Genomic DNA, 144,179 nt, shown 5'->3' with positions numbered 1-144,179 from the left:
GTCTATGTAGTTTAGCTTCCTGGGGCACAGAACAAAATGGAGAATTGAGTGGATGTGTCAGTCTGCCACAGACGCTTCTAACGCCATTGGGTTTGCTAGGTCATGAGGCCAACCTGTAGAACTTCCTCTTGCTGCAGGGCCTACTCAAATCTTGCAACTTTAAGGTTACCCACTAAATACATGAGAATAGCATGCCCAAATGTGTCATCTTTCCTCCAGAATCCAAAAATGCTCACCAACTATTGTATTCCTTTCATTGTGGATGGCAGTGCAACAAAACAACTCCATTTAAAGAGGATCTCTTGACATGACCCAGACCACTGGACTCCTGGCAACTTCACTAAAAGTGACAGGCTCCTGCATTTTCATGGGATCTATCTCCAACTCTTTGGCGTACATGTTTCTTAGATTTAAGGTGCCTTCTTCTTCTGACTTAACAAGTCCCATGATCATGTCATTCTGTGAAATATCAAGGCAAAGTTCTCTCTAGACTATCTTATGACAGAGAGAAGAATTGACATAGGTTAGGCCAAGAGAATAAAGGCATATTGATATCCCTGCCATGTGAAGGAAACTGCTTCTGTTTATCTTTACTAATAGAGGGAAGGGGAAAGTGTATTTTTTAAGTCACAGGTGGCAGGGGCCCGACTGATTTCCTCCAGTGAATATACTACATTGGAAATGTCAGATGTGATTGGGATCAGGACTTGATTAAGCTTTTGATAATATATCTTCATTCTCAAAAACCCATCTGACTTTTGTATAGGCCACCAAGCAAGTGAGTAAATTGGGGATATGGTAGGATTCACCATCTCTGTAACTGTTCAAGTATTTGGGGTGACATATTCTCTGGGGATGAGGTATTGCTTTGATTTATTATCATGGCAAAGGAGGACAGTTCCAGGGGCTTCCACTTGGCCCTTATTCTGCAATAGGACTCAGTCCATATCAAGGGATTCTCTCTTACAGTTTCCTCTTAAAAGTTTTCCTATTCTTATTGTATATTCTTGGCCTACAGGAAAAATTGGATCTGAAGTCTCTCTGGACACCTTCTGAAATGGACATGTGCTAAGACTCCATATCAGATCTTCATAAGTCCCAACTCTGACCAGTGGACCTCACTGGCATTTCAGGTCTCCAGGTCTCCAGGCATTAGCATCATATAAGAGGTAGTATCTAATGACTCCATAAATTCCATCTGCTTTCCTTGTCTGGTGTAGTGATTCTCAAGGTGTGGTCCCTAAACCAGCAGCATCACCATGACCTGAGAACTTGTTAGAAATATAAATTCTGGTGTCTCCACTCCAAACTTACTTAATCAATAGGACCCAGATATCTATGTTTTAAAAGTCTTCTAGGTAATTTTGAGGCATAATGAACTTTAAGAACCACTGCTCCAGTACACAATCATTGTTAAATAACTGCAGGTACCTCTGAGGCAGGCACGGAGGAAGAGTCATGTGACCTTACAGCCAGTTCATTCCCATAGGGCCTGGCTTCCTACTCAAATAAAGTCTCTAGTTCTGTAAAGTGGCTTAAGAGTGGGCACAAGGTAAGAAGAAGTAAATCTCCACTATTGTAACTCAAGTTAATTTTATGCCCACCAGGCCTAGGATTTTTCTCCCTATATATGCCAAGATGCTCCTTAGTTGGCTGCCCTTTTATTTTGTTTCCAAGGACTCCATGATCAATTAGCAGCTGCCAAAGATCCCTAAAGGTCAAAAAATTCTGATTATTACTCCATCTCTCTGGCTTATTATGGAAATTGTGTCCACTTGGTCTATAATGAATAAGTTCCCCTACACTGCCCTGTCTGGTATTCTATTATTCCCACTGTCATCAAGGAATGCAATTCCATTGTTCCACGCCCTACCATCACCTCTGGTATACAGAGAACAGCCACCATAGAGCATTACTTCACTTTTCAAGGATACTGGCACCCATCCTTACCAATGGATTCCTTAAAGTCTTGGTTAAGGGTATGTTCTCAGGGCCCTCTTGGGTAATATAAATATAGAGTGGCTGATCAGGTTACGCATAAGCCCATTCCAGTATTACCATCTTCCTGAGACTTGATTACTTCCCCTTATTGTGCCAGAGAAGTTATATTATTCAATCTCATGGAATATGGGCCACAATTGATTGAGTCCAGGCTTCAAATAGCCATCCTAATAGATTATTAATACCACTCCTAAGTGCTCAAGGAAATACATTAAACCCTAAATCCTGAGTGAATAAACCCTTGTCAACCTAATCCAGCCTTATATTTTTTCATCCTTGGTCTAACACACATATGATTCACTCCCATATATGCTCTCCAGACTCCTGCCAATAGAAATTAATGAGATTCTACAAGTCTTTCATTGTTAAAATATTTCTTCCCCCCAGATCCCATCTTGTACTTGTCCCTCTAGCAATGTAGAGTGTAATGCTCAATATCAGACTGGAGGTAATTAGGGGTAGTAGAAGCTGCCAGAGACTTGATTTTTCTATGCATGACCTCAGCTGGATATTCAATTTCTCCTTTTCCATTTGTATACTCTCTAGGGCCATCAAAAGAAGCCAGTTGATGCCCCCATCTTTATCATTACCATTGCTGCCATAGTGATAAGTGCTGCAGTCACTTGATTGGACAGCACCAGTGGTAATTTAAGTAATCATAACACCACTGCATGCCATGGATTATCTAGGCCCCATTTCCTCCACCCCAGCAAGAGAGTTATCAATGTGTTCCTCAAATATGTAAAAGACAATTCCAGAATCCAATTTGAGAGTCAGTTCCCTCAGCCACCTTCAGTAACAATTACTATATTATTCTTAATAGGCCATAGGGAGGAAGCTAAGGGAATACTGTATTATTTTCTGTCCCAGCAGGAAACAGATGGTATATTAAAATTAGGATAATCAGGAGAGGATTTAATAAACGGGCTTTCACAAAGGTATGAACAGGGTGTGGGGAAACCATGAGAGATAATGCAATGTCTAATAAGTAACAGCAGGGGGTCTGTTACCACCCCGTAGGTATGAAAGAGTAAGCAGAGGGGTGTATACTGGAAGCAGGAGAGAGAAAGCTGGGTAGACAGGGCCACTTGCCAAGAGCTATGACATTTAACTGAGGGAGTCAGAAAGCCCATTATAATACCTTAGAGAGAGAGCCAGAGTAATAAATACCTCAACTTCCCCCTCCTGCCTCTCCACTGCAGAGGTTTCCCATTGGCAGAAACTAATCGGAAGCCAGAGAATCCATTAGATGGAGGAGAACTGGAGAAGAAATAGAAGCTATCCAGCAGAATATTAATAACTGCCAACTCCAATCTCCAGCCCTAATCTCTCTGATAAGGGTCAGACTGTTATACCCAACTCCCTGCTCAACATATCTCCTTGGATATTTATGGAACATCTTAAATTAACATATTCAAAATGGAAGTCATGGTCTTGTCCTCCTACTCTCACCTATACCTCTCCTTCTTCTGTCTTCTCCATCTTAATAAATGTCACAGTTTCCCCAATTACTCAGTTCAAAGATCTAGGAATCTAGGAATTGCATTCTTGATTTCTTTCTTTTCCTCACATCCAATCCATCATCAAATCTTGTCACTTTTGAGTGTAAAATATATCCTAAATCAGACAACATTCTATTACTGCAACCACTACCACCCTATTCCAAGTAATCACTATCATTCACCTAGACTATTAATCTTAGTTCTTGCTCTCCTACACTCTATTGTCCATGTAGGAACCAGAATTATCTTTTTCTCTTTTTTTGGTGAAGAAGATTGGCCCTGAACTAACATCTGTTCCCAATCTTCCCCTTTTTGCTTGAGGAAGATTGTCCCTGAGCTAACATCTGTGCCCATCCTACTCCGTTCTGCACATAGGATGCCACCGCAGCATGGCTTGATCAGAAGTGTGCAGGTCCATGCCTGGGATCTGAACCCACGAATCCTGGGCGTCAAAGTGGAATGCGCAAACCAAACCACTATGACAGTGGACTGGCCCCCAGAGTAATCCTTTAAAAATGTAGTTCAGATCATTATTAATATCCTGCTCAAGAGCATCACATTAAATTTAAGAGTAAAATCCAAACTCATCATGGCCTACAATGCTCTATATCATCTGGCCCCTGTGCACGTCTCTAGACATTTTCTAACACTGGCCTTCTTACTATTCTTAGAAAATACTCTAACCTATTACCATATTAGGGTCTTTGTATTTCCTGTTCCTGCTCCTTAGAATGCTTATCTCCCAGATCTTCAACTGATTCTCTTCTATCATTCAATTTTATCATGTTATGTCATATATCATGTCGTCATATCATATCACATCATATCATATCCACATCATACCCAGAGAAGGTCTTCTTTGACCACCAAACCTTAAGTAGCACACACCCCACCCTTCCCTATCCACTTACCTTGCTTTATTTTTTTTTTATTGTCTGAGATTATATTCCTTATTGTTTTGTTTATTCTCTATTTCCTCCACTAGAATAGTAAGTCCTGTAAGTATAAGGAATGTGTCTGTCTTGTTCATTTCTCTATTCTCAGTGCCTAGAACAGTGTCCAGTACCTAACAGATGCTCAGTAAATACAGTCAAACACATCATAACACTATAAATGATGTACAAAACAGTCCAACCTCATAAAATGAGCATTTACTGCAAGGTTAAGGAAATGACCAAGATAAGCCTGGGTAGCTCGGTGGTAAAGAGTCAGGGTCTAGGTCCTAGTAGTCAATTGCATTATATCTGATTTCATTTTATTGTGAAATATATTATTGGTTTTTACTGTGGTATTCTGAATACATGAATAAACAAATACATGCATAATATCAGTTTAGCGCTTTCACATAGCTATTCTAAAACACTGGTACTCAATGTACTACATATAAATTCATCATTCCCCTTCCATCCAAAAGCATGCCACTTCTCCTCTATGTATTTCTTATCTTGTAATAGTACAACAATCACTCAGTCATCAAGGTTAGAAATCATGTAAACCTTTAAGTTCCACCCAGTGAAATAAATTCAATGTCAATAACATAGGTCAAACCTGTTTCTTCCTTTTCATTTTCTGTAATACTTCCCTGGCTCAGGACCTCTTGCATGGTTTATTAATATTTCTTAATCTTACCTGTTGATTGTCTAACTCATCTTACAAGGTGTTGCAGTATCTTCCTAAAGCCTGGGTCAGTCAACCATGTCTGAAATCTTAATTGTCCAGATCTTTACTACTTGCATCCTCATATCTCAAACTCACTATGCACATTCTTATCTCCTTGTTGCTTATACTTCCTCCATCTTGGAATTCTCTGCTCTCCTTCTTCCCAATTTAACTTTTTCATTCATCCTTCAAACATAAACTTCAGTAGTATTTTCTTTATAAAATATTCCTTAATTGCACTAGTCAGATTTAATTGCTCTTCCTCTTCGACTTCAATACACATTGACTATGACTCTATCCTCTCTTGAATTATAGTTATCAATATGCTTGCCTTTGTTACTATCTTGAAATATCTTAGAAGTGAGGACTATGTCTTTTTCACCCCTTGATTTCCCCAGATTATTAGCATAACACTAAGCAATATATATAACAGGTGTCCAGTATACATTTGTTTAAATGAAATTACAAATAAATATTGGCAATTTTGCTCTCTGCTATTAAGGATGATTTCTACTGACAAGTTCAGAGTACTTCTGCAACTTTTCCAGTGACCTCCCAAAGAAGAAACAACGACCTCAAACCTCCAAAGTAGCTTCTTACCTTTTAAAATACTTTCAAAACTACTCATTGAACTCAACTGTGTTGCCATTGATCTCAACTTTTCATATAATGTTACTAGATTTTTTTTCTAGCCTTATTGAGATATAATTGATGTACAACATTGTGTAAGTTTAAGGTGTATGTGTTGATTTGATACACTTACATGTTGTGAAATGATTACCATAGTAGGGTTAGTTAACACCTCCATCACTTGACATAATTACCATTTCTTTTTTTTTGGTGAGAATGTTTCCCATTTTAAAGTGAATTCAATGCTTGTGAGTAGATATTGAGCAGAGAGAACTAAAATTTGCACTGATATTGTCGATATTCTTGCAAAGGTTATGCTTTTCAGCATAATTTTGGTTAGGTCAGCGAAACTATTCTGATGCAAGTTATAGGTGTGAAACACCTTAGAAAAGAATTCTAAAACAAAAAAAATAAATAAAACAGAGAGTTATTAAGAGTTCAAGAGTCCACATACAGGTGAAATAGGTGAGGAGGTAAAGAGGTAAAGAAGAGGAAAAGAGAAGACAGAAATAACACAGACGGAGAGAGATGAAACTTTGCAGGAATATGTTGAGTGATAGCTGCTGGTAATCTGAAAAATATTAACAAAACAGACAGGCACCATGAAAAGGAAAAAAACTGCTCAAAGCAGATAAATTGCAAAAGATTTGGAATATTAGAACAGCATGTCAGCTCTAGCATTGCCAGGAAGGAGCTGGAAAGGCAAGTCTAACAACTTCTGGAATGCCAGGAATTGAAAAGAACAGAGAGTAAAAGGACAAAATTTATTATCAGTTTTCTGAGAAGAGTGAAGACAGGGTTAATACAGAGGTTTTCTTTTTCCAGGTAAGGGGCACCAGGCTAGTAACCCTGATTTTACTACCAAATAGATCTAGCGTAGGAGTGATAGAACAGGTTCAACCCTGGAGACCTACTCTAGAAGTGGCATGATAGCTCTTTAGAGGTAAGGGAATAGTTGATGGGATGCAAATTATGGTAGCTTTTTTGTGTAATATAAAAACTATACTGGGACCACCAAATGGGATTTAAATTGAGCCAGTAATGCTTAGAGTTGTTATTTTAACTTTTTTTAAAAAAAGATGTGAGGTTTAAGTTAGAAAGGTTCCCTTTGACATACGAGAAAAAACATACAAAAACATGTAACATAATGAAAATGTTAAAAATACATAAGAAATATATAGGATCTTCTAGCCTCTATGTTATATTTACAAAATCGCTCTTAACCATTAAAGAGCTGTGGCCAAGTCTTCTAAAATAGGTCTTTTTTTTTTTCCCATTCAGGAATTTAATTTTACTAATTGGGCCTATTCAGGTACTCTGAATTTGGCTCTTGCAACTTTTTTCTCATATTAACAAATGCATTTCATTGTGGCTGCTTTTATTCCTTTCTAAATATAATGTTTGTTTACATTAACACTGACTAAATTACAGCTTTCTTTCTTTTGCTCAGGTCTGTCACCATACAATGATAAGAGGCTTGCCAATTCCAATGATGTGTAAAGCATTGTCTTATTATTTTATATCTCTGCAAAGAATTCTAGGATTTGAGTGGAAGCAATAGTAACAAAAAATGATAGTAAGAACTGAGAGAGAGAGGATTTTACATAACAAATAGCCTTTTAAAAACTCATGATAGGAAATTTAAGTTGATAATACTTCGCAGAAAGGAACACAAGAACAATGATAATCATTTTCACTTGTATTTTTGAGAAAACATGAAGCCATTTAATATCTTATATTCTTAGGTATCGAATGATTACTCTTTAAAGCTCATTTAAGAAGACAGCCTGAATGAAAACCATGCTCTAATTTTGTTTCTATTGTACCCAAAAGAGCTCCTTTCTATAGACTAAAAGTATTTGTGTAAGATTAGTGTACTAGCGGTTGGAGAGCAAAATGAGCATTTGGCTAATGGCTATTCCCTAAATTTGTAACTGAAACCATAAAGTCGTTTTGACACTGGCTAGTCAATGAGAAGTGCATTCACAGCATAATTCACAATGAAACAGTTACTGGGGGATTATTAATGACCTGCAATATAACTTTGTTTATGCTCTTCCATAGCACCATGAACAGTCACTGAGTAAACGATTTTTCGATGAAAATGATCAGGTGCCTGATTGCCTTTTTGCTTATTTCTTATATGACAAAATGGGTCTCTGCATTAGATGTTTCTTTTCCTAGGAACATATATCCCCAGGCATTTATATGGCTGACTCCTTTGCATCATTTGGGTTTCAGCTTAAAAGTTGCTCTCTTTGACCACCAATCTAAGTAGTCTTCCAGTTACTGTTCTATTTTCATTTTAGCAACTGTATTCATTTCCTCAGGCTGCCATAACAAAATACAACAGACTGGGGGGCTTAAGCAACAGAAATTTATTTTCCCACAGTTTTGGAGGCTGGAAGTTCAAACTTAAGGCGCCAGCATGGTTGGTTTCCTTTAAGGGCTCTCTCCTTAGCTTGCAAATGGTCACCCTCTTGCTGCCTCTTCACATATTCATCCCTCTGTGTACCTATGTGATGTCTCTCTGTGTGTCCTAATCGCCTCTTCTTATAAGGACACTAGTCAGATTGGGTTAGGTTCTTTTTATCCTACCTATTTGAGATAATGGGTGCTAACTAAACTTACTGTGATAATCATTTCACAATATATATTAATCAAACCATTGTGCTATACTCCTGAGACTTATACAGTGATGTATGTCAAGTATATCTCAATAAAACTGGAAGAAACTTTTTTTAAAAAAGATTGAATTAGGGTCCACCTTAAGGGCCTCATTTGAGCTTAATCACCTCTTTAAAGGCCCTGTCTCCAAATACCATCCCATTCTGAGGTACTGGCGTTAGGGCTTCAACCTTCTGAAATTGAGGGGGACACAATTCAGCCCCTAACAGCACTTAAAAATATATGAAATGATAATGTTTATATATATTTATTTGTTTATTGTCTTTCTTCTCTCATTAGAATGTAAGCTCCACGACATCCCTCAACTGTATTGTTCTTTTCTGTGTCCTCAGCACTTGTATTAGAACCTGGCACACGGTAGCCACTCAGTGTATATTTGTAGAATGAAAAAACAGGTAGATTAATGTTAAAAGCATTTAATTATCAAAACTTTCACATCTACACTATTACTACAATTTCAATCATTTGACCTTCAAGAGTCATGAAAAGAAAGCATTTAGTTTTTTTAATCTTAAGGATGCTAAGTTGATGTTATTTTCCAAACATATCTAAGACTCATCATGTATAATAAAAAGATATCTGTGTTTACTGATTATGTCTCGGATTCAGAAAGCAGTGAGAATCTATGCCCTACCTTCAAGAAAGATGCTGTCGCAAAGATTCCAACCTGCTCAGAAGGAATAGGTATCTTTGGGGAGGTTGAGGCAGAAAAAATACGATATTCTTTTTCTCTACTAATAGGGATTACCACCTCTGTGAGCTAAGAAAGCTAATTCATGACTGTGACAGAGACTACTAGTTGCTTCCTAATATCTACTCTCCCATCCCTCTTTATTAACAGAATCCTGTGTTTTAGGTGAGAACATTGGTGAGCCATCTAAATGACTAGATTTCTCAGCCTCATTTGTCACTTAATTTATGGCCATTTGATTTAGTTCTGGCCAGTGAGATAGAAAGGAAAGTGTTCAATGATACATCAGGAGAGTCTCCTTAAAAACAAAAGAAGATTGAGCCTTTTCCCCTTCCTTCTTTCATCCTCTTGCCTGGAAGATGGATGTGAAAGCTACATTCTATACCTGGGACCATGAGAATGAGGACCACATTCTAGGGGTGGTGAAGAGCTGTGCCAGAAGGAAGGATCCTGCATCCTTTATGACTTCATGGAACTGCTATAGCACACTGGACTCCTTTAATCTTGAATTAATGAACACAGAGAGAGAAATAAAACATTTTAAACTATTACTATTTAGGGATTTTCTGTTATTTTAACTAATATAATGATCAGTATCTCTTTCTATAATATTCATTAAAATCTGCAACTGGGTAGAGTCTATGATCCTTGCAAATTCTTGCCTTGATCAACGGTTTTTTCTTAAAGCCATTCCTTTAATGACTGTAACACTAGAGCATAGACTTTCCTAGAATTTCTAGATATACCACACTGTAGAAAACTGCTTAAGTTTAGTTGAGAGTTTAATTTTGTTTTTGGTCCTTGACGGCACTCTTATGCACTCCCACAGCATCATGAATTAACCCTTAAGGTAGTACTTATGACAGTGTCTTATAACTGGCAGTTTATTTTTCCATCTGCCCTACCACACTATCTACCCCTTGAGGACAGGAGTCTTGTTTACTGTTGTATCCTCAGCACTTTGTGCAGATCCTGGCCAAGTATTAAATGCTCATTTAATGACTAAATAGGCTTGCTAATATTTTATCTATCTATTCATCTATTTTCCTCATATATCTACTCTAGGAGTGGTGGATTAAAGGCAGGTTTTATTACAATTTCAATAGACTGAGTTGGACCTTGTTCATTTAAATTAAATTAGATAGCATCCCGGTGCTATTTAAATTTTACAGAATTTGTGGTGCATTAGCAGTGGTTCTCAAAGAGTGTTCCTGTACCAACATGAGCAGCATTATAGCTCTAATGGGGCTGCTTAAGAAGCTAGATAGAATGATGATGATAAAAATGTTACACAGTCATGGAGAGGCAGTATGGCATGGTTTTTAAGAAGACAAACTTTGAAATGAGAAGGGCTAAGATCAAAATTCCAGTTTTACCACTTACTATCTAGGTGAACTAATAACTCCATTTTATAGAGATTTATCAGGATTAAATGATTTAATAATTAAATCAGAAGTGGATGCATTATATTTTAAAAGTGGCAAGTTGTAAAATGGTGTATGGCACATAGAAAACGCTCAATAATTCTTAGCCGTATTGGGAATAGTTCACTATTAGGAGTTGGACATAGAACTCAGCGTCACATTTATTTCATCTTCCTGTCTAGTACAGGCTGCTGTCTTTCTTGATTTGTTATCTTATCAATTCTTTATCAACAGTGCATTCTATGATGTCGTGGTTTAAGTGGTAAAATTTGACAACGGCCTAGACTTCCAATTTATTGATGAAAATCAATGACCCACTGTAGGGTTTCCTTGTAAAATAGATCTGAATTCACTTTTGAAAGTAGTATGTTTGTTTTTATGCCTAACTTCTGTTGCAAAATACAGTATTACAGAAAAACTTTATATTTCAGATCTTAAATTTTGAATACATACATATTAACTGTGAATTTTATATTTTTTCTAAAAATATCTTTTTCTGGAAACTAGGCATTCATTTTCACTATGAAAATAAAAATTATTCTTAATACATTCTACAAAACAGTCTTCACTTTTTATTCCTCAAAGACTAAACCAAAGAGCTCTTAGCAAAGTGGCATGTTAAAGCTCATCCCACACATTGTACTGAGTGAGTATCAGTCATTTAGTACTTAAATCTGTTTAATACTACTCTCTCAGGGAGACCAAAAATGGGGAACTAGAAGAAAACTTCTAAATTTAGCATGACGGGAATAAATATCTTGGATCTAATTTGTAATTGCTTTTGTTCATTCATTGTATCCTTCAATGACACTATAATCTTATATTTTGGGAATCCAATCATTATGATGAAACCTCCAAAATTCACTTGCACAACTTTTCACTAAAATTAGTAAATAAATATGAAGCAGAATAACATTTTTTTTTCAAATTGCCATCATAATTACATAGGAATTAAATTTATCAAAAAAATGTAGATGGAACTATGTTCTAATTGGTTTACATTTAAAGATTCTTTGATCTGCAATAACAGTAATATATATTAACATGTTGCATTTTAAAGTGACACTGCCTTTCATTAATCAAGTGTCTGTATGGTTGATTAATTTGTACACGGTTTAAATTGCTATGAAAATTTATCATTCATAGCCATGATCTCCATTTACATATATGTTAATTATGGTAAATGTAATCTTTTTCTGAATCCTCTGGGCTGCATACTAAGAAGATAGAAGCGATCAGAATGACTACTTTTTCTATCACAAAGTGAACTCTTACTGTTACTCAGCACAGTCTGTTGTAGTGTCAAAGTTAGGCTAAAAACACTATAATATTTCAGTTGAAGGCAAGCCCGAATTTCAAAGATGGTATTTCCTTCTCAAGTGATTTCTTTATTCAGCAGCTATAGCATTTACAAAATCACTACCTTTACTTACCATAGTATTTAGTACCATCTCCACATGCTGCTAGATTTTTCTTCTACTTCGAAGCATTCTCTTGTACTAATTCTATTAATAAGCACAAATAAGTTTTTAATATATCTGTAAAGCAGAATGACTTGAAGTTAGTTTGAAAAGTCTTTGTAATACAATTAAAATTAATTAATTGTTATAAATAGAAACCTTTGAGGTTATAGCATTTTAAGACTACTTGGAAAGATTCTGTACAAAAAAGGCAATATATGAAAATCACTGTAAAGCTGTCTAAGAGAAGATTAGATTGAACTTTTGTTTTTGCAGGAAAATACTCGGTACTTGGGAGAACTGAGGAGTTGTTAGTTTTTATCATTTTCTAGCTAAGCATCTAAATAGCAAGATAACGCAAATGTTACTAGCTATGACACGAAATTCCTACTGCACATTTTTTTCTATGGGGTTGATCCCAGAGTATTGTATGAAGCTAGAAACCTAGTTAGGAAGCATGGGTATGGTCTTACACAGCCCCACTGTAGGTCTTTTTCTTAGGAATGGTTTCTATAGGTTTTTCCAAATCCAGAGCATGCTAACCAAGAATAATTTTGTTATTATTTTTTAAGAAGTGTTTTCCATTTGTTCTCCAATAGGAACCTTCTCTCAACAATTATTGATCTGGAGAAAATTCTAATTCATTATAAGTGAAAATGATTTGGTGACTCACTTTTTATAGTGAATGTGATAGACCTTGCTAGGCAAATGTTGGAAAATTTAATTATTCCTATTAAATGTCTTTAATTTTATGCTTAAATTGTTAGTATTTACATAATATATTCACTTCAAGAGAAGCCTCATTTCTTAGTCATAACTTAATAGAATTAAAATATCCGTCTTAGAAACCTTTGCAAGCGTAGCACCTCTGACTACCTGACGAGGCTATTTTTAAAGACCCTTGTTTGGCAATTCTCTTATAGTTAGCCTAATCAAGGGAGAAACAAACTAATATGGCACCTGTTCTGATAGATGGATGTCGTACCTTTCATCCCCTGATCTCAGACCTTGCAAGACATTTTTCAAAGAAGCATCACTTCCCTCACCACAGAAATGCATCCACCTCTAAGCTGGAAATAGCGAAAGCATAGGGCAGAAGATGAGGAATATATTATCCAACTAAAATTACAGAGAAATTTTAAGTAGGCAGAATATAATTGCCCAATTTGGAAATTAGCCAGGACACAGGGTTTAACATCATCTTTACTCTTTTGAAAAGTGCCATGGGATTTTTAATAACTGCTGGTGGTCAAGACCTTGGTTTTACCCTCATCCATTAGACGACACCTCCAGCAGTGCAGTGCCCCCTCATACCATGCTGGGGCATTGGTTCAGTACTGACTCAGTGAAAATTGTGCCACCTACTGAATCATCCACAGCTCATCTTAGAGTGCCCTGGCTTTTAGATTTTCTCTAGAGAGCTGTTATGAAAGATGGGTCCAGGCTCAATGATACTTAATTTATGAGATTTCAAGGTTTTAAATGGTTAAGATCTCAGACCTGAGTTTTAGTTTCAATTTTAACCAACCGATTTTTCAGGATTTTCCCATACTTGTGATCTATAATAATGATCTTGATGATTAAACTCTACATTATATACCTCTCTCCTTGGAAATGAGGGAATAAAGAAAATAACACACACGCCTACACAAATAGGCAGTTATATACATTGATACATTCAATGAAAAGCAGATCCCCAACCATATTTGATTCTTTTAAAATGGAAAAAGTACCACTCTTTCACTCAAAAAGAATTCATGTAAACTATATTCCACAAGGAGTTTATTTTTCTTTCTAGATTTTTAAGAACCCAGGAACAAATACTTTAAAAAGTAAATGCAAACTTTGGAAGGAGTGGACTTCACTGGCCAAATAGAGTGCATTTTGGTAAAAGAAAACCTTTATCTTAGCTTTCCAAATAAAACCTTGCCATCTACAAAAGAATTCCAATACAGCTTGACTGTTCCAAAAATAACTGAAATAAAATCAAGATTTTTAGACAAAATTCAGGAGTGTTCAAAGATAAATGATAAAACACTGATGCTTTCTGGCCTCTATATTTCATTCTACTAATTTTCTTCATCCACGTTAATGTGTGTATACCGTACACCTTTTTTTGTGTGTGAAAAAGAGCTCTTGCTATTTTCAGAAACCTTGGTCTTTGAAACAATTTTCAGAAATTCTTTTCTGGCTGCTAAAAGTATCAGTATCCTGGAATTGAGAAACTGTTTCTGAAAGTGTTTCTTGAGGTGTTACTTCTGGAAATGACATTGAGTAAATCCTGTTGCTGGTGTGTGAGAAAAAGAGATAGTTGGAAATGGTTATAAAGAATAGGTCGAGACAATACAGCTGAAGCTGCAAAACAGATTCCAACATATCCCTGTGTTTTCACTCACTCTTGCTGGTGCCAAGGATTCTCAAGTTGACACACACACTAAACACACACACATACATACACACTCACATAAGTGGTCTTATATTTTCCTTTTCTGACCTCATCAGTTTCCAACTTTGTCTATCACCTATTTTTCCTTTTGGGAATAATCTATAATGGGCAATCCATGTTAAATAGAAATCTGTCTCAATGCAAACGATCTGTTTCCCAGAACTTGCCTACATTGTTCTGCTGTGACTTGATCAATCTTTGCTGGTAAATTAATAATTCAAATATTGGAGGGTTGGCGATCAGGGAAAGAGAAACCATTGTAGTCAAATCAAGTCTGATTTGGTGAATTGCAACTGTTGTGATATGCTTAATAGCCTCCCTAAGTGCCTGGTTTGCTACCAGATGGAAAAATCAATCGTTTTCCTTTTTCATTACCAACATGAATATCATGGCTGATATTCTTCCATTGTTAAAAACGAAAATCTGAGACACAAAAGCTCTCTGGCTAGATCCAATAACTCCTAGCTAATCCACGGAAAGGTTTGTGGAAGCTGTGAACTGTCACAGCTTTGACAAATTGTTGAATGTTGCGATGACCATAACTTCCTACAGAGTTGAATTAGAAAGAGAAATGGTCTTTTAATTTCCAATGAAATAAAACAATGCATTAGACTGTGATTTTTTTCCATTTAAGTACTGGTTTTTTTCAGTATTTTTACACATTTTTTCATATACAATATTGCTATTTTGAATTCCATTACATTTTTGTTTTCAATCTTATTTTCCTTTCTAAAAATATGATTCTCTAAACCTCTATTTCCTTCCCTACCGTTCTTCTCCTCACTCTTATTCCCAACTTCCAAGTATACTTCATAAAGAAGATAATTTTGCCTAAATGTAATCCAAAAAAAAAAAAAAAAGAAAGAAAGAAAGAAAGACTAAAGAAAAGAGAAAATGTAATCATTCTTGGAAACCACCAGCTCAGTTATAATCTGGCAATATTTTAGCTAACGAACACTAGGGTCAATTTCTATTAATGATTCTTATATATGTGTACAATAAAGAATGCATTTGTCTTTCTAATCTTTTGTAAGTAAGGCTACCTCCTAAGTATAAGGAATAAAAAAATACATAAAAGACCATCCTGAATGCACAATTTGCTACATTTCTCCAATTACTGTTAACTGAAATTTGCATGTTTCTCTAACACATTTTTCTCCTATTAACACATTAATTCCTTGTAATGTGCTTCAAACAAATGATTGCAGCATACGGTTGATTTTGATATTCATTACCTCAGCCTCTTCCTCTTAGATTATGAAAATGAGCCTATGTTTCAGAGAAAAGGACAAAGGACATATAATTTCCTATACTGAATGTGAACCAAATATTTTCCTCAGTAAAATTCTTATAGTCCTAGAATCAGGTCATCAAAATTTTACACAAATTCCTGATCATAAGATCTGACAGATTAAATATAGTTTTTAAGTTAAGTGGTGAATACATACATTAGTCATTCAAGCTGTATTAAAAGCATCATGAACGTTTTATTTTTGAAGTGAAAACATATGAAAAATATGAAATATCAAATTAATAAATTCCTATGTATAGTGAATGGTGATCCCCCAAACGATATATCTAAATCAAATTCCTAGAAACTATAAATGTTACCTTAGTTGGAAAAAGGGACTTTACAAATTTGGTTTAATGAAGGCTCCTGCGATGAGGAGATCATCCTGGACTACCTAGGTGGGCCCTAAATCCAATGATAAGTGTCCTAAAAAGAGACACACAGAGGAGAGACACAAGACAGAAGAGGAAAACACAAAAGACAGAGGCAGAGATTAGAGTGGTGTGGCTATAAGCCAAGGACTACAGGCAGCCACAAAAAGTTAGGTGGGAAGTATGGAATGGATTCTCTCCCAGAGCCCCTGGAGGAGCACAGCTGACACCTCAGTTTCAGAGTTCTAGCCTCCAGAACTGTGATGGACTACATTTCTGTTGTGTTAACCCACCCAATTTGTGGTAATTTGTCAGGGCACCCTCAAGAAATGAAGACACTATATAATTTGTATTGAGATACACAATTATTGTGGTAATGGTGATAGTAGCATGGAAAAAAATCCCACCCAAAATCAACTAATAAAACTATCAAACAGATAAGTGACAGTATGAAGAGTTCATTTCATGCATTTAATACATCAGCAGCATCCAGTAGATTAAGTGATCTAAATCTCCCACAAGAGCTAATATCCAACCTTAAAAGCTAATAATTTACCTCTACTTTCCTCAAAATAAGTACAGGGGTGAATCAGATAATAAAATCTTATAAACCTGGACCACAATCATCCCAAAAGCCCTGAGGTGAAAAGAGATGACACGTTCCAACAAGTGAAAGCAAATAACAAAACCCCAAAAACTCACGTGTTCAGAATGTGGTTTGAGGGAAATGGAATGTCTAGAAAAGAGGCCTAAGAAACGAGCAAGAACCAAACCATGCAGGTCTGAGTTCCCGAAGAGACGGCAGGGGCCCATACGAAGCTAGTGAAGTAGTAAGCTACTGCGGGACACGGTCCCGATTTTGTTGATTTTTACATCCTCAAATCCTAACGATGTTCTGGGACATAGTTGATAATGCTATATAGTCTGAATGGGCAAATTAATTTTACAAATAAGATTTCAGAGTGTTCACTTGAGGGAGCGCCCCATGGCCGAGTGGTTAAGTTTGTGCCCTCTGCTTCGGTGGCCCAGGGTTTCGCTGGTTTGGATGCTGGGTATGGACCTAGCACCGCTCATCAAGCCATGCTAAGGGGGCATCCCACATAGCACAACTAGAAGGTCCTACAACTAGAATATATACAACTATGTACTGGGGGACTTTGGGGAGAAGAAGAAAAAAAAAACCCAACTTTATTTCAGAGTATTTACTTGACAATCATCTGTTTTTGAGCATTCTCAAAAACTTTCTGGGTGCTGGTTCTTTCCACTACATGGTAAGTTGCTTAAGATCCTTTTACTATTATATCCTGGCGAGTGGTAGTAAATGCTCAAGAAATAATGTTGAATGAACAAATGAAACACCCAATTATTTTTCAGTGGAATATTGGATGCTTTTTTGGTAATAGGTAGATGGGGATCGGGGACCAGGTGAGGGTCTGAACTAACTTGGGTTACATCATATGTGAGTGACACAGTACTGGCCTTGGTGACATGGCCTGCCATGGCATGCCAACTGTCTTGTTCTTTATAGTGTCTTTTGGCTGTAAGGATAGATTTTCCTTGTCCTGCTCTTCTTACTAGGCCCCGAGTCCATACCCAGCGTAGAATATCTGCTGCCCCTATTCCTAGCTATGACGCTAAAATTTCTTATAATTGACAAACTAATTATAATTTCAAATACTCTCTCAAGGTACTATACTAGGCAATATTTTGTTAGTCTAATTCTAGCAACCGTATGCACATCATGAAATAAACTTACATTTTAATATAATATTTTATTTACACATTTCACTAATTAAAACTCTTTCAATTTGTTAAATTGAATGTTTTATAATAATGCTCTTATATCGAGAAGACCAGAATTTCTAGAGCATGACCAGAATTTCTCCATTTCTCAGCAAAAGGAAATCAGTTCCTTATAATTACAAGAGTTATAGAATTCACAGAAAGAAGTTATATTTGAAATTCAGTAGCATTTAGATGATAAAATAATTTTTCATATTTGTATAAGTTGTTGAGGCTTATTTCAGTTGCAAACTGATTCAGGCTTTCATATTATAGCCTCAGTGTAAAAATTAAAAAAATAAAAGGTATGTATACAATAAAAAGAGATATATCAATGTGTATGCATAGACAAATGTACGCTTAAAGAAATACTTAAAATACTACACAGAACTTCAGTTTCTTAACATTATGAAACAATTTTTTCCCAACTCCCAGAAAATCCTATTCTTTTGGAGAGAAAATATTTATTAGAACCAAAAATGTTCATACAAGAGTAGCAGGTATTTATTTCTGTATATCGTGAGAGTTATATTCAAGCTTATGCTCAAGCTTTAAGATAACAAAAGTGTAAGCTCTAGGGTGGAACAAAAGAAGGGAAAAAAATCCCAGAAGTTCCCAGAGGTAGTTAGGAATAAAAGAAAGATAGGAGAAATGAGGGAATCAAAGAAAAAGGAATGAAGATTCAAGGATGGGTAAATCTCCTCTTTACTTAGCTTTTCAAAAGGTTTGTGATAACCAGCTTTTGTGTAAATGGATTTGATGGCTCTGGGCTGAAGGTGACTGACAGCTGAATCTAGCCCCCCTCGGGAGTGTCACCCTGGGGATTGCCATTGTTGCAGGCTGTTTCTTCAGACTGACCCAGAAGAATCATTATCTCAAGAGGACTCTAACAACAGCCACCCCCGAGCAGCCTAGGAGCTAGAAGTAAGCAACTTCGTCTCTCCCTTGAGCAATAATTACAATGGGGAGGCGAACAAGGGGTGTTACTGAATTGAGCTTAAGTCTTTCTGCAATCCCCAATTAAAAAAAAAAAAAAATTAAAGTATTCAAGCATCCAGAGATTTTTCCCAAGCAAAAATGTCTGAGAATCCCCCTCATCTTGTGTTCATTGGAAAAATAAACAGACCTCTGGGTCCTCCTCAGGTAGGTAAATGCTTTAGTCTTTCTTTTTTAAGTAAAGCTAATGTGCTTACTTTGGGACTACTTCCGCTAAATCGTTTGTAGTCAGCTAAAATCTGGGGCATTGCCTTAATATCATATGAAACCAATCCCATCCCCACCAGACTGTCACAATGGCGAGTTCACGGAGGTATTTCACCCATCTAGTTACTATGGGGTTCTGCCCCCAAATTCTCTGCTGCCACTCTCTAGGAGCCAGCTCCACGGGGCTTCCCATGCCCTACAGTGGGGGGCCTGGAGAGCAGGCAGTCATTTCTCTTCCTCTAAACCTGTAAAAAGGCTCCACAGGTGCCCTCAGGGTAGTAAAGTAGTTATCATAATCAGACTAGTTATTTGAAAGAAAAAAAAACTAATAAACTATCAAAAGGTTATAATCACAATCAAGCCACTTTCAATTGCTCTACCTCACCAGTCCCGGTCTCCATCTGAGTTCGGCCTCCATCTTTTCTGGTAGAGGACGAGACTTCCTGTCTGAAGAGGAACCAATTAGAGAACTCAGTAGAAACTCTGGGACCTCTTCTAAGGGAATGGGCGCTGTTTCTGTTCGGCTGAATGATTTCCTAAGTTAAAGAGACAGATAAAACAATCACTTCTGAAAATAAATCTTATTTTGCCATAATGAAATTCAGCAAGTTTTCAGTTGTCCATGATTTAAAATTATTTGGAGAATAATCGGAAAACAACATGAGGGAGCTGTTCTGGCCTCACTCTCTTGCTTCTCCTTTCCTACTTTGCCTGCATGTGTTGGTATTTAACTTTTCCTTACTCATTTCTCTCTCCTGCTTCTATATCCTTATTTCTATATCAAAATACTGTAGAAAGTAAGCCTCATGAGGCCAGGGACTTAGCATAATGTCTAACATAGGAAGAGATCAATCTATGTTTGCTGTATTTTGATCCCTGCTTTGAAATGAATTGTTCTTAATTTCTTTTCATTTTTTTGTAGTAACTTATTATTTTTTAGTATTGTTTTCTTTTTTTCTTTCTCTTTTTTTTTTTTTTAAAGATTTTATTTTTCTTTTTTCTCCCCAAAGCCCCCTGGTACATAGTCGTGTATTTTTAGTTGTGGGTTCTTCTAGTTGTGGCATGTGGGATGCTGCCTCAGCATGGCTTGATGAGTGGTGCCATGTCCACACCCAAGACTGGAACTGGGGAAACCCTGGACCACCAAAGCAGAGCGTGTGAGCCCAACCACTCTGCCACAGGGTCAGCCCTTATTTTTTTTCTTTTTAAAATTGGTTAGATTGTTGTGGGATGTATTAGCCTTTGTGAAGAAAGATTCTTGAACTTGGGGCTTGAATCTTGATTCCATTATGTCCAAGTCCAGCAAATTACTTAACATCTCTGAACTTCTGTGGGCTCACCTAGAATCATTTTTTAACAGGATGGTTTATGAGGATTCAATGAGATAACTGTGTAAAAGTCCCTGCGTCATAGTAGATATTCAGTAAACAATGCCTTGGGCAAGAGAAAACATTTCTGATAGTAAAATAGTTTCAAGGTAACAAAGAAGCTTAAGAATCTAACTGGAAAGCGAAAATTCTCTTGTCCCATTTCAGCAGTGCCACTGACTGGGATATGATTCCACGAACATTTCTTTACTATGTCTGTTATCATCATTTGTAAAATGGGATAATGAATTTGCCCCGTGTACTATTAAAAACAAGATGACAGGCCCCAAATGAAGTTGCTTATGGTAAGCCTTACACCTCCAAGCCGAGAGTTAATTACAGTTCTGGCTGTCCCAGGAAGGGAATCCTAAACCAGTCAGTCAGGAATTGCCTGATGACACTAGTTAGGATTCTGCCTGATAGACCCCTGCCATCCCCTAAAGGAAAATGATCTTGGAATAAGCAACCTAGTTTTTTGCCTAGTATCACTTCCCTGTTCCAGCTCCCGTCTGCCTGTGTCTTTCATTTTGCACAGCTCCTCAGAGCTCCTTTCCATCTCTCAGATTAGATGCTGCCTGATTTGAATTGATGTTTGCTCAAATAAACTCTTAAAATTTTTAATATGCCTCAGTTTGTCTTTTAACAGCACACTTGATAAATAACGTAAAACACCATGGTGATAAAAAATATTGTATGTCAACTTTTATTATTCTATTTTGTATGATAAAATGCTGTTTTAGACCAGAGAATGAGTTAGCATGCAAAACTTTATTGTGTTAATTAAACATAGGATTGTGTTCAATCATTAGGTTAATTTTCCCTGAACATTCTGTAGTCTTTATATGAGAGTTACTATTAACTAACACAGCTTGACAAATGCTTCTATTACTCGATTTGTGCGTGGTGCTATTTTCGGTGAAGAGAAATTATTAGAAATAACACTGGTTAATAGGAATGGTATTCAGGAGCTTTTAATGTAGCTTTAGATAGATCAGACCTGCTTGTGAATGTTTCTCTGAAGTCTGAAAATAATGACCACGTTCAGTTCTTGGTCTCGCAAAAAATAACTGGGCCAGGCAACCCCAAGAAGGTTGCAGATTCCAGCTCAGTAGGAGACTGACCTATTCCTCAGAAAGATAACGCTGCTGTCGAAGGCCTGTTCCTCCACCACACACAAAATTGAGCTGCACAGAAAAGTGGAGGTATCAGTGTTGCAGGTTGAGGAAGGAAGGAGAATATATGGAAAAGGAAAAGATGGTCTCATAACAACGACCTGATGAGGAACAAATAGGATAGAGATTAAATCAATGTGCTATAGATTCGGCTTGTAAACTGTTAACACTGTTTAGCTATTTTCTTGCCTTTGTGACCCTGGAAAGCTATTCACTCTGTTATGTTTATTTACTTACCTGAAATAAGGGTGCAGTAGGCTTACTCTTCACTTAAAGTAAATTATTTTAAAGACCTCAGGTAATAATTCCTGTGTGAATAATACATGAAGAATTTAAATTCTTGACACTTGTGTCTTTCAACTTACAGTATGACCACTAAAGGAATGGTAGACTGGGTTGGGCAAAAAAGAAGAGGAGAATTTAGACAGAAATCACTGTCGCCTCAGTACATACATTTCCTGAATGATTACTCCCCTCTTAGTCTCCCTCTCACATTTATTTGCTTGTTTTCTTGCTTTTTTCTATTTGGGGGGCAATGTTAACAGAAAACTCACTAGTGAATCTTACCTTCACTGAGGTGCCTCCCAAGGTAAGATTTTAGAGGAGAATTCTTGAGGAAAACTCAGAATGAGTAAAGAGAGCTAACTAGATAATACCCATAACAATCAAGGCTTAAGCTGGGCCAGCCCAGTGGTGGTGGCGTGGCGGTGAAGTTCATGCGCTCCACTTCAGCAGCCTCAGGGTTTGCAGGTTCAGATCCCAGGCACAAACTTAGCACCATTAGTCAAACCACGCTATGGCAGCAACCCACATAAGATAGAGGAACATTAGCACAGATGTTAGCTCAGGGCTGATCTTCCACACACACACACACACACACACACAACCTTAATTTCATAAGCAGTTTAAAATGCCAAATAGAACCAGAATGGTATCAAGATGAGGCCTCTAGACATGGACTCTGAATATGTTAGTGTCAGACTTGAGTGCATCACTTACTAGTGTGTGACTTTGGACAAGTCGTTTCCCATCTCCAAATACAATTGTATGTGTAGAAGAACACACACAAAATATATATGGAAATTCCAACATCGTGTTTTCATAATGTCTCAAAACAAGTGCAGGATGCTCTGGAAGCCTCTCTCGAGCCAGCTCATAGGCAAATCTGTGCTTCCCCCTCCCCAGGACAGCAGCTCCACATTTATCTATTTTACATGCTGTTGACAGCTGCAATTTTATTTCATTGATTTTAAAGGTTCTGCTGCTACGGACAGAATTTGAAACATACCTACAACTGGTATGTACACTCTTTAATCAAGATAATATCAACTGCAATATGTTTAACACTATGTAAAAAACGCTGAGAAAACATCAAAGGCAGGGGCAAGGATGTTACTGTGAGGTGGGCCAGATGACCATATTTTAATACCTTTCGAACTTTTTGGTCTCAAGACTAGTTTATACTCTTAAAAATTGTTGGCTACCCCAAAGAGTTTACCTAGATAATACCCCCAGACACAAGAATACACAAACACAAATTCCATCAGCCACCAGGGTGATGATGTCATCACATGTAATGTAGCCTCTGGACAGTCCGCTGGACACTCACGAGACAATGAAAGTGAAAAACAACAACTTCTTGGTTTTGTTATGAAAATAGGTCTGACTTCATGAGGGCCCGAGAGAGGAGTCCCCAAAGGAACTGAGACCACAGTATGAGAACCACTGACTTATTATTTTGAAGGAAAAACTAAGGTACTGAATTATATATTAAGTTGGGTGTGTATTTTTCCATCTCTGCTTCAGGCTCAAAGGAAATTGGAATGATGAATGAGATCTACTTTGAGGAGATTTCATAGAATGCTTTCAGCAATATCTTCACTCCTTAAACCTATGTTTTAAGATCTTTAAAAAAGTTACATGGGCTTCTTTCCTTGAAGCATAGCAGCCATTCTTCTCTCCCATGAAGCAAAAATCAACCACTCATTTCTTGGGGCTGTCCCCCTGGCCGAGTGGTTAAGTTCACGCGCTCCACTGCAGGCGGCCCAGTGTTTCATTGGTTTGAATCCCGGGCACAGACATGGCACTGCTCATCAAACCACGCTGAGGCACATCCCACATGCCACAACTAGAAGGACCCACAACGAAGAACATACAACTATGTACTGGGGGGCTTTGGGGAGAAAAAGGAAAAAGAAAAAATCAACCACCCATTTTGGTTAAAATGGAATTTGGACCTCTCGTTTAGTCATTGACAAAATGTTTTGATTTCATTACTTTTTTTCGGGTCTGTATATGCTGAAAAATGAGTCCCTGTCAGTCAATAAGGAGACATTTCAGAAAGTTAGAGGGATGGGCATTATCACACGGATGTGCACGCTTTCCTTTAACAGAGTGGCTCCATTTTACGTTATCCTGTAGTGCTCGGTTTCTTTAAACAACTCGTTATAGTGCTTACTTAACATTTCAATAAGACATTTTAATTAGGCACAATTGGCTCCTTTTGTCTTTAAAACATTTTTTTAAGTTATCTGCCCATTTTTAAGCAAAGACAAAAGCTTGTCAGTTCCCAAATGTACTTTCTCTGCTTCACTTTGAGGACATCTGTAGCCTGAATAGTTTTTAGTCCCTCCCAACAGGTCTCCTCTCAGCTGCTCTGTGTTTTTACATCTCTCAAGAGGGGTTAATTCTTTACAGCTGTATCCTGCCTTCCAAGAATCTCACATGTGCAAATTATTAATCTTTTTCTATTGCTACAGTAACTCCCCAGGCCATAAACACCCCCTACCTAAAACTGGCCCTTTTCCAAGAAAAACTTTGGTATTCTCTCCCTGAAAAGATAATTTGGTCTCCCGCGGCTTATATTGTTATTTAGCACAATTGTTAAGGTACAGAGTCTTACTTCCAAACAATTATTTAGAAATAGAAATGTAATCTTCAAGTTTAAACCTGTATTCACTGTTGTATAACTTGTCTGAATTTTAGATTCCATTTGTTAAAAAAATAAGACTGCTTATAGTTTTTACAAGTATATTTTTCAATATTTTTTAATTTCAGCATTATGCTAATTATATCAAATAGGATTTTTTTTTTTTTTGGTGAGGAAGATTCACCCTGAGCTAACATCTGTTGCCAATATTCCTCTTTTGTTGCTTGAAGAAGATTGTCTCTGAGCTAACACCTGTACTAATGTCCCTTTATTTTTTTGTATGTGAGATGCTTCCAGAGCATGGCTGACAAGCGGAGCAAGTCTGTGCCCAGGATCTGAACCCACAAACCCTGGTCGCTGAAGCAGAGTGTGCAGAACCTTAACCACTCGGCCACGGGGCCAGCCCCTCAAATAGGATTTTTTTAATAGAAAAAAATACTGTTAAGCCTTTCCTTCAGTGTAAGTAAATTACATTTTTTCAAATGTGACTTGTATGCATTTATACTTGTAATATATACCATGTATACTTTGGTGTAAAAATATACTGATGTTCATTTGTAAGGAAGAAAAACAGAACATTACGGTAAGACAATTTATATTATTATACAAATAAGTTTGGTCAATCATAGCCAAGCTTCTCAATTTTAATATAAAATATACTTTATTCTAGATTTTTATATCCTTCAAGACTCATTGCCACTGCTTGACCATTTCTCTCTGCCTCCATGATCCATGTTTCGATTTCTTCTCCATTCCTTAGCTATTGGTTGAATACTCTTATGACACCTCCAGCCTGCAAAGTAAATCATTTATTTTAAAAGTTAGATATGTCATAATAAAGCATTAGGAAATTCCAGGAATTGCATTTCTCAGTGATTACACGCCTCTAGTGGTGTTCTGAGGCACAAGGCAGAGGGGCCGGTGATTTTTACCACCTGACAAGTGCAATAATCCCCCAGAACTGCAGGGCCTGAAGCATCTTACTGCTGTTATGAAACAGAATTTATAAATAAAAATAAGGAAAACAGCCGGAGCCATGCACTTCCTAGGCTTCACTGACATTGATTTGACAGCCAATCAGAAATTTCCATTTATGCCAAGATTGCCAAACCAATAATTTTAGCAATAAAGCCTACTCTAAGAAGTATTAAAATGGTTTGCTTCCAATATGTACTTAAACACAAAGGAAGTTTAAAGGTAGGTTCGTTATAATTCAGACATACAATCATTTTAATATATACAGAAAACCTCCCTGTAGACCAATTAAAAGGAGCTTCCAAACAATACTGACTCTTAATTCGCATAATACTATAACTCAAGCAAGTTAAATTTCAACATTTTTAGATAACCTGTATAAGAGTAGAAAAAAAGGGATTAGGACAATAGTGAGATTTGAATTGCATTTTGTATTATTTCAACTGCATTTTAACGGGCTTTATGACTGAAAGAGGGAATAAGAATGCAGAAGGGACAAACTTGTGTAGATTATTTTTTCATTACATGCATTATTCCAGTTTAAAAATGTCAGTCGCCTGTCATGTTAACTAAGAATGCATTCACTATTGTACATATCTAAAGCTGGAGTTAAACTGAGAATTTTGCAAAGGACAGATACAAAGAAGTGATTTTTCCTTCTCTCTGTATATAAAAATAGAACTTTCAGAAATGTCATGGCTGACACATTTAGCTGCTGGACATTGAAAATCCTCTTTCTGACTCACAACCTGTGACTGGAACTCTGTCAGAGTAATCAAGAGATGTTACACTATAGAGCACAAACAGGAGGGGAGATTTGGCTATTTGGCCTTGTTTTTAAAGCAAAAGAGATTTAAATTTGAATCATAACGTAAATAAATGTTTCTTATACTCATTTTTAAAATACAGAAAAAGAATTAACTGTTAAGATGTTTGTGCAGCTGATAATCTAATTTAACCAGTATTTTATGGGTATGTGGACTACTGAAACAGTATAACATGGTGAGAGAGAAACACAACTGAATAAATACCTCCTGTTTGCTGGATTATTTTTCTGAGGTTGTACTGCAATTAGTGATGACCGTAAAGGAATACGATGAACCTTCAAAAAACACAACCACCCTTCAGAAATGGAAAGGCAATTCTTGGATAATATTCGTCTCTTTTTGATCATGTATGTAATTAGGGTCCCTCTTTGCAAGAGAAAGCATAGGACTTGAGGCACACATTATATGTTTCCCCAGTACTCCATAAAAATTCAGAAATGCTGTATATTCAGGTTTCTGTTATGTTTATGAGTGTTTCCACCAGTGCATACTTTAGGAAAGATTGTGTCGTAATTGTCAGTTAAAAACAGAATATGACTGAATGGACATTAATATGAGCATTCATGCAGTGGATGAAATCAGACTAGATAAGTTCTTAAGAAGTATTCACAAAATTGTTCTTGGCATTTTAAAATTACCATAAGGTGTGTCTTTTTGACTTTCCCTCACTTTTAGAAAGAGCAACATCTATACTTTTCAAGGTGAATGAATGACCTTAAGCTATTTAGGTCTGCTAATGTAGTTAATTACAATACTATAATTTAGGGGAAGATAGTCCAATTTTCAATTGGTAATTGATTTAGGCTCCAACTTTTATATATTTATACTTGTTGGAAAGGGCATCTTTAATGAAACTGCAGAACCTAGTCATATTTGTGTAAATGAAACAAGGTAGCTTCATTCTCCCCCATGTCCATATCTTTCAAGTCTGGTTGACCATAGGCGAAGCTAGGAAGTAAATGTTTGTCTGGTGACGTGGTGGAAAGAACTGTGGCTTTAGAGTTAAATTCAAATTCTGCCTCTGACAGTTACTGGCTGTGTGACCTTGGACAAGTTACTTAACCTTTATGAACCTAAATTTTCTCATCCTTATAACAGGGAAGATACCCAGCAGCTCATAGGCTGTGAAGTTTAACAAATCAGGTAATAACATGAGGCTAGCACAGTGTCTGGCCTCAAAAAGATGCTTGATAAAACAAACTACTCTTTCTTTCCTTGATGCCATTTCAAAATTCATGTTTTGCCCCTTCTTGGCCAAATTGTAAGTGCCTTAATTTTCCTATGTCCACATTTCCCGGGAACATTTCCCCCCTAAAAAAACACTTTTGACCTATTAGTCCAAGTTCATCCAAATGAGCAATACCTCATTCTCTAATTTTCCTTGAATGTATCTGTCCACTAGAGCATAACTATTCTAGTACCCATTCTCTCTGGTTTGAATCTTTTTAGTAGAATCTTACCATTCTAGTAACTAACAGATTAATATATTCTTATTAACTTAAAGAATCACAGAATTTTAGGACTTGAAGGGACCTGCTAAATTGGAGATTGCAAAATTCAGTGCCTGCAGGGCTGGGCAGATACAGTGAATGGGTGAGATGGGCTGGGTGAGCGTGCGTATGCATGTTTTACACTGAAAAGTAGAACTGAAACCAACTAGAGGACTTGCCTCGGTAGAGGGCAGTCACTACCCAGCCTGAGCTGAGTATGGCTGCGTGGAAATTTGGGCAGTGCGTTGGGCTGGAGTTTTTAGTTTTTCAAGAAAAAAAATGAAATCCAGATTTTCAAAAAAAATTTTTTTTGAGCTCATAACAGTTTATATCATTGTGAAATTTCACTTGTACATTATTTCTTGTCTGCGACCACGTAGGTGCTCCCCTTCACCTGCTGTGTCTCCCCTCTACCCCCCGTCCCCTGGTTACCACCGAACTGTTTCCTTTGTCCGTGTGTTTGTTTATATTCCACGTGAGTGAAATCATCTGGTGTTTGTCTTTCTCTGTCTGGCTTATTTCGCTACACATCATTCCCTCCAGGTCTTTCCATGTTGTTGCAAATGGGATGGCTTGTCTGTTTTTCTGACTGAGTAGTATTCCATTGTATATATATACCACATCTTCTTTATCCAATCATCAGTTGATGGGCACTTGGATAGTTTCCATGTCTTGGCTATTGTGAATAGTGCTGCAGTGAACATAGGGGCACATATGTTACTTTGGATTGTTGATGATTTTCAGTTGTTTGGGTAGATACCCAGTAGTAGGACAGCTGGGTCATAAGGTAGTTCTATTTTTAGTTTCTTGAGGAATCTCCATGCTGTTTTCCATAGTGGCTGCACCAGTTTGCATTCCCACCAGTGGTGTATGAGGGTTCCCTTCTCTCCACACCCTCTCCAACATTTGTTACTTTTAGTCTTAGTGATTATGATGATTTTAACAGGCGTAAGGTGGTATCTTAGTGTAGTTTTGATTTTCATTTCCCTGATGATTAGTGATGCTGAACATTTTTTCATGTGTTTATTGCCCATCTGTAAATCTACTTTGGAGAAATGTCTGTACATATCCTCTGCCCATTTTTTGATTGGGCTGTTTGTTTTTTTGTTGTCCAGTTGTGTAAATTCCTTATATATTATGGAGATTAACCCCTAATGGGATATATGATTTGCAAAAATTTTCTCCCAATTGATGGATTGTCTTTTGGTTTTGATCCTAGTTTCTTTTGCCTTGCAGAAGCTCTTTAGTCTGATGAAGTCCCACTTGTTTATTTTTTCTTTTGTTTCCCTTGTCTGAGAAGACATGGCATTCTAAATGATCCTTTTAATTTCAATGACAAAGAGTGTACTACCTATATCTGGTATTTAGGTATATTTTTTATATATATATATATATATGGTATTAGGAAGGTATTATCTTCCAGGAGTTTTATGGTTTCAAGACTTATCTTGAAGTCTGATCCATTTTGAGTTTATTTTTGTGTATGGTGTAAGATAATGGTCTACTTTCATTCTTTTGCATGTGGCTGTCCAGTTTTCCCAGCGCCATTTGTTGAAGAGACTGTCTTTTCTCCATTGTATGTTCTTGGCTCCTTTGCCAAAGATTAACTGTTCATATATGTGCGGTTTTATTTCTGGGCTTTCAGTTCTGTTCCATTGATCTGTGTGCCTCTTTTTGTACCAGTACCATGCCATTTTGATCACTATGGCTTTGTAGTACATTTTGAAGTCAGGGATTGTGATGCCTCCAGCTCTTTTTTCTCAGGGTTACTTTAGCTATTTGGGGTCTTTGGTTGCCCCATAGGAATTTTAGGATTCTTTGCTTTATTTCCATGAAGAATGTCATTGGGATTCTGATTGGGATTGCATTGAATATGTAGATTGCTTTGAGTAGTATGGACATTTTAACTATGTTTGTTCTTTCAGTCCATGTGCATGGAATCTCTTTCCATCTCTCTATATCATTATCTATTTCTTTCAGTAATGTCTTATAGTTTTCATTTTATAATTCCTTCGCCTCCTTAGTTAAATTTATTCTTCGGTGCTTTATTCTTTTTTTAACGATTGTAAATGGAATTGTATTCTTGGATTCTCTTTCTGTAAGTTTGTTATTAGTGTACAGAAATGCAACTGATTTTTGTAAGTTGATTTTGTACCCCGCAACTTTACCATAGCTGTTAATTATTTCTAATAGTTTTCCAATGGATTCTTTAGGGTTTTCTATATAGAAGATAATGTTGTCTGCAAACAGTGAGAGTTTCCCTTCTTTACTCCCCATTTGGATTCCTTTTATTCCTTTCTCTTGCCTAATTGCTCTGGCCAAAACCTCCAGTACTATCTTGAATATGAGTGGTGATAGTGGACACCCTTGTCTTGTTCCTGTTCTCAGAGGGATGGTATTCAGTTTTTCCCCATTGAGTATGATGTTGGCTGTGGGTTTGTCATATATGGCCTTTATTATGTTGAGGTAATTTCCTTCTATCCCCATTTTGTTAAGAGTTTTTATCGTAAATGGCTGTTGAATGTTGTCAAATGCTTTCTCTGCAGCTGTTGAGATGATCATGTGGTTTTAATTCCTCACTTTGTTAATGTGGTGTATCACATTGATTGATTTGCGGATGTTGAACCATTCCTGTGCTTCTAGAAAAAATCCCATTTGATGACGATGTATGATCTTTTTGATGTATTGCTCTATTCGGGTTCCCAATATTTTGTTGAGGATTTTTGCATCTATGTTTATCAATGATATTGGCCTGTAGTTTTCCTTTTTTGTGTTGTCCTTGTCAGGCTTTGGTATCAGAGTGATGTTGGCCTCGTAGAATGTGTTAGGAAGTGTTCCATCTTCCCTAATTTTTTGGAATAGCTTGAGAAGGATAGGTATTAAATCCTCTCTGAAAGTTTGGTAGAATTCCCCAGGGAAGCCGTCTGGTCCTGGGTTTTTATTCTTTGGGTGCTTTTGATTATTGTTTCAATCTCTTTACCTATGATTGGTCCATTCAGATTCTCTATTTCTTCTTGATTCAGCTTTGGGACGTTGTAAGAATCTAAGAATTTATCCATTTCCTCTAGAATATCCATTTTGTTGGCATATAGTTTTTCGTAGTATTCTCGTATAATCCATTGTATTTCTATGGAGTCCGTTGTTATTTCTCCTTTTTTATTTCTAATTTCATTTATCTGAGCTTTCTCTCTTTTTTTCTTTGTAAGTCTGGCTAGGAGTTTGTTAGTTTTGTTTATCTTCACAAAGAACTGGCTCTTTGTTTCATTGATACTTTCTACTGCTTTTGTTGTTGTTGTTGTTTCAATAGCATTTATTTCTGCTCTGATTTTTATTATTTCTTTCCTTCTGCTGACTTTGGGCTTTGTTTATTCTTCTTTTTCTAATTCAATTAGGTGTAGTTTGAGATTGCTTATTTGGGTTTTTTCTTAATGGTTAAGGGGAGGCTGTATTGCGATGAATTTCCCTCTTAATACGGCTTTTGCTGGATCCCATATGAGTCGGTATGGCATGTTTTCATTTTCATTTGTCTCCAGATAGTATTTAATTTCTCCTTCAATTTCTTCGATGATCCATTGGTTGTTCAACAACATGTTGTTTAGTTTCCACATCTTTGTCCTTTTCTCAGTTTTATTCTTGTGATTAATTTCCAGCTTTATAACATTGCGATCGAAAAAGATGCTTGTTATTATTTCAATCTCCTTAAATTTATTGAGGCTTGCCTTGTTTCCCAACATATGGTCTATGCTTGAGAATGTTCCATGTGTACTTCAGAAGAATGTGTATTCTGCTGTTTTTGGATAGAGTCTTCTATATATGTCTATTAAGTCAGCTGGTCTAGCTTTTCATTTAATTCTACTGTTTCCTTGTTGATTTTCTGTCTGTATGATCTGTCCATTGATGTGAGTGGAGTGTTGAGGTCCCCTACTATTATTGTGTTATTATTAATGTCTTCTTTTAGGTTTGTTAATAGTAGCTTTATGTACTTTAGTGCTCCTGTGTTGGGTGCATAGATATTTGTAAGTGTTATTTCTTCTTGATGGAATTTCCCTTTGATCATTATATACTGCCCCTGTATATCTCTCTTTACCTGTCTTATCTTGAAGTCTACTTGTCTGATGTAAGTATTGCAACACCTGCTTTCTTCTGTTTGCCATTAGCTTGGTGTATTGTCTTCCATCCCTTCACTCTGAGCCTGTATTTGTCATTGGAGCTGAGATGTGTATCTTGGAGGCAGCATATTGTTGGGTCTTGTTGTTTAAGCCATCTCACCACTCTGTGTCTTTTTATTGGAGAATTCAATCCATTTACTTTTAGGGTGATTATCGATATATGAGAGCTTGATGTTGCCATTTTATCACTTGTTTTCCTGTTCTCCTGTATTTCCTTTGTTTCTCAGCCTGTGTATTTTGGTCTACCAGTTGACCTATGTAGTTTTTTTATGTTGTGTTTATTTGTTTTCTCCTTATTTATTATTTGTGTCCCTGTTCGGCTTTTTTGTTTAGTGGTTACCCTGAGGTTTTTATTCAAGATCTTGTGGATAAGATAGTCCCTTTTCTGATGGCCTCTAATTTCCTTAGACTAAACTGATTCAGTCCCTTTCCAATTCCCCTCCTAAGTTGTTTTTCTTACATTTTATTCCATCTTGTGTTATGAATTTGTGGTTAAAATGACAAGATTATCTTTGTTTTTGGTGTTTTCCTTCCCTTTGTCTTTAATGCTATACTTGAGTATTTGCTATCCTGCTCTGATTCTGTCTACCTATTTAATTCCTTACTGTGTGCTTTGTAACCCCTTTCTCTTTTTTTTTAGGTATGAGGGCCTTGTTGAGGATTTCTTGTGTGTGGGGGGGGGCGGGTCTCATGGCTACGAACTCACTTAGCTTATGTTTGCCTGGGAAGTTTTTATTTCTCCATCATATCTGAAGGATATTTTTTCTGGATAGAGTATTCTTGGCTGAAAGTTGTTGTCCTTCAATGATTTGAATATGTCATTCCAGTCTCTCCTAGCCTGAAAGGTTTTTGCAGAGAAATCCGCTGAAAGCCTGATGTAGGTTCCTTTGTAGGTTATTTTCTTCTCCCTTGCTGCCCTTAGTTTTCTTTCTTTGTCATTCACTTTTGCCAGTTTCACTGCTATATGCCTTGCAGTTGGTCTTTTTCCATTGACATATTTAAGAGATCTGGCAGCCTCTTCTACATGGATTTCCTTCCCTAGGTGTAGGAAATTCTCTGCTATTATTTCTTTGAACAAGCTTGCTACTCTATTCTCCTCTTCTCCTTCTTGAATACCTATAATTCTTATGTTGCATTTCCTAATTGAGCCAGATATTTCTTGGAGACTTTCTTCATTTCTTTTTAGTCTTATTTCTCTCTCCTCCTCTCTCTGGATCATTTCAACATGTCTATCTTTGATTATGCTGTTACTCTTCTCATGGTGTCCACTTGAGCATTCAGGGAATCTATATTTTGTTTTATTTCTTCCATTGTGTCTTTCATCTCTAATATTTCTGATTGATTTTTCTTTACAGTTTCAATTTCTTTTGTGAAGTAGCTCCTGAACTTGTTGAATTGTTTCTCTACATTCTCTTTTACTTCATTTACTTTTTTGATGATAGCTGTTTTGAATTCTTTGTCACTTAGATTACATATGTCTGTGTCCTCAGGACTGATTTCTGGGTATTTGTCATTTTCTCTCTGGTCTGGAGATCTAATATAGAGGGAGTTGCTCTGTTCTTTCACATCCTGGCATTATTTGGTCGCAGTTACTGCCTATTGCCACTGCGTGGGGGACAAGAGTCACGTATTATGAGCCCTTTGCTTTCAGCTGAAATCCCAGGGGCTGGAGCTGTGCTGAACGAGTTGAGGGAGGGGCACTCTCTCCAGCATGCTCTCGGGGTTTTCTCCCTCTGCTCTCCTGAGGTGTTGGCTTGATAAGGCCACCTCTCCTGATAGCTTTTGCCCTGATAGAAGGCTTCCCTCTAGGCTGCAAGTGCCCTTGGGAGTCCTTGATGTTCCCACAAACAAGCATTCCCTCACCCATTCCTTCCCTCTTGGATGCCTCCTGCAGTCCTGGATCACAGTCTTTAAGGGGAGGGAGAGAAGATTTCTCTTACCCTGTTCCACCTCCTCTGAGGGGGGCTCCAATCTCTCTGCTCTCCATCATATGGCTGTGTGGGTCTCTCCAATGTTTTTCGTGTCATGTTTGGATATCCTCTCTTGGATTATGGAATTTTTTTTCTTGTATATTGGAGGGGAAAGATTTCTGAGAGACCTCACTCTGCCATGATGCTGACATCACTCCGAAATCCAGAGTTTTATGTGAACTCTTCTAATTAAAAATTTTGTTGTTTTGTTAAAACACTAGTCTAAACCAACCATCTATTAGCCAGATCTGGACGACAGGTTGCCATTTTAGAACCTCTGTTAAATCATCTAATATTAATAAACTCATGTTCCGATGAAGACATTGAAACCCAGGGAGTCAAGTTACTTTCCCAAGGTCAGTTAGTGTCAACCAAACAATGAGTGTGACCCAGGTCTCCAGATCCATGGTTTGAGACTGCCACCTTTTTCGCTTTCTTTCTCCATTCCTCTCAACATACATATGATATTTTGGAATTATATTTTTTCCTTCAGGTCACAGGAGTGGTATGTAATGATCTTCTTTCCTTACACTAAAGAATCATCTAGTTCTCTAAGTTTCTAAATCTCCCAAGTGAAGTGCATGTATAGAGGATTTGATCAAGAAACTATTATTTAACATTCAAAAACCGTTTGTGTAGCTTCTTCAAATATATGCATTTACCTTCCCACCAACTTTTACCACACTGTAGAGTTATTTATACTTTGGAATTATTTGCTTTGAGTTCATTATTTTGTTTCTAATAACATTTTAATATTTTAGGACAGTTTAATATTTCACAGTACTCAAAAACATAATTTAACTCTTTAGGATTAACTTCAAATGCTCCAGATTAGCTTATGTATATGTAAAATTCACTCAGTGAAGTTTAAACTTTTTTCTGAGGAAGATTGGCCCTGGACTAACATCTGTTGCCAATCTTCCTCTTTTTGCTTGAGAAGATTGTTGCTGAGCTAAGAGCTGTGCCAGTCTTCCTCTATTTTGTATGTGGGACACTGCCACAGCATGGCTTGACAAGCTGTGTGTAGGTCCATGCCCAGGATCCAAACCTGCAAACTCTGGGCTGCCAAAGCAGAGCGTGCGAACTTAACCACTACGCCACCGGGCCAGCCCCAGCATGTCATTTTTGTGTTGTAAAAATGAAAAAAACACTCCTTTGTTGATTTGTGTTTGGAAGTTTCTATATTCAGGGAATCTCTAGCCGCTAAAGTCTAAAAGCTGACTAACAGTTTGTGAACAAAGTTGAGGTAATATTGGCATTTTTTACCTTAGAGTAAATCATATCTCAAATTTAAAATTCTAGTGGGCAAACTTCTTATATCATTATACATAACTTGATACCAGTCATTAAAACTGAATCCTCTTGAGGCTTCTTGTTTGAATATTTGAATTTTAATGTGGCACACCTATACTTTCAATACTAAATTCAAACCCACCCTGGCCACATACTAATTGAAGAGAACTGTCCATTCTAATTGTGGGCAATAGGGATTCGAGTGCTTACAAATACAATTCATTGATTAGGTCACACGGTATCATTTCAGGGCTGTGAAAAATTCCTGCCTCTGGTTTTGCCCTTCCCTTGGGGTGCCCAGTCTTCTCTGTGACCCCAACTTGCTTCAAGATTTTAAAATTTGCTGCTAACTAAGGTGGATGCATTTCCTGACCTTGCTGGTGGGAATAGAACAGAAGTCTCTCAAGTGCTGCAGGAACTAATTAATATGCATATTATTCCAGGAAAGAATCATTATTTCATGGATATCTTTGTGAGAGAGTATGGCTGCCATGATGGTTAATTACTAAGGCCACATCTATTGCTAATATAGAAAGAGGTTCTTTATTTAGACATGGTATTTTAGTTTTACAACATAAAGTACTTTACATAAATTTGTGAATGTGTGTGATTATATAAAGTTTTTATACCATTCTTTAATTGCCTTTCTCTGATTAATAAGTGGTATATCAAAAATAGGCTCAGAAATTACAAAACTTCTTTAAGATTTTTGGGAATTTAAAAGTATCCATTGGGTTAAGGTGATAACTAAGGGAAACAATTGTAGTCACTTTACTTAATTTAATGCCACACACACTTGTCGGGTGATTATGAAGAGCTGAAACAGGCATAAGAAATACCGTGATGAGTGAAGCATAGTTTCTCTCTGAAACTTCTTCCTTCTATTGACCTTACTGGGCTCTCCTGGCTTGGGAGCTTAGTTGCTGATGGCACAGGCCAAACCAGGAACTGATAGGCATAAGGGAGAGAATCCACTATCAGAAGAGTTTACTGATAGCTTGTATGTGGTTATCCAGGCAAAGCAGCCGGTGTGAGGGTGCAGCTGGGGATGAATACAAGGTTAGATCTTCAGTTCAAGAACAGTACAAGCCCTTAGACATTAATATGTAGCAGGTTTTTGAAGCAGGGAAACTGGAATAGAGCAATAAGAAAAAGACTGAGTTACTAAACTTGGGATATAAAGTTGAAATCTGAACCAGAGATAAGTCAAGCACCCAGTTTCTTAACTTGAAAACTGCCTCAACCGATCCCCAGTGCACACACAGTGTAGAAGCCTTATTGACTCAAGTTGTTTGAACACCTCTGTCTAATCATTGAATGACTACTAAACTATGCAGACACACATGGGAGTGACCCATTGGGCACCAGGCTAAAAGTTAAAATCCAAATAAAAAAGTACTAAATAGAGACATCCACACTCTATGGGGGGAACAGATTCCACAGCTTTATTCCAGACAAGATACTGAAATAAATGAATAAACTAACAAACAAAAATCAAAAATAAAAGAAAAACGGAGCCAGCCCTGTGGCTGAGTGGTTAAAGTTCTGCACAATCTGCTTTGGAAGTCCAGGGTTCATGGGTTCAGATCCCAGGTGCAGACCTACTCCACCCATCAGACATGCTGTGGAGGCACCCCAAGTAAAAAGTAGGGGAATATTGACAGAGATATTAGCTCAGGGCTAATCTTCCTCAAGGAAAAAAAAAAAAGGAGGATTGTCACAGATATTAGATGAGGGCACATCTTCCACACACGCACACACAAATAATAATAATAAAAAAAAGAAAAGCATCCTGAACAACAGTCTTTAGGATAACAAAATCATAATCCAGAGTTATTACAATATATAATCTAAAATAACTACTTTTTAACAGATAAATAAATAAAGAACCATGCAGAGAAATAAGAAAGTATGACTCACACTCTGGGGAAAAACAAACCCAAAACAACAAAAAATAGTCAATAGATTCTGTCTCTGAGGGGACTTAGATCTTTAATTTATCAGACAAAGATTTCAAAGCAGCTATTGTAAATATTTCAGATCGTTAAAGAAAACCATATGTAAAGAATTGAAGGACAGTATGGTGATAATAACTCATTACATAGATAATCTTAATAAAGAATAGAAACTATTAAATAGAAACAAATGGAATTTCCAGGGCTGAAAAGTATAGTAACAGAAGGGAAAAATCCACTAGATGAAATCTATACCAGATACAAGATAAGCAGATACAAGATGGTAGAAGAAAGAATCAGTGAACTTGAAGATAGATCAATAGAAGATAGATGGATCAATAGAAATAATCCAATGAAGAAAAGACAGAAAAATGATTGATGAAAAATGAATAACATCTCAGAGACCTGTGGGACAATATCAAGTGTGCCAATGGATGTATAATGAGAGTCCTGGGAAGAGAGGAAAGAGAGAAAGGGTTAGGAGACATATCTGAAGAATACGACCAAAATCCTTCTCAAATTTGATGTTAAATGATGTATGGATCCAAGAATCTCAGTGTATTCCAATCAGGATAAAGACAAAGAGATTCATGCACAGACTCATCACTGTCAAATATTGAAACTCAATGCCAAAGAGAAAGTCTAGAAAGCATGTAAGGGAATGACAACAAGATTAATGGCTTATTTCTCCTCAGAAAAACTAGAGACAAAAAGGTAGCATAGAGACATATTCAAAAGATTGAAAGCAAAAAAAGAGAGAGAGAATTTGTTGCCAGTAGACCTATTTTAGAAGAAATACTAAAGGAAACTCTTCATGCAAAAGGAAACTGTACCAGACAGTAACTTGAATCCATAGAAAGGAATAAAGAGTGCTAGAAAACATGTGGGTAAATATAAAAAACTGTATAAATATATTTTTTGTCTCTTCCTGTTTTAATTTTTCTAAAAGATATGATTAAATAAAGCAGTAGTTATATAACACTCTATTGTTGGGTTTGTAACGCATCTAGGTGTAATACATATGACGATGATAGCACAAAAGAGGTGGGAGGAAATGGAGCTATGCTAAAAGAAGTTGCTCTATTTTACTGGAATTAAGCCAGTGTTAAAATAGATTCTGATAAATTAAGATGTATGTTGCAATCCCTAGAGTAGCCACCAAGAAAATATCTCTAAAACAGATTAAAATATCAACAGAGGAAGTACAATCATAATGCTAAAATACATTTAACACAATAAGCAGCAGAAAAGCAGGAAGAGAAGAATAAAAAGACAAGACATTAATAAAAAACAAATAGGAAAGTGACGAGTATAAATCCAATTATATCAGTAATTAGATTAAACAAGAATAGATTAAACATTCCAAAGTAAGAGATTGTCACACTGAATAATGCAAGAATCAACAACATGCTCTTTATAAGAGACTCACTTTGGCTACAAAGACATAAAAATGTTGAAAGTAAAAGAATGGAAAAAGATATACCATGCAAACAATAATCATATCAGAGATGGAGTAGCTATGTTAATATCGGACAAAATAGAATTTAAGGAAAGAAATATTATGAGAAACAAAGAAGGGCATTTCATAATTACAAAAGGGTCAATATCAGGAATATATAACAATTATAAGAGTAAACTCATCTAATAACAGAAATCCAAAATACATCAAGCAGAATCTGATAGAATTGAAGGAGAAATAAGATAATCTAAAAATTGTGGTTGGAGGGGCCTGCATCATGGCTAAGTGGTTAAGTTTGCGTGCTCTGCTTTGGCGGCCTGGGGTTCTCCAGTTTGGATCCAGGTGCGGACCTACCCACTGCTCATTAAGCCATGCTGTGGTGGCATCCCATATAGAAGAGCTAGACTGACTCGCAACTAAGATATCCAACTATGTGCTGGGGCTTTGGGGAGAAGGAAAAAAAAGGAAGATTGGCAACAGATGTTAGCTTAGGGCCAATCTTCCTACCCCCCAAAAAAGAAAAATAAAAAATAAAAAAATAAAAATTATGGTTGGAAAAATATATTATGGTTGGAGATTTCAACCTGGTTTTAAATTTCTCCAACTGCTCTCAATAAATGATAGAACAATTAGACAGAAAAATCAGCAAGGATATGGAAGACTTGAACACTTCTATCCAAGTAAACTGACAATTTGATTTGATATTTATTTATTTATTTATTTATTAAAGATTTTATTTTTCCTTTTTCTCCCCAAAGCTCCCTGGTACATAATTGTATGTTTTCAGTTGTGGGTCCTTCTAGTTGTGGCATGTGGGACACCATCTCAGCATGGATTGGTGAGTGGTCTCATGTCCTTGCCCAGGATCCGAACTGGTGAAACCCTGGGCTGCCGAAGCTGAGTGCGCGAACTTAACCACTAGGCCATAGGGCTGGCCCCTCTACTAGATTCTTCATCCTCAGACACTATGTGAGATAAAGTTTTTTGCTTTAAGTCACTAAGTTTGGAACAATTTGTTGTGAAGCAACTGGTAACTAATATAACAGACAGAAGATTTGAATGAATATTTCACCAAAGATCTATGAATGACTAATTATTACATGAAAAGATGCTCAACCTCAGTAGTCATTAGGGAAATGCAATCAAATCCACAATGTAGTACACTACAGACACACTAGAATGACTATAATAAAAAATACTTACAATACCAAGTATTGGTGAACGTGTGACGAAATGGGAACACTCAACACACTGCTGGTGAGAATGGAAAATGGAAAAACAATTTATTAAAAAATAAACATAAACTTAGCATTTAATCTAGCAATTTCATTCTTATTTACCCAAGAGAAATGAGAACATGTCCACACAAACACTTGCATATGATTGTTCATAAAAACATTATTCACAATATCTCTCAAACTGGAAACAAGCCACGTGTCCATCAATTAGTGAATGGATAAACAAAATCTAGTATATTCATAAACAAAATATGGTATACCTATACAATGAAATATTTTCATCAATAAAAAGGAACAACTGATGCATGCTATAACGTAGATGAGCCTCAAAAACGTGCTGAGTGAAAGAAGCCAGGCACAAAATGCCACATCTTATATTTATTTCATTTATATAGTATTTCCAGAAAATTTAAATATATAGAGATGGAAAGCAAATCAGTGGTTGCCTGGTGCTAGGGCTGGGTGTGGGGATTGGTTGTAAATGGGTACGAGGGAACTTTCTGGGGTAACGAAAATGTTCTCAGACGATTGTGGTGGTAGCTGCACAACTCTATACATCTATTTACGAGGAAATTCAAAGGACCTAGAATAGCCAAAACGATTTTAAGAAAAAAAACAAAGTCGGAAGGCTTATATGATCTAATTTCAAACCTTATTAAAAAGCTGCAGTAATCAAGACAATATAGTATTACTATAAAATAGATACACATATATACCTACAACAGGTAGATTTTATGGTATACGAATTATACTTTGATAAAACTGTTGAAAATATGAAAGAAATACAAAGTACTACAATAGCAGGAGAACTTCATTCTAAATTAAGGCACCTGAGAAAAAAATTCATGAATGTGTCGAAATAGAGATAGAGCTCAAAGATGAAAGACTTGTGGTAGGGGTTTAAAGGGAAAGACACTTCTTAGTCTGTGGAAAGTTTAAAGATGCAAGGCTGTGGAGTAAAATGTGTTGACATGATTAGGAGCCTAGTATCTGTAGTTATGAGCATGAAGAGTTAAGAGCAGCCTTGGAATGACAGGCTAGGTCCAACTTTATCCTACAGGCCATGGGGAAGAAGGAACCACACAATCTTCAGCCCTGACCTCTCTGCACTTCAGACTAAAAAATCTCTTTGCAAGGCGTCTCCACTTGGATGTCCCCACACATCTTACATTAAACATGCTCCAATTTTTTCCTAGCTCCTTCCTGTATTCTCTCTCTTAGTTGATGACTACACCATTCACCAGTTGCTCAAGATAGAAATTCGACTCTTCTTAATGCTTCTGTGTTTGTTTCTCCATATCAAATCAATCAACAAGTTTTACTACTTTATTTCACTTCTTATATTTTTCTCTGATCCTTCTGTTTCTTTACTTTTGTTCTCTACTGTCTTAGATCAGACACTCATCTTTTCCTTGGACTACTGAAATGATCTTCAAGGTAGTTTCCTTGTTTCTAGTCTTGCCTTATTTAAATATATTTGCAACATAGCTTTAGGTGATCAATTTGAAATTCAGATTTGATCATGTCTTTCCCTTGCTTAAAAGTCTTCAACTGCTTCTCATCACCTAATGGAAATAGTTCAAGGTATTCAGCCAGACTTTCCATTTTCTGACCCATGCCTATCAAAATTTATCTCGTGTTTCCTTTTCAGGCCGTCTTCCCAGTCCTCATTGTTTTCTTACTCCGTCTTACCATTATGCTTCTCTCTGTCTTCCCACATCCACCAAACTCTCTCCACTCACAAGGCTCAACTCAGTACCTCCAGGAAGCTCTTTTTGAACTCTAAATCCATTGCACTCAATTAAATGGTCTTGTTACCAAGTAGGGCATTTTTCAAAAAACCATTGTTTGTCCCATATTGCGTTGTAATGAACAGTTTATGTGTGTCTCTCTCCTCCCAGGTTGTGAGTCCCCTGCAAATGGGGCTTGTGTCTTTCTTGCATTTGTAACCCAAGAGTTTACCACTATATCTGACACACAGGAGAAACTTGAATGAAATGGGTGGATGGGTGAAAGAAGATAATCGCTGGTGATATAAAGAATGGATTGAGAGGGAGAAAACTTGAGGAAATGGCATCAATTTAAAAATGGCCCAGGTGAGAGTTAATGAGGCTCCATTTTTTTTTTCAATCAGACACACAGAACGTGTTTTATGAACTTTAAAAGTTGATTAATTTTTAGGGCTCTTGAACCTGACAAGAAAAGACTCAACAGTGCACAATGCAAAGTAAGTTCAATAATGTGCTACTGCAAATGGTTGATGTGAATCTGAGGCATGTAGCTGTGCTTTGTTGTGGGCTCGGGATGGCAAGTCATCTCCATCTCAAGTGCCAAATATCATTGATTAGTGGTGGCTACCAGGAGTGCTGTGTTTAGAAGGACTCTAATACCAGGCCCAAGTTCTGTAGAGGTTTGCCACAATTGATTAATAATGTCTGTCATGGCTGCAAGAAGGTACTGTGACTCCATGAGGTTATAGGATTTCCCAAACCTGTCACTGGCTCTTGTCCTATTCATCACTATATGAATGACTTGAAGATATAAATGGCATGCTTATCTAAATTGTAGATAACACAAAGCTAGGAAAAATACAAATATGTTGGGCAGCAATCACATTGAAATGAATTTGCAGCTGGCAGCATTGCTCTAACAAAATTAAACGTAACTGGAATAAGTGTAGAATCCTACACTTGGGTCAGAAAAATCTGTTGTACAATTCCTGGATGTTGGAAAAGAAAAATACTTAAGAATTTGATTTAACAACAAATACAACAGGAGTAAGTAGCATGATGAGGCAGGAAGCACAATGTTCTGACTAAGAGAAGTAATAGTTCTGTTTCACTCCATGATCACCTAACTTCATTGGGTGTTTGTCCTTAAATTTTGGCATTCACTTTAAAAGGAGCTTTGAGAGGAAACGTGAAACCATATTATGAAACCAGCAAACAGCCATTGATGAGTAAGTATCTAGGTACTAAAGTTTTTTCCTTTTTGCAATTATTGATTATAGATTTTAGCTGTTTAACCCACCCGTTGTTAACTGCACTACTTAGGCAATTTGCTGTCTGATTTCCACTAGGCTCCTATAGAGAATATCTCCCTGGAGCCTGGGTCACCATGGTAATGGGGGTGTGAGCTGTTCTTCAGGAATTAGAACTCTTTGTCCACTTCAGGCTGGTTGAGACCACCAACTCATCAACTGGGCCTGTGCAGATGTCTGATACGCGATCTTTTGATGTCAGGAGGCTAAAAACTCCACCCTCAGATCATGCTAACACCACCATTTTGTGAACATGGGTCCTATGAAGAGGCATGGAGTCTGACTACACTTGTGCAGATCATCAATTACTCATCTCTCCTCACCTCCAATCACCTCTCTCCACATTTCAGACCACGTTGCTTCCTATCCCATAAATATCCCTGAGTCCCTATTTTCAGGGAAGTGAATTTGAGGCTCATGCTCTCACTTCCTCACGTGGCTGCCTTGTGAGTAAACTCTCTCTGCTGCAATCTCGTCATCTCAGTATTTGGCTTTCTGGGCGTCGGGCAAAAACAAACCTGGTTCGGTAACATTATATTGGAAAAGTAAATGACTTTGAGTGAAAAATGAAGCATTATCATGTGGAAGATGGATTTGACTTATCCTAGATCTGAATTATAGAGCAACACCCAACACACGGATAGCCAAAAGAAAAGGGTACTGAAGTTTAATTCCAGGGATCAGAGGAGTCTGAAAATAAAATTGACTGCCCTGAAATAGTGCATCATTGGAGGTGGGAACCCATTATATTACAGATTTCTGTCCAGAATTAATATTAAGGTCATGAGTACAACTATATTGTAGAGCATGATTACAATGACATTCTGGAGATTTCATTCTGGTCCTGGTTTTGCAACTAAAAAACAATAGTTAGAGTGATCCTTTTAAATATGAATTAGATTATATCATTTCTCTGCTTACTGCTCTCCAATGGCCTCCCATTTCATTCAGAGAAAAATCCAAGTCCTTTCAATGGCTTCAAGGCTCTACACCTTCTGGTCTTCTTTATGTTTCCAATTTTAGCTTCTACTTCTTTCTGCTCCATCTCCTACTTGTCTCACATGAAATACCCACACTGACTTCTGGGCTATTCCTCAAATATCCCAGACACACTCAGACCACAGAGCTTTTGTTCTGCCTGAGCTTTGTTTAAAACTTTCCATTGTTTGATAACACTTCAAAATGCACAGTTTCTCTTAGAATTTTAGATGTATGGCCTCCCTTGAAGTATTGGAAAATTTGACAATGATGGACTCACGTTTCAAGACAGCAACATCAGCCAGAGCTGCATAGTAGCTTTCTTCTTTAAATGGGACATGAGCTTTCCAGTTCACCACAGGTCCAAACCAGGACGAGTCACTCATTTATTACTGACTTTTCCCCTATAAGCATTTGTTTTTGAGATCCTAAAGTTGTACGCAATGCTGGTGCATTAACAGTGCTTCCCAAATTTGAGTGTGTATAAGAATAATCGGGAGGATTTGTTAGAGTCAACCTACTGGGCTGACCCCAAATATTTTGATTAAGGAGGTCTAAGTTGGGGCCCCAAAATTTGCATTTCTAATAAGCTCCCAGGTGATGCTCATCTGTGGTCTGAGGACCAAAATTGAAGTGGCACTATATCACAACATTCTCATTGATAGTAGTTTTTCTTCACAGAAGTATTTAGTTTTGCAATTAATAATCAGGAACTGGTATTTTTAAAAATATGTAATGTTAAATCCTGATTATTATTGTACTTTGTTGTATACAAATGGTAACAATTAAGCTGCTCAGTCCCTTGTACCTTCAGGCCCTGAGTTCTTTGTTCTTCTTCACCCACCCCATGGTGTTTCAGCTGCCTTCTGATTTTACCCTGAGTTACAGTGTTATGAATTGGTCCACCAGAGTAAACTAAACAGTCATTAGCATTTCTATCCAAGTTATTTTGAAAATGCCATCTGGTACCAAATATTAATAACTTCATAGTAACAGAGAAACCAAGACTCATGGCTGGGAGGTGATAATCATCAGCAGATAGTATTTATGGAGCACATGAGGCCCACCTTTTAGACAAAGCTGGTGCTAGCATTTAGTTTTGCTATAAACAAAAAGCAGAGCTGGTGACTCAAGTGAGGTGTGGATGGGGTTGGATGACTTGACCAAGATCACGCAGCTGTTAGATACCTGATTGCTTTTCCAACAATCCTGTCCTGCTTTCCACTGAAAGCCATAAATCATTTGATTGACAAAATAATGTCCAAAAGTGGATTAGAGGTAAAACTGCCTCTAATTCAGCACAAATAGAATAGTTTCTTCTACTATAGGTACCACTCACAGTAGGTCTGACCCTCAACAAGGAAGCTGCTGTGGTTATTGCCATCCTCTGGGATTCTCACAGGCCACTGTGGAGCATCTAACAGAGATGCTGGGGAAGTAAGTGTCTTTAGGAGCCGTGTACTGCAATGGTGGTGTCTGCTGCTAGGAATGACCATGAAAGACCTAAGGACTACTTCATATAGGTTATTTAGGGTAATCTCTGAAATCTCACCCACAAGTTTCAGGGGTCAGAAAACTCACATGGAATTCAGGAACAGTGGCTGTTGACCCGGGCAGCAATCCTAGGAACTCATTAGAGATCAGCTGGGACTGAATATGGCTCAAAAAATTAAGGCTACTTCTTCTGAGAGACTTGTCTCCCATCAAAATGTGGCAGAGGCATAACTCTATCGAACTCTATAGGGAAAACTCAACAAACTGATTCTCAGGGGCTGCTACTTCTTAGGAACCATTATGAACATAGAGCAGTCACTGAGTCACTCTTTCTCCACTTGCCCTAACTGTGAGAGAGAATCCTGACCTTTGATCCCAGAGGCACTGGAAGCATACATTATTTACTGGAAGTCAAGGAAGATAGCAGTCTGGTGTCATGGTATTCCTTCTCTAACTGTTTCTCTGGATTGGAGTTTTATCTCTTTTTCTGGAATCAGCCAGTCCAAGAGTCAGTAAACAATTATTTGCTGAGTGACTACTATGTGCCAGACACCATTCTAGGCATGGAAGCTTCAGCAGTGAATGTAAGAGTCATTCCGCTGCTCTCAAGGAACATACATTCTAATGGGGAAGATGGAGAAGATAAATGATAAACATGAAAATGAATAATTAAGCTAAATTCATTTACTAATAAGAGCCTCCAAACAGATAAAACAAGGAAAAGTGGTGAGGAGAGACAGACGTGGAGGAAGGGCTTTACCTGGGGTAGTCAGAGAAGGCCTCTTGGAGGAGGGCAGGTGCTTCAAGTAGAGGAATAGCATGTGAAAAGGCACTGACAGAGGAACACATTTGGACTTTCTGAGAAGCAAAAGAAGGTGGAAAGTTTAGGGAGATGAGGTCCGAGAAGTAGGCAAGGCCAAGATTATTTAGTACCTTGTAGACAGTGTCATACTTTTCTGTTTTATTGCATACATAATGGGAAGCCATTGGAAGGATTTAAGCAAGAAAGTAACATAAGTTAATTTATATTTTAGAAAGTGCTGTGTAGGGGATGAATTGTAGGGAACAGGGTGGGGTTAGGAGGGCCCATTAGGAACTGTTCCTGTAGTTCAGGTTGGTGATGATGTTAGCTTAGAATTTAGTTTTAGAAGCAGAGTTGGAAAGAAGTGGTCAGTACAATAGGACATATTGATGGAGTAGTCATGGGATGGTAGGGAAAGGGAGAAATCAAGAATGGCTTCCAGATTTTTCACTGGAGCAACTCTCCATTTATTATGCTATGGAAGGGCTGGAAAGGGCTTCACAATGTATTTAGATGGAGGTCTGGAATGGAATCAAGGGTTCTGTTTTGGCCATATTAGGTTGAGATGCCTAGTGCATGTCCAAGTGAAGATATTATGGAGGCAGTTAATATAAAAATCTGGAACTCAGGGGATAGGGCTGAAGCTGAAGTATAAATCTGAGAGTCATAGGCGTATAGATGGTATTTGAAGGGATACATCTGTTATGGCCCACCAGATGAAAAAGCTCTGATAAAGCGGCCCTTTCAGCCTGAAGGCATCTAGCTAAGGTCAATGCAGAAAGGACTCAGGATTCGGGAGATAAGATGAGGGAGCAGATTTCAGGGAACTGGGTCTTATAACTCCAGGAAACCAGCAGAATCACTTTTAGGTAGCAGGCCTTTGGACTACTGGTGGGTGTCTGGACAGGCTGAAGTTTCGAGCTTTCTTTGATAACGCAAAGGGTGGTTGCATGCATGGATATACAGAAAGTTAAACTTTCTTGTGCATTTCTACTGAAAATGATGTAGTGTTGGATACATAGAAATGTTGGACTCACCTTGAAGGGGATAAATCTCTGCTATTATTTAACTTCTAAACTTCCATGGGTTTTGAAATAAAGATGGTATAATAATACACCTCAGGACTTAGTGCAATGGTAAATATCGGGCAAAGGAAACAGAGAGACCCAGGTTCAGATTCCCATTCTCCCATTTACTAGCTTAGGCAGATAATTTAGCCAGTTTCCCCATCTGTAAAATGAAGATTCCTATTTGTTGTTGGAAAGATTATGGATAAAATGTATTATCTGCCACCTAGAAGTCTCCCAATATCTACTTTAATGGTGGTTATTATTTTTAAAAATGAGATGTGGACATGAGAGCTTGAGATCGATTTATGGGAATGGCAGGTCTTACTTTAGAGAGACTGTTTAGATTAATAAATAACATCGTTAAGACATGAATTTTTTTTCTCTATTGTAATTTTGAGCTGATTCTATGATGTCTATCAACTGATCCTCAGCTACAGGATTCCAAAGCGGGACTATTTGGCAGCCTGAATCGGAGACTCAAAGAAATGAACACAACCCCTCAATAAGTATAGAGAAGCCAGGAACACAAATGGCAGAGTTAATCATGTGTCCTTGGCCCAGTGGCTTAACTTCTCTAATCTAGAGTTTCCTCATCTTTAAAATGGTGACAGCTGTGGCTATACCTTCTTCATAAAATTTCTAGAGCACCTAGCACAGTACAAAAATAAAAAGTTACTCCTTCGATCCTCCCTTCTATTTTTAGAATTTGAATCCACAGACAACAGCTGTTAATGATAAAATACTAGCAAGATCTCCAGCCTTTCTTCCACATGGGCCCTACACTGTGAATTGCAGCAGGTCCTTTGCTGGCATTCGGTCCTATGAAAAGACTGGTGGGGGCTCCTTCCTTTACTCAGAGTCATCAGCTTGCTCAGCTGATCATTTCCTGCTTTCCTTGTGCAGCTCAGAACCAAATGAATAATTAAACTCTTAAGCCGAGTAACTGATTTTCAGCAAGTGAATTTCTCCTATGAACTGTGAGAGAATTTAGTTGAAGTGGGTACTCCATGCAAATCTATCATTTTATGGAGCCTAGAGGTTTCTACAAACCCTATAAATATTCCTTTTTGAGTGAACAGTGTATTCCAGTAGGTAGAGGGTTCCCTTAATAGCCTAAGCAGTGTGACTTCCAGATTGGTCTCAGGGGCCCCCTCAGCCTCAAAGCCTCTAAGCTCCAGAGGGGTTCCTTGGGCAATAGCTATACCTGTCGATACACAGTGAACATTGACTGCTAGGTAGGCTGTTACATAAAGGTAAAAGGGAATTACAGTTGCTACATGGCCTGATTTTTTTTGAAGACTGCAAGAAAGAACCCTGCTTGCGAGTATCATTTTGACTGCATTGTGTGAAATTTCCCTGTTAAAATTAATTGCTTTTGTTTTTAAATCACTGCTTTTTTAGAAATCCCCTTTAACAATTTAGATTTTCCCCAGTACTCAGCACATTAATTTGCCATCAGTCATTAACATCTTAGATGAGACTAGTATAGGAGGGAAGAAGGTGAAAAATAAATGTGTTTTCCTAGGCAGAGGATCTAGACTGTGGGTGCTGGGAAAAGCCTAATTGTCCCGGAACGAGAGACCAACCATATAGGATGCTGACATGGTGCCCAATACAGATTTCCCTACATTATGGTTTGGTCTTTGGACAGCTTTGGTGCAGAAAAGCAACAGCATCCTGACTAAGTCAGTGTGTAGACAAAAGAATAAAATGGCTTAGTTCACGTCAGAGGACCTCAAATCCTATGAGCAGAACAGGAAAATTGTCCAATAAAGTTGAGATGTAATCACTATCCTTCTGTCTGCCTATAGTTGGGAGGTAAACAGTGACAGCTTATGGACTTCAAAAAGGTCCTTGTAGAAGACTCGTGGGTAGCTGTTTCATTTGCGGGGAGCATGACCTGAGGTAAGGAAAATATTAAATAAGTAGTTATTCTGGGTTCATCATGTTGAGTATGAATAGGAAAAGTCATATGATACGTTTTATAAAAATGTGTGTACATGTGTGTATGAGATTATTTTAGATGCCTGATAACACTAATGGGAAACATAATCTAAGCCAAAATGGTGATTTATAATGTGGAACAAGAGAACTAAGATTTCATTTCCATCCTCAGCTTTTACCATGTCCTAGTTTATCTTTCAAGACAAAAATAATGTATTTTTACAAATGTCTCATGATAAAATACACTTATATGTGGTCTGTGTGCTCTTGGAAAATTCTTTACAAATTAGTCTCTATTTTTCGGAGTTTTCTGGATGCTTCTTCGTTCTATAATCTTATCCTCCATTATTCCCAGAGTGGATACTCCATGTTAGTAGGTCATACTCCTCACTGGCCTGATCTCAATACATTTATTCCTGATCTCACGAAATTTTCCTACTTTCTCCATGTCCAAGAGATATTTTCCCTTAATCTTAACATATCAAATTCTGCTTATCATTCAGGACACAATCCAGCTTCTACTTCCTCTGTGAATTCTTCCCTACTCCTCTAAAACTACCTTTGAAATCTTAGGGAGGGGTTGGCAAACTTTTCTTAAAGGGCCAGATAGTAAATATTTTAGGCGTGTGAGCCCCACAGACTCCATTGCAACTACTCAGCTCTGCTGTTGTAGCACAAGGGAAGCCATAGATAATACATTAAAGAATGACCATGGCTTGGTTTCAATAAAACTTTATTCATGAACATGGACGTTTAAGGTAGGAGCAGTGCCTGCTTCATGAGCACGTGCCCTGTGCAGTTGCTTACTGTCCTGCACTTAGAGCAGCCTTATGCTTATTTTAATACTCTACTGTCATCATCTTGAAATTCTTAATAATTTTTTAATGAGGTCCTACATTTTTATTTTTCAGTGGGCTCTGCAAATTAGGTAGCTGATCCGGGGTGTGAGTACCTATTCTATTAAATGTCAAGACTTACTATAAAGCTACAGGAATTAAGACAGTGTGGTGTTAGTGCAGAGTTAGATAAATAGTTGCATTTCACAATTCTAAGAGCACAACAGAATTCAGAAATGACTCATGCCTATATGGACCCTTGATTTATGATAAAGTTGACAATGTAGTACAGTGGAGAAATACTATAAGCTGGAGCTGGAACAACTGGATAACTATTTGAAAAAAAGAAGAAATTTTATCACTAACTCATACTCAGAAATTAATTAGTGTGGATAAGAGACCTAAAGGTGAAAGGCAAAACAGAAAAGGTTTTAGGTGATCATAAAGGATTTTCTTTGCCCCAGGATAGGTAAAGGTTTCTTAGGTAAGACATAACAGACAGTAACCATAATGGAAAGGGCTTATAAATCTGACCACAATAAAATTTAAAACTTTTCTTCAAGAACCAGAAAGAAATAGAGAGAAGCAGGGAGGGAGGAAAATAAAAAGAATTAAAAACAAAAACACCCCCACATCTATTCAAAACAAGAGTTGATGAGTATACGGAACAACAAACTCTCATATACTGCTGATGGGGATGTCAATTGGTACAACCGTTTTAGGAAAAGTTAATATTATCAGTGGACTAGATGATGTTCATTTCTATGACCCAACTGTTCTGCTTCTGGTGTCTTCCCTAAAGTACCTAATGCTGATGTGCAAGAGGATACAAGTACAAGAATATTCTTTGCAGCAGTGTTTATAAGAGAACAAACTTGAAATAATATAAATGTTTATTGATGGAGAATAGATGAAAAGTGACATAGTAATGTGATGAAATACTATTTAGCAATGAAAAGTGAATAAACCGTAGCTACCTACAACACCATGAATGATGTTGAAAACAATGCTGAATAAGAGAAGTCAAACACAAAAGAATACATACTGATTGATTCCAATTATATAAAGTTCAAAAACTGACAAAATTTGGAGTTCTCTCAGAATGAGTTAGGGGCTCAGCTTCACTGCAGCCTCCATCTTTCCCTCCCCTAAAGTTTTGGGCTGCAGGCAAGGGATTATTCTGTCCTGTGCTGACTCTGAGTTGGCTGCTGGGCTCCACACCCACATAAACTTCTGTCAAACTTAGGATCTGTTACTTTTCTGTCTTTCATTCCCCTAGTCCCACCCTACTGAGTTCTGATTATTTCATCTCTTGCGTAGTAAGACAATGCATACCATATTCCTTACCGGGAACTAATTGCTACATATATCATTTAGAAATAGCTGATGTCTATATATTCTCTACTCAGTCATCAAATATTTATTTAACACCAAATATCATGTTGCTGGGAATACATTGGTGAACCAAAAAGGAAAAAGACCTCAAGAATCTTTGTTCTTATGGTTCTTACATTCTACTGATGGAGAAATAAACAATAGGTAAGTTAGTGAATGTTATGAAGAAAATTATAACAGGGTAAAAGAGGTAATGAGTTCTCTGGTACAGCTGACTTTGCAATTTAAATACAGTAGTCTTCGCTAAAATAGTGACGTTTGAGTGAAGACTTGAGGGGATGATCTGAGTGGATATCTCGGGGAAGAGGATTCTAGGCAGAGAGATAGTAATGCAAAGTCCATGAGTTCGGTGCACAGTTTGTACATACGAGAAGCTATGAGGAGATTACAATATCTGGAGTGTAGGAGTAAAGAGAAAGGTAGTAGATGAAATCAGAGAGGTAACGGCAGAGGGAGAAGTGAGGAGATGGACACTATGTAGAGAAGTTGGGACCATTCACCTTCTAGGGATAAATAATTGTAGCCCATTGATTACATCCAAATATTATCTAAACTCCTCTCAGTGGGAAATTTAACCCATGGGGACTGGTCCAGTATCTGTTCCAGCATAACAAACGACTCCAAAATGTAGTGGCTTAAAAGAACAGCAATCATTTATTTTGCCCATGCGCTTGAAAATTTGGTGGGGCTCAGCAGGGATAGCTGGGACAGCTCAAATGAGGACAGAGATCTGTTTCTAAGCTGGTTCGTTTACCTGGCTGGCAAGTTGATTCTGGCTGTTGTTTCCTCCACATGTTGACTTCTCCATGAGTCACCTTGGGCTGGGTTTCAAGAACAAGTATCCCAAAAGAATTGGGAAGTGGAAGCTGCCAGTTTCTTAAAGTCTGTCCCTGAAAACAGGCACAGTGTCACTTACACTGTGCTCTATGGGTCAAATAGTTACAGAGCATAAGGGGAATGCAGACTGCATTTATCAAGAAGTGCCATGGCAAAGAATTTGGAGGCCATGTTTTAAAGCTTCTACATGGGCAGAAGCAGAAATAAAAACTAGGAGATGAAGTCGTGAATTCACTAGTCTAGATGATGACAGATTTAATAAAGAGATATCTGAGCAATCACTGGAACTGCCATGATCTGTAGTTTTTCTTGATCTTCAAAGAAGAGGACGGATTCACAAATAGTTTCTAGGTGCAGGACGCATCCATTTGTCCAATGAAATGCATATAACTTTTCTGGCAATCTGAGAAGATTCGGACCATTTGGATGCATCCAAGAAAATACTGTCAAGTTTTAGGTTTTTGGTTAAATTGATTGAACGTAACCCAATTTCAGGGAAGGCAAATACAAAAACCCTCAGTTTTAAAGGGGCATTCCTTTATAAATGCCTAGTATTCACAGCTGCAAAATTGTACCATAACAATAAGGCTGATTGCGACTCAAAATGACCAGGGGCTGCGATGTAAGTAAATAGATAAATAAATAAGCTTCTATTTAAAAATGCCTTTAAATGCTTCCAATTTATGAAATTGCTCAAATTTGCTTATTCTAACATGGAGAAAAAATCAGACCATTAAGCTTTGATAGACATTTTTCTGATATTGGAATGGCTTATAAAAATTGTAGGATGTCTTCAGGAATGCAATTGATTGTGAGTGATTCTGAAGTCTGTTTGATCTTTAGTTCATATTACCAGGAGAAAGGAAAGAAAAGGGAGGGAATTACCTTTCCCTTAGTGCCAGGCACTGGACTGAGTGCTTTTCATCTGTTGTCTCCTTTAGCCCTCAAACAACCCTCTGTGCTACATATTTTCAACCCTATTTTTACAGCTGAAGAAATTGAGGTTCAGAGAGACTAAGTAACTTGCCCCAAATGACAAAGTAGTTTTCACAAATAAGATTTGAACCCATGGCTCTTTGACTACAAATCCCTTGCTCTTTCCAATATATCAAACTGCCTACGGCCTCAGAAGGCCGTTCACAGAAAGGTCTTGAAGACTCAGTGGTGGTCAATTTGATATTAAAGGAAGAATTGTGAAAATGTTACCCATTGAAGCTAATACATAATTTTACATCATGTGTCTTTTAAGGATCATAAACACTTCATATTTCTACAAAAAAGTACGCTAGAATGAGTGGAAATATTAACACTTTCACCTGATCTTTGAGTGAAGCACAAAGTCATGCTTTGAGTGGGCATCCTTTAGATGCAGTGGGCTTGATCATCAGGTATGTCGGAATCTCCACTGCAAAAGTAGGCTAGTGGGGAAGAAAAGGAAGCTAGGAGAGGAAGCTTCAGAGATCATGGCTGCATGAAATGATCCAATTTTAATGTTGGCCTTTAAGAGAAGAAGCCAACAGTCTGCTATTGTTTCCAAAGGAACCTGGTGGACTTGAGATGATGCCGTCTGGAGTTGTCCGTTATCCATCTGGAAAAAAATTGAGGCAATGGCCATATTCAGCCACATTGAGAGCAGCATTATGTTTTGATGTTGTCAGTCATTGGGAGAGGGAACCAAGCCATTGGATAGGGTCAGGGGACAGAGTCCAGCCTTTCCTACTCTGACAAAAGATAGGAAGGAAACCAAAGACTCAAATACATAAACTGAAGTTTAGCTTGAACTTTAATTCTAGGGGGAAACTGGAACGTTGAACTGGAGATTTAAGGCAGAAGCTTAGGCATATAGACTGGGGAGCATGGCTGCCCCAGGAAAAGACTGCATGTAATACAATAGATACATTAGTGCCTAGCGCTCAATGAAGGCTCATTAGCTTGTGTAAAATTAATTCCAGAATCCAGTGGTTGGTAAACCTTAGCTCACAGAGTACACTGCCTCCCTTGTTTTGGATTAACTTGAGTTTAAGACATAAGTTCCTATAGTGCTAACGAGGCTGGAAAAGGGAGCAACCGAATGGGCAGAGCAGTAAAGACTAACTTTCATTCAATCACTTCTTCATTTCTTCATTCATCAAACAATATTTATTCCAGGCCTTTATGTGCATAACAGGTACAGTAAATTTCACTATTAGATAACATTTTAAAATTGATACTGGTAAATACTACAAATATTGCTTATGTAAACTGTGCATGATTACTTTGTTTAATCTAATATTTATTTCTGATCAATAGACAAGCATATAATCAGTAAGGACCTATTATGCAATAATCCCTTTACCTGATCAAGAAATCCCATCCTTTCTGATAGCTTTCTCCATCAATAATTCCTTCTCTCTTCTGTGTTTTCAGTCTTTCCCTTAAAATTCTTTTTTTCCTCAGCACGAAAAGATGTTCAAGTGTCTATGAAACAAAAGCATCCTCCTCTGATCCTTATCAAACATTAAAATAATGCCCATTATGTTCTGGACACAGTTCTAAATGTTTTATATAAAGTAACTCATAACAACCTTATGAAGTAGATAACATTATCTCTATATTTTACTGATAAGGACACAGGCACGGAAAGGTCAAGTGACTTGTTCAAGATCACACAGGTAGTGAAAGGTGGAGCAGGGAGTTAAACCCAAGCAATCTGCTCCAGAGTCTGTGCTTTTTCCATATGTCAGGCTCCTCTCCTGGAGCTCTTTCACCCCACTTCTCTTCTGTCACTTCTCATGAAGGAGTTGTCTGCCCTATCAGACTTCACTTCCTGCCTGGATTCCACTCCATTTATGCACCTTCCCACATTTGTTTGGCCCCTGCTGCCTCCTGGGTCTCGGCTGTTTGCTCAGTTCTCTGTGGAGAACTTCCACGTCCGCAGCTGTCTCCTTACCTACTGTCTACTGTGGACTCCCCCACGATGAGGGCTGGACCCTGGCATGGCCTGGGTTACATTTTCCCAGGAAAGAGTCATAGCTGTTTCAGTGCCAAAGTCTGAGCTTACTGTATCCACAGAGGCTCCAGCTCTGTCCACCATGTAGGACTCAGATGCAGAGTGGTGTGTCAATGACTTCCCTGAAGGGCTATGTGTCACCATTTGGGAGGAAGGGGGAGTTAACGCCCCTTCAGGTAAACTTTGACCAATGAGAGACAGGAGATGGAGGATGGGGTAGAAGGAGATCCAGCAGATAAATTCCTCTTTCTTTTTCCCTCTGTTGGATTGTTCCACACTGTGGGTGGTCCCATATGGCTTATCCCCACACCAGGCTGCTGGCGGGATTTTCTCAAAGGTCTGTAGACTGCTCATAATGCACTTCTTTGTACTTGCTTTTCCTCTTGCCTGCCTCATGTTCTTTTTTCCTCACTGTTGCTGCTTTGGGATTGCACCTCCCCATGAAGCATTAGCCTCAGGCTCTGTTTTCAATGAACCACCAAGACACTAGGTTTCTTCCATTGCAGTAGGCTTATATCCCCACGTCTCCACTCAAACTGTTTTCACTGAGATTACCAGGGATCTCTTCGTTGCTAAATTGAATGAGCACCTTTCAACTCTTATTTTGTCTGAATGTTCCACTGCGTTGAACTGTTTTGACTATTTCTTCCCATGATCATGATCATTTGTTCCTCTGGTTCCCTTCTCATCCAGTCAATGCTGCCTTTTATATCATTCATGTGCTCTGTTTCCTTAACCACACTTTAAATGTTGGAGCTATGCAAGGTTCTTCCTTTGGCTCTGTTTTTCACTCCTCGTTATTTATTTCATCTATTCTTGTGGTTTCAACTACTTGTAGCTTAAAAGAATCCAAATTCATTTGTTGAGCTCAAACCTTCCTCCTGAACTTCAGACCCTGGATTTCTATCCACATTTGAATATCCTATAAACTCATGCCAGTTGTCACGTGCAAATCCAAACTTATACCCTCAAGTCTATGTCTGTGTTGAATATCTTTTATTTATACTTCAAGAGCCATTTTCCACCTTTAAGCATCCTGCTCTGTGTTCTGGAAGGAAGACCCATGTGGACTTCCCCAATTGCTTCCTTGTTCTTCAGCTTCTGGTTGAGGCCAGCCATTTGGTAAGCGCAGTGGGGCGTGAGAAGGAGGAAGGAGACTAAAATCTGGCTACTTATTGCTTCAGCATCCTCCCTGAGGAGTCAACATGAGCTGGCTGCCTCCCTTGACATAGGGTCACAGCTCTTGTCAGGCAGCCCTCTCTGCACAGCTATTTTGAACCCATTTCATCAATAAACTAGATTCTGTCACATTTTATTGTAATTCTTACCTTCTCTGTCTCTCTCGTGAAACTCTCTGAGGGCAGGGACCTAGTCTTATTCATGTTCCTATCCCTAATGACTATCTTAATTCTTTACAGATAATATATTCCCAATAAGTGTTTATGGATTAAATATGTACTGAAATCTATGCCAAATGAAAAGGGGAAACAGAATAATAATATTTTGCCCTACCCTCAAAGAATTGACAGTTCATTTAGGCAGCTAGCATGTAGAAACAATTAATTATTAGGAATTAATAAAAAGTCAACTTCTTCAACACTTCAAGAGACTGAGTTCTAGGGATGTAGAACTGTCTATACTATCAGGAGTCAAGAGGACTTTTTTTTTTTTTTTTTTGAGGAAGATTAGCCCTGAGCTAACTACTGCCAATCCTCTTTTTGCTGAGGAAGACTGGCCCTGAGCTAACATCCGTGCCCATCTTCCTCTACTTTATATGTGGGACGCCTACCACAGCATGGCTTTTGCCAAGCGGTGCCATGTCTACACCCAGGATTTGAACCGCCGAACCCTGGGGCACCGAGAAGGGAAACATACGAACTTAACCCCTGCACCACTGGGCCAGCCCCTCAACAGCATTTTATAAACTAAGAAAAAAATACTGGGTATTGCAGACTTAGCCTCCAAATAAGCTTGCAAATAAGTCACACACAACCAAAACTCAAAACAAAAATCTCCAAAATAGAAACAACAACAGCAGCAAAACCCAAAAACACAGCAGAACAAAACAAAACGTTATCAACCTTTTCACTTTCTAGTGTCGGCATTGTTACTTAAAAATAAGTGAAATTGACATTCTTTGGTATTCATTCCAAGCAAGGAGATGACTATTTCCAAGGTTGACTTAAATGTCACTCAGAGTTCTCAGTGCAGGTATTGAACTAGCCTGACCTACGGCTTTGGTTTTAAAAGATTATGGAAATTGGAGATGGGAGGTTGTGTGTGTGTGTGTGTGTGTGTGTGTGTAGGGGTGGACAGAGGGAAGCTGCAGACTGTATTTCAGACCCATCAAGATTAGAAGTAGAAATCCCACCAAGACAGACAGTTTTAGGGTGCTGCAAACCAGCTTACCATTAAAAAGCCAATTAACATTAGCCCTGTGGTGTAGGTTTGCACATACTATTTTCCGCAAAGTACCAAAGCATTGCTCCTGTAGATACAGCTGGAGAGCCCTGGTTTTAGGAAGTAACTCCTCCTCAAAACCGTCATTGACACATTCATTAGGATAAGTAAGTATGTCACACACACATTATCTTTCTATTTTAATTGTACCGTTCTGTGACTCTAAATTCACCAGTGTTTCCTACTTAGACTTACTGTTTGTGATATCTCATCATTGAGGTGAAATATGTAAACATGCTGAAAATAAATGAAGTGATACTCATTTTATTAATTCTATGTTGCACATAGACTACAATGTGAACAAACATGAATGAAAGGTCATAGAAGACTTTCGCTTTTCATACAGCATTTGTGTTAATGTCTCTGAACTGTCAGCCCTGTTCTTGTCTGCCTTAAACTTCTTCCAACTTTTTTAGTCGTAGACGCCTCAAACCTGCATCTAGTTCACTGGAATGCTTCCTACATGCCTACGTGACACCTTCTGACCATGTCACCTTAGCACATTCACACCACCTTTAGCCTGGGTGAGCCACAAGCATAATTTCCAAAAGACTGAAGTCCCCCATTAGGATCTTATGTCATAATAACTGGTTGATAGAGGCCATCTGTACAAGTGCTGGCCTTGTGGACTTTATGATCATCAGTATTAAAGACAGAGGAACCGAGATGGGGGTGATTATTAGTACTTGGGGCATAGTAAATCAGTATGGAAGTGTGAACATGCTTTTAAGACGATTTTAAACTTGAGTCATTTAAAGAGTAGAGTCAATGTATAATTAGATGGTTCAGACAGAAAGCGAATCTAATTTACACAACACAACACTTTTCTTTGGATTTAGATGGAAATATGTAGTGTAGAACATTTTATGGCAGGAGTTACGCATTCATTTATTGAACAAACATACTGAATAAACCTGTTATGCCAGACATAGGCCTAGATGCTGGGGAGGAATAATGAAAAATTTCAACCAGGATTTTGGGAATTTAATGCGAGGAGGACCAAATCAGTGCTGAAAATGCCCAGAATCTGCACTCTTAAAGCCTTTGGACATTTGTGAAGAGTCATGAATAAGAAAATGTATTCCTGCTTGATGCGGGAGTCTATGATTTGTGGTAAGAGTCGGGCATCTTTTTTTTTTTTTTTTAATATTGGCACTTGAGCTAAGATCTGTGGCCAATCTTTTTTTTTTAACTTTCTTCTTAAAGATTGGCACCTGAGCTGACAACTGTTGCCAATGTTTTCTTTTTTTTTTCTGCTTTATCTCCCCCAAATCCCCCTGGTACACAGCTGTATATCTTAGTTGCAGGTCCTTCTAGTTGTGGCACGTGGGATGCCGCCTCAAGGTAGCCTAATGAGCGGTGCCATGTCTGCGTCCAGGATCCGAACCAGTGAAACCCTGGGCTGCCGCAGCGGAGTGCACGAACTTAACCACTTGGCCACGGGGCTGGCCTGGAGTCGGGCATCTTAAGGCACGTGGTGAGGGGCGGCCAGTTGATGCAGCGATTCTTTTGAGAGAGGGAAGAAAGGAGGAGCAGGTACAGAGGAAACAATTGAAGTGGCTTGAGTTCAAGCAGGAATGATTGTGAGTTCCACTATAGGGTCCAATGTAAAGCTTTTCTGTATCCATCAAGTTTATGAGAAGTCTTGAGCTGGTGGAAGATGGATTAAAGCCAGAAGTCTAGCTTGTTTCATTGTAAATGAAAATATGGAGGTCTGTTCTTACTAATTTGAGAAGTAAATCATTTGAAAAGAAATTGTTCTTCTGTGCCTTATTGCTTAGATTTCTCAACTTATTTCTTTTGTTGTTTTTATTTTTTTCTACAGTTATGCTTTGGCTAAAACTAAGTATGATCAATGACAATTTGGTCAAACATGATGACACACATTGCTAACTTTTATCACAGAGGGTGGCGTTGACAGTGACTGAGAACAGAATGCTGGTAGGATTGATCACAGTGGAACTTGAGACCTGTAGTTACCACAGAAAATTTCCTTTGTAACTGCAGACCCTTCCTTCAGAAATACCCGCTATTCGTTCTTCTTTTACTCATGTTGACTTGAAAATTTAACTCAGAAAGATTCACACCAAGAAGGCCTGGGTATCCAGGATCTCCTCCTGGATGTTATTTTCCAGGTGCTTCCTTAAAGCATTTCTTCTACCTCTTCTACTTCAGCCTACTGACTATACGACAGATGTTTAGGTGTCTTGTACATCTATTTGCTACACACATCCATCTCGACGGAATTGTGTTGTGATAAGTGGTACTTCAATCCTGGTAGACTGGCTCCATTCCAGAACCATACTGTTGGTGATACTGCCTTGCCATTCACTGTGAGGGATGTGACACCTCTCCCTCAAACACACTGCAGATTTAACAGCACCAAGGTTTGGATAACAAAATGCCACTGTGGAGCAACATTTTGGCATGTGTGTGGAGTATGTGTGAAAGAGAGAGAGAGAGACAGAGAACTGGAGAGGGCAGAGTCCATAATATCTTTCATAAGACAGAACAGAAATAATTTTAAAAATATACTCAGAATATATGTGATGACTAATGACACATTTTCTCATAAAACTACCGATCCATATTTCGCTTTCAGGAATAGACACACTATTTCCTTTCAGCTCTAGACAAGGGCTTTTTCAGGTAAGACAGTATTTTACCTTACAATCACACAACGTCAAGCCAGAGACATTGTTCTAAAGGAACTGAACCTTCTGCCACTTCAACAACCCCTAAGTGCTGACTGTTAACTCATTTTTCTTTTCCTTTGATGTGACTGTGACAAGAAACAAATTCATAGAAGCAGAATTATCTGCGATGGTGGGCCATTGGATAGCTGACCTTGGAAAAATTAATACAATAAGTGAGTCATAGTGGGCACTACAATCAGATCTGTGCCAGAGCTACAATTAGGAACATAGACTTTTGTATATTTCAGATACAGAAGTTGTTTTAAAGATTTGTTAGATGTGTTTGTTGTCAATGTTTGTTTATAGTGAAATATGTAGTTTCAGTACTTTTAAGAATAATTTTTTTTCCTGCTTTTTCTCCTCAAATACCCCCTGTACATAGTTGTATATTTTAGGTGTGGATCCTTCTAGTTGTAGCGTATGGGAATGCCACCTCAGCGTGACCTAACGAGCGGTGCCATGTGCGCGCCCAGGATCTGAACCAGTGAAACCCTGGGCCACCGAAGCAGAGCACATGAACTTAACTACTCGGTTGCGGGACTGGCCCCAAGAATAATTTTAAATTTTTAATTTAGGCAACCAAGAAATGTGTGTGTGTGTGTGTGTGCGCACATGTGTGTGCATACATGCATGTGTTTGTGTGTGTGTCTTTAACACATAACATGATTTCAATAAGGCTTAAAGTGGGGAGAATCCTTTCTAGGAGCAAGAGCTTGGCCACTGCAGTCTTTATTTTCTGCTTGGTTTTGGACTGCTTGGTGGGATTTTTCCAAGGCAGTAGGTTTACCTTTCTAATGCTATTCTTATGAAAGAAAGTGAGGTTATACTTTCTAACCCTTTGTTCCCTCAACTTCACATTTTTTGCCTAAACTCCCTTTGGCCCTGTTCTCTAATCGCCCCACTCCCATGGTGTAGAATTGCGCTGTTCACTTCTTTCTTCAGCCTCTATTTACTTATCCTTGCTCTATTTATGATTTAAATGCCACACTTTCCTGTCCCAAATGACTTTATGTTTCTTTGCCTTCAAATAGTAGTAGGGCTCTACCATCCTGAACCACATGCATGAGCCTATAAATTATTTGAAAGTTGGTCAATTCCATCAAATATCCATTTAGTGTGAATATTATTTCCACCAAATTGATGGGTTGACTAAATTTACTTAATTGATTGCTAATTTGGCCATAGATCTTACATTATGAATAGCTTATATCTTATGTCATATATATGTATATATCTTATATCTTAAATATATTTGCATTTGTTGGTTCATTCATTCGTATATTCAGTCTGTCATTCAATCCACACTCACTAATATAAGAAGAACACAAAACTAAGTATGACACGACCTTGCTATTGAAGAACTTAAATTCTAATGGCATGTTGGTTTGGCTGATAAGCTCTTATTAGCTAATAATAGTGATAATAATAGCTAATATTTTTTGACCATTATTTATGTGCCTGGCACTGTACTAAGTGTTTTATATGCATTATCTCATTTGATATTTATGGCAAGCTCATAAGACATGCTTTATTTTAAGATCACAGATCTGAGGTCCAGAGAAATTGAGTAATCCATGCTAAGTCACATAGCTAAGGAGGGGTAGAGCCAGGGTTGAATTTAGACAGCCGAAATCCTGGAAGCTCACCCTTAGTTGCTATATCCACATACTTTAGGAGGACAGGCGGGGGTGGCATGTGTATAATTCTCTGCCGCAGCACCAGGCCATTTAGAGCCTTCACATGCATGTTGATTCTGACAAAGGAGAAATAGATCCACAGGGTACTGAGTGCCTGGGATAAATAAGGCAACTTCAGATTAAATATTTTCTAAATGACATTTCTAATATGCAAATAATTGATAATATACTCTTTTTCCTTCTAATTTTACATACTTGTACTTTTAATTTTTACTTTAGTATTTTAGAGATGTAAAATTTGTTTTCACTATGAAACTCAAATACTTGATCCTAACATATATAGAGGCCAGGCAGGAATAAAAATTTAATTTCTAAGAATATGACATGGTTTATAGAAATATTTCATAGCTATATCTGTAATGCTAGAGATTACATTCCCACAGTTTTTCTTTTCCTTTAGGAATTTTATCTTTGAATTCCTATAATGGTATAGTAACATTCAAAAGGCATCTGATATTTTTGCTTACTAACAATATGTATGTGGATACGTAAATATATACATGAAAAGTATTATTAAAGGATAATGAGCTGCATTTTAGGTTTGCTCTTCTCTTGATGGTCCTAAATGAGGGTTTTTTTTTTTTTTCAGTTAAAGAAAACAGAAAATTTGAGTCCCGGTTCTTCATAGAGATCTGAGGGAGAAATTTTGCCTTTGGGGGTTGATGGTTTTCTTTAAGATAGTGCTCACATAGACTGTAAGTTGCTTTTATACTTAGAATGCGCATTGTTTGAAATGCTGAGAATTTTCTGATCGTTTGGTACACAGGTAAGATAAGGCATCTGTAAATTTGACCTCTTAAATTTATGAAGTTCCAAAATGATCTTATGGTTGTATAGTTTTGCAGTTTTATCATAGAGAAAAGAAACTAGGTTTGGTTAACGTTTTGCTTTTTCAGTTTTCTTATCTATGGCATTTTTCCTTCAGCCTTATGAGAGTCCTAATTAGATTATGAAATGAATTTTAATGTCATTATTTATAACACAGAAAATAATTCCAACTATATTATGAGACATTTGGAAAAAATCTGCCTAGGTTTCTATTAAGACTTGAATCAAACTCACACTCTGCAATCAGTCAATAGATATTTTAGTGAATGTATTTTTTTTTTTTTCCAGCAAGTCAAAGAATGGAAAAGAGTTTAAAAAACAGTGCCCAAATTCTTAGAGAGCTGGGCCATCAGTGTAGTTGGGGAGATGAGGCGCAGAAACCTAGAATGAGTAGCAAGCCATTCTGTCTCTAAAATCTTTGGGCCACTTAACCGATCCCCTAATGCCTCTGTTTTCTCACATATGATATGGGAATGATAATTTTACCTTATTGAGATGCCCTGGAGAATAAGTGAGATAGTATGTAAAAACACTTATTCTGGGTAAGTAGAGGCATAGTTCCTCCTCTTTTACTACATAAGGCAGAATACTACCCCCGTGTTATCCTCTTAGTAGCCTTGATGCCTAAGACTGTATCTGGCAAAGGCCAACCACTAAATACGTGCTTAGTAAATAAATGCATGTTTCTGGATGATGTAGTCCAGACTATAACTGTTTTAGGAATTCAGAAAAAAAAAAAAAAAGAAAGATAAATAAGCCTGAAATGTCCAGGGAAAGATTTGTGGTTGAATTTAGATTTAAGTTGGCACTTGAAGGAAATCCAGTATTTTGCTAGAAGAGGAAAAGAAAAGGAATTCCAGAAGGGAAGTGTATCATAAGCAAAGATACAGAAATGAGAGGGAAATCAGACTATAGAGCATTCTAAGAAGTCATAACTTACATCCATACACAACAAAACATTTACTGACAAAATGACAAATTTTAGAACTAGCCCCAATTTTTGAAATCATATGTGCCAAGAGAAATTTCTAAAGATTAAAGTTTCAAGTTTCCTGCTGGCTTGTAACTACAGATAAGAAAATTAAAACATTTCAGAATAGTATTTCTGTCTTTAAAAGAGAAATGAGAAAATTTATCCAAGCCAGTATACTTTATTTTTTAAAAATTTTTCTTATTATAAAGATTTTTAGTTTTTTCCTTTTTCTCCATAAAGCCCCCTGGTACACAGCTGTATATTTTAGTTGTGGGTCATCCTAGTTGTGGCATATGGGATGCTGCCTCAGCATGGCTTGATGAGCAGTGCCATATCCGTGCCCAGGATCCAAACCAGTGCAACCCTGGGCTGCCAAAGCGGAAACTTAACCACTTGGCCACAGGGCCGGCCCCATATTTTTCTATTTGAAATATTGCTTGCTATTTATAATGATTATTGTTCAGAAGTGGAAAATTGACTGGAAAACGTTTTGCGTTTTCCTCCTTTTACATCAGAATGACTTCTTGCAAAACTTTAGTTCTAAGTTACATTTCTATGTCAGCTGACCAAGTTCACAATGGATATAGTTAGCCTTTTAGACTTGTGAAGTGAAATTGATGACTACAGTCTCTATTTTAACATGTAGATTCCATTTTTTCTTCTACCTGTGAATCTACAATTAGATACTTAAAATCTAATTTAAATAGTAATTGTCAGCACAGTGATTTTTGGGCAGGCAAATAGACGTTGCATTTTAAAATATGTTGAGGACACATGAATTGATTAACGGTCAAAGTAAAATCAATAATGAGCTTGAAACAGAACCAAACAGTGCTCCTCTTAGACTGATTCAGAGGGCTTTTGATTTTTAGCATTAGGTGACTTTATGGTCACTTGCTTTCTGAACCTGCTCTGTGTGAGTCTGACACAAACATTTTGCATGTCAAAAGTTGACTGACACTTTCTCTATATACATTTTAGTGTCAAGGCTAAATCCATCAATGAACAGAAAGTCTTTCTCAAATAATAGTGTATTTGTTTACGGGGGTCTCCTGTCTGCTTTGAGAGTATTAGATCCTCAAAAGGATATTAAAAACCTTACTATAGTCATGGCAATAAAATAAAACACAACTGTGATTTATTGTTTTATTAGGCTCAACCAATATTATGTTGATACTGACAGTTGAATGAATTATTAGATTGGGAACTGAAGTGTCAAACTTGGCATCATAGGTTAACATGATGATTGTTAATGGACATTCAATTGTCTTATCTGCATATAGAATTTTATACAAAGTGTGAAATCACTGTTAGAAATCTAAGGTTTCTTGCATATATTCCCTTTGAATTCTTGGTAGAATCCATTGTGAAATATTCAGGAATTTTTTTTGAGGAATGCAAAAACTCAGATGTAGAAAGATCACATCATTTTGTGCCATCATTATGATAACATCCTTTATGCATGTCATAGTTTTCAAAGCATTTTTACTACATATCTCATGGAGGAGGAAAAGATCACTGGACAAGAAATTGAGGACAATGACCTAATCCCAGTTCTGTTAGGAAGTAGCCTGACCTTGAATAAGTCTCTTCAGTCTTCTGGACCTTTATTTTCTCATTTATGGAAGGGGGGAGTTTGACTAGATCACGTCTCAGGTTTTTCTTGTTGCAAAATACTTTATTTTTAAAATCATTCCTAATGTAACCCTGTGCAACAGGCAAGAAACATATTTTCTCCTATTTTGAAAATAAGAAATCTGAGGTTTAAAGCAGTTGTCACATGGTGGGGAGATGCTCGAACCAGGCCTAGAACACTAGAAATCTGAGAGTTTTACTATTATAGAGGCCCTCTCTGAAGATTCGCATATTTAAGTTTGATTGGATTAATCTGATAAATTATTCCCCTGAATACTTGAATATTTACACTCTAAATGTCACCAATAGTTTGCAACAAAATAATTGAAAAGCTAGATGTTTACTCGCATGATTTTTTAGTTGCCTCTGTAATTAACAAGGGGTGATCCTACATGGAGAGATTTTGGACTTTGTCTTAGAAAACCAATCCTGCTGAGGCAGTGATAGCTAAGGCAAAATGATGAGGCAATGAGAACTAAACTTGAAAACTTACCCTTTGCCCCTGAAGCAATGTTAATCTCTTTTAGTTTATCTCACCAAACAAAATGAGAGTAAACACATATATTAGTGTTGATAAGCATAACTGGGCTAAATGCTTTTAAGAGTGATGACATTTTCTGCTAACCAGTGTACATATGCCTAACACCTAACACCCCTCAAGGCAGAGGGAGATCTTGGCTTTTGTTTATCTTCCCCGAGGTTTGTTATTTTGAGCCTGTCGTTAATTTTTTAAAATGTTCTGCCGATAACCATCTAACTTCTCGAAATCCCTTTTATCAGTAATCAACATTATCACCTAAGCTTTATGAGGGCAGGGATTTTTATCTCTTGGGTTCACTGATGTGATCCCAGCGCCTGAACAGTGTCTGGCACATAGTAGGTGCTCAATAAATATTTGTTAAATAAGTATATGAAAAATTATCTCCAAATCAATTCTTATTACAAAAAGAAAAAAAAAAATCTCCTAGTGTCTTTTACCACCCAAAGTACTGCATCAATATTGGTGAGAAGTCATTTAAACCTGAGAAACTTCTTTTCTTTGTTTTTACTGAAAGAATTTTTCCTCGCTAAAAAATGGATGAACATATTTGAAGCTGGACTTTCTACTGCTTTTTCAACATGTCATTTGAATCTCCTTTTCTTTTCCTGTTTTTTTCTCCCCAAATCCCCCATGCACATAGTTGTATATTTTAGTTGTGGGTCCTTCTAGTTGTGGCATGTGGGACGCTGCCTCAGCATGGCCTGAGGAGCGGTGCCATGTCCGTGCCCAGGATCCGAACCAGTGAAACACTGGGCCACCAAAGTGGAGCTCGTGAACTTAACCACTCGGCCACAGGGCAGGCCCCCTCAACATGTCATTTGGAAATGAGAGTATTTGAAACATAAAAAGAAACAGCATTTGCTTTAGGTAACCATAATGTTGTTCCCCAGAAAGTTTGTGTCTCTTCCTGTATTATTTATATGCCCTTCCCATTGTTACATTGTTTGCGGATAAAGTAGATGTAGAAATTACACTTTTCCCTACTTTATCCAACATTTTGACTTGACTGACTTTTCTTTTCTCCCTCTTCCCTCAACTCCCACTCGTGCTTCCTTTTTTCTGATTTTCTGTGCTTTCCCCTCTATACAATCAAAACGAATTTGACGTGAATGATGAAAAATATAACTAAGGGGGTGAGGGAGGGTCAGGCACCCGGGGACCTGAACCCAGGTCACCATCTTTACACTGCAGTCTGTGTTTCTGGATTTACACAGGTGAAATGTTGACCCAGAAGTACAGTGTGTGTGGAACAAACTACTACAGCTTTAAGCTGTGGAGGTTTATCAAAAAAGAGCAGAAACAAAGGCAAGCAGATGGCTAAAGATGAAGGTCACATCAGATTGAGAAGTTTGTCAAAATGTGATGACATAGGTAATCTGTAAACTGTTATTGCGCCTAGCTGGAGGTGCTGAAAAACATTTTGAAATTACAAAAAACACTCGAGTCGCCAGCACAGAGGCAGGAATGATAGCCTGGAGTGGTTCTGGTCTATGGATGAATGCCAGATGTGGAAAGCGACATATCTGGAATTAATGATATTAAACATGCTTTTCTTTTATGCTCAATAATAACTCTATTATGATTGATACAAACCGCAGACACTTTATCTAGTACAAATGGAATCGTCTGTCATTGACTATATTAAATCATCAATTTCTGCATGATGAGGATCGTTTAGGGTAACTAATCATCTGTCTCGTTCTGAAGTCTTTAAGGCTGATCAGATAACGTTTTGAATACTGCCTGAGCAACCATGACAATCTAACCCTTCCGTGTAAGGATTGAGAGGGGCCCATTATGCCGTCAAAGCCTGTGGAAATATCACAGCTCTTTCTCTACATAATACCCTGCTGTAAATAAATCACTCTCCACCGCAAACTTTATTGATCACAAGCACTTCCATGCTTGTGTCTAGTGAAGTCTCTACAGAATAAAATGCTGCTTTATATTTTGTCTTGTCAAAATATTAAACGGCTCTGTCAAGCGGAGTCAGGCTAGCAGTGATGGTGTAATTCTGCTGGAGCCCTTCTCATTCCCTCCTTCTATCTCAGCTGCCAAGCTTACAAAGCAGGATTTTTTTTTTTTATAAACTTTCCAATTATAGTCTCGTAAGATTATGAAGCCTTAAGATAAAGTGTCCTAATTTAGAGTGGTGGAGTACTGAACTACTAGGAAAGCGACCAGTAGATAAAGCAGCATTTCTCACAAGGAAAAAGATAACCTGGCTTATTTATACACACAACTTTAATGGGCAATGGGGGGTTAGGCTAAAAAAAAAAATCTCTTTAATGTTGCTTTGCAAAATGGAGGGTGGGGTGGAATCTAAATTAATTTGCACTAAAGTGCTGATTTTTCAACTTACAAAATGATGCGTTATGATCTAAAACAGTTTGGGGGGTAGGGATTGAGTTAACACCAAAGTCCGTCATCAACACAACACATGTTTTTCAAACGGCGTGGATAGGTCATCCACTCACTAAGTGGTGCCACATACTGTAATATGTTTGTGGCAACACCCAGAGAAACAACAAGCAGATTAAAAGTGTAATTTACTGCCTGCTAACGCTGAATTTCCTGGGCAGCATATGGTTTTAATGCAATCTAAAAGTAGTTTCATCCTTTGTCCTTTATAAAGGGGTAGGATTTTGCTTTCAATAGGGAAAAGAAAGAGACTGAAATCACTTAGAGCAGAGTATAAGATTTAGTGTACTGGGCCATTAGTGCTGCTTAGAGGACACTCGGTTTGATCTTTATTCCCTTTTGGAAGATCATTAACTCTTTTAGACATTTAGCAAATAACCTCTTTAAGGCTTGGAAGAGTTTATACACCACCGTAAGAGAGCATTTTGCTCCTGTCTTGCCTGTTTCCAAGCCAGATATTTATTGAAGCTTCTGTTTGGTCATTTTTAAGAAGAAGTTAAGCCGTAAGATGAATTGATAATCCCAGACAGTGAATTTATTTCAGAGTCATAAAAACTGGATGCCACAAAAACTGAAAGAAAAGTGTAGCTCTGGACCTCTGTGAACACCTCTGTTCCTGCCTAGAACACAGTCTAATGAAGAGAGAACAGATTTTAGCTTAGGGACGGGGTTAAACCCACCGGCATATTTCAAAGAAGCAAGTAAACAGCTTTTGACTTTTTTGATGGTAATAAATTTGAACCATCAACAACCTTAGCTTAATTCAAGTTCTAATTCATCTCCATAGTCCCCTCACCAGTATTTTTTCAAGTAGTATAATGGGCAGTAAACCTCAAAGCTAGAGGTATCCATCAACTCTTTTTTTAAATAGGGAGGTTATTAAATCCTACTGAAGTGTATAGTATCTCCTTCTAAGTAACTATAGCCATGGATTTTCTTGGCAGTAAAATAAAATGTACAAATACATTTGCAAATGTATTGTTGAAAGCATTTTGTTTAAAGTTGGAGCCTGTTTCCCCTTATTCAGCAAACATTTACTAAATCTCTCCACCAACTAGATACTCCTTGCCTCCCTAGGAACCGCCCCTGACCTTGAGAAGCTCAGGGTTTATTGAGGCAGCTACCTTATAAACAAACACCAACAGTGCAGTATGAGAAAGCTAAGATGTGGGTGCCCACCGTGTTAGCCTTCATTTTGCATTTAACAATAAGACATCATGTTAAGTATTTTTCCTATTGTAGCTTAATGGACTTCTGTAATTTATGCCTGATAGTTTTCTTATAACATCTTCCTGGTTTTTTTCCTTCACTGACCTCAAACCACATGGACCTGATCTCACTTCCGCCTGTACCTGCCCAGGGCGGGGTCGCAATGCAACCTTCTGGCTGCAATTATTCAGTCAGGGATAGACGATAGTCACACAGGAAGAGGCAGCGCCAGGTTTTTACCCAGGTGTGATGGCTCCCAAGTGATCTTCTTAACCACCATGCTTTATTCTCTTAATGTACGCAATGCAGAAGAGGCACTGAATAGGTGAAGCCAGTCCACCGAGATTCATCACTGGCACTTTTACTGAAACACTATTTTTCTGCTGATTTGCTAAGGTGGTGTACTTGGGGCTGCCGAAAGACAACTATTATGAAGAAAGAACCCACCAGAGAATGAGGCCAAATGCAGAAGACAGAAGAGCTGAGAGGTGGAGAAACAGAGAAAGACTAAAACACTAGAGAGATTGAATGAACTAGATGGCGTCATTTGATCGCCAGAATCCATTCTTCAAACATTTATCCGTGAGTTTTTCAGTTATGAGAGCCAACAACAATCGGCTACTCTTGCTAAAGCTGGTTTGAGTTAAGTTTCTCTCCTAATTAATAATGTAGTTAAAGAGATGAATACATACCTATTGTAAGGCTCTATTGGGAGAAAGCAAAGCATCACTTTTAAAGGATCTCAGGAGACCCTGAGGTTAATGGGTGGCAGAGACTGACTGGAAGAAGGAAACCTCGTGGAGAAGTCATCATTTATGATTTTCAAAACACAACTTCAATTTTGTGCTAACGTTGGTATTGGTCAAAGACCTTTCTGTCATAAGGATCCAGCTGATAATTGTACACTGTAATTTCTGTAAGAAGATTTAAAAAAATCTATTATCTAAACCTTTGCTTTCCTTTTATTTAGGGGACAGTTTCTCCTGGTTTCTGAGTTTCCCCTGGTTGGCACAGCAGACACTTAGAGAAGTTGAATAAATCCTCTTCGGCATATGAAGGTATGATTTAATATCCTGGGAGGTAGCTCTTTTCAGCCACCGGGAAACCAGTTATCATAGCATAGCTGAAAGTGTTAATGCAGTTTCTTCAAGTACCTGGCATATTCCTGGGGAGTATCTTACACTGTGGGAGAATCTAGGTCAATGTGCATGACTGAAAATAGCTTAACAGTGAATCCAATATGAATTGAAAAAATAATGAGATGAGATCCTAGCCATGAGATATCCTGACTATACTGATATTGGGTCTAAAAATCAAGCATCCTAGGTGTTGGAATAGGTGTATTGGTCAGCACGATTTTCTTTCCTGGCTTTGTTGAACTGTTTTAAAGGAGCACTGGATGCTTAGGTCCAAGTTCGACCAAAGAGGCTGCCAAAAAGACAAAGAATCCTGCTCCATACAGAGGCCAGACATGCAGCTTGGAAGGGAACTAGAAACTTCTAGCTCACTGACACTCCATCTCTAGGCAATTTTAAGTTTTTATTCAGGATTCCATTACTATTCCCTGAAGATATTGCATTTCCTCGGATTAATAATTTGACTGTAAAAAGAAAAATTCAAACCTCTCACTGTTCTGAGATTTGGTAAGCAGAGAGATTATGTAGGGAACTGAACAAAGCATTATTTTTTATTTTGGAAAAAAATAGCTTCAGGTTGCTTTATTTGTCAACTTTTAAAATATGCAATACTTAATAATTGCTACCACATTCCTGGGTTTTATTATAGGGAAATAGTTTACTGATAAGTCAGATGTTCCTAAAGTAAGCTTATTTTCTTAAATAGAAAATAACAGTTTATCCTAACAGAGTGTTTAAAATAATGTATTTTTTCAGGGATACAAGGTATGATTAAAGAGTTGGTAATAGTATCATTAAAAAAATGCTGCTTTATCATTATGCCAGCTAGGTAGTGTCTCTAAAAAGGAGAAGTGTCTTATATTTGTCTAAACCTTAAAATGCTCAATTATTTTCCAATTAAAGTCAACAAATAACTGTTGAGTGTTTGCTATTGGCTAGTCAACTTGCCAGATACCCCTGCTAATGTTGTGTGATATACAAGGGTGTTTAATATATGGTTGCCACTGCCATGGAGCTTTCAAACTAATTGCATCATTGGGGGTGGTTGGTGAGGGAGTGAGGCAAGAAAGCAGAAAAGTATGCCATTAATATAATGTAAGGCAAACTAAAGTAAGTGTTAAATAGAGGCACAAGCACTGAGGGAGATACAAGAAAGAATAATTACTTCTAAGAGACTCAAGAATGGCCTCATGAAAGTAGTCTTGGCTTTGAATGTACAAGTGTTTGAGACATAGAGTAGGCATTCCAAGTTGAAAGAACAGCATAATCAAAGGCATGCAAGCATGAAAGTGTGTGCTGTACTTAAGAAAACTGAATTAATCTGGTATATTTGGAATTTAGGAGTTGAGGAAGGTTGAACTGGGTTGTGATAAAGATAGGTTGAGTCCAGATTGCTGAGTGTCTTAAACAGGAGTCTGAGTATTTCCCTGTTGGCAATGGGGAGAAATGGACAGAAAGCAACAAGATTTAGTCTGGAGTTTTAGAAGGGTAACATTAACAATATACTAAGAGTAGCTAACATTTATTGAGTGCTCAGTATGTGCCAAGCACTATTCTACATGTGTAACGTATATTGACTCATTTAACCCTCCCTAAAGTTCCATATACAGTTGTTGTTATTATCGTCCTTTGACAATGAGCCACAGGGAGGTTAAGCAATTTGATAATGGTCATACAGCCAGGAAATAAGAGAACCAGATTTTTGCCCAGGCATAATGGCTTCAGAGTCCATGCTCCTAGCTGATGTTCTGTCTTTCAATCTATCCAATGTAGAGGACGCAGTAACGAAGTGAAATATTGGTGATAGAAAGGCCATGCAGTGGGTCTAGAAGAATGATGATGAAGGCCTGAATGGGAAGTTAGTAGTGAAATAAAAATGGAAGGATGAATTCGAGAAATATCACAGAGGAAGAAGTGACCAATGTGGACAATTAATTGGATATCAAGAGTGAAAGAAAGAGAGGAAATGAAAATGACTTAAAGATATCAAATGCAGGAAGGTGATGAATCCCAATTACAAAGATAGAGGATGCAGGGTGTGGGTTGGGAGGGGGTGATAATATGTTTGGTTGCTAATATGCTAAGTGGAAGGTGCCTGTGTTTCATGTCTGTGGATATGTCAAGTAAGCATTTGAAAATGGAAGTCTGATATCCAGGAGAAGGATCTAGGCTAGACAAGAATTGTGGAAGCTTCCATAATTATTCAGTTGGAATGTATTCAGTACCCACTATGTTCCTAATTCTGTATTACAGATACAGCGGTGAACAAGGAGTCATGGTCTCTGCCCTCACGGAGCTTATCGTGGAAGATAGACATTGTCTTACAAATTGATATATAATTTAAATAGTGGTCAGCTCCATGAAGCAAAAACAGTGGTAGAATTAGGCATTATAATAGGGAACAGACTTTAATTGTAGGAAATTGAAAAGCTTTTTCTGAAGATGTTAATTTAAGCAGAAACCTGAAGAATAAGAAAGAGTTACCTGAGTTAAGGATGCTAGATATATTTTTAAGGCAGAGGGAACAGCATGTGGGGGAAATGCTGAGGTTAGAGAGAGCTATGAGTATTTATGGAGCTCAAAGAAGATGAGAGTGGCTGAATCTTAGAGAATAAAAGGGAGAAAAACTCTGAGATAAAATTGTAAAGAGAGTTAGAGACCAGATCACATAAGGCTTTTTAGGCCATGTGAAGGATTTTAGAATTTATTTTGAGGCACTGGAAAATTATAGATGAATTTTAAGATTTATATTTTATCGTGGTTTCTAGGTGGTGGGGTGAATGATGGGCATCAAAAAAGACATAGTTTAATTAGGAGGATATACCAATAATACCAGTGAGAGATGATCCCAATTTGATTGCATGGTGGTGGTGAAGAAGAGAAGTGGAGATGATGAATCACAGATAGAAAGTGAGAGAGAAAGAGGTATGAAAAACGATTTCTAGGTTTCCTTTAAGGACACTTGAGTAGACTGTTTCCAATCTCGATTAAGTGGAAGAGATGCCATTGTTCCAGGCTGAGAACATTTAAGAAAAGAGAGCTTAGTTTTTGAAAGTATAAGTTTAAGGTGCCTGTAATAATTCCAACTGGAGATAATACGTATGTAGCTTATCAGGTTGCTAGAGCTCAGAATACAGGATTGGGCAGTTATGGAGATATACATTTGGAAATAGATAGCATGCAGAATGTATTCAAAGTCTTGCCAAGTTATGAGATTGCTATGGAAGAACAAGAAGAGGTAATTGAACCAAGACTGGAGGAACGTCAACATTTAGAGGTAGGGTAGAAGGCAGGGTGATACTCGTCAAAGTGAAGTTAGAATTGTGTAGAAGAGTAGGAGGTAAACCAAGAGAGTTTTGGGTCATGAAAAACAAGCAATATAGACCAGTATTTTACATGTTTCTAATAAGTCAGGATGAATGCAGAACAACGTCCATTAGATATAACATCATGGATATCATGCGAGATCTTAATGAAAATAGTTTTGATGTGGTGGGGCCCAAAGTCAGATTGGATTGAGTTGAAGAGTGTGTGGGAAATGAGGAAGTGGAGGAGATACACAAATAGGCAGTGCTCTCCAGAAGCTTGTTTGTAAAGGAGAGAAAGGAATTAAAGCCGGAGCTGGAAGATGTGGGGAAAAGGGAAGCCTTATTGCTGTCGTATTTTGTTTTAAATGCAGGAACTGTTAAACATATTTGAATGCCTAGGGGAAGAATTTAGTAGAAAGGGAGAGGTTAAGCAGGAAAAGAGATGAAAACAGATGTAACAAAGTCTGAAGCTGATGAGATCTGGTGTCAAGGTCAAGGAACTGGTCTTTATTTTTGTAGGAAGGATACACACCTACATTGTAAAGAAGTGATGCAATGTGGACAGGGCCAATGCAGCTGGGCTCAGAGATTTTGTGGGGGGAAGATGAAGGCATTCTTGCTTTATGGCTTTTTTTCCCTCTGAGACTGATGAAGCAAGGTCATACACTGAAGTGACAAGCTAGAAGTGCAACCTTTGAGAGTAAATGAAGTGGTCTAAGTCCAGAATGCAACACGAAAGGAAAAACTTTCTGAGTTCAGAACCTTAGAGAATCTCCACATTTAAGGATCCAGGGGAGAAAGAAGAGTGTGCAGAAGAATAAGAATGGATGGACACAGAGGCAGAAGGAGATGAAAGAGGCTTGGTTGCAAAAGAAAAGGGAAAATGTTCCAGAAGTTTCCAAAGGGAGAGTCAAAAACTTTGTCAGGATCTGACAAAAGCTGCTGGGAAGGTAGTATTTTTTTTAAAGCTTTAACATGTGGCAAGAACTGTACTAAGTGCTTCACATGAATTAGTTCATGGCAAAGGCTGTGCAGAATGTAGTATTACTTGTAGACGTATTAAGTGACTTGTCTAAGTTTACGCAGCAAAGAGTTACATAGTAAGGTTTCTACAGGAATGACAGAACCTGCAGCCCATGGACTTACCTGTCTTGATACTGTCTCAAACGGCTAATTAACATATACTGCTATTAGTAGGCATTTTGCTAAGCATTTAGTTTATGAAAGGGTTTAGATTGCTATGAGAAATAGGAAAAAATAACCCATTCAAGATTAATAAAGAGAACTTAGTATTGGTACTTATGTAAGGTAGAGGAATATGATATGCTCCAAAATTATAGTGAGGTATTTTACAGACCTGTAAATAATATTATTCATTAAGTGCTCATTTTTTAAATACAAAATTGAAAGGTGGGGTAGGGGTGAGATAGGGTTAGACTAACATATTCTCTCACTTGTGGGAGTTTACAAGCTAAGACTGATTCGATACAACTAAACAACGGAGCAATCATTAAAAATAAATACATGAATAAAATATGGATATTAAGTAAATGCAAAGATAGTGCTGAGCAAATAGAATATTTTAGGAGTTGGTTGTGCAGACAGGATTGAGATTAGAATCCTCCTGCGCTGAAGTTGGGTCGCTTGATGGAATTCCTGGAGCAACATGATATTTTTGCCATATCTCCCTCCAGCCCCTAGGGAAAAAGCTGATTATCCTCCAGGGAGTTCAGATTTTAAATAAGGCCAGATGAGAATAAGAATATATGATATTGCTGATGCCCCATAAGGAAGGCCAAGGTGAGTAGTTCAAAGGTACAGATGGGATGTTGGTGCTGTTCAGGGCTGGAGCTAAGAAGTCTCACTTGCTGGTTCCGGATTCAAACACAGGACATGTAGACACTAATGGCACATGCAAGTAAAATGTGAGGAATATTTATCACTATATCTAGTTATATCTATCGCAATATCTGCCATCTATGGCTATCTATCATCTATCTCTCTACGTATCTATCTGATCTATCTTCTATCTAGTTATTTTTCTATCTACCTGAAACCTGCATAGAAAAGGATCCCTTTATAGGTCTACTGGCAATGCCTTATAACAACTACAGGCATTATGTTGCAGTTTCTATATTAGAAAATGGTCTCCATGTTCAAATAGATGGATCATGTTCACAGAACTTGGTGGATTTGATTAAGGCGGATACTCCACATAAAGAGCATAGGACAATCACTCCTAAGTCACCATCCATATGACAATTTCTCTTCATGAGGAAAGAAAAAATCCAATATAATGCTGTTTATAGAGATATTCTCATTTGCTAATCATCGTGAAGTAACAATTTCAAGTCAATAGTAACCCTAGGGAAGTGAGGTTCTTCATCATATTTTGATCAGTGACTACTTTTTATAATTAAACACTTTAAATACATTCTGTTTGTCTATCTGTCTGTCTCTCTGTCTCTCTAATAAGATTAAGGCACTGAGAGAAAGTAAAACTATTTTGCGTATTTGTAGAGTGAACATAGGTTTTCAAGCAGGACAAATCTCTCTTTTCTTCTGATTTAGAATTTTCTTGTCCATTTCTAGCTCTTTTTTAGAAAAAAGATTTCTGTTGGAATACAGATAGATTTCTAGTTTCTAGAAATCTGTACATTATGTAAAAATCCGCAGCGGGATGTGTCATGAGTCCCGGTGAGGTGGATTTGCCTGCCCTCAGCAGCATTCGGAGGAGAGGGATTCTGGCTCTAAACGACAGCAGCTAACTTGAGGTAAGTAAAGCCCAGGTATAAAGTCTGCCCCTAACACATGGAAATTTCTCTTCCTGCGACCCTTTGTTCTCCTGCTAAAACCTTCCTGCTTTTAAGGCTGTGGGGTTTCTGATGAGTGGGAATGGCTGGGAATGGCTGGAAAAGGCTGGAAAAGGAATCCTGGGTGATTTTCCTGTCCTTTCAAAATCTCCTTTAGAGTCTGGAAATGTCAGGCCATTGCTAAACCAGTCTGGAATAGCATTCCTGACAGGCAAAATTACTAGACTGGAGTTTACCTTCACTAGGGCTTCTGTTTGAACTCCCTAGAAGCTGACATCCCCATAGAGTATGAAATCCACCACACTGGCTGTCAACAAGCTGGCAGCTTACTGACTGTGCGTATTACCTGCTGGGCTGTTCTTCCATAGTAAAGCCTCCTGTCTGATGATTTATCCCAGAAAAGAGTCCTGCAGATTAACTGGGAATGAGCATTGTGCACCCAAATAAGCGTAGGATTCTAGCTCACCTAGCTGTCTGTCTCCTGTTCTTCAGTGTCCTTAGGACAAAGACTTAATGGGCCCCCTTCTAGCAGCACATCATTTTAGTCATCTTTCAGCTAAACTGAAGGTCCAGAAGCAAAATAGATCATTTGGGTCTACTGTGTGAAGTGGCAACACTGCAGAGAGCAGCAGATCGATAACTATTTATAAATAGATTTATCTGATTCATTTATCATCTAGAGTGTGTGTCAGTGTGTGTGCCTATTCATGTATGTAGACCTAATAGTCTGGGGTGAAATGTTTAAATATGAACAAAATTAATAAGCTCAAATGCTCTTAATGAGAAGTCACATAATTTATAAATATACAGCCAATTGAAAGAGAGGTAGGTAGGTAGTTAGATAATAGATAGAAACATACATACACACACACATATACATACATATATATATATATATACATAAAGAGAGGGACACTGAATTAAAACATGACTAAATTATGGATTGGGGTGAGTACATGGAAAATCTACTACAAACAAGATCTTGATGCTTCCTCTCTCCCCAACCACTACATCAGTTTCTTCCTTCTCTCCTCTTTCTTCTCCCTTCGCTCAGCATCTCCAGAACGCTTGCTCAGCCCATAGGAGTCTGCTGAGTGGCAGGGCTGGCAGCAGGGAGCAGATTAGCGGCCATATTTGAGAGACAGACTCCGGCTGCTTCCCTTCATCACTTTGCTCTCACGTCCAACTTCAACCCTTCCCCCACCACCTGAAAAGCAATCAAAGATTAAGTGAAAGAGAAAAATATGTCAACGTTTTTTCTTTTAAAAAAGAAGTCTATTTGTCTTACAGCTTGATAAAATGCCCTAGCAGGTTATGTTTACTTAAGTGTTTTTTATTTTTTTAACTTTTGATTGCTAGCCCTGTGCTTCTGAAGCACTCCACACAGACCCCACAGCTCTGGCTACAGTCACTCTCGACAAATCTCTAGCATAGAGCAGGACTATAGTTTGTGGATTTTTTTTTCCCTCTAGTAATCCTACCTAGTTTATAGTAGGTGACTTTTGTACCAGCATTAATTTTTAAGGAGAGCCAGGAATGGAAGCAATGTTTCTCTCTCGTGTCCTATACCTACAGCCAGAAAGAACCAATTTTAAAATATGCAACCCACTGTCACCTTAATACTCTTGTTTTGGTCAGACAATGTAACCTGATTTTAGGTATCCAACCTAATTTTGTTTCTTTCTGGCAGTGCCTCCAACTGTAGGTATTTCCTGTTAAAATCTGCTGGGTAAGTAGCTTTGAGCAAACGCTAAGTCTCTCAAAACCTTGGTGTTTTAATCTGTAAAATGGGGATAATGGTACTAGCATGAGATTGAGTGCCATCTATATATTAACTTGCCTACTATATATCCAGTACATAGGAAGCAACAGTAATGTAATCAAATTGAACCATTCCTAAGGATTCTAATGAACTAACTCAATCTATACTAACAGAATAAACTGTTACTATTATCATGTAAATTTATGCACATAATAGCCTCTTCTAGGGTCAAATGCCTTAACCCTAAGTCTTTATATTAATGGTGATAATAAGCAATTTGTATATACATAGCCCTTTACAGATATCAAAGATATGTGATATACAGTATCTCACTTGACCCTTCCAATGATCCCAAGACTATTTAAACATGAGATTACCGGAACTCCTAGAGCTTAAAAAACAAACTCAGGTCATATGTGTATCATGTGATAGAAGAGGGACTGGAACTCAGAATCCAGAATCCATTTAGAATCAATGCGTATTGATTTTAACAGAGGGCAAAGCAGCTGCGATATGAGATATGTTTACAGCAATCAAATCAGGTAGATGTCTGTCTTCTCTAGCTTAGCAGCAACCGTATTCTACTGGGTCTACTGGAGCTAACCTTTCCTGAGTGAAGTGGTCTTCAAGTAAGTAAAAATCCATACGTGTACATTGTGGCTTTTAATTTCATCTCACAGTTTAGTTCAGATTCAACTATCTAACTGAATTGACAGCATGTTCCTTAGTGATAGCTCGGCTTACATAGTGTACACCTCCACACTACCCCCCCCCAACCATTTTTTTAAATAGCGTGATGGTGACATAAATTTAAATAATAAAGTAATATTTTCAAATGACTGGCTCATTTGGTTAGAGCAAGATGTTTATATGTCAATGTGTCCCTGACCTATATGAACCCTCCACCAAAAGTATAAGGGCTTACTGTGATTTTTACATAGTGTAAAGCATTGAGAAACTAAGGTTTTCCTGTTCTTAGGGACATAAGTGGGTCTCTATCTAGCATTGTTAGCGCTTTCCATTTGTTAGAGTTCGTAATAGTAGAAAGAGGGAAGCGGGGCAGAAAAAAGGGGAACTATGGCATACATTTTACAATTTCTCAATACAAGAATACCAGCATCTAACTTTTGACAAAAGGAAGCTGCATTTCAAAATTCTAAACTTTTTACATTTTGTAGGATCAATAAAATTGTTGCAAATTATTGTACTCCTTGTCAATTCTGAACATTCTCCGTAAGAAATGTCTAAGTAAGACATTTATTCATTATGGCTTATCCCAGGAAGACATTTAGAATATTTGTTATGATTTGTATTTTTTGAAAAGAAAAGAATGTCATCATTTTGCAAGAGTATAATCTCTGACAATGTGAGGGGAAAAAGCTAGTGCATAATTACATTGTCAAATTCCAACAATGCTCAAATTAATCTTCCTATTTGGTTTTGCATTAACCATATTTTTAGTAAAGATCACCTGATCCTGTGCAGAAATTCCAGTACTCAGGCCTGATACCTTGTTTGAAAATGAATCCTACAATAAGCCACATGCTTGGTTGTTCTCACCTCAAAAATTGCTTTGCAACATGCATTAAAAATCTTTTTAGAAAAAGATCTAAAAAAAAAGTGCTTTGGGGGTGATTGTTTGCTTTTACTGAAAAGCAAAGAAGAAAACGTATGGTTAATGTGAATATCAACTCTAAGAATCTCATTCTTGAGCACTATGAATACTGCAAGACTAGAAGCTGTAAAATTTCAAGTGTCCGTCACTTCACACCACTGGCCTTCCATAGCCCTTTGGAGTGTTATAAGACTTTTCTTATTTTTTATTGGAACTACACCAGGAATTACACTAGGAATTATGTCAGTCCTGCAGCAATTTTCAAGAAGCCACAAGTCCATGATCCTGAAACTTTGACTGCTGACAAGAAGTTGCTTGGAGCGGCAGTGTTATTAACAAGCCACCTTTTCTGCACCCCATCTGCACTGGAAGCCATCCCCAGCTCATCACCTCCATCTGTCTCTGTGTACGATGGGGCGTGCACACCAGCAGGCTCCGGCTATGAGGTTCAGTTTGCTGCTGAGTTACTCATCAAACATCCCCAGTAGAGCAGGCTATAGGCAGCCAGTCCCTGAGTCTGACAGAAGCCTGCTTACCTTCTTTCATAATGAAGACTCTTTAGGCAGAAATTTTTGATGCTTTAGGAAGGATGATATTTTATGTATGTGCCCAGAGAGATCCATTTGGTCCTGTAGGTTTCTCTCCTGAGATTTATTACACCTCTTAGTGGGGTGGGATCCCTTGATTTGATGCCATCAGGGCTTTGTTCTCTGCACAGTGTCGTGTGAAGACTACCAGCCCTGGATTCTTCTTCCAGCTTTTAAAAGGCCTCCAAGGACTCATAAATTCAGTGCTTCTGGATTAAAGCATAGGATATGCATGCACCTACTGTTCTGTTCCTCTCTGGTCTTTTCCTGCTAAACGACTGCTTTCACTCTCACTGCTGGTTATCAAGAGGGGTGCAAATGACTTACCACCCACTAGGGTTTTATTTTGTTTTGTAAACTGGCACTGTAACTGTTACTTTTCTTCAAAATGGTGGGTCAACTCAGAGTTATTCTTGAGAAACTTTGTTTTTATGTTTTCTTATTTTTCCCTTTTTAGGTCTTATCTTCCTGCTCTGGGTAGAAGTGGAATGGTTGGGGAGCTTTCTTCCTATCTTACCAGGTCTCACCAACCCCTGTGCAGCACTTTAGCAATATAGGGAAATCTCAATGATGGGCCACAGAACAGGATCATAGATCCTAGAAGTCATTTTTCCTTTTGACCCAATGTAGGAGAGAACACATGGACTATAGAAAGGGAAGCATTAAAAGGCAGTAGGTGAGAACAAGGCATGGATATTGTAAGAAACTGAAACTGAAGATCCAGCTTTGCCAATTACCAGTTGCATGACCTTGAATAAATTAAGCGATCTAAGCTTCAGCTTTGTCATCTGCAAAATAAGGGAAATAGTGTCTAATTCTTAGATTACTTTGGGGTGTGGTAGTAATTAAATGAGGTAGTGCATATACAGGGCTAAGCACGGAACACGGCATATAGTAAAGACTTAAACGTTAGGTTATGCTACTGTTATGACCGAGAACAAAGTATTCTTCTAAAAACAAAGGAGAAAATTAAACAATGATTGTTTTCAGTTTTACTGTGTCAATGCTTTCTGCTTTATCACGTCCCACAATTTTTAAATCACAAGTGGAGAAATGAAAGGGAAAATTAAAATTCCCACTTTGGGATTATATTTGGGAGCTCTGTGATAGGATTCAGCCAAGAATTCAGGACTTTGGGTCTTCCAGTTGTCTCTAGCCATAAAATTGTATTTCTTTTAACTCATAAAGAACTATATACCCAGAGGGCATTCACTAAAAATAATGACAAAAATCAACCCACTGCTGCACACAGGAGTGAACTTAAAGATCCATCTCATATTGTTTTTAGTGTTTTTCAAAGCACTCAGTTTCTTGGGGGAAAATGTAAGCTTTTCTGTCCTGTTGTTTAACACCATCTTGGTCTCGGACTATGCTACCATTCCTGTCATGTTTACCACATCGGTTCTTGAAATCAAACTTGATCAAACATATCAACCAGCTAATTTACAGAACCAGGGAGATGGTTAGCTTGAGATTCAAGCACCAAATGGCACCTACACATCACATACTCGGACAAAGTTTAATAAAAATGGTTCCTATATTGGAATGTTGAAATCTTTAAAACACAAAATGACACATAAATGAGCACAAGTAAAACTGAGGAAATCTGAATAAGAGAGGTGGATTGTGTCAATGTCAATATTCTGATTTTATACTATAGTTTTATAAAATACTACCATTGGGGAAAACTGGGCAAATTGTCAAGGGGGATTTTTCTGTATTATTTCTTACAACTGAATGTGATTCTAAAATTATCGTAATAAAATTTTTAATTAAAAACATGAAAAGTAGATATCTTCTTAATGATTCATATCTATAAAGATTTTTTTCCAACACACCTTCAACATTTTTTACTTTGTATAGCATCTAAATAAGACGTTTTTAGACAGTATACAAAGTGATGTTTTCTACAATCAAATTCTTTCGTTGGTCCGTGGCCTTGAATTTCATAGAAAATTGGCACGAAGTGGCTGAACTACTGCAGCTTGTCCTTTCTTTCATAAGGACCTAGGAAATTGGGACAATCCTTACTTTTGGACTTAAAAAGACTTGACCAGAGGATAAATAGAATCCACAAAAGAAATTTGCGTATAAAGCAGCACAGAAATGTCTTCCAAAGAAGAGCATCTTCCATTGATTTATTTTTAAAATAGAATGATATATTGTGTAAAATCTAAAGTTTTAGAATAGCTTCCATCTTTCAGTTCTGAGATGTATATAACCATTAGCGGCAGCCCCTTCTCCTGCTGGGAGCTTAAAAATAGTTATTTTCTGATTGTCCTTTCTGAATGTTTAACATCCCACGGTCTAGGGTATAATGCCTTTGTTTATTTTTTATGTCAGATTTTCTTAATATTCTTTCTAAAACCATAGGGTGCAAATTCATATTTCTCATGGTAGCAATGATTTTAGTCTACTTTTGTGAGCATTAAGAATTGTTATCAATACCTAAAGATCTGAAATGACTCTAGATCACTAAAGGTGGTACACTCAAGTCTTGACATGGGAGGAATCAGTGACAATACATCTTTGTCTTTTAGGCCTCAATAGAGCCGTGCTGATTGAAGCCATGGGAAAAACCGTGGAAGGGGAGGAAACCATGACTTTCCAGCTGTGTTTCTGTAACTCAGATATTTACAGCTGAGATAACTAATCCTCTTGGCTTTTCTTGGCTCTAAGGAAAACAATAACAGTACATAAAGTACAAGACCAGGTTTGATAATGGTGGAGTGTTCCGTATATTTGCTTTGACCTATGTTAAAGGAAAGAAATGCATTATTTTGGTTACCTAGCAACTATTTGCAGATCTACTCCCCATTATCTCATGTCCCAAAATAAACTTTAGAGATCAGTACAGATGGTAAGTTTTACATTTTCAACATTTCCAAGCACTATTCAATCTTTAAAAATCTGAAAATCGCATTCTGAAACCCTGACACATCTATACCTGTTAACTTAGGTTGTTAAATAATGAGTTATAGAGAAATATATGGGATACACATCTTTTTCTCTTACTGTAACTCAGTGCCTTGTAGATACAATTGCACAGAGCTTTAAACTAATAGCATTCATAGAGTCTTTGCCTACTTTCCCCATAATCTACATATTAGTTCTTTCATCATCCTCTCTCAGATTTAGTTGGAAATCTCCCAGAGTGTAGCTCATATAACTCTTCTTGAAAAGCAACTGCCGAATCAACTGTACTTGACTTCAAGGAAGTTTTGTGGAGACTAATTATAGAAGAGTCATGATAATCCCGAAACTCTTAGGTAAGTGACAAATGCTGTAGAACTATGTGGTTAAACTGACAGCTTATTTATGGGATGTGGTTTTTATTTTGGCAATTTTTTTTAGCGGCTTCTCTGTACGTTTTTAAGGCACATGTGTATGCATTTGCTACTCATTACGCACTGTAGTTCTGGGGCAAAGCTAGGTACAAAGAGTCTCTGAAGGACAGACCCGACCATTCATCTGTACACATGTACCATGCTGGCTGCTGCGTGTTGTAGAGAGAGGCTCTGCAGATTCTCCAATCGGAAGAAATAATGAGCTTAAAGCAGCAGCTCCTCTGAAAACAGTTGGCAGTTAGATAATGATGGATATGCTCCAAATTCCAGAGATATCACCCAAGAAAGATGAACGATGCATTAAAGAAAAGAAGGCTAAAATCTACCACCCTTCCTTTGAGGGTAAACACATAAGATGCTGTTCAGTATGACAGTAACATTGCCTGAGGTCCATTGTGCTGCATAATAAACAGCACCACATTACAAAACAAATTTCTTTTTGAAGGAAGTTAATAAGAAAGAAATTAGACATGATGGAGAGAGCTACAAAGTGGAGGTTGAAATTTTGGCCTGAAGTTGAGGTTTTCATTTGTGCTTTCTTGCTGAAATACCTTCAGGAATAGGAACTTGGTCCCCTTTTGTACAATGAACATGGGCTGATTAACTTAAGGCAGTGTTTATGGACATCAATACCATCGATTAAAAAGTAAAAGTTCTGTCAAACAGTAGTTTGCTCTTCATGACAGCAAACAGCCTGTTTGATGTTTTTATTGAATCAATTGATTTTTTTTCACTGAATTGATTGGTTGTTTTACTGTCATGTGGACACTTCTTAAATCAACATGTGCCTGTGTTTTTTGAAAAAGTCTGAATTCATGGATGTGTCTAGAATTTCAGGCTCACAGAACCTTATGAAACCCAAATTACATCAGAATAAATAGCATCAGCGCTGAGAAAAAAGTGGGTTCTTTTTCCTTTTCTTAAAATTGGATTTGAATTTCAGAATTCAAGCAACTCTGTGTTACAGAATGACAAAAGGTCATTTTCTTTTTTCTTATCTTGTTCAAGTATGTACTTTGGATGTTGACTGAGTTGTTAGATAATACTTTATCAATAAAGGAAAGTTGATTTGTCATAGATTTTTAAAAATAAAGAAAAAGGAAACCGATACTCGCCCCCACTCTCCTTACTCTGCCTCATCTCTTTGATAGCCAAGCTGATACGTTAGCCAGGTTTTCCTGCCCTTTCAAAGGGAGTTATCAAATCTACTACTTATTCTGGTCAAGATCTTTTAAATGTCCACAATGTGAGTCCTGCAAAACTTCCCTTTTTCTCTAATAAATTTAGATTTACCATGGGCTTTTATTTTAACAGAGGAGTGTGGGCACAGGGATAAAGTCTGTTATATTCTGCCTACCGAAGTGATGCACCGCCATTCACTCTGTTATGGTTGGGGGAGATGGTGGTTGCAGATTTTTTTATCTGTCTTGGTTTCAATGCAACATATTAAATACCACATATCAAAGAGGCAAGATCGACGCTGCTTGTGCAATCGGCATATCTGTCTCCCACAGGGGCTGCAGTAGGGTGCATTTTACAAGGTGGACTGTGATGGAGCTAGTAGGGTGAGTTTATTACAGCTCTGATCCGTCAGCTTTCAACACACATTAGGGTTGTTCAATACTCCAGTTTTACTTAATAATGAGATTCTGTCTAGTTGGTACATCCCCTCCCTCTGACACTAACCAAAGTGTGCCTCTAGATTTTTCTCTTAGGTCATTTATTCATCCATTCATTTACTCACCCACATTCTTTGGGCCCCCAGATCCACTTCAAGACATCTCAGTTATAGCAAATACATTTGTCTCTTACTTGACTGATCAAAGTTATCTGACGTAAGTTTTCCTGTTTCCCATCTCACCCTAACTGCCAAATAGCTCCATGCTTGTGTCCTTCTTACCACCTTGATAAGTCTATACATATTTTCAGCTCTCTTTTCTTTCTTTCCTACCATTTAAGGACAGTTTTACCAGCCAGAGATTTCCTTTCTCTCCCACACAACTGTGCTTTGTAATTATTCCTTGATTCTTCAGAATGAACATTGATTTTTAGTGGCTCTATCATCACTGTCCACAAATATTTTAATATCTTCTCTAACAGAAGAAAAAGATGTCCTCAGCTCTTAGTACTCTTTGGAGTTACTGCTCTTTTACTGCCACGTTCCTCCAGAAGGCAATGTACAATTCCAGCCATCATTCCCTCACCACCCCTCACTGACAGTCTGGCCCCCATCCTCATCACTTTACAGAAACTCTTTTTCCCAAGGTCACCAGTGTCTTCCTAATTGCCAAATCCAACAGTGTGTTATCAGTCCTAATTCCTGAAATCACTGTAGCATTAAGCACTTACTTGACTTCTTTGACTTTTGCCTACTTTTTTTTTGGTCCCTCAGAGAACTTGAGCATTCTCATGGCTTCGATTCTGAGCTTCAGGGATGGATGGAAAAAGAGCTTTGCTATCAGGCAGATATCAATTCGAATTCTATACAGTTCTTCTATTTATGAAATATATGATCTTGGATACATTTCTTAAGTTCTTGTAACCTCAGCTTCTGTATCTCAAAAGTAGGGATAATAGTGCCTTTGCATCAGATAAATAGGACTAAGTGAGAATGAGAAGCACATGGTGGATGCTCAGTAAATATTAGTTTCCTTGACCTTCCTGAATAATTTCCTGCTGAATTTGGCCATACGTTTTTCTTGGTTTGTTATTTCTACTGGATGCTCCCACTGCCACCTTAATTATGTATATTAAGGCACACCATCTTATCTCTTCCCATGACCACCCCTCCAAACTTCCTCTTCTAAAATTGCTTTTCTTTCAGAGTCATCATGGCCTTCTCAAAGGCCATTGAGAACTGCCTGGGTCCACTGGGAAACTTTGGACTGCTGCCTCAGAAGGGATCATAGGGACAGCTTTTCTGAGACATGTTGATATCTTTGGCTGCTGATATTTCTCCTGACTCCACTCTAGCTCTATTTTACGTTTTCCTCCTTTTTCTTGCTTTGTGAGCTGGCTTGTTCCTGGCTTCTACCCTTGACTTTCTTCTGGGTCCAACAGACTCTGAGTCCTGGTTTGAGTCCATTCTTGGTTTTCTCCTCAGCTCTGACTGGCTTTGCTATATCCTGTAGGGGTTGATAACCAAGTTCATGGTTTTCCAGGCCTCCAGAGTTGCCTGCCTGGATAGCTCTCTGTTGCCCTCACCTGACACAAATCCACAATTATCAAAGCCACTTCACTGGAACCTGCTTCCAAGATTCACCCCTTCAGGGTGTGACAAGTAATGTCATCACTTGCAGTCTCTCAAGCTGGAGCACTTGAATGAGTGTTTCACCCTTATTTCCCTCCTCTTTCTATAGGACGGCTCCCAAATCCATTCAATCCTGTTACTTTGGCTTTGCAATGCTTCATACATGCATCCCTTCTTTTATTATTTATACTAACTGAAAAGCAATGTCACTAATAATAATAATAGCAACAACAACAACAATAACATCAATAATAACTAAGATTTGTTGAAAGCCTATTATGTGCTAGTTACTCTGGCAAGACTTTATAAGCCTCATCTATTATAAAAGAGAAAATTGAGGCTTATGGAGATTAAAAACCATGCTCAAGGTCATAGGGAGCATTGGGACTAGGGATTTAAGCCAAGATTTGTCAGCCCCTAAACTCACATTTTGATTCACTGTTCTATGTTATTTAATGAACACATTTCCTTGGTGGAAGCATTTATGTGTTTTTCATAAATATTTCTCAAATTGCTTATTGTTCTAGCCATAGATTTTGTGAAATTGCACTGAACAAGTGATTTCATGAAATCAGAAATAAATTGTAAATAAATTGTTACTCTAGTCAAGATTCACCCAGCATTGGCCAGAAATAAGGACAGTTCCAATGCCGAGAGAAGGCAGGAGAGGGGAACAGTGTGATTTTTATGGAGAAAGGAGCTGCGTCAACATTTGATCTCTGACGTTGTCGACTTATTTAATAAGTGGCAACTTTCTCTGGCTGGGAAGAAATAGAAGGAGGTGTCCTTGGAAAGAGTCAAAATGGAAACAGAGCTAATGGTGTCAGGCAATGAGAAGACGATGGAGAAGAGCAGTGGTGTGGCTAAGGAGGGCAGCTTACTGCTTGAAATACTTCCCGTTAGCATTAAGCCCTTGAACATGTGCGTTGTAATGTCAAAACAGTTTTGTACGGAAATCCTAGCACTCTTTGTGCATAGTCTCAGACAGAGCACTGGACTCGGGATCTGAATACTGAATTTCCTTTCTAGCTCTCTCACTAAACAGCTATTTGACCTTGGACAAATCTCCCAACCTTCCTGGTGCTGAGTTTTGTCATCTTTCAAATCCCTGGGAGTTGCTCTGGATAAGCTCTAAGGCTCTTTCCTGCTTTCGCATTCTGGTATTCTCTATGCTCAGAACGTGGTGACGGCTTAGGGCTTAGGTCTGCAGCCCACTAGCTAAGCTACACATTTACTACCATTACACATGGATGTCACGGGTGGCTCTGATCACTCAGATTGTGCAGGAAATTTAAAATCTTGATAAGAGAGTCCCCAGATGGGGATAAGGACGTGACATCAGAGGTTATACACCTTTTGTAAAGTACCAGAGTGGGTTAGCACTCTTCCCTGCCACCAAGGTCCCTTTCTAATTCTTGAGTCGAGCCCTCTTCTGCCCCTCGGTGCATCTATTTCATTGCAGCCGCTGCATCTAACTTCTGTTGGTATGTGCATGGGAAGATCTGTGCAACTGAACATGTAAAAGCACAATTACAACTGAACAAGGGAATAATTTGGTCAGTAGTTTAGTATCTCAAGATCTAAAGAATGATCACCTTCGGCTAGACTAGTAGACCCAAATTGCCCTTTTTATTGCTTCACTAAAACACATCACTTTGCCCAGTTCATTTATTGACTTTTTCATCTCAAGCACAAATTCTTACCTAGGTAGAAGTTAAAGGTCCACAACACACTAATTGTAAAAGCAAAAGTGCCAATTCGACAGAATTCCAAAACCACAGGAAATGCCTGTGAACTTGACAGCTTTTGTGTAAATTAAGTCTGAAAATGATTTTTTTTTGTAAAGAGGCTTTGGGTGTTCCTTTGAAAAACTCTATGCCTCTGCTACAAGAGTGTGTTTATCTATGGGAAATGAAAAAAGAACTTAGCATCAATTGCAAAAAAGAGTGGGAAACACTCAGATTCCTTTTTGGAGACCAACAAAAAGCTAGCTGCTAGGATTTGATTTAAATCACATCCTTAAAATAGCACCCCACCTTCCAAAAATATACATCGTTTGTGTAAACAATCTAACCCCCCCCCCCCCCACTACTCTGCTTTGCAGAAAGCAAGCGTTAAAACACAAGAGCAATTTTTAAAGGAAATCTCATGACTAGCAATCAGTGCTAATAAGATTCTTTTCCTCTTGCAAGATTCACAGAAAGCCCTCGATCCATGCCGAGCACATTCAAAGGCAAGGGACTAAGAGCTCCCCTCACAGGTTCATTATCATTCTCAGGTTATCCCAAGCCAAGTGAATCAGGAAAGCAAATGAATTAGTGAGAATTAAGGAGCCTCTGTGGTCTGAACCCACTCCAAATCTCAGCGAAGATGAAAGGTAGACGCTGATGTCTTATGTCCCAAGCTTCTCAGGATTCGAGCCCCAGCGCCTGGCTGTTCCTCGAGAGCCTCGCAGAAATGTGCAGGCAGTTAATGTTGCCTAACGTCTCCTGACCGTGGGTTCAGCCATGTGGGAAAAGTTTTACAAAGCTGCAAAACCAAACCCCCTTTCACTCACAATTAATTACAGAAGACTTGCTGTAGCACCTAGCTGTCAATGAGTCTGGTGTGGGCGCTTTCCTTCTTATTTTGGTTCCTTACCAATAATCAAAGATACCAGGATAATGCTTTATTAGATGATGCTATCGAATGGGATTTTTGAAGAACAAGTCTGTAAAACATTTGAACTGCTGAGTGTTAAGCTTCTTTGGAAGCGATGCCTTGAGCTAGCTGAGGAGCAGAATTCAAGGCGAACTAAGGTTGTTGGTATTACAGAAGTTTTTGTTGTTGTTTTAAATGCTACTGGCAAATAGAGAAGGGCAGAGTGGGGAGGGGGCATGGTTGGTACTTGTGATGAAGATACAGTGAGCCTTGGAGCATCTGTGGGTTTTAAACAAAACGTGTAGTAAAGGTTTGGGAGTAGCAGTTTGTTTTCATTAAATACTTGTTACTGCTAATTATATTTGATCACTATAAAGAATACAGTTTAATTAAAGAAACATAGTGGTTAGAAAAATATTTGATTTCCAAAGGAGAACAATTTATCTTTGCATTACCAAGTAGGGAAAAAAGTAATTGTGACTGTATGTTTTTCAGTACATTATTGGTTTTTATGGAGAGGCTTTATTCCATTCATGATGAAAAAATCTTATTTCTGTCCCTAAAATTACAGTCGAGTACTAATTTCATACTATGTTGCTTGCATGCGTGCTTCAATTTATTTAACGTAAGTAATGGTTTTCAAAATGAAACAACATTTGTCAAATGACATTAAACAACATATTCTAACATCAATCTGAATCAACATATCGTCATTCTCTTTGGAGATAGCGCAGTGTTAACTCTTTCCGTGAATGTTGAAATGTGCTGTGACACGAATGTTTTCCCTAATCAACAGATGGTTTTCATTTCAATTTTGCAAGGTAATATTTTGGCAGTGGTCTGGAGGAAATGAATGGAAAATGAAGGCAGATAACTATCCTTGTAACCAAAGTCTAGGATTCATGTTGCTTGTGTATCATTGTGTATAATTATTCTTTTAAGCAATCGCACTAGAGAACTCTGATTTTTAAAAGTGTGTCTTCCCTACATCAATTTAGTTTGAGTGAATTCCCATGAGTTCTGGAAGTTTAAAGAACAAGGATGTATCTTAGGATAGCTGTTATGATCTTAAGAAAAAGGACAATTCAAATATTGTGTTTAAAACATTTAAATGTCAGGGATGACTCAGACTTAAAAACAAGAGAAATTCCTTTCTTTGGAATCTTAACGCCAGAAACAGCATTACAAAAATACGTGTGTTAATAGTTTCGCATCGTATTTGAAAAAGCAGTAATTTTTATCTTTCTCCTTTAAACATATGTCTGTAAATTTTGGAGAATATTTTGCTTATAAAATCTTTAGACTTTTTGCTGGTTTTAGCCATTTTTTCTCATAACCCTTAAACACTACTAAATTTGCATATTAATATATTTGGATAACTACATTTTTTTAAAAAAATTCTCTTTTACCTCATAGAAAAAGGTGAACCTAAAAGTTCATGTTTAAAATCTAGTTTAGATGTGTTTGAGGCTTTATAGCTATTTTCATCTTTACATTATAATTTAAATGTTTAATTTTTCTTTAACATGTATAAAAATTAGATTGAACCCAAGGAAACAGAAGTTCCCAATTATATCCGGATAGAAAAGAAACATATTCTTACTTTTACTCTTGTATTGCATTCTGTTATTATTATTATTGTTTCCTATTATCATCACTTAAATATTTTCCAATGAGAAGTTTTCCCTTCTCTTTTTGTAAAACTAAAATAACTTGACACTTTTGGGTAGAGGAGGAAAACAAATTTCCAGCTTTTTGATAAATTATATTAATGTGTTTGAAAACTTGCACGTTCAAAACTGCTAAACTTGTAAGCAATTTTGCACTGCAATCAGCTTTTTCCAGATTTTTGAATAAAACACAGGAAAGCAATTAAAGCAGTTTAGTATACAACGGACAGCCTAGAGAGCAGCTTGCTGCATGCTTCCATCAAAGCAGAAACACACCCTGGTTAATAGGAATATTATTTAAAACGCCATGAATCGGCAGCAGCCTGCAGGAGTGGCAACAAGCAGCAGCCTTGGTGTTAGCACAGCGGCCCAGCCTGCCCTTGCACTGCCCACAAACGACCAGGGAAATCCCAGAGGTACTCTTGAATTTCTGCATTCTCATTTCTTCCGCTGTAAAATATCTGTCACTCACATCCCACACTGGCCAGAGTGACACCTGCCAGTCTTAAGAACAAGGACAAATTATTGTCTGTCTGCCAACTGCGTCTCAGCAAGGAGAGCAGAGCAATGGTAGGACCGAGCATCTAATGGTGGGTTGTTAAACTCTGTCATTTGTTTTTTGGATGTTTCTTTCAAAGAGGCTAATTTTCAGTATATTGTTCTTTAACATTCAGAACATGTGTTTTTGTGGTCTACTGTACATCATAAGGATGCATTTAAGAAGATTTACAAACAGGTGGCAAAAGATATACTAAAAAGCTTAGGCATCGCTGTACACGGCAAGATGATGTTATTGTCATAAAAGTTCTGTGACTTTGGTCATTATTGGAAGGCTTCTAGGATGATTTTAGGGCCAGGACCTAAAAACATTCCCTCACACCCACCGCCCGATCTAAAAGTTCTGTGGGAGGTGTGCGTGTGCCTGTGAGAGAGAGAGATGGAGAGAGATCTGTTATCAGGTCATGTGAAGTTATGCAACATTCTATCCGTTGTCGATGAAATGCAGCATGACAGAATATAATGTAATGTAACGTATCAAAAATGTAAATATTCTTTGCGGGATTGGATATGTGCTGTCAATTCCTAGAGTCGGCATCTGAACTGAACTTACTGAGGCGGACAGAAGCTCAGTGAACGCCACACTGGCCATGGTGTTTGAGAAGCGGCACGCACCACAGTTCACTGATTTCTCCAATTACTTTGGGGTAGTTTGGCACGTATAGAAATGTTCAACAAAAGTTCTCTTGTTGGACACTTCTGGGAAGTAATTTGATTGTTAATTACAAACGCTCAGGGTGATTGCTCTGCATAATTGTTTTACTCCTTCAGCACTCCATTAGAAGCTTATCCGCCAAAGGTTTATTTTTAGATCTTTGAATTTTTAACATCTTCCTTATGTCAAACTGATGCAATATGAGTGACCCCTCTGGGTAAATGCTTTAGCCAGCCAGGGTAACCTAGTGCCTCCTGTGAGAGGTAGAAGAAAGAGAGTATGACCACATGCATTTTATCTCCAACAGCATCTGTAATCCAGCAACACACACGTTTCAAAATTCTGTGCCTTTCGAGAAATAACTCAGTTCTATGCTCTAAATTGCTTGAAAATTGTAAAGAGCAAAAGGCGCATCTCAGAATTAAACCAAACGCATTCCAGATACTATTTCTTTTTATTACCAAGGCTTAGTCTCAGCTCTTAACAATAAACAGCGCAAAACAAGTCTGCATTGCCTTAAAGGTAAGTGGGCAGAAACTCATTTGATACTGCGTTCCTGAGGATGGAACCTTTTACTTGCTGTCATAGTGATGACTTTTAATTGTCCTAATAAATAAGCTTTTAAAAAGCTTCTAAAATGTTCTCTAATAACACACTTTGGTCTTTAGCCATAGAAATGCAGAAATAATTAGAAGTGGCATTGTGTACACTGCCTTCTGGACTGGGCTGAAGGTGAAGGAGAAAGTCTCATGCTATCCTTGTCAGCTGCAAGGGTAATTACTGCTGGCTGAAATTACTCAACATTTGTTTATAAGCTCCCCAGAGCATGCTGTAAATAGATTGTCTGTTATAGTCCAATCACATTAAAACGCTGCTCCTTGCAAACTGCTACCTCCTGTTTTCTGTAAGCTAGACAGAGAGCCTGCTGCTCACTTATTGAGCACTGAGCAGGGAAGAGCTATGTTTAATGTGATTGTTTTCATTAGATTCCTCTCTGCCCAAGATCACATTTGTCGTTTTCAGGGTCTGAATGCAAGTGGGGTACATTCCTTTCATTAGGACCATTTTATTTGCTGTAGGGAGGATGAATTTCCTTATTATTGGAATGTGTATGTAACAGTTGGAAAGGAAATTTAGAACAATACAGAGGAGTGACCGTGTACATTCCCTTCCACACATGGATTTGTTGTTCTGTATTGAGTTTTAGAAAGTTCATGGCATTGACTAGTTACTCAGTTTGATTTCATGCAGCATGTATTTATGGAGTCCTCACTATATGCTCAACACTAGGTTAGGTACTACAAATTTAAATATTGATTGCTTTTAGGGAGACTAAAATCTAGCTTGGAGAAAAATATGACAGATATATGATAAAGTTAAAGACTAATAAGATACGTGATGAAATGCAAACTTGAAATATAATAAGGACCAAAATGGATATGCAAAGTATAGATGTGAATGATCAGTAAGTTTTTGCGTTTGGAGAGTGAGTAGAATTTATTGTTTGGAAAGGTAATAAGGCCTTATGAAAGAAATTAATTGTGTCCCCTTCAAAAGGGACCAGAGCCAACCCAGACAGTAGTTAGCTGAGATTTTTGGTGAACCTTGCATTCAGTTTATCATTTTACATGGGAGAGGTTGGGTTGGACCTTTGGGTTGGCTGTCCTGAAAGATTCTGAATACAGAAGAGAATAGGAAACTAAAAGCAGCTCAACAGAAAGAACCTTGATATTCATGGAACCAAATCATATGACAGTCCAAGTTTGCTCCCTAATTAAGTGGTAACAAATTTAGCTATTTTTTTTTGTTCACGCTGGGAAAAAAATTGGGAATAATTCTTGAGTTGTTTCCACTTATAATTGAGTAAGATTTCCAAAATCTGTGTGATTATACCTTTACAGCAGTCTCAAATAAAAAATTGTATTGGACATCATCAAGAGAATGAACTACTCTATAAACCTGTCTGGAAAAGGGACAGTTATTGGAAGAAAAATACTGCAGAGAGGGGATATTACTCAGTTGCTGGCAGGCATAGGAAAAAGAAATGCCAATTCTGTAAACTCAGATCTCAGAGCTAAAAGGACTGGTTGTGAAATGGAGAAAAACTAGGTATAGTCTTACTTTCCAGGAAATATTTAGCTTTTCCCATCTTTTACACCATTCCCAATTTTTCTCAGAGAAATTATCCTTTCTTTTTATCTAATGTGGAATTGATATGGGGTTTTGGAAAACTCCTATTTCCTATTATGAATACCAATGTCACTGGAAAGCTATACGAGAGAGAGATTTGAGCACCAGAAATGATGATTCAATTACATTTTACAATAATTCCTGGAAGTACCATTTTCTAGGCTTTAGAGCACAAAAGAACATCAAATGTAGATCAGATTTGGGGTAGGCACATATGTTGCCATGCAAAGTCAGAGACGTTTTACCTAGAAAGCTAAATGAACATGGGGATGCCAGGGTGTGTTCATTTCAGAAGGTTTAGCGAAATTTCTTTTCAAGAGAAAACTAAAGCTAAATAAAATCATTCTTTAGGGCTGGCACACATTGTCTTAAAATAGAGTGAATCCATTTGTAATCTAGGTAACATTTTTATATGCTCCCATTATTCACTTTATGCCATTAGGAAAGCACTGAATCTTTAAAGAGAAACTTCCTACAGCTAAAAAAGACATTAAGGGGGAAAAATGCTGGGAGCCATAGTGACAGGTACAACTAAGCTTGTATCCTTCGGTTCCCTGGAAACCAGTCAAACACTATCTCATCTTGCAATGGTTGTGTCTGATCCTCTGCTTCAGACATCTTCCTAATAATGGCAACTGCAGAGGTGACTCTCTGCAAATAAGGGCTTGCAGCCACTGGGCATCCATCACATTTCTCCAGAGCAACATTAGACCACCCTAATGGGTACTCCCGTCTTCATTATGATATTAATTCTCTAAATTTCCGAGGTGATTTCATTTGTAATATGACAAAGGCTGGCTGCTCAGGAGACAAACTGTTTTCATCCCCCTCCTGCATGCTCACAAAGGCTTGCTCTCTTTAGTCTTTGGGGGAAAAGGAATTTGATAGCATCAGATCTCCTGTGATACACAAGGCTGGCTAACAGCTACACCACCTGCCAGCGCTTCATGCCTGGCCATCCAGCCTGAAGCTTTCTAAAGCGGTGGTTGATGAGTGGAACATGGACGTTGGTTTGGAAAGAAACTATGTGGAGAGAAAACAGCGGCAGAATAAAAAACTCGGCATGGAAGCTGAGTGGGGTTTGAGGGTAACAGTGGGGTCGGAGAGAGGCTAGAGACAAAATCAATTGCAATAAGGCTGTTTTGGTAGCAACTATCTAACATTGTGCTTTTTCTCCCTTGTACATTTCAGTCTTTGTTGTGGTTATAAATTCCAGGGCTGCCAACTGTATACAACTCCAAAATATGGTAATTCATTTTCCTTCCAATATGCTAACCTCTATGGACTTTAATTCAATCTACTCACATCAAAATTAGCTTACCTTCTACAATGTTTACTAGATAGAAAACTTACACTTACAAAATAAATACTGTCTTGATCAATATTCAGGATTTTCCATTTAATGATCATCGTTTCTGAGTTTAGCATCATGGATAGAAAGTCTGAATTGAGTGACAAAATGCTAACTTTTTGAAAGGTCCAGCTTGGTCAAAACACTGAAACAAATTAAATTTTTCTCTGCTTTCTCTTCCTTGCCATCTGGCAGCTTCTTGCTCTTATCTTAACTAGTGACAGCTATTTTGTTTAAAAAAAATTTTTTTATTATAAACGTCTAAATGAATGTTCCTACTTTTGATTAAGGTATAATGTAATCAGTAGTTTACTATTAAAAAACCCAGTACCCTAATTAGAGGTAGCATAGATTAGTGGTAAACATCAGCAAAAGCTGAGTTTGATTCCACTGGCAAACTACTCAATCTTGTGAAAATGAACGAAAGATATTATCAGGTTTCTGTTTCTTCAATGTTAAGGTGAAGGAGTTGGACTATAGACTCCAAAAAGATTGAATAATTATATTACATTTGTATTAATATGCATCCTGAAAGGGCACCAAGTGTTGGAACATATATAGACAAAACTTCAGATGTAATATAAAATAATCTTTAAAATATTAATACAAATTCTTCAAAAGAAATTTCTTTGGAGCTAGAGAACATTACTGCGTATTTTATCTCTCATCCATCCTATTTTTCAATTTAAGACACTATCCTATACACTTATTAAAGTTTTTTGGTTTCAAAAATATATTCAGAACAAAGAGGCTGGCCCCATGGCCTAGTGGTTAAGTTTGGCACACTCTGCTTTGGCAACCCAGGTTTGGCTCCCAGGTGTGGACCTACACCATTTGTCAGTGGCCATGCTGTGGTGGTGACCCACAACAAAAACAAAACAGAGGAAGATTGGCACAGATGGTAGCTCAGGACCAACCTTCCTCGGCAAAAAAAAATAAATATACATATTCAAAACTAAGCTTTGTTATTTAATCTAAAGTTTCTGTAAATGTTACAATGCTTCCCTTTAGATATTGAAAAAGAGTTGGTTGTTTTTCCTAACAAATCAATTTGTAGAATAAATCGTATTTGAAATTGTAATGTTTTGCTTCTCAAGATTCACAGAGGATAGAGTACGCACTAAAACTTTTTACATTACTCTTATGAATATTTGCAAAATTTGTGTTTAAACCATTCCCCAAGTAGCAATGTCTGATTTCAAATGACTTTTATATACAACTACCAGGCATCTGTGGCTTCACTGTAGTTAGAAACTTCACAGACTCCTGTTCCCTTTCTAGTCTCTTCTGAAGCACTGGAGTTCTAGAATCCCCTGCCATAAATGTAGCCTAGAGTCTGACATGTTGGGGAGGGCACAGCATAGAAATTCCTGAGACCCCCCGGAGGATTTTCATTATGGAAGATGTCTTCTTTGGGTCCCAAGTTGGAACAAAAGAGTTGAGTTATTGTTCAATCATCAGAATTTTACTGAGAGCCTCCTATGTGCAAGCTATACCTTCCCCTCCAAGTGTCTTCCTTAGAACATAGTAGGTTTCACTGTCTTCAGATGATTGGGATTATACAGGTGCATAACATATACCCAAGGCTTAAGACCTCTGCTGTTGAATTAGTTCTGGATAGATGACATTCTACTACAACCTAAATAAAATATAAACAAGTAGAAGACCATCAGGTCTCTGACATCTAACTGAAACTTTAAATCAAATTTAAGTTCTTTGAGTTCAGGGATCATTTCTTAGTTGTATTTTCATTATCTATTCTTCATTTAAAGTAGGTGCTCAGTATATATCCACCAAACTAAACAGACCCTGGAGCCAGCCCCATGGTCCAGTGGTTAAGTTCACAAACTCCCCTTTCGCAGACCAGGGTTTCGCTGGTTTGGATCCTGGGCGTGGACATGGCACCACTCATCAAACCATGCTGAGGCAGCATCCCACATAATAGAACTAGAAGGACCTGAAACTAGAATATACAACTATGTACTGGGGGGGCGTTGGGGAGAAGATGAACAAGAAAAAGAAAAAAGATTGGCAATAGATGTTAACTCAGGGCCAAAATAAAAATAAAAAAACCTAAACAGACGCTGCACTAAGATCCACATCTGATACATTTTCATTCGTTTGCAGTATAGAAATTCAAACTGGTGGCTTGGAAAATTTATGTCATTAATGGAGACATTGCAAAGAGTAATAACGTGCTGTTATGTTGACCATCATATATATAGCATATTTTAATTACATTTTGCATGGTGATAGGAATTTTTAATGATCAATAATTTAACTTTAGGCATAAGCAAAACAAGAGTCTAAATTATTCCAGCTTACTCTTGAAAATCAAATTAATTTGAAGAACTATTTAAAATTATTTCTATATTGCTGTTCTTATAACTGACTTTCAGCTAATATATTTTAAGATATTAACTCAGAAATGTTTTTCATTTAAAAATAAGATGAGCAAAAAAGTCGCCAGTGACTGCTCTTACAGTGGTAAATGGGGTTTAGGCGTACACAAGGCTGGAGATCAGAATGGATTTATCAATCCAGTGACTCTGCATAAACTTAGTTAGCCAATGGCTGTTTGCTTTCCTCATTCCCATGACTGCCATCAGCAAAGACCCAGAACAGGGTTTAGACTCTGTCTAATGAGTATTGTTTCTTACACATCATCTTTCTGATCCAACAGGCCCCACTAGTACCTTTTTAAAGTGTTTGTGAAGGTGCTAAATTAATCTAGCCCTTTGTAGTCACAAACTGGGGCTCAGAGTGTTTTGGCACAGAGAGGTGTAGCCATGTTAATATTGAGAAAGTCAGCCTTCCTGATAGAACAGATTTTCACATTCCTGTGATCAAGGAGTGGAGGGCATGGTGGACACACTAAAAAAATGCTGAACTGTTTTGGGTGTTAGTCCATAATGTAGGAAATAACAAATCTTAATATCAGTTTACAAATTTTTAAATTTACTAGTAATAGGTGGTATCCAGTGTAAGTGTATTAGTTTAAAAATTAGGAACCTTGGCGGGGGCTGGCCCCGTGGTCAAGTGGTTAAGTTCGTGCGCTCTGCTGCAGGCGGTCCAGTGTTTCGTTGGTTCGAATCCTGGGCGCGGACATGGCACAGCTCATCAAACCACGCTGAGGCAGCGTCCCACATACCACAACTAGAAGAACCCACAACGAAGAATATACAACTATGTACCGGAGGGGCTTTGGGGAGAAAAAGGAAAAAACAAAAAATCTTTAAGAAAAAAAAAAAATTAGGAACCTTGGGTTCAGGTTCCATCTTGACCAAGAAATGGTTCTTTGTTCTTGGACAAGCACTTAATCCCTCAGAGCTCAGAGCTTTAGTTTTCTTATTGTTCAAAAGCGAATTGATGAAAATAATCTCTCAGGTCTCTTTAAGATTCCAAAATTATTGTTATTTTAAAAACCAGAAATTATGCTTTTTTAATTACTCATGTACAACCATTACTTGCTCTTTTTCTTTGAAAGTAAGTAGAATGTTTATTTATTCTATTATTTAAAAAATACTGACAAAAGGAATATGGTTCTTCTTTTACATAATCACGCCATTGTCTGTTAGTCATTGTTGTTGCTGTCTGAAGTAACCTTGGGATTTTTGGTGAGAGAGTTTTCTATAAGTGGTGTTTTTCAATAGACATTTTCCTCCAGAGCAAAATTCTATTATTGTTTGGGTGATAACAAACATCAAGTCAAGTTGTAATAGTGAAAAAGAGTTTGAAATATTACTGACTGACTTTCCGCTTGGTTTTACAGAACCAAGTGTAAAAATTACTGACAGAATTAGGAAAACCACTAGCAATTTTCTACTATTCTCAGCTGAGAAAACAAAAAGAGTGTGCTAGAGATAGAAGCTTTTACCTGTGTCAAGAGAGACCTCTCTCTAAGAGGAAGCCCCTGTTTGCTTGGAAAGCTCTTCCCCTGATATCTACGTGGGTTATTCTGTCACTTTATTCAGGTGTGTGGTAAGACGTCCCCTCGTCAGAGGGAATGTTCCTGATACCTGCTGAAAATAGCATCCCCTGTCAGGCTTGATCTCGTTCCTCTGCTTTATTTTTCTTTACCTAATGTTTATCCCCACCGGAAATGTATTTATTTATTGTCCACGTTTCCTCTCATTCCTAACAAGAACAGAAGCTCTATGAGAGCAGGCACAATGTATTACGAGCAGACGCTGCCTTGTCACTAGTGACCAGGACAGTAGTTGGCATTGAGAAGCAGCTCAACAAACATTGAATGAATGAATGCCTGTGAAAACTTAGTGCTAAAGAGAATCAGTCAAGTGAAGGAATCGACCAGTATGGAGTAAAGAATAGCATGAAATAAAGAATATTTCCTGCATCAGGGGTAGCCCAGTCCCTAGGCTGGGGCTTACCAACACGAATGCCTACAGGGACCAAGAAGTAATTGTAAATATGTGGGTAAAAACAATAGAGAGATGTAAGAACTGCTACAAACTGGAAAATGTCTGCTCAACTAAAAAATTCAGACATTTCAACACTTGGAAGCAGAAACAAATACAGCCATGTGCTATATTTGGCTGACAGGCCACGTGCTTATAATGTGTGCTAGGTAACCTTTGTGGCACAGTGCATGTAGGAATCACCTCGTACTCTATTATGAAGGAGACAAAATGTAAACCCAAATAAACAAAACCTAAAATGGAAGCCACTTGAAAATTTGAATAGTTATTGATGTAGAAGATTACCAAGAAACAAAACTCAAGCCCCTGGATATTGAGACTGATCATGACATCGGGATGTTTATCAACAATTAGCTCGATATTTCTGGGAGAACAATGTTTAATGTGATTCTAAGTATTTACTATAAACCAATATTCCTCAAGCTATACATCCCTTGCTTCTAGAGGAAAGCTCTTTTGTCTGCAATTGGATTCCTTTCAGAAAACGAGATCGTTATAGAAATCATATTTCTGACATTTCTTTTTAAAGCAAAAATGACCGAGTTGCACATTCTAATTGCCACCTAGTCTTTCATTGCATAACATTATTTAAGGCTTCTTATGCCCTCCAGAACTCTTTACCAAAAGTGCTGTATTGAAAATAAAACATGCAGATATACAGAATGTCAGTTACAGCAAAGTTTTTCTTCAAAGAGACGTGCTTCATTCCAGAAAGCTGTGCTCACTTCAGGGTGCTTACTATACTGTTTCAAGCTACACTTAAGACACTTTAAAACCTGGGTTTTCTTCTGTTTCTTTATAATTGCTCCAGCTTCAGCAATTATAAATCCAACGTACAAATGTATATAGAGAGAGGTCCTCTTAGGCACAAGGAGTACCTCTGTGTAGCTCTCTAGAGATTTTGTCCTTCTTGGGTCTTCATTTTTGCTGTGGAAGATTCGTCTTGAGCTCACACCTGTTGCCAATCTTGCTCTGTGTTTCTCTTGAGGAAGATTAGCCCTGAGCTAACATCTGTGCCAGTCTTCCTCTATTTTGTATGTGGGTCACTGCCACAACAAGGTGGACAGTGGTGTAGGTCTGAACCCATGAACCTGGGCAGCCAAAGCAGAGCATGTCAAACTTAACCACTAGGCTATGGTGCCACCCCTCTTGGGTCTTCTTAATGTCTATTGTGGTAGTTAATATTAAAACTAAGCTTGCAGGTCAAAACGGAGGTAGGCTGCTCTCAATCCTCTGCCTACTTCCAGGAACCTATAGAGATGGAAGTCAGTGGAATAGAATTGCTTGTTGAATTCTCTTCCTTATCTCTTTTTTTCCCCCTGACGCTCATCTAGTTCAAGGGGTGGAAGGCATACCTTCTTAGACGAAACAAATTAAACAATAATAAACATAGTCAAGAAAAGTGCAGTCAGACCCCATTATTTAAAGAGGCTGCTAATATTTCAATTTAGTTCAGTAGACATTTATTCAAAGCCTCCCATGTTCTGGACCCTGTGCGTGGCTCCAGCTGCCAAGGGGTTTGCTGTCTGGAGAGGGAGAAGACAAGCCCTCTGAGCACGTTACAAGCATAGGAGTAATAAGGACCACCAGACCAGACATGCCAATGGGAACATCATATTTGGCCATTAGACAGGCTTTTATTCTTAGATGTGTATAGTGGTATATCATTGTTATATTTCCTATTTTTTAATTAGAAAAATTCCAGATTTTTAGCAGCATACTCATCTTACATTCCAATTTAAATATTGACAAGAAAGAAAGGAGTGGTCCAAGATACAAGAAAGTTTCTCTCTGAGTGTGCTAATCAGAAAGGATGAGTTTTATAGTATTCCTCAAGTTTTATTTGTCTGTAAGGAAAAGTAAATTCCAGGGGGTCGCCTGGTCTCCCAGAGTTCAAACCTGGAAACTATTCACAGAAGTGCTGATCTTAGCTGTCCTGAGGCTGTTGAGAGGAAAGGGTGTATCTCAGGCACTAAATATAAATTTTAGCTAGAGCTCCCATCGAAAGGTGATGTTCTGCAGCAGCAAGCCAGGCAGCAGATACCTGGGGAAGGAAAGTGAAGGTTGAGGGAAGCCGTTGTGCATGGTGCACGTTTTCTATTATGTACAACTGTGCACGTGACAGGTATATATGCAGCCAAAGTGAAAAATACGTGATTGCCAAACTGGGCACACATTTCCCTCTCAACACAACTGAAGCAGAGCTTCTAATGCATCCGTAATTGTGGGTCCGTGAATATACACCTGGAGTCCCGTCAGTAGGAAACATGAAAGTACATAAAGCTCTTAAATTCAGTGTTCGAGATGGGTGGAAGCAGCCACTCACCTACCCTTTGTCCCTCCCCCTTGCTTCTCCTTTTTTCTCTTTTCTTCTCCCTCCTCCCTTTGTGAATTTATGACTCAGAAATTATTCAAACTGACTTCAAGCTCTGTCATTTCTCCATGGGTGTTTTATGCCTGTTCTTGGATTTTCATCGTCACCAATTCTAGAAGCGGTGGTGTATCATTACATTAAAACGCGTTACTGTGCTGAATCTCACGGCTTAGTTAACTCCAGTGTGGTGGAGCCAAAGCAAATTCTGAAATGATCCACTGGATCTTTTCTGCCAAAGTTAAAAAGAGAAAAAGTATTAGTTCCACAAATTGAACAAATGTTATATTAAAAATACAGAGCTACATCCTTTGACATTGAAGCCTTTAATTATGTTTTTTTTAATTGATAAAATATTAGTTTTGGGGGGTACTTCTGCAAGCAGCTGATGTAAATGAAGATTAAATACTGCTTGGTTAATGTTTCTTATCTTGTCTTTTTTTATGCTTATGTACCCTACTTGTTCTGTTCCGCAATTAAAGACTCCAACTTGCTTTATATGATTATAATATATATGTTAGAGTTATTTAGTCTTTGCTGTGTAATCTTCAGAACCATGTAATGGGAGGGCAATTATCTCTTTCTAAATATATAGCCTTAGAAAGAACCTTGAAGATGTACTTCTCTCTCTCTCTCCCAAATTTGCATATGCTTATCTTGACATAACTGACTTTTATTGTGAGAGAAAGATGATGATTAACCAGCTGGGATACTCTGTTTAACTGCTTGTCTCTAGCACTGAATGAAAAGGGGTTCCTGTAGTAGTTTAGTAAAGTAGATAGTATTAGTATAGATAACTGTTAGAATTGCCATATTAGTATATGTCATCAACACCCTATTACCTGAGTACCTTTCAGGACATCTGTAGGAGTACATAATACAAATCTGACTTTTGGGCAAAACTATACAATTGATTCATTTCCAAATTCTATTGCATGTAAAGTTAAAACCCTTAAGCTTTAAAATGACAGGTTCATTGTCAAGTGCACTGTCCTTTTTATTCTAAAGGGACAAAAGACTTTGTATCCTCCTAAGGCTTCATGAAAACTCTACCAGTGGTCTTCAGAGCACCACTATGCTGGCGAGGCCTCTGCTACCTTCCGAGTGTCCTGGCGTGCTCTCTATCTGGATCGAATACGAAAAAGTTTGATGAAAGAAGTAGAACAGAAAGTTTTTTGGGTTGTTTGTTTAAAGTTACCAGAGGCTTATTTCTGTGTGTGTTTAATTTTTACATCTTTGTTGTGGTTGGTCTTTTGCAATCATACCAGGGAGCTTACATGTGGAAAAAGATATAGATCACATGAGTAATGTCTAAAACCTCTAAACAATGGTTTCCTAACTAAATGGCCACTTTTGACAAGTCTGAATTTCCTCTCTGTGTTTGGAAGGATGCTATTTCTCACTCGGGAGTTTTACTATTGACAGGTCACTAGCAAGCCTTTCCATAGAATGGCATCATCTCATAACAATTCGAAAACATATAGTTGCATTTCCCAGATTTACTTTCTAAGATTATATGAGTTTTTGAGCCTCCAAGAGTGAAGGTTATAAAGTATCACCCGGAGATTGGCAGATTCAGAGAGAAAAATATGCACCAATATTCTCAATCACCCCTACCCAAAACAGAATCTCTGCATGTAAATTAGAACAAAGTAGGTGCACTAAACTCTAAGTTACCTATGTTAATGCAGGGGTGCATCTGTTAAAAGCCATTTATATTAAACTTGGGTGACATTCTGTCAATTGGCAATGGGTAAGGTGTATCAGATTTATTATTTAAATTACGTTGCCTCTGGGCTAATATCAGAATCTCAGTAGTTTACATTTCCTGTGCAAGCAATAATAAGGGGGAAACAGCTCAGAGGTGTATCAGATGACAAATGGAAGCCACTCTGATAGAAATCATTTTGAACAGATAAGCCGTGGAGTAGATAATTTACACTTGGGTGATCTGTAGATTACTAGAAATGACTGTAGGTGTGTGTGCTTAGCATTCATGCTTACATGTACATTGCTCTTAGGTTGATTCCTGGAAAGGAATGTCCACAGATGAATGATGTTGAGGGAAGGGCATGTTGCCTGGTGCCAAAGGACTTAGATTTGAACCCATCTCTGATCTTACTAGTTTTTCATTTGAACAAGCCTTTAAAGTCTCTGTGTATCAGTTTCTCTATCCATAATATGGAATAATGTACCCGAATTTCTTATCTAATGTGTTTTGTATTGTGAAGTTACATAAGGATAGTTAAAAAGATGGGTCACACACGATCATGGGCCACAAGGAGATCAGGGGGACGGCAGGGAGCAGACAAGTAAACCAGCAATTTCATTAGGGCAGGAAGAGTTATAAGAGGTTGTGTTGAGTATCTCCATCACCTGCCTTGTAATAATTTATGTATATACATATTTGTATATTTTACTGTATGATGGAATCATGTATAATCCATTTTGAATCACCAGAAACTGGTTCAGACTTAGGCCATAACAGGTACACAAAGCATTTTTGTGGCATGAATGATTCTTAAGCCACTCAGGTTAGACAAATGTTGTAGCGCAAGATGGAAAAGTTAGACGTAGAACCAAGCACTGTGTGTAAGCTGCTGAGTAAGCACCGATCTTACAAGTAGGCAGAGGAGGCTGTTTGACAAGGTCCTATTTCTAATATACCCAGCATAGTATCTGGGTTGGAGTTCACTAAACAGAACTATTACATGTACCATGATGTGAGGGGTGGGAGCCATCAAAACACTCACTCACTCAAAATATTACTCCCAGTAGCCTGTCTTCCTTATTGGTTGGTCGAAATTTCTACCATTAGACATTCACTCTGATAACTAAGAAATTGCATCCCTGGAAATTTTCCTTGAAAGGTTGATGTCCCTGGAGAAAGATAAAACTTTCAAACTGTGGTAAATGCCTAACAACGTGGTATGAGTTAACTTTCGATATTAACAAGCCTAATATCAGAACCCAGGTTGGATATAAGCTATAGTACGAAAGCGTTATAAGAAAGAAAGAAGGAAAGGTCTGTAGTCTGGAGCCCTGTTAGTGAGAGCTTGACCCATTAGGATGGACTCTGAGGTGATATAGAGTTCTCTCTTCAGCTGGGATCAATGTGATGCTGTTGACTCTCTGAGCTCAGCACTTGGGAAAGCTCTGCTGAAAAGTGGCGAGAGGAACCTAACTGCCCTCTTCACCTACCTGTGGGCTAGTGCTGGTTATTCCTGCAAATCCACCAACAAGGTAGAGAGAGAGGGTGGAGAAACTTCATGTGCCGAACTCCCTCCCTCCCTCCACCATAAGAAGTGAGAAATAAGCTTAAGAAGATATCAAAGTGGGAGTTTTGATAGGGGTTAAAATGGCCACATCTGTACATTTCCTACCCTGTTCCCAAGTTCCCAGGAGAAGACATCAATTACTAAACTGGAAGAGTTGGTATGGGGTAGGAAGCAAATAGTAGGAGCTCTGTGGACACTTGGGTTACTCACTTCCTCTTCCAAATCAGGTTTCACTCATTTAGGCATTCTTGTGGAGGAAGAGCTGTCAGGATAAGTCTCACAAGGGAACGCCAACACAAAAATATCAGTATGCACATTAAATATTGGATGGAAGTCAAATACTGGATGTGAAGATTGCTAAGCAATCTTCTTAATCTTAAGAATTTTTGTGTAATACTTCTACTTTTTGTATAAGATTTAGCAGTTTGTGATTTTTTTCAGTGCTGGAGAATAATGCATTTTATTAGAGTGTTTGCAGCAGATACATGAATGGTGTAAATTACATATTACAATTTGCCATGGAGATCTGACTGTCCCAATTAAGTGTCTGTTTATTTAGCACATTCTGCAGTGAGCTATCCTTCTAAGGCCTGGTGGTATTTCATGGTACGTCAATCAATAACCCATGTCCCCAGTCTAATTGCTGAGGGGCTATATCTTGACTCCTCGCCAGAGGTTGGCCTTGGAAAGTATAAAGTTATGTTTGTTAAATGCAAGGTTCACGATCTCTGGAAGGCGTTAGCAATAATCATCCTGCCCATTGCACAAATCCCTCCTTGTAAATGCCAATGATCATGGTGTAGACAAGCATGTGCTCCAATCCCACAATTTTACTTGAAAACTAAACTTCCTGTCAGCTTATAAAGGCTTGTCCTCTCGTTTAATGTTAGCATTTTGTTAAAGTAAATGGAATTAGAAGTAGAAATAAATCTGTTTAATCACACATGAAGCACGATTTTTCATGAGTACATCAGTCATTTTTACATGAAACAATGGAAAAACGAACATGCTAATTTGCAGTCAGAATGAAAAATTACAAAAAATATTTAATTTTAGTTCTAAACGCTCATCTATGATATTTAGAGATAATTCTTTTTTAGATTACTCAACTATGAGACTAGAGTTGAATGAGAAATTTTCTCTAACATTGTTTATTCTAAAGAGGAAAAAAAAATTCTTGTTGTGCGTGTGTAAACATACATAGAAACACATACATTTTATGGCTTTTGAGATTTGAGTGTGAGTGTATCTAATTCATCTCCCAATACAGTACCTCAGTGTAAGAAAGACATGGGTTTTATGTGAGTAAGATAAATTTTTTTATAAGGAAATAATCAAAATAATGGTTAAAAATTACTTTCCCAATATATGCCAGTGTTTAAATTTCATGAACACACATCAGATTCTTAAAAAATAAAGCCTGAGTGAGAATAAAGATTCCTGTAACTGATACAGGTGACAAAGAATCTATCTTTTGAGTTGTTTTGAAATTCTTATTGAATTTGCTATTATTTTGAAAAGTGAATCCAGAAAACAATCATGCTTATTTGCCACAATTTTTTATTTTACCTTAAGAAGAGGGTAAATGGTCTCAAATAGAAACAACATAAACCCCTTGAACAAAAGCTTTACTTTTAATCTAATTCTTTGTTCAACCAAAGAAATAATTCGGGGCTGCAGCAAAAGGTTGCGCAGTTTGTGTACTGGACAAAAATGATTGGTTGAAGGTCTAGATGGAATTCTGATTGGAGCCTGTTCCCAACTGATCATGACTTTGCTATTGTGGCATCCACTACCTTTTGTAACTCCCTCAAAAGTGTCATATGGACACTCTGCAGTTTTAATCCAAGTTTCATTTTTAGTTTTAAAGTCAGCCTTCTGAGACTACGTTTTTATGGTCCAATTAGGTCAAATTTTCAAAGAAGTAATCAGGAGAAGGAATCTGACTAATTTGACTAATTTCCTCTCCCATGCTCCCATTTTTTTGACATAAATGATGTCTTTATCATAAAGTAACTTCAGTCCAGAACAATGCAGTCAAGATGAAGTTTTAATTTTTATCCTTTTCATTTTACCCCTAACAAAAATTGAATAATCTCATTTGAAAGAAACTTTTATCTGTTTTTAAAATCAGGATTTATAACATATTTATTATAGATCCCTTTTTATTACTTGTATAGCTTAATAGTTAAATAAAGCAGTAGCTATATGTTTTTTAACCCAAATGTATGCTGCAAAATAATCTATTATCTTTTTTTTACAACCTTACTCAGTTGCCATTAAAAAAAACCCACATTAGATAGACAACATCATGAGTTATGGTTGAATTGAGGTCTGAAACTTGACTACCATTATTTATATTTACCTTAAAAATAAGTACCCCTTTGAATTATGATGATGAATAAAATAAAGTATCTGCTGAGAGAAGCTGAGGACATGGACATATATCCTAATGATGCAAAAATGAGAATGAGATGTCAGGGTGTAGAGTAGTTACCTGTAAGTTCTATCCAACAGTGTGTTCAGTATTACATAGGTAGGGCTTGTTGAAAGAGTCATTTTAAAATTACGAAACAACAGGATTAACAGGAATCACATTTGCCATCTACTTTCATCTACTGTTGAATTCAGGAATGCTTTCCATTGTACCCATGACTAATTCTGCTTGAATCCTCCCTAAGAAAATGCAATTGATTGATAAGACTGTTAATTCTAGTACTGAGTGGCTATAATGTTTATATAATTCTTTCTTGCAGCAGAAGCTTCTAACTTCTCCCTAGCGTTTTTTCTCCACTTCTTTCTTTTATTAGTAGTCGCCCCCTTACTCCTACCCCATACACTTGACTTTTAGCTGTGTATCTAGAGCCCACATTTCCAAACTCCCCTTGCAGTTAGATGTGGCCATGAAGTTAAGTTTGGGCCAATGGGATGTGAGCTAAAGGAATATGTGGAACTTCCAGGTCATTTCTTTAAAGACAAAGCTGTTTGTCCTGAATATTCTGGTTATTGGGATGTGGCGACACCGGCAACAGCAGCTTTAGATTTAGATATGGGGCTATGTTGAAGATGGCTGAGCTTCTTGTCCAGTGTGGATACCTGGATGATATCCTAGAGTAGAATATTCTTCCTGCCCTAGGCCACCTCCCCATCATTGACCATTACGTCTTATTTAATGGCACCGTGTTTTGAGGTTTCTTTTTATAGCAGCAAATCCATCATGCTGGGTTTGCTACCCTGTCCCGTTCTCTTGTTCTTTTCACATGAAAGAAAGTCTCAGGTCTCCCCTATAATAATGTCTTGTGTAGTACTTACATTTATGTTAAATTTCATCTTGTTGACTCCAATTCCTCATTTCAGTTTTTTTTTTTTGCAGAAAGAAACATTGAGTTATGTTTCCTTATATCTATTCCAACAGGATTAACTTCATGGGCTCAGAACTTGCTGAGATAACTGAATAATGCAGCAGAAGGATAGATTTTTTATGACTTAACGTGGTTACAATTTAAGTACAATTATTAGACTTGCATAACTATTCCTTTGTTTCAAAAGAACTATCTTTGGTGTTTTATACAGTATTTGCTTATCAAAACTGTTAGTCCATAAACCAGATAGCAGGCAAGACAATCTAAGACAAGGTGAAGGAAAGAGATGAAAATTAGTGTATTCTTTAAAGACCCCCCAGCCCCTACTATATACATTTTGAATAGAAAACAAGTGATATGGGTAATGCATTAGGTCAAGAATGTAGGAGGATGTTGTTTTCACTTTCACCCCCACATCACCGATGTTCCCACAGGCTGCCACTCTCCTACCTTCCATTTGAAACTCCTGGGCCCATTCTTAAAGACACAGTCTATTCTTCCTTCCAGAACGAAATCTTAAAATTATGGGAGGAATAGGGATTTTATCTGTGTTCGCTTTTGCCTTTAAGAACAAGCACGGCAAATCTAGTCTGGATATTGTATCTTTTAAGTAGTTTTATTAACACGTAGCCAAGAAGTTTGTGTGTAGGAAATTTATTTTAAAGTTTATAGTTGACTTCTTTTTAGCCTGTGGATGCATATGGTTTATTTGTTATTAAATAAGAGACTATGTTTTATTTTCCAAGCATTTATACTGCTAATTTGTTAAACATGATCATATCTAACATATTTAGAAAATAAATACCTAACACAATGTGGCCTCTTTCGGGTGTTACTATTTAAGGTGATACTTAGGGTGTTACTAAGTATCCAGAAATTGGAAAGACTGCTCTTTTAATGGCATCTTGTGATTCAATTTAACCAGCAAGCTTTTATGTAAATAATATTTTACTTACAGCTGGATAGATTCTGTATATTCCCTGTAAACATACAGAATAAACTTCCTTTGTCAATGGTGAAAGGGGAGAGTTGGATTTTAGAAGGAAAATTAGACACTGATTGTGAGTTAATTTTAGCCTAGCGCTTTCACTTATAAAAAATTCAAAATATGGCAATGCTTTCAGAAATATCAAATAAAGTTCAAACTGTTTAAACTTAATTTGCATCATATTACATCAGATCAAATTTCTAGTTATTTCTTCAATCAGCAGTTATAATATGCCTGTATTTTAATAAAGATCCAAGAAAAAGAATGAAGCTTGGGCTTTCCTACAAATGCATTACCTGTATTTATTATAAATATGAGCCTAGTAGACATTTAGCATAGACTCTTGTCAGTCAAACCGATGTCACAGTATTGATACATTTTTCTGATTGGAAAATGGGACTGAAGGGGTATTTTTATCACGACGTCCTTTGTGATTGACACGTGTCTTTGCTGAACTATGTTTGTGCACAAATTTATAGCATAAATAGGATCATTTGCCTTTAGATAAAGTCCTCTTTTAGAAGACTTAAAAAAAAATCCAAGAATGACAGAGATATTTGATAACATCCTCTTTGAGGATAGAGAAGGTAATAAAATGCTAAATTGTTAGAAGTTACAGTTTAGGAATATTTCTCTGCTTTATTTGTTGTTATGATTAGAGAAGAATGGACTGAATTAATCTTTGAAGCCGAATTGGAGCAAAATATCTCAGTGTCAAACATGAACCGCATTAAAAGAACCCATTATTTGTCTTTTGTTCTCTGTCCTTTTAAAAAAGATAAATGCCTTGCCATTATATTTCATTATCAAAGTTCTGTTTAGAGTTCAATATTTGCAAATTTGACAGGTTAAAGTATAAACTAGTCTGCAGATGACGTATTTGAGAACTTATGAACTTATCTCTCTGCAATCTAGATTTTTATGCCATTCTCTAGATAATTTCTTTCCTTTTAAAAAAAGGATCTTTCAAGTCCAAACACCTATAAAATTACAGAATTATTGCTCAGTTTGATTCTTCCTATTTTCCTAGTCTTCCTATTATCTTATTTGTAATCTCTTTTATTCTCTTCAATTAAAAAAAAACAGAGAGAAAGAAAAGAAACCAGAGCAATGACTTGAATCTACAAGGTAAAGGAGTGCTGTAGATTATGCAAATAATATTGTTGAATCTTTAACTTCTAAACTGACTATAGGAAAAACAATCCGGTAACAGGACCGCCTCCCACGTTTCTAGAGATTAATCAGAATAGTTCCACTGTAACTTGCTTGAAACCTGTGTTTGTTGCAAAACTGCATGCTCTCGTGTGCATTTTGAAAGGACAGAATGCAAAACATCAAAATGGCCTAGTTTTTGAAGCCAAATAGTAGTAAAAACGAAAAAGAAATTGCTCCCCTTCTCCCTATTGGTTTGCAATTGAGCTCCGCTTTCCCAAAGTTCATCAAACCAAAGGGAGAAAAGACGAAGAAAATAAGAGACAAGGAGAGAAAGACAGAAACACAGTTATACAGAAAGAAATATATTGAAAAAGAAGCAAGAGAGAAAATGAAAGCAAAAATTAGTCTTGTAAAGATGGAGAGACTGAGCCGTAGAAACTGGTCACATAAATAGTCATGAAATGAAAAGTTTCAGATTTGTATTGAAGTAGAAAAAAAAAAAAACTACTTAGAGAAAGGCCAACAGGCCAGACTAAATAATCCTCGACTTACCGTCCAATTCTGAATCCCATATTAGCTGCAGAGATTTTAATGTAAATATGCCATTACACTGTCATTACAGTGATCAGGCTTCATGGCTCACAGGTCACATCTCAGCCACTGTTAATTTTGCAGGCAAAAGCTTTTTTTCTCTTGAAATGTTAATAACTTTCTATTAGTTAATGTAGCGTGACTAAAATTCAGATTAGATATAATTCATTTTAATATCTGTGACTGGCTATCCTGATCATTTAGCAATGGTTTCCAGCTGAATACAAGATGCTAAATTGGACTCATTTGCATAGCCCTGTTAAAGCAATGCCATTCTAGAAATGTAGGCATCTTCAAATTAATTTAAAAGATTTTTTTTTGTACTGGTTTTGCTAGTAGGGTAAAATCTTTGGTTTGCAACTAATTGAAGTTACCATGGACTGAGTAGACATCCTTTTCTCTGCCCACCCTCCATCCCCCAAGGGAAAAAGAAACCAAAACACTAGTCAGAAGTCTTAATTGCTGAGTGCAGAATATACCCAGGGCCTCAGAAGGTAGGGAGGGCTCACTTTACTAACTCTAATGCTGTTACACAAATCTGAACTGTTGACAAGATCTGTAACAACTAGGTCTTGGAAAACATTTAGTTCCACCTTTGCAAACCTGTTTTCAACTCTCTGTATTATGTGGATGCAGTGTATCATGATTTGTCCAGTGTATGGAGTCTAGTTTGTTGAACTAGATGATAAGAAGTGCTGCTTTCCAAGGAAGACTTCATAGAGTGGAAAGCACTGTTGTTGTTAATCATAGACAGAGTCTGGTCTTCTCTTCCTTTGCTTATGTAACACCCATTAATGCTAATGGAAAACACAGACGATACACTCATGCAACATGGGGTGCCAGACCCCTGTATTATCAGTGCCAATGGGTAGATAGATGCTCACAGAAACAATTCAGCTAGCACACCTGTGGAAGGATTGGGGATGCTTTGATTGTAACTTGATCTAATTCTTTTAGCCTTATCATATTTGAAGATTTCTTTTTCTTTCAATTAAAATACAGACAACTTAAAATATTAATCACTTCCCATTTCTTCACAGGTATCACAAACTTTTTGTAAAGAATATGTAAACACTCTTCTACAGCTAGTCAAAGTTTTGATTCAAGAATCCTAAAACATTCCAGGAAGTTAAAAACTGAGACAAACCAATTTTTAATATTTTTTCTTGATTTCACTAACTCAGAAAACAGTATACGAAAAGTTCACTTTCTTTTATGAATTTATTTAATCATTATCTATTCATTTATGTAAATATACTTGGCTTTAGGGACTCACATTGTTAATCTCTTTGAAATATAATTTTCAGGAATGAGGGTATAATTATTTTTATCTCAAAGGAAAAAATAGGTCTCAGATACAGAGAACGTATATTAAGATTTCTTTTTATTGAATTTGATCATTTCTAGGACATTAGAGAAAAGACACGAGTTGGAAAAGAGTCTCTTTATGGTTCTACTCTCCTGCCTCTTTCCTGCTTTCTCATCCTCTTCCTCCTTTTTCCCCTGAGGCAGAAAATCAGATTCTCCTGCAGTTTGTAATCTGAGAAGTTAAAGAACTGTTTCACCATCCTTCCATGTTCTTCAACCTCCCTCCCCGCCCCCAGGAATTTAATGAGGAGAATATGGTCACTATATGTGTGGGAGAGATGGGGAAACTTCCAAGAAAAGGAAATTAAAATAAATTCTAGTGGAAATTTTGAAAAAAACACAGAATTAGCAAGATTACTGTCTTCTATGATTTATAAGTAATAATTTTCAACTGTATATTTGTTGTGGAAAATAAATCTCTAGGCAATATTCGCAAGATGCCAACCAAATAATAAACTTGGATAATGATTGGCCATTGGACAATTGAATAGCTAGGGCGTCAGCTCCTGAAAGTACTTCTCTATTTGGTTGATTCCCTCAAGAGTCAGTGGTTAATGTAGACTAAAAGTTTCACTGACAACTTTCATCTCTCAGCCTATAAACATTGTCAAATATATGTGTCCCTCTCTGTATCCTGTCTCTCTACCAACTTCTCTCTCTCTTTCCCTTCAAAGCTAAACTTTTTGAAAGAGTGACTGTTTCTACATCCTACTTTCCCCTCAAGTACACTTCTTACCTTCACCTTATTTCTAATGCACTGTGGTCTGGCTTCCCTTCTTCTCATCTCTCCATTGAAACTTCTCACCATCTATTATTGACTAAATCACACCCACGTGAGTGGCCCCATTTCCAGTCCAGTCAGTTGGCCAACTGATCAAATGATGAATTCCATCCCAAGTGTCTATTTCTCCCCAAGACTCTAGGTTAAGTATTGGAGGATACCGAACATTCCTAGGGTATAAAGGCCTGGATATGTAGATTTTGAAAAATTATCTTTGTTGATTTTGAAATGGAATCTATATTCTAGTCACTATTCCTTAGATATCTTATCTACTTTTAAGGTGTTAACCATCAGTTATATTGATGTCTCCCAAATCTATGGCTTGAAGTTGGGCCTCTTTCTTGCCAGCCTAAGCCATATATCTAATTGCCTACTGGCCATTTTCACCAGATTGGACCACAGTCAGATCAAAAGAACAGTGTACAAACTGGCTTCTCTTCCTTCGTTCACCATAATCTGGTTCAGAACAATGACGTTTACGTTGGCATCCGGTTCAGAAATGTGGGACTCAACCTATAATCACTAAATCTATACAACCAGCTCATCACTAAGTGCTATTAATTCTATTTCTTTAATAAGTCTCTAATCTGAATCTGTCCCCTTCTCCTGTTACTGCATCAGGTCAGGCTTTTATAACTTCTGACTGGGACTATTTTTACTACTGGTACCTATTTTCACTGGCTACCTCCACTCTAATTTGTCTTCATAGCCAGAGTTGCATTTTTACAGTACAAATCTCATTGCTCCGTCTGTTAAAACCCTTTAGCGGTCTCTTCATAACTCTTAGGGTCAGAAGTCTCTGCATGGTAAATGCTTCCTTGATGATTGGCCCCTGACTGGCTGTCCAGTCCTACCCTTTGCATCATCCACCTTTGCAGTCTGTGCCCCAATCTGGACTAATTATTCCCGTTTCCTGGAAGGAGCCGTGCTATTACTTGCTTCCATGCCTTTGTTGGTACTATTTGCGTTTTCTGACCGCTCTCCTCTAGCTCGTTGCCCACCTAGGAAATTCCTGCTTATTCTTTGGTACTCAGTTTAATTGTTATGTTCTCTACCAGGCCTCCCTTCCCTCTCTTATGTCTTCAGATAGGGTTAAACACTTGGCGTCTATGCATCGTGGACTGGATCATACTTCAAATTTACCAATGTGAGATTATATATACATAATATATATATATATATATATATATAGTGATTGCCTGGAGAATAGGGGCAGGTATTGGCACAGGCTAAATCTTTATTAATATTTTTGCGTTAATAAATGGTTGTAAATGTGCCTTTGCATCATCAAACATCTAGCCTTTGTAAAACCAATTCTAAGCCTATTTCATCTCCCTGAAGTTACATTTCACCAAAAGCATCCCTGCCTGAACTTTGAGCATAAAATCTCCCAGGATCCTAAGGAAAAATTTCATTTTGAAAAGGTGACATTTAAGATTGGTTCTGAGATTCTCTAGTGCCTTCTAGTTTTTCCTAAAATCATTTGAAATTTCCAGGGTTTTTTTTTAGAAATTTCAAAACTCTTTACAGACTTAGAGGATATCTTCCTGGATAATGATATTGGATATTTTCATTTCCAATAAAGATACTTGATAGTTAGCTTGAAATAGATCTTCCCTTAACATGCTTTTATTTATAAAGGCTCAGGAGGAAAACTGAGCTAGATTTTAAACCTTTATTTTCTGGTAGATTTCTTTATTTAAAAAAATTATTTTAAGACACAAACTGGTTTGGACCAGATTTTAGAACTTTAGAATCTACCAAAGTCCCTCAGTTGAGTTTCCCATACAGAAAATTCCTCGTTGATGACCATGAATCCTTCTCCACACTGAGAGAGAGATAAATCTCTTCCTTCTTTTATTTTTTCAGGATTTCCCAGCTGCAATATCCAAACACAGTCACATAAATATATCACACTAACGTGAAGCAGATAAAAAGATGAAATCTTAACCTCAACCCAAAAAGGCAACCCCAAATTAACGAAGCAGTTCCATTAAAGAGAACCTGTAGTTGTGTCTTGCTGTTACGTAAGTCCAGTGACATCACACTTAGACATCCTAGCATGGATTAAACCAGGAAAAAAATGGTCAAATCGTGATTGACTATTTTAATGAAGTGAATGTTTTCTAATTTCAGAGAAAGACATTACCTCATAACTGATAAAATCATTTAGTCACTTCAGTATAGGTATCTTCTTAGTTCACCTGATTATTTTTTACTTTTTGTCTAGATTTTTCATAACATATATTAAAGCATGAATATATCCATCAGCATTTCTACTACAATATTTTTGCATTTGTCACTATTTCAAATTGCTTATTGTTAAGAAGTCCACTAGGTTGTATCTTCTGGAAATTCCGTTTGTGTGCTCTCAATGTACTGACCACTTTTCTTCATTCTAAGATATTAGTAAAATTTCTAAGCATTTGAACAATTAGATGAGATAAAAAAACAGCAGCGTCAGGATCACAAGAAATAAACATTGGTCTTACAATGCTGCTGTGATCTAACTTTGTTGGGGCAAACATCCAGGAGATGAGTGGTGACAGGATTAAACATCCAATTAATTAGTGGTTATCTGGAAACTGGGTGAGGGGGAGGTAAATATTGTGAAGGTAGTGGGGGTGGGAGAAGAGATTCAAAGAAATGAACTCTGATGAACCAACTTACACGGAATAATTAGAGCAAAATTGAGTTAATTCCATGGAAGAAATCAGTGCGTAAGACAGACCCATTGGAAAAGACTTTATGGAGTCATGTAATTATACATGACTTGGTCCTCGAAGGTGGATAAAGAGAGACATGAAAAGAAGAACAATATAAGCAAAGGGTAACATTTGAATGAGCAGTTAAGTTCAGAGACTCTTCAGTTTTCCACAGACAGGATGGAATCAGATAGTAAGAGTTGTGTAACAATGTAAGCAGAGAAATCTAGACTCAAAGTAACAGACAATAATAAGCCTCTAGAGACTTTTAAGCAGGAGGATAACATAAGGAAGTGACAGCCATATATAAAATGGAGGTTGTGTTCATTATCTATTAAATTGCTATGTAACAAAACTCCTCAAATTTAGTAGCTTAGAAGACATTTATTTATTATCTCACAGTTTCTTAAGGTCAGAAATCTGGGAGCATCTTAGTTTGAGGGTTCTGCTCAGGTTCTCTCACAAGATGGTAGTCAAGCTGTCAGTTAGGGCTGTAGGCTTACTGGGACTGAAAAATTCACTTATAAGCTTGGTCATCAAGCCTTAGTTTCTCACTGGCTCTTGTCTGAAAACCTCTGTTCCTTCCCACCTGGGCCCCTACACAGGCTGCCTGAAAGTTTTCACAACTTGGCAGCTAGTTTCTACCAGGGTGAGTGATCCTAGAATGAAAGGAAGAGCAAGAAAACAAGAAAGAGTGTCCCCAAGATGGAAGCTGTAGTCTTTTAATAATGTAATACCGGAAAATACATACCTTCACCTCTCCCATATTTTACTGATCACAAGACTAGCTCTGGTAATATGTGGGAAGGAACTACACAACGGTGTGAATACCAGATGAAACCATTAGGAGCCATCTTGAAGGCTGGCTACCACAGTGGTAGAGTTAGGAGGCCAGCCAAGTGAATTTTAGAATCATCCAATGAGAACATGATGAAGGTATGGTAATAAGGATGGAGAGAAAGGGACAAATCCACGAGAGGTTTAGAAGACAAAATTACTTAATAGTAGTGATTTTGATGTAATTAGGATATCAAAGGCTAAAAGAAGACTTCAGGATTTTGAACTTGGACAATTTTAAGATCTACCAATTGATTGGGTACTATAGAAGTGGTAGTTTTTTTTTGTTTTTTTTTTTTAAGATTGGCACCTGAGCTAACTTCTGTTGCCAATCTTCTCTTTGTTTGCTTCTTCTTCTTCTCCCCAAGCCCCTCAGTACATGGTTGTAGATCCTTCTGGTTGTGCTATGTGGGACGCCACCTCAGCATAGCCTGATGAGCAGTGCCATGTTGGCACCTGGGATCTGAACCAGCGAAATCATGGACCACCAAGCAGAGCGTGCAAACTCAACCACTCAGCCAGGGGGCTGGCCCCAGAAATGGTAGTTTTTAATGTGAAGATAACTTGAGCTGTAGACCTGTTGAGATTGAGGTAGCAGTTATCTATCCAAGTGAAGATGCCCTGTATACATAGATAGGTATTCTGGACACTATAATGGAACATGAGAGCGACATAGGCAGAGTAGGGTCAAAATATCTTTATTATTGCAAGCTATGGAACTGAATTTGGTTAGTCAGAAGCAGGGAAGATGAAACAAAAGTGCTGTGGGTAGTGGACATTCTCACATAGTAGATGTTCAATATGAGTTTAGTTGACTTATCCTCCAAGAAAACATCTAGTTCCCTTCCTCCCTCCCTTCCTTGTTCCCTCCATCCTTCTTTCCTTCTCTCCTTCCTTCCTTCCTTTCTGTCTTTCATCTTTCTATTTTTCTTTATGTCTTTCCATCTTTTTCTTCCTCCTTCTTCCCCCCCCCTTCCATTACTCTTCCTACTGCTTTCTTCCCTGCCCCTGCTTCCTCTTCCTTCTTCTTGTTAAACATCTACTTTTTTGTTTTGTCTACAGAAAAAAAAAATCATAATAGTTCCAAACCAGAGTAGGAAGATCCCATTGTAGAGTATCATTGCGCACTGCTCATTTTAATTAAATTGTTTATTTTAAGCCCTAGTGCTAAAACACAGAATGCTTGGCAAAGCAAATCTTGTAAGGAAAAAAAAAAGAACTCCAGGACGGCTTTAAGAAATAAATATAGACATTCAAATTACTGTTTCACAATACCAGTAGTTTATTTTTGATATGATTAAAAATCTGGCAAAATGAGTCACGTATGAGTATGCAGACTGAGATTTTTTTTTTACATCATTTACATGATCCATATAGTATATGCATCATAATCAAATTTAAAGGGAGAAAAGGCCTATTAATTTATGTCCACCCCCTTATTTTTGTCAAAAGTGAGAAAAGAGTAGGAGAAACAATGGAATTTTTTCACACTTTTTAGGTGAGAAAACACTGTCTTCACATTGGCTAATGAGATCAAATATGTTTCACAGGTTACACATTTAAGGTGATGTTTGAAATAAAAAGTCTTATTAATTCATGAAATAATGGATAGTTTCATTGAGAATCTCCAACTTTCTGAGTTTTAAAAGTTTAAACATTGAGAATAAATTTGAGATTTACCACTAATATATCATCACCAGAAACAGGTAGACCCAGGCTCTTTGCTCTTGGAAAAATAAATGCCATATAATAATGTACAATTTATACAAAATAAACCAGACAAAAACAAGTATTCACCAGGAATACTTTTTGCTAAGTCATTTCCCTAAGTCATATACGACTCTAAAAGTCTTAGTTTACATAATCCTTCTTATTAAACTGTACTAAAACTGACCTCCTCAATATGTTTTTCTTCATTTTTACCTATTTTCTATAAAGTAGCCAAGATGATTAAAACAAAACAAAACAACAATGAGATTATGTAATGCCCCTGCTTAAAATCATTCAATGACTTCCACTTTTCCTTAGAATAAAATCAGATTTGTTATTACAGCCTGTAAGGTCCTGCGAGGCCAAACTCCTTCTTCCCTCTCCCACGTCATCACTAATTGTTCTCCTCATCTCTAACTCATCTTCAGTTGCACTGGATTCCCTTTAGTTCACAAACCAAGACAAGCTCTTTCGCCCATTACTGACCATGTGTATTCTATATCCTATGCCTGAAAGGTTTAGTCTAGTTTTTCACCAACATGGTTCTTCCTCATTTTTTCAGTCTTATCTTAAAAAAATACCTTCTCAGATAAAATTTCCTTGCCCTTAATGAGTAATTTCTTCTTGCACCCCCGATATTACCTATCTAAGCATGTTTACAAGAATTTTTTTAGCTTATAATTTTTAATGTGTATACAAACTCATAAACATATATATACAGACATACACACATATATAAGATATGTATGTGTGTATATTTGTGTAAAAATATGTCTTTACATGTCTGTCTCTCCGTATGTCTTATATGTATACGTATGTGTGTGTGTACTTTTTCAAGGAAATATGCATTCTGATAGTACACGAATATTGTGATCAATGAAGTTTTACAGTGAACACATCCATGAAAACACTCTTGTAATTTCCACCAGATCAAGCTATAGAACATTATCTGCACGTCAGCCAGCCCTGCTTGAGACAGCTGCAACTATCTACCAAACTTGCTCCCAACTCCCCACAAAGATAATATGCCATATTGTGACTCCTATCACAATTGATTCCTATGACCTCTTTTTGAACCGTGTATATGTACGTACTCTTTTGTGCCTCAGTTCTTTCACTCAACATTTTGTTGTGAGATTCATGCACTTTGTTGTATGTAGAGAAATATGTTGTATGGTTTGTTCATTCTCATCGTTGTATAGTTTTCCACTATACTGTACTTGACAATTATAGTTATCCATCCTACTCTTGATAAACAATGCTGCTAGAACATTGTTGCATAGGTTTTGTTGATGCTCACATATATATGCAATTTTGGGGGGAATGCAGTTGCACATGCACAGCTTTGGTAGATACTCCTGACCTATTTCTAGGATGTTTGCATATGTGTACAACTAGCGTAAGAGTTCTAGTTTGTTGCATATCCTTACCAACACTTGGCATTATTATTTTTTTCAATTTTAGATTTTCTGGTATGTGTGTATTGGTACATAACTTGGTTTTGATTTGCATTGTCTTGGTGTCCAACAGCATTAAGGACTTTTTGTTATGCTTCTTGACTCTTTGAATATACCCTTTTGAAAATGTCTATTCATGACTTTTTTCCATTTTTATTTTGGTTCTCCATTTTTCTTTGTGCTTGATCTGAAGTTTAAATATATATCTTATATATACAATGTGTATATTCTATACACAGACTTTGTCAACTTTATGTAATACATATGTTTTCTCTCACTTGAAGTTTTCCCTTTTCACTCTCTTAACAGTATGTTTGATGATCATCAGTTCTCAATTTTAACAAAATCTAAACTTATCTTTCCTTTATGGCTATTTTCTTTGTGACATAGTTTAGAAGACTTTACCTAGGTTAAAGTTGTAAAGATATTTGCTATGTTATCCTTTACTAGCTTTATTGCTCTGTCTTTCACACTCAGTTCTATGATCCATCCGAAATTTCTTTTTGGTGTTGTGAAATAAGGGCCAAGATGTAGGTTTTTGCTCAGTTGCATATCCAATTTTTTATACCTTCCTTTCCCCTCTGCACTGATTTGTTGTAAATTAGGTGACCATACTTCTGTGCATTTCATTCTGGACTCTATTCTCTTCCACCATTCCAGTAACACTGTATCTTTAAAGTAAGTCTTGATATCTGATAAGGTAGATCCATCAGCTTTGTTCTCCTTCAGCATTTGCTTTTGCTATTTTTGGCCCCTTGCATTTCCATAAAGATCAACTTGTCAGTAACATCTTATTGGATTTTGATCACATAAAATTTACGGTTTACTTTTGGGAAGAACTGGCATCTTCACTATATTGAATTGTCCAATCACAAACATGGTATATCTGTCATGAGCCACTGGTCTTTCACTTTTGCCCACCTGCAAGAAAAAACTTAGACTGGCTATGTTGTTGGGTGTTGCCCTCCCTTCCAAACTGAGTGAGAGCCCTTCAACTGTGGCAGAGAAGTTGCTGGTTCTCATGACATGCCTTGCCCTGGCTTACCAGCTGAGCTTGGGAGGGAGTATTGGAAATTTACAAATTTCCATTCTTTGTCAAATCCAGCAGTTTTCAAGCTTAAAGCCTTTTCAAATTATTGTATAACTTTATCTGCTTTCCAGTGTCTTGAAAAGTTTGGTTTTTGTTAATTTGGTACAGCTTGAGAGATGCTTTTTGGGAAGATGATTTGCTGGTGCTTTTTGGGAGATGAGTTTTGCTCAGTCAGAGCCAAGAGTCTTAGACAATGATTTCTTTCCAGGAATTTGTTCATTCAGTGAAGTAGTCAAATTTATTGCCATAAAGTTATTAATAAATTCCTATTATTACTTTTGTAATAATTGTAACAACCATATCGACGTCACTTTCTTCATTGTATTTTTTCTTTATCATACTTTCTAGAAATTTACAAATTTTGTTATTCTTTTAAATAAACCTTTGACTTTATTTTTCTATTGCCCATTTATTTTCTATTTACTTATTTTTTACTAGTTGTATTATTTTCTTTCTTTTACTTTGTGTTTACTTAACTGTTTTTTCTTAGTTTATTAAGAATCATGTTCAGATCATTTATTTTGTACAATGAGGTATCACCTCACTCTGGTCAGAATGGCTATAATTAACAAGTCAGGAAACAACAAATGTTGGAGAGGATGAGGTGAGAAGGGAACCCTTGTTCATTGCTGGTGGGACTGCAAACTGGTGCAGCCATTATGGAAAACAGTATGGAGTATCCTCAGAAAATTAGGAATAGATCTACCTTTCTTCTTTTATAATATACACTTAATGCAGTAGATTTTCTGTAAAGTTTCCACTGTATCCCACATATTTTGAAAAGTCAGTTTTCTAATATCATTCAGTAGAAATATATTATTTAATTTGTAAATTAACAAATATAAATTTATATATAAAATTAATATATATTTATGTAAAAAATGTATATATGTTATATATAAATATATATAGTGACTTCTTGTTTGACCCATGAGTTGTTATTTTGTTGTCTAATTTCCTAATTTGGGGAGATTTTTTAGTATTGTTTTGTAGTTTATATCTAGCTTAATTTCACGGTGTTCAGAATAAAATTGTTCAGAGTTGCTTTATGTTCCAGAACAAAGTTAATTTGTTAAATGTTCCAAGCAAACTTGAAAAAGTGTATGTCCTCTCATTTAGGAAAGCCTCTATATGCTAAGTTTTTGTTTTCTTGTTCTGTACTTAACTGAGAATAAATCTCAAACTATGATTGTGGAGTTTTCCATTTCTCCTTTTTGTATGTATTTTTTTGTTTTATGCATATATTGAGGCTTTCCTGTTAGTGCATACAAAATTAAGATTGTTATATCTTCACATTGAATTTCCCTTTTAACTATTGTGAAACATTTCTCTCAATCTGTCGCTGTGTCTTTTGACTTTAGATTTACTTTGTTAATAATTTACTAAGTAAATCTAAAGCTATACGACTTTTGTTTTGGACTGTTTTGTATTTTTTTCCTTTTACTCTCAACCTTTCAATTCCCTTATATAAAAAAGATGTTAAATGTGTAGCAGTGCTCAGTTTCGTATTTAACCTGATATCTTTGATTTTAACGTGCGTATGCTGTTCTTTTACATTCAAAGTAATTACTGGTTTTGAGGGGGTTTAAATCTACCCTCTAAATATTGTTTTCTATTTATCCTATTTTTTCTTTTATTTTTTGCCTTTTTAAAATTAATTAAGTAGTTTTTATTATTCAATTTTCCTTCTCTGTTAGCTTTTTACTCATATATCCTTTTATTGATCTTTTTTTAGTTATTCAAGAGTTTGTAATATGCACACAAGTTACTAGAAGCTACCTTAAATTAGTACTTTTGCCTCTTTTCAGAAAATGCAAAGGCTTTAGAACACTTTAATTCCACTTACCTCCTTTATTTCTACATATATTTTAAAGCTTACAGTATCTTTTATTGTTGTTGAAAGTGGAAGTTGGCAAACCATGACCCATGGGACAAATTCTGCCTACTACCTGTTGTTTTTCTTAAATGACCTGTGAGCTGAGATTTCTTTTACATTTTTTAAATGGCAGAAAAAGAGAAAAAGAAACATTTTAAGATATGTTAAAATTACAGAAAATTTAAATTTTATACCCATAAATAAAGTTTTATAGAAAAGCAGCCATGCTCATTCATTATGTATTTTCCACAGCTGCTTTCCCAGCACAACAGCAGAGTTAAGCTGTTATTGTGACAGAGACAGTGTATGATGCTCCCCTCACTTTTCACTGCTGCTCGGTGCACCACACATTGCACTTTTAACTCATCAGAATTCCGCGTGCCATAAACATTCCCATGCTGCAACATTTTATTTTCTTTTTCATACCAATGCATAGCCACCATGGCAAAAGAAGTAACAAAGAAAGAGTGGACTCTGAATGTCATGCTTTTAAGGGACGGTGGAGTATGGATTATTGTATTATAGAATTAGATGTCAAAGCATTGTTTTTTTAAAAAAATTTTATTGAGGTCATATTGGCTTTTAACATTGTGTAAATTTCAGGTGCACATTATTATGTATTAGTTTTCTATATAGACTGCATTGTGTTCACGACCAGTAGTCTAATTTTTATCTATTACATATATATCTGCCACTTTGCCCCTTTTCCCCACCCCCCACCCCCTTCTCTGGTAATTGCTAATCTGTTCTCTTTATCTATGTTTGCTTGCTTATCTTTCACATCTGAGTGAAATCATATGGTGTTTCTCTTTCTCCATCTAAGTTATTTCACTTAGCATAATACCCTCAAAGTCCATCCACGTTGCTGCAAATGGCATGATTTTTGTCTTTTTTATGGCTGAATAGTATTCCATTGTATAAATATGCCACCTCTTCTTTATCCATTTGTCTGTTGATGGGTACTTGGGTTGCTTCCATGTCTTCACTATTGTGAATAAAAAGCATTGTGCTTCTTGGCAATAACACTACAGCTCTTCTGAAAGAATACAATATACATTGGCATTACCAGATTAAGCCCTCGTCACAATATTCACAACTCATGGGAAAGCAACAGCAAGAAAATTTAGAAAACTTAAAATGAAATATCAAAGAAAATTTCTTCACACATCTAAAAAATGAAAATGAATCTGCAACCACAGTAAGCTTTTGAGAGGCTCATTTGTTAGCTAAGCACTACAGAAGTCATTGTAGATTGGCAGCCATTTTATTCCAATGTTTTAAAGATGCCATTTCTTTTTTGATAGATCTCATCTTTGTGTTGAAAAATGAAACATTTTTATTACTGTTACTTTGCAGGTTATGTCTTTTTTTTTAAAACTGTTTTTAAGAATTTCTCTTTGTCCTTGATTTGTAAGTTTTAATAGGATGTGACTAGGTATGATTTTTTTTCTTTCTGTAATTATCCTTCTTTAGGTTAGTAGAGCTTCTTGTTCCTGTTTAGAAAATTCTTCCCCAATATCTCTTCAAATATTGCATCTACCCCTTTATTGCTTTTCTCCTTCTTGGACTCCAGCTACACAAATGTTAAACCTTTCCTCCATGATCCAATGCCTCTTATGTTCTTTCATATATATCTCATCCCTTTTTCCTCTAGTGCTTCATTCTGGATTTTCTACTAATCTCTATTGCTCTTAAATCCATATATTTATTTCTTAATTTAGTTGTTACATTTTTTGTTTTAGAATTTCTTTTTGACTCCTTACTATAGATTTACTTTCTATGGTAAAATTCTCCATCTTTGTAGCATATTATTTTTGTGCATATTAATAATAGTAGCATTGGCATATATTCCCCATGATGTGAATTGGCAAATATTTCAAGAAGAAAATGTGATGGTAAATGTTAGGGTCACCTCAATGATTTTCCATTTTCTTGGGAAATGGGCTTCTCAAATTCTGGTTGCCTTGGTTATTTTCCAGTGCCCTCAAATAGTGCTCCCTCTTTCCCTCTCTGTCTCTGTCTTTCTGTCTATTTCCATCTCTCTCTGTTTTGCCCAGCTTCTATAGTGGTACTCAGGAAGTCAAATAATCTGAGATATGCTACATGCAGAAAACAGCCCTATTCCTGGCCCATAGTTAGTTAGCATTCAAAAAACATTTTCAAGTGAAGTAATTAATGTACTACATTCTGAGTTTGTGCTGAGAAAATATCCATTATCTTATAATGGATGTGCTTTTTTTTGCTGAGAAAGATTTGCCTTGAGCTAACAAGGCATGTTGCCAACCTTCCTCTTTTTGTATGTTAGCTGCTGCCACAGCATGACCACTAACGAGTGGTGTAGGTCTGTGACTGGGAACTGAATTTAGGCTGCTGAAGCAGAGTGCACTGAACTTAACCTTTAGGCCACTAGGACTGGCCTTGGATATTTTAATTATACTAGAACTCAGAAGAATGTAAAGGAGGAACAAACAATTTTCCTACCTGATGTTAGTTCAAGGACTCTGACTCATAAGAAAGTGTAAGGTGAGGGGAAACATAGAAGATTCAAGAGAGAGAGAGAGGGAACTTCATTTTTATTTTTGACCTTGCAAATTTGAAACAAAATAGAAGCTCTTAGTAAATTAAACCTTTCTTCAAAATCTGTCTCCCACACTCTTCCCAGAACTGTTAGGAGAATCTATCTCCAAAATATAAAATAAAAGTAATGAGAATTGTTTTTAAATTTACAAGAGGTCATAATTCCCTTGAAGTTGACTAAAAGGTAAGAAATTAATAAATCGCCAACTCTTTGTTTAATTGTGGTAAGAAGAGAGATCATACTATGATATTTTCCATGAGAAATACTATTGATAGTGTCAACTGAAATAAAGAGTCTAGGTAAAGGATAAATGAAGGAGTTGAATTCCATAATCAAGGTGAGGAATTCAAATCCCGGGAAATGGTCCAACAGACTATTCTGAGGAACTGCTCTAAGGTGCACAGATCTGATGCAGTTTATATACTTTTTTAACAAAGCAGTGTATGTACAAGAAAGGTTTGACATCTAATACTCATATACTTTAAGGATAACAAGAACTTTTTGGTTATACGTCAAACAAGGCTTGTAACATTGGTGTTATCTCCGTGTGGAAGAAGGCAAGGACCAGGCATGCCACTTTTTTCCCTCAATCTCTAAGAAACGCAGCTGGGAAATGTGGGAGTGATGTTCCCTTTATCTCTTCCTATTGCTGATTCATCTTGCTGGCGTCTTTAGTCAGGAGATGGGGGGCTGCAAAGTCATTAGACACAGGCGTATGAGGCCTGCACGGCTGCTTCACAGACCAGCATGGATTTTTATTGTACTGACTTTAAGTCTACGCAGCTTGCTTGCTAGATTTGCCTGTTAGACCAGGGAGAGGGGCTCCGGTTTCATTCACAATAATACATGCGTCATCATCTTTCCTGGTCTTCAAATCCTTTTCAAATCTTAAATCTATGTCAACTTCACATCAACCTTAGGAGCAGGATTGAACCTAGAATAAGACAGATGAGGCACCAAGGGCACAAAATTTAAAGAGATTTTCACTCTCAAGGTCATGCAAGTGGCAACCTGCAGTTTCATGACCGTGCACTCATATGACCTGGGGAGGGAGCGCTTCTTTACATTTGTGTAGTGGGCGCCTCACTTGTCTCAACCTCCTTTCAAGGCTACCTATGAGGCGGGAAGAACAAAATTTACTCTCATGATTTTGCAATTGTGGAAGCAGGCATAGAAAAATAATGGGATTTCCCTAAGGCCACATTGGAACCTAGAAGATGGATCAAGGGACATAGAAAGTAACTTTGGTAAATATGGGGAGGATACACAATTTTTTGTATAGTATCAAAAAACCATGTGCAATGCTAGAGAAACTTAGGTCAAAGCCATGTGAGTACTTTAGAGCAGTGGTAGTAAAAGTGAATTTCACAGGCTCAGTCCCCATATATCCAGCATGCTCCACGACCTGAAAGAATATTTTTGGTTTCTGGGTAGTTCACATTGACTTTACTGCTTGTCGTTGTGGTTGATCTCTACCATATGAGTTAGGCTTAAACTTGAATTAACAGCTGATACTTAAATTTTGTCCTCCAGCTTCACAAGCCTTAGTTACGAAATCAAACTATTCTTGCATACTCACTTTTTACCTTAGCAGATGCGGCACTAATCTCTATGTGCTAATAAAGACACTTGCAGTCAGCATGTACAGAAAAGCTCCAAGAGATTCCCTCTACCGGAGTGGCTGCCTCTGTTTAAGAGTGGAATGATTTACAGGTGTTAATGGGCATGCATTATTGTTGAAATGCTGCTCGATGAAGGCATCTGTGGAATGATGGAAAGGACTGTGTTGAAAATGAGTGCACCTGTTTGCAACCTGCTAAAAGATGCATTGAGAATAAGATGCAGTTATCCAAAATAGTCCTAAAAGCAGGGATGAGAAAGCCTTCTCTCTTTCCAGCCCTGTTTTCTCTGTATTCAGCATCTTTCTCAGGTGTGAACTGAAAACTTCATTTTGGATCAGAGTCATTGCACTTAGGAACCAAGGTTGAGTTTCAAGTGCTCTCTCTTGAGTGAAGGTCAGTGTTTTATCCATTGGCACCCAAGCCCAAATACTTCTCACAATTAATTATATCTATATCTGTTTTTGTAGAGTAAAAGAATAAAGAAATGACAGTCAGCAGTTTTAGGAAACACAAGTTAAAGGTGTCCTATCATTTAAAATGATATATCATTTTGGAAAGAAAATTTAAAAGCTGGTATATGCAATCTAAAATTAAATACAGATTTTGAATTTCAGTCTGTGAAGCTAAAAAGATCAAAGGAAAGTCTTTATAGTGCTTTGGAATTTGGTATAATACTTCCCGGGAGGTCATTTACTCCCATAATTTAGTCTGACTTATTTTGTCTTCAGGTCTATTAAAAATGTGTGGCAAAAAAGGAGGCCTCTTTTTACTTTAATTTTTAACAGCAGCTTGTCAGTGAAAAAGAAAGGTGTCTGAAAGAGGACTGTCTATCCTAGTCCTAATAACTTTCATATCTTCTGACTTTTTGAGTCTGATTGAGAGAGAAACTTACCTTGAAATGTCTATATTTTAACCTTTTCCACTGTTCTGTGGAGGAATATGACATTAGATTTTAAGTGTTGCTCAGATGCAGTCACCACCTCCTGTGACACCCATGATTGTTATCCCTCAGCTAAGGGAACTTCAGATCTCAAGAGGATTGGGTGTGTTACTACGTATAGTTTCTTTCCGTCTGTTCTTTTCAAATGATTGAGTCCCACTGATGTGAATTCAGCTCATCAGGGGTGAGATGAATACATAAAACAAAGACCCAGGTAGATTGCTTTTGACTCGTTTTCATCTTTTCCTCATTTTCTTCCTGTCTCTCCTTCTCCCTTTCTCTTTCTCTCATCTCTTGTCTTTTTTCTCTCAGACACATACACATATACAGTCACACACAGACACACACACATACACAAGGAAGGATAAACGTGGTTTTTTTGTCAGAGGCTACATCATGCAAAGGCTAAAGTACTTGTCTGGGAAGTCAGAAAGGAAGGAATCTTGTGTTCTATCTTCCTATGCCTGTGGATTTCATTGTATAGTCATTCCGTTTCTCTAGTCTTCAGTTTTCCTTATTTCAAAAATAAGAGGGTTGAGTTTGATGAGATTTAAGGTATCTTCTATGCTTGAACCTGTTCTGAGCATGTCTGCTCTAGAATGCTAGTAATTACCATTTTACAATGAGAAATCCTACAGAGAAGTACTCATCTCCTTTTAATTTGGGCCCAGAAAACTGATGAAGGATTACTTTAATTGTGTCAATATAATTCAACTAAGCTTTCTAAGTAAGTTTTCATCAGAGCAGATTTCCATCCACTAAGAAAATGCTAAATGGCTATCAGCTTGTGATGAGTGGCTGTCCAGAGTCCTGTACTGGGAAGGATTGTGCAGCCGGGTCCAGTGAGTACTGTGAACTCTAAGTACTGGCTTCCATTGGTGAGCAAAGGATAAGTGGGGTGTACCTACTACTTCTTTGTCATCCCTCACCTCCCTCATTGTCAATATTGTGGAAAATACATTCCTAGGAAGGCATTAGCATAAATCCTGCTTGAATGAAATAAAATGTAAGGCATAAGCAAGGCTTTTGTAACTTCGTGTGTGTGTGTGAGGAAGATTCGCCCTGAGCTAACATCCATTGCCTATCTTCCTCTTTTTTTGCTTGAGGAAGATTAGCCCTGAGCTAACATCTGTGCCAATTTCCCTCTATTTTGTATGTGGGTCTCCACCTCAGCATGGCTGATGAGTGGAGTAGGTCCATGCCCAGGATCTGAACCTGTGAGTCGGGGCCACCAAAGCAGAGTGTGTTGAACTTAACCACTAAGCCTCAGGGCCAGCCCCTGTAACCATCTTTATACAGAGCTGCCAACACAGTTTCAACTCTTACAAGCTTATAGATTTCTAATACTTGTCAGTCCTGAAATTATTGTTATTATTATCTCAAGGAATTCATTTATTTATGACCCCCTGAGCACACTCAAAAAATGGAGGTATATTTTATTAAATAATCTAGGAAGTTCAGGGCATTTACTCTCTGCTTTTTAATATATTTTAGGGAGTCTCCTTACTAATCCACCTACTGAAATCCTCATACTTTAAACAATTCTATATTGATTTTGTTTAGTGTCAAAAGGTAATTTCTTGGACCAGTTTTTGACTCAAGTGAAATAAATTCCAGAATACCTGCAACATAAAGACATTTGTTGGCATCTTTTTTTTAATTATTTTTTTAATCTATTTTTTATTTTTTAAATTTATTTATTTTTTTAATTTTTATTTTTTTCGGATGTACATCATATTTCGAATTCTACATACATTACTCATGTTCACCACCCGAACACTAATTATAGTGCATCCCCTCACATGTGAGCCTAATCACCCCTTTTGCCCTCCCCCCTCCCCCTTCCTCAATGGTAATCACCAGTCCAGTCTCCAATGCTATGTGGGTTTTTTTTGTCTTTTTTATCTTCTACTTATGAGTGAGAATAGGCAGAATATAGGATGCAAATCAAAGATGGGAACTTGGATAGTTCTCCTCTATTGCTTATATGTTCTTAGAGAACTATGAAACTGAAATTGAGGAATGAAGAGGAGGTATTAAAGTTTTAAGGAAGAAGCAGGAAGTAGTGGGACAATAAATTGATTAGGAAAGCGTGCTATGATTGTAGCTAGCATTAAGAGCACACTTGAGGTTAGCGGTCATAATGTTAAAGTAAGCCTGCTTAGCATGACTATTTTCTTTCAATCACAGTTGGCTGTATAGGTGCAGGTGCAGAGTGAGGGGATAGGTTTATTTAACCGGGACTGAAGTTCTGACACGGATGTACAATGAAGCAAGAGAGGAGCAGGGAGTTCGGTGTGTATGCAAGGGAGTAATTTTGAAGATTGACGTAGATTTAAACTGAATAGTAAGGATATGAGGATCTTATGGGATGAGAGACAGTGAGGAAGTTTGCACTTATAGTAATGACAAGGTCTAGGATTTATTCTAAGAAGTGAGAAAAAGTAAACGACAAGCCCACTGGAGGAGAAGAGGTCATGGGACTGAGAATTCTGAATTTTAGAAAGATCAATCTATATGATAATTGAAATTATAACAGGAATAGTGTGAGGTGGGACCAGAGAAAATATTCCGGGAATGATGAGTGATGCAAACCAGCAAGGATGGGTAGTGTGAGCTGTAGTCAGATAAGAGATTCAAAATTTGGGATTTTTTAGGGTGGAGAGATTGGTCTGAAAGCAGCGATGAAGAGCATGGAAAGCACTTACGATACCTTCAAGTTCCAAAATACGAGAGAAGTGGGGAGAAAATATGAAAGGGCTGGAGGTGAAATAGAGTCCTGTGCAGAGCCAGGCTTCTGTGAAAGCATAAAAGGGGAGGGTTCTGCTGCATAGAAGTGCCACGTCCAAGGAGGTTGCTTTCATGGTGTAGGCTTCACAGCTTCGTGTATTTGGTCTGCAATTTTCCATCAGATGATAGTGAAGTGTATTAAGGAGAAGCTCCAATTTCTAACTCACAAAATGGTGCTATAGGGTTTAGTAGAAGAAGTTGAGGATAAAAGGTTTTGTTGATTATGGACCTAAGTTCCAGAAGGCCCGGAGTGAAAAAACTTTAGAAGTTGGGTGAAGGTGCAGATGTGATGTAATAATCAAAGTGTAGAGCTTTAAAGGATTGGAGCCTGGGTATGCGGGAATGACTTTCAGAAATTCAGATTCAATTGATTTTGGATAGAGCCCAAGCATCAGTATTTTTAAAAAGTTTCCAGTGATTCTAACATACTTCCAGGACTGAAAACCACTGTTCCAAACGCTTTGCTTGTATTTAATTCTTTAAACAATTCTTATAAATGTCTATCAGCACCGTATTAAGTTCATAATAAGTGACGTGGATAATGTTACGTATTGTATAGTAAAGGCTGTGAAGAAGTTGCTCAAGCACACACACGGTTCTTTTTATCCGTTACTGTCGTCGTCAATACATCTAAATTAACACAGATAGTTTTCACCCAGTAACTAGATGCTTCTGTGTTCATTCACTGAAAAGATCAAATGAAATCTACACCCAACCAGATCTTGGAGACATGTGATGGCATTTTATGTTGTGTGTTTTCACAATGTAATTCTTGAGTGAAACAATTAAAAAAATAAGCACAGATTTGTTCTCTTATTGATCTTGTTGATTATTGATCAGTCTGGGTTAAAACAAATACTTTAGTCTTAATTTTAAATTTAATCGCTAGGTGCCTGTTTAGGAGTCTTTGACAATGGATACTTTTCCATACTCTCTATTTTGGTAACCGTTGGAATTTACATTTCAGATTTTTAGTTAATTTGTGACAAGTGATTCCAAATTCAACCAGAGATGCTGTGTTTTGCTTCCACATATCTTCATACCTCTCCTGTCTGCCACTGAAATATCTTTCAGTTATCTGTGTTGAGACATATTGCTAAACAATTTTATTTGAAATTTGAACATTAAATTTGCGTTCTGATCATTATTGATATTGATAAAATAACAATCATCTTCTGATCAATGTAGACCTAATTTGTTTCCTGCGATAGTGTAAAACAATAAAAGCAAAAGGTTATGCTATAATTTTAATTTCAAATCTACAATCTTCTGCACAGTTTACTGGGAACTTATTCCAGTTCTACTTTAATGCCTCACCATTTATCATGAGACTGAGCATCACCTGTCAGAAACAAACACATTGAAGACGCTGAACTCATTGCTCACAGATTTCTTTTACTATAATATTAAGCACAGGATATAAGAGATCCTAAGTGCAGCACATCAGAAAAATATTATCTTCTACAAATACAATGATACGGATTTGTTCCCATTCAGAAGACATGTTGAAAATGCTCTAGGATATTGTACACTGATGTCTTTCAGTCTGCAATAGCTAATTCCCCTTTTGGATTGGTACGAGTAGTCAAAGCACTCCCAAATCTTCAGGAAATGAAAGGCTAGACCACTAATCACTGCATGCATACTTCACTTTAATATTTCATTCAGCATTGATAGAAGATTATAATGGAAGATATTATGAAAGGGCACCACTACAATTGTACTCAGTGGGCCATGTGTAATATTTGAAAGTACATCATCTCTGTGGGTACTTTGTAAGTTGCAGCTTTTAGGTGAAGGATAAATGTTAAACCAGATTCTCCTAGTCATCCAATCAAAACGTTTATTATGTGTCTTCTATGTGTTAAGAACTATATTAAGTGCCTTGTTTTGTCCCTGCTTTTATTTTTAAATTAGGTTTCTAAAGTGTTTAAGCAGAGCCAAATGAATCTTGCCACTGAAACAAAATAAAGGCAATTTTTCCCAGTTTTAGAAAATAGTTAAGTTAGTGCTTAAAACTCTATTGATTTTAGCTTCTTCTGCTAGTTTTCTTGAATGTTTGATGCCTGCTACTGCTGGTTTATATTGTAGCTTATTTTAAACAGTTTCAAAATTAGGACTCATTTAAGTTTAGTACATTTTTATTTTACGTTGTTCTGGAAAGAACATCTTGACTATCAAGTGTCCTTTCTGTCATGTAAACAAGTTTGAACATCAATGTGACTTAAGATGCCTTAGAACAACTGTAATTAATTCGATTCAGGCTGCTAAAAATCAGTAAGTTCAGAGAGTTGACTAATATACACATTTCTAAAATATAATCATATACTTTGAGAGAATTAATGTAGCATTTTATGTGGTTAAAGAGTGGAAATGGGATAGAGCCCAGGAGGGTTTGGTTTATTTTGTTTTTACTTATATAATTTTCTAGCAAAATGAAGTTAAATCACATCTATTATTTTTGAATGCCAATCATTTCCTACAACTACATCAAACCATCTGTAAATTTAGGCTTCACAGAATATGTAATAAACTTGTTTTATTTTTGTCAAATAGCATTAACTTAGTATTTAATAATAATGGAAAACACTTACTGAGCATATACTTTGTGGCAGGTCTATATTCTATGTGCATTGGCTCTTTTAAACCTCACAAACACCTTACGGAGAAGGTGTTCTTATTATCTCCTTTATTCAGATGAGAAAACTGATCCATAAAGATAAAGTAAACTAAACCTAGTTTAGACAACAAGTATGTGACAGACCAGAGATTTGAACCCTGGTAGTTTAACAGTGGAACCTGTATTCCTGACAATTGAGCTAAACTAATCATTTTTTTTTATTATTATTCAAGAATGTTATATTATTTAGGATGCCTTTCATTGCAAGTATCATCCTAACCTAAACTGGTGGAAACAATAAAAATAATTTACTGGCTCACATAATTAAAAAGACTGGAAATAGCACTTGCTTCAGGCAAGGCTTGATTTATTGGTTCAATGATGTCACTAAGAATCTAGTTTCCTTCAGTCTCAATGCTCTATTTTCCCAAGATGGATGCCAGCAGCTTCAGAAGAAAATGCTTCCTTATTCACATTCACCAAGAAAAAGAGTGTCTAGGTTTCAGTATTTCATGCAAAAGTCTTGAGAATCCCTCCGAATAAGCCAGTTTACGTTGCTGACTGCCCCTGAATCAATCCCTGTGGTCAGGGAGATGAAATGCTCTTAGCTTAGGCTGCATCGCGTGTGCTTCCCTGAAACCACAGAATCCCCAAATGGGTTTCTGGTGAAGGAGGACATAGATACTCCAAAAGCAAACTACAAATGTGTACAGAATATAGTATTTCTACATGGAAGTGTTTGTGGTATGAGACTCATTTACTATGATCTATATAATATATGCAATCTTATATTCTCTCTCTCTCTCTCTCTCTACCTGAAACCTTTCCTTGAGAATCAGTCTTTGAACTGAGAAAGATGCTATACAAAATGCTTGTTTTGGGGGTAATGTGAAGTTAGGAGCACTTATTCTAAAATTATCTTGTCAGGCTACCGTATAAGTAGTAACGGCTATTGAAACCAAGATTTACCAAAACAATTTCATTTTTGTAGACATTTGGAGCACTCAATAAAACAGAGAAAATCACATTTTATTTTAAGTGATTTTTTAAAATCTTACTAACTGACATTGTTATCTATAGTTGTTATATGAATAATTTTTTTCTTTTGTGCTGTTTTTCCTTTTTATTCACACTCTTTTAGGAACTAAGTACTTCTCTGAGATATGGAGCTCACAAAGACTATAGTCTGACAAATTTCAATGCCAAGGTTATATTGGCGGCTTATGATGTGTAGGAATGAAATTCTTGTCCAAAGGAGACATACATGCTTCACGTGCTTCTATGCTTAAAAAGAAACACCATAAGAAAAACCCACCTCTGGATTCTCATGTCAAGGCTGAACCATTTACAAAGTACAGTAATAAGCATGCAAGTAGAAGAATAGACAAAAAGGATAAGTGACTTCTTCAGTTTTAATGCAGTTTATGGCATCCTAAACTGAAATCGTCACTCGCCCATCTCAATGTTACGAAAGATGACATAGGCAGTCTTGTTGCTCCTAAAAATTGTGAAAGAGAAAATAACCTTCCTGTAATTATGTAGAAAGACTGTCTCCTTTATGTCTGATGTTTCTACTTCAAATTAGTTGTAGTGATCTACTTGAATTAACTGTAGTGTTTTATAGATTTATACAACAGGAAATAAAAATACTTCATTGAATATATCTGTGAATATTAAACTTTTGGGCATTTTCTCCACTTGTTTAAAAAGGATAGAGATATAATGAAGCCATAAAATCTGAAAACTCCAAGTAGAAGATATCTTTCGAAATAACAATTGAGAAAATGAAAAGGAAAAACATTTCAGATAAAATGCTTTTCATACATTGGTATTTTTAAAAATAAACTTTTAGGGCAGTTTTGGATTTACGGAAAAAATTGCAAAGATAGTGCAGAAAGTTCCCATGCACCTTATGCTCATTTTTTCATATTATTAACATCGTATTAGTATTGTATATTTGTTACAATTAATAAACCAATATTGACACATTATTATACACTGAAGACCATAATTTATGCAGAGTTCTTTAGTTTTTAAAGTAAATTTTTATTTTAGAACAGTTTAACATATACATAATTATTGTGAAATAATACAGAGAATTCCAATATACTCTACACTGCATTTTCCCTATTATTGACATCTTATTACTAGTATGGTACATTCGTCACAATTAATGAACCAATTTTGATGCAATATTATTTAAAAGATCCATACTTCATGAAGATTTCCTCAGTTGTCCCCTGACGTCCTTTTTCTGTCCCGGGATCCCATCCAGGACACCATACTACATTCAGTCATGGTGTCTCCTTAGGCTCCACTTGGTTGTGACATTTCCTCAGACATTCCTTGTTTTTAACGACCCTGACAGTTTTGAGGATTATGGGTCAGGTATTTTGTAGAATGTTCCTCAGTTGGGAGTTTTCTAACGTTTTCGTCACGATTGGCCTGGATCTTTGAGTGTTGGGGAGGAAGACAACACAGCTAACATGCCATTCTCATCACAGTATATCAAGGGTACACGTGACTCACCAGTGTTGATGTTAACCTTGGTCACCTGATTGAAGTAGTATTTGTCAGGCTTCTCCACCATAAAGTTACCCTTTTCCCCCCCTCCCTTTTCATGCTGTCTTCTTTGGAAAGAAGTTATTTTGAACAGCCCACACTTAAAAGTAGGGGAGTCATGGTCCACCTCTTGAAGGGCAGAGTATCTATACAAATTATTTGCAATTCTTCTGCACAGGAGACTTATCTCTTCTTTCTTTCTTTATTTTTATATCAATTATTTATTTACATTCATATTTTAAAAATACAATTAATCAAATAACATAGCACTTGCATAAAAATATTTATTTGAAAGAGTAGAACACATGGCCTAATACTCCAGCATTCAGGGTTAAATTGGTATTAATTGAAAATGTCCAGTATTCCAGAGAGGGCATAAGACTCCCCCTGGGTACAGACTTGCTTCATCTCTGCATTATGCTGTCTGTCAGATCTTTTCTAAAATCATTCTATTTCCTGTGTTTAACACTACATCGTAGCGAAAATGGTTTGCAGAAGTCCACTATATGCTGGGTAAAGTAGAAAATACTTGTATTTGTTCAAATTCTTTCTCCCTGAACATTTATTAGCAACAACAACAGTAGAAGCAGCAATAACAACAAGAGTACTAGGTTTATTGAATGAGCCCCATTATGCTAAGCGTTTGACATATACCGAAATTTAAATCTTACCACAACTATATGAATTACAACTGATTATCCTCATTTTGAGGAAAAGGAAATCTTCAGAGTGTTAAGGAACTTGAGTAAGGTCACTAAGCTGGAAATAGCTAGGCTGAAATTTAAGATTTTTCTGATTCAAAATTTTAGGTTAACAGCTACTCTTTACTGCCTCAAGTTACTACATGGTGTTAAAGACTTTAAGTATTTCCCTTCTCAGTCTTTGACTGATTTTTTTTTTAAGTCTGCTATTCTACTCTCACCATTCCAGCTCTCTGATAATTTTAATTTTTCTCCTGCATAGCTTTCTGGTCTAATTATATCATGTATGAAATGCTGTAATAGAAATTTTTCATTGTGTTTTGTTGCAAATGCATTAAAGTTTTATTATTTGGGACTAACATTGTATTGGCTGGCTGTTATTTTGTTTTTACAATAGTTTCTTGATGCCAAAATTTCATTAACTTTTTTTTTTGGTAAGGATGTTTGCCCTGAGTTAACATCCATTGCCAATCTTCTACTTTTCTTTTTGTTAGAGAAAGATTAGCCTTGAGCTAACACCTGTGGCAATATCTTCCTCTATTTTGTATGTGGGATGCCTCCACAGCATGGCTGATGAGTGGAGTAGGTCTGCACCTGGGATCCGGGCCTGTGAACCCAGGCCGCTGAAGCAGAGCACACGAAAAGGCACTTTACCTACTTGGCCAGGGGACCGGCCCCTCCTTAACATGTTGACAAGCCTATCCATTAGTCCATCCACCCAACTAATTAGCATTGACCACCTTTATGTATCATGGAGAGATATAAGCTGAAAAAGATTGACTTTACCTTCAAGAAAACTTCTGGTGGATAGAAGTAAATATACATATCAAGATAGTACAATGAAAGAAGGTGGTAAAAATTATGACTAAGAGTTAAAGAGGTCAGGAAAAAGATTATTTTTGAGTAGGAATATCAGAGAAGACATCTTGGAGGAGGTAACATTTAACTTAGTTCTTGAACAACTGGTAGGACTTGTGAACATGGAGGTGGATGTGAGCACAGTATAACGTAGAACTGACCTCCAGGATTCCACTTTCTTCTGGTTCTCTTTTCATCTCTCAGACACCTTTAGGTGTTCATCATCTTCTGCTTTCCTTTTAAATATAAAATGATTGGCTTCTCCCTGAAATTCTCTTCTCTTTGTTCTCTATATACACTTTGTGCTTTCAACTATCACTCACATGCTGAGAACTCCAGACTCTTCTATCCAACTGCCCTCAAAATATCTCAACACACATCTTAAACTCAGTATGGCAAAAATAACTCCTATTCATTTTCTTAGACATAAAATAATACCTAAAATCATTTACTTTTGAGTCAAGCATTCCTGGGTTTGAGTGAAACTTCTACCACATGCTACCTGAGAGTCTTTGGGAAAGTTAGTTAACCAATCTAAGTCTAATCTTTTACCCACATATTTTTGGACAGCTAATGTTGATAAAGGAGTCAAGAACAGAGTGGAGGGAAGAAAGTCTCTTCATTAAATGGTGTTGGGAAAACTGGACAGCCACATGCAAAAGAATGAAAGTAGACCATTATCTAACACCATACACAAAAATTAACTCAAAATGGATTAAAGACTTGAATGTAAGACCTGAAACCATAACACTCCTAGAAGAAAACTTAGGCAGTACGCTCTTTGACATCTGTTTTAGGAGCATATTTTTGAATATTAAGTCTCATCAGGCAAGGAAAACAGAAGAAAAAATAAGCAAATGGGACCACATCACACTAAAAGGCTTCTGCACAGCAAAAGAAACCATCAACAAAATGAAAAGACAATCTCCCAATTGGGAGAAGGTATTTGCAAATCATATATCCGATAAGGGGTTAATATCCAAAATATGTAAAGAACTCATACAACTCAACGACAAAAAAGCAAACAAACAATACCATCAAAAATGGACAGAGGATATGAACAGACATTTTTCCAAAGAAGATATACAGATGATCAACAGGCACGTGAAAAGATGGTCAACATCACTAATTATTAAGGAAATGCAAATCACAACTATAATGAGATATCACCTCACACCTGTCAGAATGGCTATAATTAACAAGTAAGAAGTGTGGGACAGGATGTGGAGAAAAGGGAACTCTCATATACGGCTGGTAGGACTTTAAAGTGGTGCAGCCTCTATGGAAAACAGTACAGAGCTTCCTGAAAAAATTAAGAATAGAACTAACATATGATCCAGCTATTCCACATCTGGGTATTTATCTAAAAAACATGAAAACACTAATTCAAAAAGACATATGCACCCTAACGTTGATTGTAGTATTATTCACAATAGCTAACACCTGGAAGCAACCTAGTGTCCATCAGTGGATGAATGGATAAGGAAGATGTGATTTATATCTACAATGGAATACTACTCAGCCATAAAAAAGATGAAATCTTGCCACTTGTGACAACATGGATGGACGTTGAGGGTATTAAGCTAAATTAAATGTCCGATGGAGAAAGACAATTACCATATGACTTCACTCCTACGTAGAAGATAAATAAACAAACAAACACACAAATACAGAGAACAGACTGGTGGTTACCAGAAGGAAAGAGGGTGGGGAGAGGGTGAAAGGGGCCCATTTGTATGATAGCAGATGACAACTAGACTTTCGGTGGTGAACATAATACAGTGTATACAGAAGTCAAAATATAATGATGGACACCTGAAATTTATATAGCATTATAAACCAATGTGACCACAATAAAAATAGTAACCTCATTTTTTTTTTACATTAAGACAAATAGCAATTGTGCCTACTTTATTTAGATGTTATAAAAATTAAATGAGATAATGAATGTCTAAACTGTCAATGCTAGTTGTTGTTGTTATTATTAAAACTTATGCAATTTTAGTAAAGGATGTCACCATCCACTTGCTTAAGCAAACCCCAAACTTAGCAATGAAACTCTTTAATACAACCTTCCATCACTGCTGTCAGTTCTTTGTTCTAAATGTCTCTTTTCTATGGCTTCTTCTCTGTCTCTACTCGCTATTTCCTTAGTTCAGGCTTTCTTCCTCTAATTACAGTTGATTACGGCTGGTTTTCCTGCATTAGATCATATTCCGATTTAATTAATACTCTACATTATTGCTAGAGTAATGTTCCAAATATTCAAACTTGATTTTTCTCCTCTGCTTTAATCAGTGGCTCCATATTATTTAGGAATTGAAGTCCAGACTCTTTAACATGATCTGGCCTCTGCTATAACCTCCTGAATGATCCCTAATAAACCCACAACCCTAAACACCATAGTTCCCAAATCTACCCCCATCAACATGGTACTTATTTTTCTCCCAACATTCCATACTGTTTCACGTGTCTATTTCTTGGAACCTTCTTCTGGCAATGTCTTCTCCATCTATGCTACAATGCGAGGAGCAAGTCCTCACATTTCAAAAGTCTTTTCTACAACACCTTTTAAGACAGACCCAGCAACTTTTGAGTCTCCACTGCAAACTTTATATGCTGTTTCCACTTTACCTCAACTTCCTGTTGCATTTATTTATTTACAAGCCTTTCTCTCCCAGCAGACTACACATCTTTTGAGGGCAGGAATCTCGCATCTAATTTTGTATTCATTCTCAGATCCTAGTAAAGTGCTTGTCATGTAATAGGTATGTGATAAAGTCTTGTATGAATCATTGAATAAATTGGTGTCCAAATGATCAAAGTTTACTCATTTCCTCACACTTCTGTCAATTCATATTAATTCCTAACAACTTATCTATTTTTGAAATTTGATACTTTGCTAGATAGAGAAGTTTGTCACTGGAAACTCAGAGAATTCTGGATTCTTTAGCTACCAGATATTTATACTGGTGGTGTTTATCACTACCACAAAGTGCGGCTCTAGACACGTCTTCATTCGTCTCAGCCCATCACGTGTTGTTTCTAAACTAGGTCCCCACCTATGTCGAAAGAGCTCCAGCCGATAGCATGGCCACTCCATCTCTCTGACATATATTTTGGAAAGAAAACTTGCCTAGGGTTTTCCTCCATCTGACACAGAATTCAAAAATAAGTTTAAATTTGACAGACAGAAGCTAGTAAAGATGTGCAGTATCTTCTTAATTTAGCCTGTCACCAGGTACACCACAATGCAATTACTCATTTATTAAGAACTAAAATGAAGACAAAGATCATTTAATTTTAATTGCCTCTGATGCTCACCATATTGTCACTTTTTACTGGCTCACTATGGCTGCCCAGCTAGAATTTCTGCTTCATGCAAACAACAGGACTAAATTGAATTACATAAAAAGAAGCTGCACACTGACTCCCAGCAGTATGTTTTGACAATACATTTTGTCTCTATAAATGATTTCAGATGCTGTAGTCAAAAGCCTTGACTGCAAATAATGGGTTCATAAAACCTATCTTTAAAATTTTACCTGACAGTAATGCCGTGCAAATATCTGCACTTCTAGCTCACCTTCTCCGCTTGTTTACATCAGGATTTTAATAGAATGGCTGTCACAGAACAACGGCTAAAGGCCACTGTTTGATAAGTTGCTGTAAAAACACACTTTAAAATGAGAATTTCCTTCTTAAATTCAGCTATCATAAAAGGTGATGGTGGTGGTGGTTAGAAAAATATTGAAGAAACATGTTTTCTTGGAGGACCTCAATAAAATTCTCAGAGTTAAGTGACATTCTAAATAGCGATGACTTTCAGAATGTGAGTTTTGGGTTGCTAAAGCGGCATCTGGCCCAAAGCACCTCACGTAGTAGATTCTTCAATAATTACACTGCCTGTTCTTTACAAATGTAGCTTCACCGGGTCCGAATTTTGCTCTGGTATATTTAAATCTATCGAATAAAAACATAAATTATTTCCACAATGAAATTGTATTAGTATTCTGAAAGCAACTTAATATACACTGCTATATATGTTTTGCTTATTTGCTCCGAAATCTTTGCTATGAGGAAACAAATAAGCCCTCAATAATGAACTTAAGTTTTATTTAGTGCTTACTATGTGGCTTGCAAGGTGCTACACACTTTATATGGATTATCTTATTTAACCTCATCAATCTGATGAGGAAGGTATTGTTAATGAAGAATCTGAGAAGCTCTTCTATTCTTAAAATTAATTTTTTCCATTTCGCTAGAAAATGTTACCTAGTTATAATACCACAATGCTAGAGTCATATATGTGCAACCTTCAATGTCTTCACAGAATTACTTTTCTTTTACTTCTCAACAGCACGTTTGGATGTGGGGTTTTTTTCTCATTGGAACATGTTTCAGCATCCGATGCTTTTATAAAAACCCTGCAACTTCTTTTAATATCACAAAATTCAGCTTCAGTTTTAACAAGGTGAGTTCCACACCTGTTTTAGTTTGGTTTTTCAGTTCTGTGAAATAAACAGCAACAGTGTTAGCATTACCTACTTTATAAGAATTTACAATTGTCTATTATTTTAAATATCAAGCACTAGTTGCCATCATAGTAAGAATTTGAAAATGCTAAAAACTAATCCTAGACTCCCATATTTTTGTCAAGAGTGGACTCTATCCTTCCATTTTATTTTCTGCCTTCAAAATGAGTGTGCTGATTCTTAATCATTTCAATCTGTGTTCTTCAATCCAACCTTTTTTTCCAAAGAAATTTGTTTCTTTGCAAG

The sequence above is a fragment of the Equus quagga genome, chromosome 4 (assembly GCF_021613505.1).
Source record: "Equus quagga isolate Etosha38 chromosome 4, UCLA_HA_Equagga_1.0, whole genome shotgun sequence".
Lineage (NCBI taxonomy): Eukaryota > Metazoa > Chordata > Mammalia > Perissodactyla > Equidae > Equus > Equus quagga.
The sequence above is the reverse complement of the archived record's forward strand: the minus strand, read 5'-3'. Positions refer to the sequence as shown.